General features: G+C 39.9%; 3 protein-coding genes across 15 annotated transcripts; 2 read left to right on the top strand and 1 right to left on the bottom strand.

Annotated features, from left to right (window-relative positions):
* The first annotated feature begins 9,162 nt into the window (after positions 1-9,162).
* On the top strand, positions 9,163-26,260 carry E2F8 (E2F transcription factor 8). Of its 8 annotated transcripts, none has more exons than XR_013522905.1 (13): positions 9,163-9,325; positions 10,598-10,721; positions 12,543-12,821; positions 13,175-13,331; positions 15,604-15,918; positions 16,141-16,302; positions 17,958-18,095; positions 19,756-19,959; positions 20,251-20,338; positions 20,603-21,137; positions 24,490-24,622; positions 24,810-25,133; positions 25,510-26,260. XR_013522905.1 is itself a non-coding variant. In XM_035266010.3 (13 exons), exons 2-13 carry the CDS (start codon positions 10,707-10,709, stop codon positions 25,690-25,692), a joined length of 2,604 nt encoding a protein of 867 aa, XP_035121901.3. In that variant the 5' UTR covers positions 9,163-9,325; positions 10,598-10,706; the 3' UTR covers positions 25,693-26,260. The 8 variants fall into 8 exon arrangements, 6 of the variants coding, with proteins under 6 accessions (XP_035121901.3, XP_035121904.3, XP_009006066.3 ...); XM_035266010.3 differs by having other exon boundaries at positions 24,739-25,133; XM_009007818.6 differs by lacking the exon at positions 9,163-9,325 and adding an exon at positions 9,864-10,280 and having other exon boundaries at positions 24,739-25,133.
* A 26,454-nt stretch (positions 26,261-52,714) lies between these two features.
* CSRP3 (cysteine and glycine rich protein 3) lies at positions 52,715-72,043 on the top strand. Of its 3 annotated transcripts, XM_002755096.6 has the most exons (6): positions 52,715-52,744; positions 62,859-62,998; positions 65,884-66,052; positions 67,812-67,944; positions 69,092-69,185; positions 71,708-72,043. In XM_002755096.6, exons 2-6 carry the CDS (start codon positions 62,887-62,889, stop codon positions 71,782-71,784), a joined length of 585 nt encoding a protein of 194 aa, XP_002755142.1. In that variant the 5' UTR covers positions 52,715-52,744; positions 62,859-62,886; the 3' UTR covers positions 71,785-72,043. The 3 variants fall into 3 exon arrangements, with proteins under 3 accessions (XP_002755142.1, XP_078195380.1, XP_035121898.1); XM_078339254.1 differs by lacking the exon at positions 62,859-62,998; XM_035266007.3 differs by lacking the exon at positions 65,884-66,052.
* Positions 72,044-78,264: 6,221 nt separating this feature from the next.
* On the bottom strand, positions 78,265-132,841 carry ZDHHC13 (zDHHC palmitoyltransferase 13). 4 transcript variants are annotated; one of them, XM_002755095.5, is made up of 17 exons: positions 132,695-132,841; positions 111,319-111,464; positions 108,083-108,205; positions 106,728-106,805; positions 105,370-105,514; positions 103,930-103,994; positions 102,439-102,601; positions 102,075-102,200; positions 98,879-99,012; positions 95,692-95,792; positions 90,724-90,848; positions 89,828-89,890; positions 89,033-89,126; positions 87,807-87,890; positions 83,722-83,879; positions 81,544-81,641; positions 78,265-78,861 (listed from the first exon to the last, which is right to left on the bottom strand). In XM_002755095.5, the coding sequence occupies exons 1-17, from the start codon at positions 132,719-132,721 to the stop codon at positions 78,723-78,725; spliced, it is 1,869 nt and encodes a 622-aa protein (XP_002755141.1). In that variant the 5' UTR covers positions 132,722-132,841; the 3' UTR covers positions 78,265-78,722. The 4 variants fall into 4 exon arrangements, with proteins under 4 accessions (XP_002755141.1, XP_009006061.1, XP_009006064.1 ...); XM_009007813.5 differs by having other exon boundaries at positions 87,807-87,839; XM_009007816.5 differs by having other exon boundaries at positions 111,319-111,459.
* Positions 132,842-144,179: the final 11,338 nt, after the last annotated feature.

Raw genomic sequence — 144,179 nt, 5'->3', positions numbered from 1 at the left:
GAAAAATAATTTAAAAGTAATGTCATTTTGTATTCTTCAAATCAACTTTAAAATGACTTTAAATTGTTATCTCAAAGATTGAAACTGTAACAAAGCTTAGCACTATTTTACCTATTTTTTTAAAATAAAAATGCATGTTTTAATTTTTACTTTTAATTTTTTTTCAACTTTCATTTTAGATTCAGGGGATACATGTGCAAGTTTGGGTATATTGCAGGATGCTGAGGTTTGGAGTATGAATGATCTCCTCACCCAGATAGTGGGTCCAGTACCCAACTGTTCATTTTTCAACCTTTGTCTCCCTCCCTCCCTCCATCCCTCCCTCCTCTCATTAGTAGTCCCCAGTTTCTACTGTTGCCATGTTTATGTCCATGAGTACCCAAAGTTTAGCACCCCCTTGTAAGTGAGAACATGTGGTATTCAGTTTTCTGTTCCTACAGTAATTCACTTCGGATAGCAGCCTAAAGTTGCAACCATGTTGCTTCAAAGAACATGATTTCATTCTTTCTTATGGCTGTGTAGTATTCCATGGTATATATGTACCATATTTTCTTTCTCCAATCTACCATTGATGGGCACCTAGTTGATTCTTGTCTTTGCTATTGTGAATAGTGCTTTGATGAACATGCAAGTGCATACGTCTTTTTGGTAGAACAATTTGTTTTCTCTTGGACATATACCCAGTAATGGGATTTCTGGGTCAAATGGTAGTTCTGAGATCTTTGAGAAATCTCCAAACTCATTTCTGCAGTGACTGAACTAATTTACATTCCCACCAACAATGTATAAGCATTCCCTTTTTTCCACAGCCTCGACAATATCTGTTGTTTTTAAATATTTTAATAACAGCCATTCAGACTGGTGTGAGATGGTATGTCATTGTGGTTTTGATTTGCATTTCTCTGATTAGTGATGTGGAGCATTTTTTTCATATATTTGTTGGCTGCTTGAATGTCTTTTTTTGAGAAGTGTTCATGTCTTTTGTCCATTTTTAATGGGGTTATTTGACTGTTGCTTGTTCAATTCTTTAAGTTCTTTACAGATTCTGGGTATTAGACCTTCACTGGATGCATAATTTGCAAATATTTTCTTCCAATCTCTAGGTTGTCTGTTTACTCTGCTGATAGTTTCTGTTGTGTGCAGAAGCTCTTTAATTAGGTCTCACTTGTCAATTTTTTTATTGCAATTGCTTTTAAGGATGCAGTGATAAATTCTTTCCTAAGGCTGATGTCCAGAATGGTGTTCTCTAGGTTTTCTTCTGGGATTCTTAGTTTGAGGTCTTACATTTAAATCTTTAATCCATCTTGAGTTAATTTTTACATATATTGAAATGTAGGGGTTCAGTTTCACCCTTCTGCATGTGACTATCCAGCTATCCCAGCACTATTTATTAAATAGGGGGTCCTTTTCTCATTGCTTATTTTTGTCAACTTCATTAAAGATTAGATGGCTGTGAGTGTGTAGCTTTACTTCCAGGTTCTCCCTTCTGTTCTATTGGTCTATGTGTCTGTTTTTGTACCAGTATCATGTTGTTTGGGTTACTGTAGCTTTATAGTATAGTTTGAAGTCAGGTAATGCGATTTCTCTGGCTTTGTTCTTTTTACTTAGGATTGCTTTGGCTATTTGGGCTCTTTACTGGTTCCATATGAACTGTAGAAATTTTTTTCCAATTCTGTGAAAAATGATGTTGGTGGTTGATATGAATATCATTGAATCTATATTGTTTTGGGCAGTATGGCCATTTTAATGATTCTTCCAATTCATGGGCATAGGATGTTTTCCATTTGTTTGTGTTATCTCCGATTTCTTCGAGCAGTTTTATAGTTCTCCTTGTAGAGATCTTTCACTTACTTGGTTAGATATATTCCTAAGGGGGTGTGTGTGTGTGTGTGTGTGTGTGTGTGTGTGTCTATTATAAATGGGACTGAGTTCTTTATTTTGCTTTCAGCTTGAATGCTATTGGTGTATAGAAATGACATTGATTTTTGTACATTGATTTGTATCCTAAAACTTTACTGTTTACAGTTCCAGAAGCCTTTTGGCAGAGTCTTTTCTTTAGAGTTTTATAGGTATAGAATCATATCGTCCATGAAGAGATAGTTTGACTTATTCTTTTCCTATTCAAATGCCTTTTATTTCTTTCTTTTGCCTGATTGTTCTGGCTAGCACTTCTAGTACTATGCTGAATAGGAGTGGTGAGAGTGGGCATCCTTGCCTTATTCCAGTTCTCAGAGGAATGCTTCCAGTTTTCATGATTTTGGCTATGGGTTTGTCATCGATGGCTCTTATTATTTTTAGGTATGTTTCTTCTAGGCCTGGTTTCTTGATGGTTTTTATCACGAAAGGATGTTGAATTTACTGAAAGCTTTTTCTGCATTTGTTGAGATAATCATATGGTTTTTGCTTTTAATTCTGCTTATGTGGTGAGTAACATTTATTGATTTATATATGTTGAACCAACCTTGCATCCCAGGAATGAAGCCTACTTGATCATGGTGAATCAACTGTTGGCTGTGCTGTTGAATTCAGTTTGCTAGTATTTTGTTGAGGATTTTTGCATCTATGTTCTTCAGGGATATTGGCCTGTAGCTCTCTGTTGTGTCTTTGCCAGGTTTTGGTATCAAGGTGATGCTGGCTTTGTAGAATTAGTTAGGAAAGGATCCTTCCACCTTGATTTTTAGGAATAGTTTCAGTAGAATTGGTGCCATCTCTTCTTTGTATGTCTGGTAGAATTAGGCTGTGAATCCATCTGGTCCAGGAATTTTTATGGTTGGTAGGTTTTTTTAATTATTAATTCTATTTTGGAACTAAATACTGATCTGTTCAGTGTTTCAATTTCTTCCTGATTCAATCTTAGGAGATTGTGTGTTTCCAGGAATGTATCCATTTCCTGTATATTTTCTCGTTTGTGTGCATAGAAGTATATTGACAGTAGTCTCGAGGATCCTTTGTGCTTATGTGGGATCAGTCATAGTGTCACTTTTGTTGTTTCTGATTGTTCTTATTTGGATCTTCTAGCTAGTGGTCTGCTGATCTTATTTATCCTTTCAAATAACCAATTTGATTTTTGTTAATTCTTTGTAACGATTTGGAGCCTTGATTTCATTCAGTTTCACTTTGATTTTAATTATTTCTTTTCTTCTGCTAACTTTGAGATTCATTTGTTCTTGTTTTTCTGGTTATCGTAGGTGTGATGTTAGATCATTAATTTAAGATCTTTCTAATTTTTGAGGTAGGCACTCGGTGCTATAAGCTTTCTTCTTAACACTGCTTTTGCTGGATCCCAGAGATTTTGGTATGTTGTGTCTCTGTTTTCATGTGTTTCCACGAGATATTTTTAATTCCCGCCATAATTTATTTGTTTACCCAAAACACATTCAGGAGTAAGTTGTTTAATTTCCATGTTATTGTGTGGTTTCTGAAAGATCGTCTTGGTATTGATTTTTATTTTTATTCCACTATGGCTGAGAGTATGGCTGATATGGTTTTGATTTTTTTTTTTAATTTAGGTAGACTCACTTTGTGGCTGAGCATACGATCGGTCATAGAGTATGTTCCATGTTATCACTCTTCTAAAAGAATATAGAGAACTATACATTTTGTGGGCAAATTCAAATGCAGTTCATTAATAACCATAACCAATTGTGGATTAATATACTCTAGTCAATTTCCATATTGACAACTGCTATGATCTTTTATTAAACATTTTCAATTAAGGCTTACAGGAGAGCTGTCTAATGCTTCTGGAAAAATCTTAAGTTTTTTGTCAACAAAACTAATTTGTGTAGGTCCTATTCTGTCTCTGTATTTTACAATAAAGCAGTACAATGAGCAATAACACTTTACCATAATATATCTGGGTATCATGAAGCATATTAGGTCAAATCATATCCTGAAAACCATGACTTTAAGAGGTATTCATTAGTGCCAAGGAGCTAGAATAAATCAGGTAGATTTCAGATTTCAGGGAGAAGTGGCTTATTAGAATGTTTGGTGACTGCCTAGAACCTTACATGGGGGATACCCCCAGCCTGACACAGCTAATCAAGAGCCTGCTCTGTGTTTCAAGTACCTGTATCCTCAATGACTGAGGGCCCATTGAGGTGTAAGGAACGCACTTATGCTGACGTCTGTATCATTCCAGGATAAAGAGGGCTTCCTCCAGTGACTAAGAAGCCACAATCTTGAAGAACTCAGAGAAGCAGACATTTTATCCAAATGAAGTCCACATCTCTGCAGAAGAGAGAGAAAGAGAGAGGGGGACTGGGAGTAAGTGAAGAGTTAGCTTTGTTGCTAGAATCCCAAGGACAGCCATCATGTCCTGTAGCTGGTGCCTAGCAGAGACCCTAGGCTTGGAGCATGTGATCCATACATATGGGCTGAAAGGAGGAGAACAGAACTTGGATTCCTAGGGAAGAAAAATATCTACAGAAACTTTTAAAAACTGCTACAGAGGTAGAACATTTATTTTTTGTTTAAAAGCATATTTGTTGAATTGAGAATGGCAGAGAAATCGCATACTTACATGAAAAAAAATACAATGAAAGCTAACACTCTGCACCAGACACTTTCTACTGCTTGACTGTAAACTCCAAAAGGGCAAGGACATTATCTCTTTCACTCACTGTGCATATCTAGCACCTAATTCGGGGTATACCTATAATTCAGGTACAGCACTTAATACACTATTTTTCAGTGAGTAAATAAATACAACAGAAGAACCTAGCTAAAGTAAAAATCCTGACATTTAAAAGGGGGTAATAATTACAAGCTCATTTTCCTAGCATCATGGAACTTAGCCTAAGTATGTGTCAGGCATTGAATTCAGTACTGAAGATAAAGAAATTAAAAGACAAGTTATCATCTGGGCACAGTGGGATAACATTCCAGAGTAGAACTTTATTCCATCAACCAACATGTATCAAACCCCTGCTCTGGGTCAAGCACCTGGCTGGGCACTGGCAAGACCAAGAGGTAAAGAAGTCCCACTCCCTGCCTTAAGGAGCTCACAGTGGTGTAGGTGGGAAGCATCCAAAACAGAGGTGCCTATATAATTAGGAACAGGATATGACAAATCTGCCTGGAGGGAATCAGCACAGTTACGTTTCACTACCAGCTTTAAGCAAAGAACAGCAATCATTGATTGATCAGGGAGGTTATAGAATTCCTGCATTAAATGGGACTTTTTTGTTTTTGTTTTTGTTTTTGTTTTTGACAGAGTCTTGCTCAGTGGCCCAGACTGGAGTACAGTGGTGCAATCTCGGCTCACTGCAACCTCTACCACCCAGGTTTATGTGATTCTCCTGCCTTAGCCTCCCAACTCCCAAGTAGTGGGATTATTGGCGCTCACCTCCAAGTCCAGATAATTTTTGTATTTTCGGAACAGGCGGTGTTTCACCATTTGGCCAGGCTGGTCTCAAACTCCTGACCTCAAGTAATCTACCCGTCTTGGCCTACCAAAGTGCTGGGATCACAAGCATGAGCTACCATGCCTAGCCCCAGTAGGACTTTTTTTTAGGTAATAAATTCCTGAATCCTACTCTTAGGAATCTCTGCATATACTTCTTTAATGTCCTAGAACCTAGAAAAGAGGGTTTTTCCAACCCACTGATAAGCACTAGATTACAGGACATTACGACAATTTTAAGATTATATGTGCAATAAAATGAGGACAGAACTCAGACTCTAGCTTCACATGATGACTCTCAATATTTTGTGTTCTATTATCCCCAAAGTACTTTAAAAATTCAGAAGCAGTAATTGCTTGATAAATGTCAACAACTATTGCTGCTGTAGCTGAGTTTAGGGCTGCAAATGACTATATAGGGCTCATCAGGATAGATCAGGGCCCATCAGCAGTTTCCCACAGGAGGTCACAGGAGAGTCTGAGGGGATTTCACACACAGCCCTGCTGCTGCCTGGGATATACTCTGACCTAGTCTTGCTCCAGTCAGCACAAGCCAGCTAAAGGCATACCTACCTCCTGGGTCCCTTGCTTGTATCCATCCTCTTCAATTCTGCCCAGACTGGACCCAGCATGATTCATTTGCAGGCTCAGTACAAGGAGCAGGAAGGGCTGAGATCTAGTTGTGAGCAGCCACACATAGGGATTTGTGCAATTATAAGTTCCAGACAACTGTTTCTTGGTATCTATGCCAACAAGTAATGCAGAAAAAAGCACCAACCCAAATTGCCCCAATAGGTCAGGAAGCTGATGATACAAACACCCAGGAGGTGGAGGTAGCAAGGAAGATAGAACAGGTCAAGAAACCCATTGGCTAGAGCAACTCCTTCCTTAGCCCTTTATCCTTCCCTGGTCAGCAGGGGAAGGTCTTGCCTGCTTTTTTCAAGACCTTCCAGTAGAGGAAGTTCTTGCTGTCTTTTTGGTGATGAAAAAGGACACACTTCAGAAATCCCAAATGTTACCTTTGAATGTAGGTGCCCCTGATGATGCCTGTCTTTCCCTCTTACCTTTGATATCCTTTTTCTTACTACTTTATTTAATGCTTAACATGTTACACAACATATCAGCCCTCCAAGTTGTGCAATCCAGAAGGGTGGCAGCACAGAGTAGAAAAACTGGTCTAACTTCAGTGAGACACAGATTACACAACATGATGAACAAAATACTAAAAACAAATACACACATATTCCCTTGGATTATGTAACTAATAAGTGGAACAAATATTTGATAGGAAAATAAGAAGAAAAGATTTCAAGCTTATGCCCTGATCCTTCCTTCTTGGTTATGCAGTAAACATGAAAGTTTTCATTAGTCTTTTCTCTCCTTTACAATCATGCTGCATTTCAGATTGATACTCTACAAAGTGATGAGTAGAACTGTTTCACCTTTCTTTCTTCGTTACCTCTCATTACATGAAAGGGTTGTTAAGACTTCAAAACTATATTACTTCACTCTTAATATTCAATGAGTTTGTCTATAATTTCACTTCCTTCAATGACAGCTATCAGTAAGCAAGAATTACATTCTCACCTTCCTGTTTTCTTGTGTGTTTGGGGAGGTGTTGAAATGGTTGAGGGCTAGCCTGAGTTGGCACTAACATTGCTCTCATAGGAACTTTCAGAGGCAGTGGAATGGGATGTATGAACTTGGAGCAGGTAGACCTGGATTCTAATTCTGGCTCTATAGCTAACTTGGCCATCAGTTGAACCCTTTTGTGCCTTGGTTTTCTACTCTATAAAATGGGACACAACTATCCTATGAAGCAAGTGAGGACGAGCACCCCACACAGTGGTGAACACAGCTTTCAGTGGAAAGCTCTAAGGAGTTAAACAGCCTTGGCTTCAAATCCCAGTCCTGTCACTTACAGTGAGACCTTGGGATTGTCACTTTAAAATGCTGTTTCCATCTGAGTCATACCCCACGCTTTCACACTGTGCTGAGTATGAAATGAGAAGCCATCTGTCAAGTGTCACCAGACGTGGTTGATCCCTGCATGATATGCCTTTCAGGTACTTGTCACTCAGATATCTGCAGCATGAATGGTCCTGTAGATCACAGATTTGAACGAATTAGCCACTATCTCTGAACACAAGTGCATGAGACAAACTGCCTCTAAAGAACTTTAAAGGGCACTCATGGCCAGCAAGACTCCGGAGCTGTAATAAAACTTCAGGTACATTTGGGCATAGCTGAACCTATGCACTCTTAGGAGCGCCGACTGTTTAGGGGGTTGGGGAAGATGATAATCTGCCAACAGTTAGTGGCTAAAGCAGAAGCACCAACTCCCCACTTTTTGTTGATACATTAGAACCCTGATTTGCTCCAAAAAAAGGAGTACCGGGGCTTAGTAAGAACCAGGTACTCAGTGCTAGCAACAGTGGAACCCTGTGTAGTGACCCCTGCTTTATTTTAAATCTGCCAGCGGCCCCTTCTGCACAGTATCTGAAAAGCCCGCTTTCAGGTTGAAGCGCCTTCTTGAGCAAGACCTGCACCTCTGCTGGCAACGAAGTGGGGACAGGGACACGATGGCGCCAACTATCCAGGGCGACCACTCCGCAAGCCTGCAGTCGCGTTCTGCGGGGAGGTGAGCCTTCGTTCGCCACGGAGACCCCTGGTCCTATGGCCGGTAGCTGCTGTCCTGCGACCCAGCCTCAGTATCACAGCATCCCCATCCTCATCATATTCCGCAGAAAATAAAAATGCCTCGCCCTGCTAGTCAGCAATGGGGAGAGTGACTGATCCTCAAGTTAGTGGTGGGAGTTGGGGAACGTGGCCCCGGGCCCTGCTGGAGCCTAAAGACGCGCGATTACAGAGGAGGAAGAGCCAAACCGAGTCCAGATCGAGAGACCGGCGCCCAGATCTCGGCGCAGTTGGGCAACACTCAGCACCCGTCAGCAGAAAAGTCTAAGGCAGAGGAGAGCAAAGGGATCCAACGCGGGCACAAGTGATCCAGGTGCAGCCGAGGCAGTGCCGCTGCCCCGGGCCTTGGTGTCCCGATCTGCAAAGTGAGGACGGAGGATCGAAGTGTCTCCCGACCCTGCTGTTCCTCTAGGACTCTACAGGGAACCCGGCTGAAGCTGCCCGAGGCTCAGAGACCGGAAAAAGAGGGAAAGACAACAGGGAAGAGAAAGGGAGGAGTGGGTGGGAGACGGAGAGGAAAGACCGCGGGGACAGGCTTGGCGGGTTTTCCGCCTTCCTCCTCTTCCTCTACACCTGAGTTCTCACCGCGGGGCCAAGTCCCCGCGCCCGTGGAGATTAGGCACCAGGAGCCAAGCTTCTCTCTCCTCACACCAATTTCTGCAAGGCATAGGGCAGACAGTGGGCAGCACAATCACGCATGTCAGGGGTGTAAGCGGGGAGGTCCGGCTGGAGTCCGAGGGCAGGTGAGCCAGCCTGGGGCTGGGCCGGGGTGAGATAGCCCCACGCGAGGAATCCGAGGGCGCCAGCGGCCCAGCCCGCGAGCCCCGGGCTAGCCAAATTTTATTCCCCAACTTTGAGCAAGGGGAGCGGGTGTATGGAAAAAAAAAAAAGGGAAAAAAAGTTGCCGAACTTTTCCCCCAACTCTGTCGCAGAGGCGGGAGCGGAGGGCGGCGCCTGCACCGATTCGCCGGCGGCTGTGGTCAGGAGGCTCGGATTGGCGCGCGGGGGCCGGGGCCGGGGCGAGCGGGCTTGGGGGAGGGGAGCGGCCCTCCCCGCCCGCGGGATCCGCTCGCGCCGGGAGCGGGTTAATTTCAAATCAAGGGCTTGGCTGCTCCTGGACGGTCACGCTTTCTCTGTCCGCCAGCCGGCCCGCCAGTCCCGGTCCCGGCGTCTGTCTCCGGCACCCACCTCGGCGCGGCGGAAAGACGGACTGACTGCCAGGTACGCGGGCTCCCGGGCCTGAGCGGGGCAGCGGTGCTGAGGAGTCCCGGCTCAGCCCCCACCGGCCCCGGCCATGAGGTGGAGTGACAGGTCAGCGGGACGCAGAGGGGCGCGGCGCCCGGGCGGCGCGGCACGGCACCAGGAGCGGGATCCGGCGGGTGGCGGCGGCGGCCGCCGTGGCCGTTTCCCGCCTCCCGCTCCGCCAGGGGCCGTGAGGGAGGAGCTGAGCTCCCGCGCAGAGGGGCGGGGGCGAGCGAGGGGGAGGGGCGGGGATGCAGTGGTTCCGGGCTCGGGTTTGCCCGCGCTTGGTCCCCGCGCAGCTAAGGGGAGGTGCCGGCCACTGCCCGACTTTCCGCGCCAAATTTTTAAATCGAAGGCGGAAGGTCCGGCCCCGCCCCTGGCGCCATCGGCCAATCGCAGACCCGTGGCCGGCCCTCTGATTGGTCGGGAATCGTTGTCCTGGAAACCACGGTGATGCTGTCCGGGAACTGTCGGACCGGCGGCTGGCGGACAGGGCCTGGGGGAGGGGCCTTTGACTGAAAGGAGGGGAAGCGCACGGAGAGAGTGGCGGCCGGGGGACTGTACCTGCTTGCCTTATTGGGCAAATGCAGCCTTCCATGGTTGAGTCTAACATCGTTGTGTGAACTGGCCGCCCGAATGCGAGTACATAGCGCTTTGTATCTTTAAGGAACTACCTTTATTAAAATTAAAAAACTAAATCTTAAGTATAAAGTCTCTTTAAATGCCCAGCTGTATGCTTAGAGCTTTGGGACTGAATTTGGAAGTTTCCTGTCAAGGAACCTCCCACGACTTTACTGCTGAGCCTGTGCACGTGTGTTTAAGGGGAGAAATCCGAGCATCTAGATGCAGACTTGTACCCAGATACCTGGTGTCGCGTGCTCTCAGCCGAGACCTGCGCTCGTGCGCTCAGTCCGGAGCCCTGATCTGCGAACAGGTGGGTGCTTGCTACAGTCTGCTGGGGTCCGGAGAATGGCCTGCCTTTTCTACAGATGGGAGAGGGCTGTCACTGGAAATTCTGTGGGTTGCTTGACGTCTTATGGCAGCCGATCCATTTTGCTGAAGGAATTTACTAGCATTTGTTGGCGTTCTCCCCACAGTGGGGTGATCTCTTGTCGAGAATAAAATGTAAATCTATTTTGACATTTTTCGTTAGTCTTTTGTTTCCGCAGCCTGTTGTCCGTGAAGGTATTTTCAACAGATCTTTTGGTTCTTGTTTTTCTCTAACTTTTTCTATTTCCTTTTTTCTTTAAGGATATTAAAACTTTTAGTACAATTTATTGGACTACCTGAAACATCGGGATTTGGGGAGGAACTCCAGATTTTTCCTTTTTAAACTCTAAATGTATGAGAAATTTACAGAATGGAGAATGAAAAGGTACTTTCTAACTCAGTATTCCTCATTGCAGTTTTAAATGCAGTCTCATCCTGATTCATAATGTTCCCCTATCCAGTATATCTTCTTAATGCCACATCCTTGGTTAGCCTCTGTGAAAACCTGGAAAAAGTGAAACTTGAATTTTTGAAGAGGGGTAGGTTTGCCCCTTTACAATCTTTCTAGCTTTTAATGATTTAGTATCTGTCTCAAAGACATAAACAAGAAAAGGTATTTTTAAGAATAATAAGATTTGTTAGTTTCATTACAGCATTTCTGAGGATTCTTGAACAACTGGAATTCAGAAAGGGCATTTGACAACAAGATTGGAGACTGAATTTCTGTTTAATATCTTTTTTTTTTTTTTTTAACCAGATTGGCAGCTTCTTTAACTATGGGGGCTGCAAAATTCTCTGTTTATGGGGCAAACATTTTGTAAAATTACAAAATATTTATCTGTGGGGAGTGTCCAACTCCTGATAGGTTAAAAAAAAAAAGTGAACTTACATGTACATTTCCTAATAGTTTTAGATGTTAGTCGAATAAGAGAATTAACTATTACTTCTGATAATCTGAGGCAAAGAAAAACCCTATTCTCAGATCAGCACATCTCAGATGCACATGCCGGCAAGGAGCTCCTGTTGAGTCCACCACACTGACTTCCTTGTAAGAGCACCATACTCCAGTGAGAATATCTGGATTCCAGTCCTGTGTGACCTCTCTCAGCCTGCATCTTTTCTTCTGCAAGATAGGAATGCAGGTTTCTATTAACATATAAATGAAAAAGCACTTGATAAACCCAAGATTTCACAATATGTTAAATCGTCCCATTAATCCACGTTCTTAAAGGTATTTGGTCTGCCTATTATTTTACTTATTGCTGTTCCAAGCATTTTCTTTAAAATAGATAAAGATAGGAGCTGGTATGTGAAGTCCCTGGTGTCTAAAACTGGAAAGAACATAGTTTGCCTTATTTATGAATTGCTGTTGATTTACCCTTTGTCTCAGTGGCTATCCTGCTTCTGCCAGGGTCTAGCTTTGTGGTCTTAGGTAGCTGTTAGGTTGGAGCAAACATAATTGCTGTTTTTGCCATTACTTTCAATACCAAAAGCCACAATTACTTTTGCACTAACCTAATAATTTTACTTCTCTGGATCCCATTTTCTCCACCTGTAAAGTGAGGGGGTAGATGTTCAAAGAACAGACTTTTCTGGTCAGAAATCCTGCTGTTGGGCACTCTGGATTTTCCTGGTAAATCTGCCCATATGCTATCCCTCACCCTTGTCTCCTTGACTCTCTGACTCTTCAGTGGTATTTTATTTAGTGTCCACTGCATGCAGCCATTATGCTAGGTGGATAAGAGTTTCTGCCTTGGAGGTCTTTACTTAGTACAGTGCCATGAGTAAAAAAAGTCACTTCTAGGAATTTGAGATCACTTAATATTGTTAGTCCAATTAAGGGAAGCTGAGTGAAGGGCATTTGGGAATGCTATACTGTCTTTGCTACTCTTCTCTAAATCTAAAACGATTTCCAAATACAATTAAAATTATAAGTCCTAGCTAAAGTTGTTTTTTCAGTGGTTAAAACATAAGGTGAAAACATTTATGCCTGATTGCAAAATTAAAAATGGGAAATTTAATTATTAGAATGGACAATACATATCACATGACCATCCAAATACAGTTATTAATGCCATCCGCTCTACAATTTCATTAGACATTTTTTTTGTTGGCATGATTCTTTTCAGTGTACAATTTTAGAGTCCAAAGCTATTTGATAAATCCTGTTTTACTATGGATTTAATTATTTACATTTTTAAACCAGGAAAATCTCTTTTGTGAGCCACATAAAAGGGGACTAATGAAAACACCTCTGAAAGAATCCACCACAGCAAATATCGTGTTGGCAGAGATCCAGCCTGACTTTGGCCCTTTAACCACACCCACCAAGCCCAAGGAAGGCTCCCAGGGAGAACCATGGACACCGACAGCCAACCTGAAAATGCTCATCAGTGCTGTGAGCCCTGAGATCCGGAACAGAGATCAGAAAAGGGGATTGTTTGACAACAGAAGTGGATTACCTGAACCCAAAGACTGTTTACACGTAGGTTTTCAGAGGACTGTTGGAGACTGGGGAAATTGTTGGGGGTGTGTAGCTGTTGAAGAAGTGCCAGTAATTTAAAGCATCACCACCCAAAGGCTGTTATTAACTTCCTTCAGAGCACCAGAAAGGTTTGGACCCCAAGAAATACAGCACTGGGAATTCTGAACCTTTGCATTATTTTCGTTTCAGGCTTTCCTTTCAGGTTTGCCAAGCATTTATACTGTCTCCCCGCAACCTTTTCTCCCACCCAGACTTTGCAGCTGTTGAAGTTTTAGTCATCGAGCACAGATGCCCCTAATAAATCTGTCAAACTTTATTTTAGAATAACACATTGTTTACCTTTTCCTTTGTAGGAACACTTATCTGGAGATGAGTACGAGAAATCTCAACCAAGTCGAAAAGAGAAAAGTTTAGGATTATTGTGCCATAAATTCTTAGCACGATATCCTAATTATCCCAACCCTGCTGTGAATAACGACATCTGCCTTGATGAGGTGGCAGAGGAACTTAGTAAGTATGCAAAGAACTCACTGAAAGAGTTAATAATTAAAGTGGCTTTATGGACTTAACCCCTTCAGACCCATGCTCATCTAGCCAGTGTGCTCATGGAGCCAGTGTTTGTAAAAGACACAAATAAGGGCCGGGCGCGGTGGTTCAAGCCTGTAATCCCAGCACTTTGGGAGGCCGAGGCGGGTGGATCATGAGGTCAAGAGATCGAGACCATCCTGGTCAACATGGTGAAACCCCGTCTCTACTAAAAATACAAAAAATTACCTGGGCACGGTGGCGCGTGCCTGTAATCCCAGCTACTCAGGAGGCTGAGGCAGGAGCATTGCCTGAACCCAGGAGGCGGAGGTTGCGGTGAGCCGAGATTGCGCCATTGCACTCCAGCCTGGGTGAAAAGAGCAAAACTCCAACTCAAAAAAAAAAAAAGACACAAATAAGACCACACGGAAATTTTCAATCTCTAAAGCCCTCTTCCAATTTAAGAATGAAGACAAATAGTTGCAATTTTCAGCCAATCTTAGAGGCAGAAAAGTTACAATGGAGGTTGCTTCTGACCGCAGTTATCTCTGAAGTCTTAAAGAAAGGCAACATTGTCTTACGACTTGTTTCACAAAGTTACAACTGTGAACTTTTGCCTCATTGCTTTCCCTTGCTGTTCTTGAAGAATCAGGATGAATGGTTACTTTCCTAGTTGGTGCTGAGGATCAGCTTCTGTGAGTGGGAACAGGACCTGTGCCCTCCTGGACTTTCAGCGCTATTCTGAGGACTAGTTTTCTGAATGTTTTGTGTTGGGCACAAGTTATTCCTCCTGCCCCTTTTTACTTCTCTGTTCAAAAACCTGAATCTATTTGGAGCTTAAAAGGGGCCTGTGGAAAATTTGAGGTACCTCTGCAGTCATGTGGGTATCTTAATCTAAATCTGTGAAGAGATGTGCTGTGCAAGATAATACATTTTAATACAAAGCGATCACCCCGTGAAGAAAAGTTGCCCTTCTAACACGTTTGTAAATATCAACTTCATTTCACATTTTAAGAATATGCCATTTAGATTCATCTAGTCTTCATATTTGCTTAATGGTAGCTGGGTAGGATGTACCTTTTAATTCAGCAAATATCTATTAATCACCTACTATGTGCCAGGCAATGTTGTAGGAGCCTGGGATACATCCATAAACAAAAAGGGCAAAATCTCTTCTCTCTTGGAGCCTATATTCTAGTGGGGCCATAGATACTGAGTAAAGGATATAGGAAGTAAGTAAAGATAATGTATGCTAGAAAGTAATACATACAGTGGAAAAAATAAATTGTAGATCAGCATCAAGGGATCAGGAGTGCTGGAGAGGTGCTTCGCCATAAGTGTTCAGATCAGGCTTCATTGTAAAGGTGACATCTGAGCAAGGACTTGAAAGAAGCAAGGCAGGGAGCTATGAGGACATCAGGGAGAAGGGTTCCAGGCAGAAGGAACAGCCAGTACAAAGCAAGTGCATATCTGGCAGCCTCCAGGAACACAAGAGGTCAGTGGGATGCACCGTTATTAAATAGCGTTTTATAGAGCACTTCTCCAGAAAAGCCGATCTCATCAAATATTTAAATTAAAATAAAGTTTTTTGAATGAAGAGAATTCTAACATTACAGAATATTGAAAACCCAATTGAAATAGACATATGGGAGTCACAGAATTACTAATATCACTTTGTTAACGATAGCTAGTAAGCAATGAAAGAAAGTAAGCAAAATTAGACCCAAAAAAGGGGTGTTTTATTATGCGAGTTTTTAAAAACTACATCATGGTTTTTGTACATTTCTGAAATCTCAGCATTTTGTTTCTATCATATGATCATTATAGATGTGTGTATTTGTTTGTATATATTGGAAGGGTAATACAAGACATGAGTTGAAAAATGTGAGATGTAGAGTTTTAAAGATTTGGTCTGCTACTTGCTAGGTCTTTCAGGGTGAGCTGTTGAGCTGGTCTGAGCCTCTGTTTCCTCATCCTTAAAGTGCAGATCACAATACCTACTTCACAAATTAGGAAGTTTTTGCCCTAAAAGCTGTGTAGCGCATCTTAGGCCCTCATTAAATGTTGCCTTTCTAATTCATATTATTTGTACCCTTTGAAAGCAAGGACATGGCTTTTTTCATCTTCACAGTATCTGTCGAGTATGTGCACTTACAGTTAGGAAACATATTATCCAGGACGTACCATGGAAGAAAAAGCTATTCGATTCTAAACATGTCACAAAAATCTGTAACAGACAATTGCATGTTCTTTGTAGATGTTGAACGTCGACGCATTTACGATATCGTGAATGTCCTAGAGAGTTTACATATGGTGAGCCGCCTCGCCAAAAACAGGTACACTTGGCACGGGCGACACAATCTCAACAAAACCCTCGGCACCTTGAAGAGCGTCGGGGAGGAGAATAAGTATGCTGAGCAGATTATGATGATCAAAAAGAAGGAATATGAGCAAGAGTTTGATTTTATTAAGAGTTACAGTATAGAGGATCATATCATCAAATCAAACACTGGCCCAAATGGACACCCAGACATGTGTTTTGTGGAACTCCCTGGAGTGGAATTTCGAGCAGGTGAGACACAGTAGTGAAAAACTCAGGCTGCGTGATATTTCTCCTCTGTCGAAAGAAAATGCCCTGTGGAGAACATGGCTCTAAAGCTACTGCTGCCTTTAATATTCAAATGCCACAGTTGTCAGCTGTATGATCAGGTGGTGGTATTTTTAGCCTTGTTACTTTAGAAGTCACTTGTCCCTTTATGAATTTTAATTCTCTAATCCTCATCCTTCTCTAAAGCTTCTGTAAACAGCCGCAAAGACAAGTCTTTAAGGGTAATGAGCCAGAAATTTGTGATGCTGTTTTTGGTGTCAACGCCTCAGATAGTAAGCCTAGAAGTTGCTGCCAAGATTTTAACTGGGGAGGACCATGTGGAAGATCTGGATAAAAGCAAGTTTAAAAGTAAGTGTCATGACTGCCATGGATTTTTGAACCTATTCTTAAACAATAAACTCACAGTTGTAAACTCATTTCCAAATCAGGAAACATAGGTGCATAAATAGATCTTCTCTAATTATGTTTTTGCATCTTTACTTCTCCCCAGAAGCCACAATAATACTGATTTAGCTAATTTGTTATGATACATAGTGTCACTACTCTTATTTGACACATTGCTTCATTTGATATTGTAACATTGTTCTCATAAAAAGTAAACACTAGGAGAATCTGTTCTGTGTAAGCTCTAAATGAGCACTAAATTGTAAAGCGGGTCTGGACCGCAGGTCTCCTTCCACTGATGCTGATATAGAGCGTATATAAATAACTTTGCTAGGTGGGGTGGCTCACTCCTGTAATCCCGGCACTTTGAGAGGCCGAGGTAAGCAGATAACAAGGTCAGGAGATTGAAACCATCCTGGCTAACATAGTGAGACACCGTCTCTACTAAAAATACAAAAAAATTAGCCAGGCATGGTGGCATTTGCCTGTAGTCCCAGCTACTCAGGAGGCTGAGGCAGGAGAATCGTTTGAACCCTGGAGGCAGAGGTTGCAGTGAGCCGAGATCGTGCCACTGCACTCCAGCCTGGGTGACAGAGCGAGACTCCATCTCACAAAATAAATAAATAAATAAATAGATAGATAACTCATAAAATTTTCCCCAGAAAATTTGAAAGAATGGTTCTAGCTAGGTTACCTGCTCAAAATTGGGAAGGAACTGTAGATTGGGTTCCTAAGAAGAGCTATGCCCTCACCATTACACCAGATTTTGCAGGAAGGGTGTGGAAAGAAGTGCTCAGTGGATGGGGAGGGGCACTTGGCTTGGGAGATCTGCAATGTCAGAAAACACGTCCTGATACTACTGAGGGATTACCTTCCTTACTGAGTCTCCAGACAGTTTTCAGCTCTGTTTCACTGGTTAGTCATGGCCTTGAAAACTATTCCAGGAACTGCAGATGTGTAAGTTACTGAATCCCCAGGGAATTCAGAACCTTCTGGTATGGCTAGGAAGAAGAGGGCTCGATTTGTAATTGCTACTATCAAGATGGCAGTAAAAACAGACTTTTTGTAATGAAACTCTTTAAGATATGTGAGATTTGTCAAATTCCTAGATCTATGTTTTGCGTATTACATAAAGACAGTATTAAAAAATTACACATGTTGAGGGGTACAGAATTTTCCATGCTGTGATATTAAATAAATTTTGTTATAAGCTATTGCAAGCAGAAAAGCAAGACATTTATCACTGATACTTTTCTCTGTTGATAAAATTCTTCTGAATCCTCATTAGAAGATACCCAGGAATGGTGCCTTTTTATTTTTGAAAAAAAATCTGTAACATAGTTTTAGATAGTGTGATCTCATCAAGTCATTTTTCCTTTGTCAGCATATGCTATTGTCATTTCGAAATTGAGTACTAGCAGTAACTGAGTCTTAAATATTTAAAACTTTTTTATCTTAATTAAAGCTGTATCACTAGAAGAAGTTAAAAGGAGGCAGCTGTTTCTCTGTCTGACACTGATGGTTAAGACAGCTCTTAGAATATACATGAGGTCCTTCTGAAGGAAAATTCTTTGGTCTTTCATTATTCCATTAAGTGGTATACATACTTTTTTTTCCAGCAAAAATTAGGAGGTTGTATGATATAGCTAACGTTCTGAGTAGCCTGGATCTTATCAAGAAAGTTCATGTTACAGAGGAAAGAGGCCGAAAACCAGCTTTTAAATGGACAGGCCCAGAAATAAGCCCAAATACCAGTGGTGTGTATTTTTTTATTTCATCCTTTGCTTTACTGTGTGTGTGTGTGTGTGTGTGTGTGTATTTAATTTTTAATTTCCAGTGTGTGTTGTTCCTCTCCCTGTGTCCATGTGTTCTCATTGTTCAACTCCCACTTATGAGTGAGAACTTGTGGTGTTTTGGTTTTCTGTTCCTGCGTTAGTTTGCTGAGGATGATGGCTTCCAGCTCCATCCATGTCCCTGCAGAGGACATGATCTCATTCCTTTTTGTGGCTACATAGTATCCCATGGTGTGTATGTACCACATTTTCTTTATCCTGCTTTATTATTTTGAATTAATGTACATTGGGAGATATTTTCCATTCCCCTTCCTACTCATAGCCCCACATGGAAAAGATATATACATGATTGAAAAGACGATTCAAGATGAATGGCAATATAGAAAGTTTAGCTACTGGCTCCATCAGCAAACCAACATCCATAACCACTTCTCACCCTGTGTTAGAGAAGTAGAATCTGTATGTGAAAGGACTCGGCAAGCTGAAAGCACCACAAAGCATAAGACACTATTGCTGCGGTGCGGTACGGTGACCACAAGAGAACCTTTGCCCATGGAGAGTATGAAATGAGTTTACTCTGGTATCAAAGTAGATGTTTCTAGTCTTCCTCTTAACTGTGTGATGCTGACATTTTGCATTCTACCAAGATCCCCACCCAGAATCATTGAAAATAACAAGAACATGGGCCATGGAGACAAAGGGAAACAGGTTCCGATCCTAGCTCTGCCACTCTGGCTTTGTGGCCTGAGGCAAGTTACGTCTTTGAGGCTTAGTTTTCTCATTGGTGAAATGGGAAGAACTATGGCACCTCAGTGGAATTACTGTGATTTTGGCACAATCTCAGAGAGGTCCTGTGGTGCAGGAATTTGGAGTGAAAGTTCTGGGGCCATACTGACCAGATTCATTGACCCAGTGGTTAATGTCTCTGTGGGTCAGAGTGCTCATCACTGACATGGGGCCATATTTCATCAGATCTAAGACTCCACTGACTGTAAGACCCACAGTTCTTTCTATATCACTAAGAAAGAAAAATCACTAATAACTACACTCTAGCACACCACTGCTTATAAGATATAGTGCAGTTTCTAAAATGCTAATGTAGGAAATATTGTGTCTCAGAATTCATTTATTAAGATAAGGCTTTGGATGAACCTGGAGACCATCATTCTCAGCAAACCGACACAAGAACAGAAGAAAATGAAATACCGCATGTTCTCACTCATAGGCAGGTGTTGAACAATGAGAACACATGGACACAGGGAGGGAGGGGAGCACTACACACTGGGGTCTGTTGGGGAGAATAGGGGAGGGACAGTCGGGGGTGGGGAGCTGGGGAGAGATACATGGGGAGAAATGCCAGATATAGGTGAAGGAGAGGAAGGCAGCAAATCACACTGCCACGTATGTACCTATGCAACTATCTTGCAGGTTCTTCACATGTACCCCAAAACCTAAAATGCAATTAAAAAAAAAAAGGCTTTCTCTGTAAAGCCCTTAGAACAGTGTCAGGCACGTAGTCAGTGTTCTGTAACTGTTGCCACTTTTATTCCTAAAATTGTTTTATTTCATACCCAAAAGGAAACTGAGCCACCATGTTTTAATACACAGACGTTTTCTGATTCAGGCTCCAGCCCTGTGATTCCTTTCATTCCCTCTGATTTGGAGTTGAATCGGTCTTCAAAAGAGAACTGTGCCAAAAACCTGTTTTCCACACGTGGGAAACCAAACTTTACTCGACACCCTTCTCTTATCAAATTGGTAAAGAGCATAGAAAGCGATCGGAGAAAGATAAATTCTGCTCCCAGTAGCCCTATCAAGACCAGCAAAGGTATGTTTTCAGAAATGTCAGGGAACCTTTTATTTTATTTTTTGCTAACTTGATCCTTAAAATTGTTGTCAGAGAATTGCTTTAATATCTATATACACAAGCCCTCTTGAAGCCTAACTAATGTATAAATTAAAGGATAAAAAGTCATTTGTGGGGTTCATTGTTTAATTCCTATGCAACTTTGGGGCGGGGGTGCACACTTTCTGTTCCTTTGACTTTGGTGAGATTTCATCTGTGCAAACATTTATTCTTTAGCTTTGACCGATGCTCTCTTCCTTTCTGTTTTACCAGCTGAGAGTTTTCAGAATTCTGCACCCTTCCCAAGTAAAATGGCTCAGCTCGCCGCTATTTGTAAAATGCAGTTAGAAGAGCAATCAAGGTAGGTTGGCATTGCTCTTTAATAACAGGATGAATTCATTTTACATTACATTATTAGGATTACTTATTTTATACGAGAAGAAGCACTAGCCTTGAAAACTGGAAAGCTAATCTTGTCTGTATCTCATACTTACTCATTACAAAAACTATCTGCATGTTCCATAAAAGCATGGCTTCAATCTGAGCCTTAAAGTGATAGAACAATTCAGAGAAAAATGTATCTAATGTATCTCTATCGTGTAATGTATTAAATCTTGTCTTTTAGTGAATCCAGACAGAAAGTGAAAGTACAGCTGGCAAGATCTGGGTCATACAAACCAGTGGCCCCTCTGGACACCCCAGTGAATGCTGAGATGGAGCTGACAGCACCATCCCTCATGCAGCCCTTGGGAGTGGTTCCCCTGATCCCCAGCCCATTGTCATCAGCAGTGCCCCTGATCCTACCTCAGGCCCCTTCAGGCCCATCCTATGCTATCTACCTGCAGCCCGCTCAAGCCCACCAAAGTGTGACGCCACCCCAAGGCCTGAGCCCACCAGTCCACTCCACCCACTCTTCTAAGGCTACTGGATCAAAAGACTCAACAGACACCACCACTGAGAAGGCAGCCAATGATACCTCAAAGGCCAGTGCCTCTAGCAGGCCTGGAAGCTTGCTGCCAGCACCAGAGAGGCAAGGGGCCAAGAGCCGAAACAGGGAGCTGGCTGGAGAAAGAGGCTCAAAGAGGGCAAGCATGCTCGAGAACAGTGGTTCCAAAAAGAAATTTAAAGAGGACCTAAGAGGACTTGAAAATGTCTCCGCAGTAAGTACAGCCTTGAACTGCACAAAGCATTAGGAATTCCCAAGTCTATTACAGGAAGACTGGTGGCTTGTGAAATTTACCAAAGAACATTCTCTCAGAAGACAAGAACTGTTCCTTAGCATCCCATAATCCAATTGAGGCCCTTAACAGCTAATCCCCTGGCTGGGATGATGGCAGGGACATTTTTAACCTTTGGAGGAAGGGATTATTTGCTCTCTTTTTAAAGTACCATGGGTGGTTGTCCTTAAGTGCATTTCTCCATCACACACTGGAATGCAAACACCTGTCATGAAAGTCTTAAATAATTTACAAGCAAACGTAACCCCAGATGAATGGATGGATGCATAGGGTTCCTGTAACTCCTGCTTTCTGAGTCATTACCTAATAGTTGCTTGATGTCATATAACTGGCATCTGTTGCCTAGAAGATACATTGCTCCCTGTTTTTACTTTCTACCTAAAATTTAAATCAAAATTTATATTTTGTGTACATAGAAAAATCAAACTGATCTTGGCAAATTTTAGATGTAATATTTATGTATTGGTTTCTAGAGATTTTGACAAGATAATTCATGTATTTGTTTCTAGAGATTTTGACAAGCTAGATAAATTTTTCTAGGTGGAGGTTAGTTCAGGAGGGAATTAACATTTATTGGATGTCTACCCACATATAGCAGACATACTAAGTATTAGGAACTTTTACATACAGTATCTCATTTTCCTCCCTTAGGGCAATTATATATGAAAGACATTACTGTATCATCCAATAAATACCACTTAATGTGCAAGTAAAAGTTAATCTGTCAGCCAGGTGTGGTGGCTCATGCCTGTAATCCAAGCACTAGGGGAGGCTGAGGTGGGTGAATCATGAGATTGGGAGTTCAAGAACAGCCTGACCATCTCTACTAAAAATACAAAAATTTGCTGGATATGGTGGCATGCACCTGTAATCCCAGCTACTCAGGAGGCTAAGCCAGTAGAATTGCTTGAACCCAGGAGAAGGAGGTTGCAGTGAGCCGAGATCATACCGCTGCATTCTAGCCTGGGTGACAGAGCGAGACTCCATCTCAAAAAAAAAAAAAAAAAAGTTAACCTCTCATTTTGCCTCTGCTGGTTAATGCATTCTATTTTACTTCTCTCTGTCTTGTTTTTCCTCATCTGTAAAGAATTTATTCCATCAGTTTTTTCCTCATCACCTACCTTGACCTCCAAAGCTTAAGTGATCTTCTCACCTTAGTCTGCCAAGTAGCTTAGACTGTAAGTGTGCTGCCATGCCCGGCTAATTTTTTATTTTTTTGTGGAGATAGGGTTTCACCATGTTGCCCAGGCTGGTCTCAAACTCCTGAGCTCAACAATCTGCCCACCTTGGCCTCCCAAAGTTCTGAGGTCACAGGCATATGCCATCATGCCCAGCCTACTTTAACCATTTCTTTTTAGTCTGGCCTGAGCAAAACAGACAATGAAGATGCATGTGTTAATTCAATCAACAAACTTTTACTGAGAATTTACACTTCTACGGGTGGAAGGAAGACAAGTATGCAAATAAACACAAGCATATCAGGTAGTGAATGATAGGAACGAAGATGGCATGTTAGGAGGAGCGGGGAGGGCTACTGTAGGTTAGAAGAGATGACATTCAAGTTCAAATATGTCAGATTCACTCATTCTGCAATTTAATAGTTCTAATTTTTTAGAAAAAAGGGGGAATTGGCATTATGGGTAAAATATTTTATAATGAATATAGTGTGTTGGAAATGTAAAAAAATATTATTATATTACTGTGGGTTTTACTAAAGACTTGAAAGAGTTAAACCAGCAATCAGAATAATTTGTACCGTGAGACAATGTAACTAAAACTAACAGAGAGCAGCTCTTCATAAAGCACCTAAATTTCCCCCTCAAAAAGTCTATCTTCCTGCAGTTTTCAAGGCACCTATGAGTAGAGATTTTGAGTGGTCCCAAGCACCTAAGAAACACAATTAAAAGCTTGTGGTATACTTTCAACTTTGTAGATTCTGAATTCCCTAGTTCCCAAGGAAATGACATATTAACAACTAAATTAAACTGTTGTTTTAACAATGGAGAGAAGAAGGGTCTAAAGGAAGATAAAAGGAGGGCCCTAGTTTATAAGAGCAGTTTTTGGCTTTTACCAGTCCCACTCATGGTAAGGCTAAAGCAGACTTTTCATGCAATTCAGCCACTCATGTAAATGTTTTGTTTGGTAAAGTACAGTGATCTAACAGGCATCTGGGAGGTACTTGCAGCCCTACCCTTGGGCCTTTTCTATTTGCAGTATAACCTTATTGCCTAAAACTTTTGCTCAATGACATGTGGATCTCTAATATGAATTAATCAGTTCTCTTATTCGTAATTTTTAACTCTGGTGTACTTTGCATATTTTAAGACTGCTGGTTATCATTAGAGCAAGCAGTACTTGAAAGAAATCTGTACTTATATAATTTCTGTTTTAAATCAAGGGTCAGCAAACTTTCTTTAAAGAGCCAGATAGTAGACATTTTTTAGACATAGGGGCTCTGTTGCACCTATTCAACTCTGCCATTATAGCAGGAACGCAGCCATAGACAGTACATAAATGAATGAGTATGGCTGTGTTCCAGTAAAACTTTATTTATCATAACAGGTAGGGAGTAGGAATTGGCCCATGGCCCATCGTTTATCCCCCTTTCACTAAATCAACCTCGTTTAAAGTGTTTCCTTTAAATACTAGTTGTCCTTAATCACCTACTGAAAATAGAGTTGCCATATAGTTTGGGAAATGCTACCTGCTGCATGCCCCACTTGGAGATTTTTAATGCAGACCATCATTAAAGCCTCTTGGAAGTCCTCTGATAAAGACACCATTTGACTTTGTTTAATTCAGCATTTCCCAATTATATTTGACAAAAATCAGGTAATGCCTGTTTACATCCCATCAACCTAGGGTCCCTCAGAATGCCGTTTGGAAAATACCATTCTGTATAATTCAAGAACAATCAATTAGTATTACATCATACCAAGGAGTCCAATAGCAGGAGTTAGGTTATCAGTGTGAGGGTGGTGTGCTTGGTGAATCCTTACCCCTAAGCAAAGTCAGTGCCAGCATCCAGACGTGTCCTAACATCACAGGTGGCATTTAAGAAACAGATGTTCTGTATTATTCAGGGCAAGCATTGCAAAGGGTGGGAGGGTATTGTCCTCTAGGAACCAGGTGGCCAGCCTGCCTGCAGCCCATACCTCTGGAGGCTTTGGTACAACGTGGCAACCATGAAGGGGTATTAGTCCTGAAAGAGGCACGTGGCCATTTTTCTTCCTGTATTTGTGTGTAAAATAAACCCATCCTCCTTGTTTTCTAGACCTTGTTCCCATCAGGATACCTAATCCCTCTCACCCAGTGCTCATCCCTGGGGGCAGAGTCCATTTTGTCTAGTAAAGAAAACTCAGGTGCTCTTTCCCCAAACCACAGGATTTACAGCTCCCCAATTGCAGGTGAGTGCACATGAAACACTAACCAGATGTGGGCCAGTCTCAAGTTCACTTAAGCCTTGTCAACTTCTTGGATAAATGCCTGTGCTTTTAAGATATCTTCCCCCTTTTCTTTCCAGGTGTTATTCCAGTGACATCATCTGAACTCACTGCTGTTAATTTTCCCTCTTTTCATGTAACACCTTTGAAGCTAATGGTCTCACCAACTTCCGTGGCAGCTGTACCTGTCGGGAACAGCCCGGCTCTCGCTTCAAGCCACCCCATTCCCATCTACAACCCAAGCTCAGCCATTGTAAACTTCACCCTGCAGCACTTGGGACTCATCTCACCCAGTGTGCAGATGTCTGCCAGCCCTGGGCCTGGACTCGTTCCTGTGTCTCCAAGAATAGAGGCTGTTAATGTCATACCAGAAAATGCAGGCACTCAGCAAGGAAGGGCCACTAACTATGACTCACCAGTCCTAGGCCAGAGCCAGCCAAATGGACAATCCATTGCTGTAACAGGGGCACAACAGGTGAGAGGCTTTCTACTTAATTTCTTTTTTCCTGGAGTTATTAAGTCCCAATTATCTGTGTCGTAAGAGACTTGCTTATGCTTTCCCTCTTTAGAGAGGGAAAGGATGGGAGAGTGAGGAGATTGAAGGACTACCTTTCTTCCAGAACCCAGGAAGAGTGTCCAAGGCACTCATATTCTTGGGTTATCATGAGATTTTTGTCTCTCCCTAACAAAAATAATTGAGAATGTAAAATGCATCAAAGCTTCCCTCACCAATTTCAAGATATGCCGGTTTCCCAATGTGTAATACATCCATCCAGCCCAGCCTTCCAAGTCTGGTAGGACTATGTAACTGTGTGTTTGACTTTTTGTCCAATTCTTCTCTTTCCAATCAGCCTATTCCTGTGACACCCAAAGGGTCACAATTAGTGGCCGAAAGTTTCTTCCGTACCCCAGGTGGACCTACCAAGCCAACCAGCTCATCCTGCATGGATTTTAATGGTGCTAATAAGACCTCCTTAGGAACTCTCTTTGTCCCACAGCGAAAACTGGAAGTCTCAACAGAGGATGTCCATTAATCAACAGATGTTGGCTTAGTTTAATTTTCTAAAGAGTTGTTTAATAGACAAAATGTACACAGACTGATTTGGAAAGCACATTCTCTGAAAATACTGTAAATACGTTGGGGATTTGCTCAATGTGAAAGCAGATATTTGTTTTCGTACATATATATACACACACACATATATTTGTATAAAGCTCAGTTTAGCTTTCAATCCTACAAAATAAAAGTAAAATGTTGAATTCTAAGGTATATTAACTTCTAGGGGGAAAAATCCATTATTTTAGCTGTGCCTATGCTGTTACGCAAAGTAACTGTATTAAAGTTTACTTCCCTCTGAGTAAATAAGTTTGACATGTCTAACACAGCATTCCCTTAAACATTTTGCACAAAGAAAATGCTGTGTGATGTATAATATTGTATTTTTAAATGGGGTATAGCTATATTTTTTGTAATTTCTTTAATCTGCTGTTGCAGTATATCTTTTTGTAAAGTTTGCAACAATCCTCAATCAAGTCTATGGAAAATTATTTATAAAATGTATTGTAATCATAAGTTGTTCAAATTAAAACTTTTCTAAAATGTAGTTAACATTTTCATTTGGCCTGTTAGGGCACTGTTGGGAGAAAGTTAAAATTGACCTAATCACAGAGGCAAATTCTTGGTAAAGAGTATCCACTCTGGATTCCCTTAGATATGCCAAGTTTTTAGAATGTTTCTACATTCTGTCCCCTATTTTGACCCTTGAGATTGCTCCACTTTTACAGAGGTAAAATTGGCTTTGGAGAGGCTAAGGACACCCAGCTAGGTCCCATGTGCTTCTTACCACACTCCAGGAGATTAGAAATGAAAGACAGGCTCCGAGGGGCCCTGGCGTGACCAGTATCTGTCCCATGCTTCTTACTTTAGCCAGAGGTGGGTCTGTACCAGCCCTCTTAACATACCTCTTGGATGGCTTAGCTCCAGGGATGGGAAAACAGCAGTAAGAATTCTAACATCCTCCATTCCCAGAGAACTACTGCACCAAACCCCCAGGAACTCCAAGAGAAGGGATGAGTTCCAATATGTTCAGTGTGCATCTTTTTGATCCCGTTGTTATGGGATGAATTGCACCTTGAGAATTGACAAGTGCCTTCCCTGGTCAGGGTCTTAAAGGAGCATCATAATATCTATTTCCTACATGTTTACTCTATGTAGACATAGTTACACACTTTAAATGTATCATACCTATGAGCTGCAACTGAGGCAGGGATTAAAGCCCCAAGTCCATGGTCACACTGATGGTATGCAAGTACTCATGTGTATTGGACCTCGTTATCCATTGCCCATTTACTTCTAGAGACATGCCTGGCAGCTCTAGTAGGAATCAAGTACATTGAGTCAGGGTAATCTGAGCATTCATAAAGTCATCCCTTTCAAATAGACGTTTTGTTCACACAACCAAGTGCAGCTAGGAGAGGGCAGATTTTCACCTTGACCTAGAAACCCCTCTTCCTCTACCACTAGAAAACCAATATGAAATATTTCCTCCGAAGTACTTTTGCCTTTGTTTTTATCCTTCTTGGAGAACGTGTGAATGGTCTCTGATTTAAGAAACGGCCCCTGCCTTTTAATAATACAGTTGAAAAAGATAGTATGTACACATGAATCAATAAAGCATTTCCATGCAATAAGGACAAGGTAAGTTGCCAAATGGTAGCTATAGACAAAATATTTAGTTCTGTAGAGGCTACTAGATTTTATTGCTTACACAGAACTATGAGAGAAACACCAGGCAAGACAGCTGCTATGGCTCTGAGGAGGTTCTTACATCTGCCTCCTCTTCTTCTGTGACTGAGCTAGAGATTGGAAGCCAAGGTTTTGTTTTGTTCCCCTCATCAATTCTCCACATAAAAAATTACCTTCCCAGGGAAATTAGATGCATAGGAAGAAAGAAAGTGTTAGATTTCCAGGTAGCTCTGGATACTGTTCCACCCAGTGCTGCCCCTCTACAGATTGGTGAGGTTGTCCCTTGATCCCCACTTCCTGGTGTTTACACCCTCATGTTCTCCCCTCCCCTTGAGTGTGGCTGGGACCCATAACTTGCTTCTAACCCATAGGATACAGTAAAGGTGATGGGGTGTGTTGTTATGTGGTCACATGTCATAAGACTGTGGTACCCATATTGCTGTCATTTCTCTCCCTTGATGGCTTTAAGGAATCAAAGCAGCCATGTCAGGAGGCCCAAAGAGGCAAGGACCTGTGGGCAGCCTCAGAGCAAAAGGCAACCTGCAGCCAACAACCAGCAAGAAACTGAAATCAGTCCTGCATATGGCCACAAATTCTGTAAACAACCTGAGTGAGCTCAGAGTGGCTGTTTCCCCAGTCAAGCCTCAGATGAGACCACAGCCCCCATTGCCACTTTGATTGCAGCCTCAGAAGAACCTACAGGGGACCCAAACTAAGCCATGCATAGATTCCTGACACACAGAAACTGTGAGACAATAAATGTGTTTTAAGATGTAAGTTTGTGGTAATACTATTATATAGCAATAGGTTGCAGCCACATAACCCCCCCATTGTTCATAAAAGTCTTCTGGTTTGTCCTATATTGTTCATTGGTTACACAGGCATTCATAGAAGGAAACATCCCTAGGATGTGGTAATTCCAACAGCTTTAATGGGAGAAGCAGTCTCCATTTGTTTCAAAGCTGGAAGCAGGTTTAAAGATACCAGGTAGTAGCACAGCAGTGGACAAAGTTATCTGGCCAGCATGCAATGGGAAAAGTTTCTTTTCCCAAACTGCCTCCTTATTTCCTCTAAGAAATGACATTGTGTCATTTTCCCAAACTGCTTCCTTATTTCCTCTTAAGGAACAACATTCCTTCAAAAACATGTGTATTTGAAGGTAATTCTTTATGTTGAATGGAGCCCAGTGGACTGTAATTGGGAACTCCACCCATGTCTAACAAGAATAGACATCCAGCCTGGGCCAGTCCTCTGGGATTGGATGTTCCATCTCATCCTGGCAGTGTTCTTGCTACCTGTTCCTGCTGCAACTGTTGCTGAGGCCCCTGAATCCCAGCCTTTGAAGTGGCCCTGGCACCAGCCCATCTTCAAACCCGATTTTCAGCCAGCCGTCCACTGAGTCTGTGGGCCTTTGCTGTCCTTCCAAGAGTTTCTTTTGCCAAATGTTGCCAGTCATTTCTGTGGCAGATAGTCAAAGGGCTCTTACCAGATCACAGAGGGAAACCCAGAGCAAAGGCTTCCTAATTCTCAGACCAGTTGTTCCCTGTTCCCTGGGCCTGGCAAAATTCGGCCAAAAAATGGATAGAAAAGGCCTTCAGAGATGCTTATCTCACCAGAAAATGCAAACAGCTCACCTATGCTCAAGTGGATGTAAAGTACCATTTCAGACACCAGAAAGGGAAGTCGTTGAACTAAGAGATACAAGAGACCCAGGAAACACAAGCAATAGAATTTGATGAAAAAAAATTGTTTTAATTGACTTTAAAACAAGTTCTCTCAGTCTTATCCTTTTCAAGTGATTAGTGTTCCTGCAGATAAAGGATAAAGAGACTTTCAGAACTTAAAACAGATAAGCTGTCTGAGCAATCCTCGTAATTACATAAAAGAATGGGAGCTGACTGCAGGTTCTTTATAGTATTTATCAGTAGTAGTTTTCATATCTTAAGGGCTTAAAATAAGAGATAAGCTCAAATGAAATGTGTTATTATTTTAGGTTGAAAAAAGTATCAGTCTCTTAATCAACTTTTTAAAAAGTGGTTTTAGATTTTAGTATCCCATTTGAGTGAATGCAGGCCAGTGACTTGCTCAATCAGATCAACGCTAAATAAGGACATGGTATGATTTTCAACATTTTGTAGAAAAATGTAGGTAGGGAATGTATTATCAGTGTGTCCTCCAGCAGTCAAGTAATCAAGTGCATTTTTGAAAGGCCCTGTATATACTGAATTTTTTTCAAGTATTTACCACATGCTCAGCACTATGTTGTGCAAAACAATGCCTATATTATCCTACTTTGGGTTAATAAAATATCCTCTATGTGTGAATCTTCTAGAAATTTATCCTGAATAAGAACAATTTTTTTTTTTTTTTTTTTTTTTTGAGACACAGTCTTGCTCTGTCTTCAGGCTGGAGTGTAGTGGCACAATCTTGGCTCATTGCAACACCCACCTCCCCGGTTCAAGCGATTCTCCTGCCTAAGCCTTCTGAGTAGCTGGGACTACAGGTGCTCACCACCATGCCCAGCTAATTTTTGTATTTTTAGTAAAGATGGGGTTTCACCATGTTGGTCAGGATGGTCTCAATCTCTTGACCTTGTGATCCACCCGCCTCTGCCTCCCAAAGTGCTGGGATTACAGGCGTGAGCCACCTCGCCCAGCCAGACCACTTTTATTTCAGTTACTATGAATTAAAATCTTTCTAAAATGATAATACAGCTCCCCATTTCCTAAATAGAGCACTGTACTTTGACTATAACCTTTCTTTCACATTTCAGAAATTCATGAGCACTGTTGCTTTGTTAAATTCCAATTCAATAGACACAGTTTAAACCACCTATGATAGGGTAATGGCTTCAGGGGCTAATAAATGTATAGGTCTACACCCTCTTAAAATTAGTAGCTCCAAAATATTATGCTGTCTCTAACTTTTATATCAGCTTCTACTTGTCTTTCCCCTCTATCCTACTTTATGTATTATTTATATCTCAGATAGACATTTGTATGTATATGTTTTTATATTACAAGTACACATCTATAAATATACAAAGTATCTCTTGCTTTATATGAATATATATATACATATATATGTATTGATATGTAAAGATTCACTGATACATATATGTGTTTGCTTCCTTCCTATATGGCAAAATGTCTTTACAGAATGGTAATATATCTCTTCTGACCCAGGAAAACTGAAGGATCCCCAGGGAACTTATGTCACCAAACTCACTTTTCTAAACCAATAGATCGTGCATGTCCAAGTCAATAGATTTTGGTCTAACTGCCTAAGGAGGTCTCCATCCCTCTTGTGCAGGAAAAGGCCATAAATTGATGGCAGATGTTTCCCTGCCAATCAGTGGTCTTTCTCACTATCCACACAAACTGGAACTTGTTGATACTGGGAATCTAGGACCACAATTAAATGCCAGAAATGCTAAATATAAATTATGTACCTATATTCATCATCAAAATTCAACACTTCCAGTGATGTCCAACTATTTCTAGTTGAACCAGCAAAGCCCCTTCCTCGTCCCTCTTTTCTTCTTATCACTAGAAACAGAAATTAAAAACCATGACTTAAGGCTTCTAAAAGCCTAAAACAAAATAAAACAGAACACTAACAACAAAATAAGGCAGGTTGAACAATTTTGAGACAGTAATTTCTACCTGGAGACGTTCTGAGAAACAGGACAGGTCCTATATGACCCAGGGGAACAAGTGGCACTTGGGAGAGAAAAGGAATAATTTATATTGAGCATCTGTTATTATATCTACTTCCAAACAATATTGTGAGGTAGTTACTATTGGCCCCATTTTGTTAATTTCAGAAAGCTTGAGGGATAGACCCTGAGCACCACCAGCATGTGCGTGCAGCTGCGCCTGGCGCCGAGGCCCACGCTCCAGAGCTCCAGCTGCCTGGCGCCTTCACGCGTGTGCAGACTGCGGTGAAGCAGGCTGATTCCAGATTGTTCATGGAAAATGAGAACAGCGCTTCCATGGCATTAGTCCCAAGGCGTAACCACCGTTGCTGTTTCAAGCTCTATACTTGCGGTGATTTATTCCGTATCAAGTTGCATAAGTCAGAACAACATTTCACAAAAACCCCTTCATGTTACGGTTGTGATTTTGAGCCCCAAAGAGGAGCTTGCACACAACGTTGGAGGGAAAAAGGAAACAACCACCATTCCCATCAGAAGGCCATGGTGATGTCTTGCAGTGACTGACACAAAAGTGCCCCTGGCTCCAGCTGCCTGGCTGTCCACCAGGTTTTGTCCATCGCCTCCTCCTGAGGGTGGGTCCTGCTGCCAGAAACTTCAAGGTAGACCCACAGAGGCACCAGCCCCATGCATTCCTTTACCACCAGCTCCTCCCACACGGTCCATCTGTGGTGGCTGGACATGCTCAGCTTCTCAGATTGTCCAGTTTGTGACTCTGATCCTCCAACAATCCCTTTCAAACTGTCACTTTCCCAGCTTCTCTCACAATTGTGTAAGATCTAATTTCTATAAGAAATTCTTTACTTCATAACTCATAGGGATTCTGCCTCACCTGATGAAACCCTGGCCATACAGTACTATGTGGCATTTTTGAGAGGAAATGGGGTGAAAAAAGTTCCAGAGAGAGCCAAGGGCCATCCATGTCCCAGTACCCAGATAACAGGATGGGCCAACAAGCTGGCACTTTGCAAGCTCTGAGTCATTTTAGTTGCCAGTATTTTCATAGCTGCAAATCCAGGAGCATTTTTAGGTCAAAGCACCCTTTACAAATGCATTGCATGGAGTTCAGCCGCTGCCAATTGCAGCTATCTGACCTGTGGTTAAAATGTTAAGAGACTCTGCATCCAACATCTCACTTGACTCAACTCAGAAAGGTAGGACATGCACATCCTAGGAGCCAAAATCTGGCTTCAAGCCCCAGTTCAGACTCCCTAAATAAAGGCACTTAATCTAATACGGCACTCCCTAATAAGGCACTTAACTTGTCAGGGCTGGTTTCCTCTTCCATCCTTATAGAAGTGAGACCAAGGAGATGATTTCTGAGGTCCTTAGAAATAAATTTTTATGAAAAGCAAATTCAAACTCTCTGGTGATTCCTAATACATAAACAGAAACTGAACTCAACCAAAAGAGTTTTTTCAAATGTATGGGAAAGAGCTGATCCTAGGGGGAAAAGGAGGTTCTTAATGAAACCACTAATCTTTGGACTTGAGTAGACATGGTATTCCTCTTGGCTAACACTACATAAAGCAAATTTAAATTTTATTGCTGCTATTATTGCAATAAGTTGTTATTTCCATAAAATTAATCTTATAGATTGGGAGTCCCTCTGTTCTCCTGTTGGTTTTAATATCTGGAACTTGCTATCAGTTACATATTTTTTGTCTTCTCTGGGACCTTTCTCACATAGATCACATAGATGACCTATGTGATCTACAGCTTCAGTTGAAATTTTGAGAGAAATGAATAGAATGGTACCTCATTAATAAGCACCTTTGTGAATGGAATAATCTGAAAATATAAAGCCTGAGGATCTCAGGGCTGGAAAGGACCCTGGAGATCATCTCATCCAGGGGTTCACAAACTTCCAACCTTAACCCTAACATTGCCCCCCCACAAAATTAGTACCAGGTTGGCTGTATTAGAAGCACCAGACAGCATCTTTGACAGATTCTTGGGTATCTAATGGAGATGGGTCTAGCATGGAACTCTTAAATCTATATTATTTCAGGCTTCCCAGAAAGCCAGTTATGGTGGCTCATGCCCATAATACCAACATTTTGGCAGGAGGATCACTTGAGCCCAGGAGTTTGAGACTAGCCTAGGCAACATAGTGAGATCCCATTTCTACAAAAAAAAAAAAAAACCTTAAAAATTACCTGGGCGATCGATCCAAGATGGCTGACCACTAACAGCTCCGGATTGTAGCTCCTAGTGAAAGCTCAGAGAACGAGACGACGCCACATCTTTAGACAAATTTTCGTCACTCACTGATTAGCCGATTCCCAGTGGAGGAGCCCCACGGGTCGCCAGCGCAACTCTTGTGGCCGCCGCAGCGGTTTTGCTGGCGTCTCAGTGCAGCAGCTCTTCACGCAGAGCCAACAGGACTGCTTCCCCTATTGACTGGAGTTTGGAGCTCCAGGAAGTCAGAGCTGCTTTTTGCGGACTCAAGAGGGAAGCCAGACCAGAGATTCCCAGGCAGAAGAGCGCCATCAGTCTTATCGCTGCTATTTAGGCTGCCACAGTGGGTTGCTCCGATCCCAGCACTGGGAATTAATAAGTCGGACGTCGATTCAGAAACCTAATTAGAAAGGCAGTTCATCTACAATGAAGGAAAAAAAACAGCCTAAGAAGGCCGAATATACTCAAAATCAGAACCCATCAGCAACGGAACAGGCTCTGATGGAAAAGGACTCATCAGCAACCAAACAAGCCCTGATGGAAAAGGACTCATCAGTAACGGAACAAGCCCTGATGGAAAAGGGCTGTGTTCCATTATCTGAAGTAGGCTTTAAAAGGTGGATGATAAGAAACTTCTGGGAGTTAAAGGAACTTGTTCTAACCCAATGTAAAGAAACTAAGAACTTGGGAAAAAGGTTAGATGAAATGTTGAAAAGAATAGACAAGATAGAGAGGAATACAAATGAACTTATGGAGTTGAAAAATACAACACGAGAACTTAGTGAAATATGTACAAGCTTAAACAGCCGAATGGATCAAGCAGAAGAAAGGGTATCAGAGGTCGAAGACCAACTTAATGAAACAAAACGACAAGACAAGAATAGAGAAAAAAAGGATAAAAAGGAATGAGCAAAGTCTCCAAGCAATATGGGACTATGTGAAAAGACCTAATATACGCTTGATTGGTGTACCTGAATGTGATGAAGAGAATGAATTCAAGCTGGAAAATACTCTCCAGGACATTATCCAGGAAAATTTTCCTAATTTAGCAAAGCAGGACACTATTCAACCCCAGGCAATACAGAGAACACCACAAAGATATTCCTCAAGAAGACCAACCCCAAGGCACATAATCGTTAGATTCACCAAGATTGAAACGAAGGAGAAAATATTAAGGACAGCCAGAGAGAAAGATCAAGTTACCAATAAAGGTAAGACTATTAGGATTACAGCAGATCTCTCAATGGAAACCCTACAAGCTAGAAGAGAGTGGGGGCCAATATTCAATATACTTAATCAACAGAACTTTCAGCCCAGAATTTCATATCCTGCTAATTTAAGCTTTACATTTGAAGGAAAAATAAAATCTTTTAGGAACAAGCAAGTACTCAGAGATTTTATTACCACCAGGCCTGCTTTACAAGAACTTCTAAAAGAAGCATTATACACAGAAAGGAACAACCAGTATGACCCTTTCTAAAAATACACCAAAAAGTAAAGAGCATTAACATAAAGAAGAAGTTTTATCAACGAAAGGACAAAATAGCCAGTTAATATCAAATGGCAGCAACCCTAAATTTAAATCGACCAAATCTCCCAATCAAAAGATACAGACAAAATCTAATGGTACATCCAAAGATATACATAGACTCAAAATAAAGGGTTGGAAAAAAAAAGTACCAACCAAATGGAGAGCAAAAATAAATAAATAAAAAGCAGGAGTTGCAATTTTCACATTTAACAAAATAGATTTCAAAGCTACAAGGATACAAGGGTAAAAGGATTAATGTAATAATAAGAGATCTTACCACCCAGATACATAAGACCCATAATGAGATTTAGATTCAACGAGACAGAAAATTGATAATGATATCCGGGACTGGAACTAAGATCCAGAACAAATAAACTCAATAGAGCTCTCCATTTTAAACACACAAAATATACATTATCCACAAAATCTAATGATATATCTAAAGATATACAAAGACTCAAAACAAGGGGATGGAAAAAAACTCACCGACCAAATGGAGAGCAAAAATAAATAAATAAAAAGCAGGAGTTGCAATTCTCACACTTAATAAAATAGATTTCAAAGCTACAAGGATGCAAGGGTAAAAGGATTAATGTAACAATAAGAGATCTTAACACCCAGATACATAAGACACATAATGAGATTTAGATTCAACGAGACAACAAATTGATAATGATATCCAGGACTTGAACTCAGAGCCAGAACAAATAAACACAATAGAGGTCTCCATTTTAAACACATAAAATATGCATTAACCACTCTAAACACTCAAAATATTGATCGGCCATTATTGAAACCCATTTTAGGAATGAAGTAATATTCCTTTTTCCCTCTTTTTCTTTTTTTCCCCTTCTTAAAAAAAAAGAAAAAATTACCTGGGCATAGTGGTGCGTGCCTATAATCCAAACTACTCAGAAGGCTGAGGTGGGAGGATCACTCGAGCCTAGAAGGTAGAGGATACAGTGAGCCACGATCACACCATGGCACTCCAGCTCTGGTGACAGAGCAAGACCCTATCTCAAAAATAAATAAGTAAATAAGCAAACAAAGCTTCTCAGGTAATTCTGATTTGTTGCCAGGTTTGACATCTAATGATGTAGGAGAATCTCCGTCCAATATTTAAATTGTCATTACAGAACTAGTGCTAGACAAGACGAAGTAAGCCCATTACAGCCTATCTCCTCCACTGATTATAACTGAAATCTCCGGACAGAATACAGACATTACTTAGGAGAAGAGTGGCTTGTATGACAGTGAGCTTACTGGGTTTTTCCTTCCGTCTTTACCTCTTTGCTTTGGCATTGTAACCATCGCCCTTGGAGGGCAAGACACAACTTGTGGTATGAACCTAACCAGGTTGGTTGCCTATTAAAATAAACAAATGTCTTGGATCGCTAACAGCTCAGGATTGTAGCTCCCAGTGAAAGCGCAGAGAACGAGAGGACGCCACACTTTCAGGCGAATTTTCATCACTCACGGACCAGAAGATTTCCAGTGGAGGAGCCCCACATGTTGCCAGCACAACTCTTGTGGCCGGCGCAGTGGTTTTGCCAAAGCCCCGGCACGGCAGCTCTTCATGCAGAGTAAACGGAACTGGTTCCCCTACTGATCGGTGTTTGGAGTTCCAGGAAAGCAGAGCCACTTGTTATAGACTCAAGAAGGAAGCCAGACCGGAGATTCCCGGGCAGAAGAGCACCATCAGTCTTATTGCTGCTATTTTGGCCGGCACAGTAAGTTGCTCGGATCTCAGCGCTGGGAATCAATAAACTGGGCATCCACTCAGAAACCCAACTAGAAAGGCGGTAATTGTAAAGACGACAGATGGTTAAATTTATAATAAAGGGAAGAAACCAGCCTAAAAAGGCTGAAAATACCCAAAATCAGAACCCCTCTCCCTATACAGGGGATTACAGTTTCTCATCAGCAACAGAACAAGCCCTGATGGAAAAGGACTGTGTGCCATTAACAGAAGTAGGCTTCAGAAGGTGGATGATAAGAAACTTCTGGGAGTTAAAAGAACTTGTTCTAACCCAATATAAAGAAACTAAGAACTTTGAAAAAAGGTTTGATGAAATGCTAAAAAGAATAGACAATATAGAGAGGAATATAAATGAACTAACAGAGTTGAAAAATACAACACGAGAACTTAGTGAAATATGCACAAGTTTGAATAGCCAAACTGATCAAGCAGAAGAAAGGATAACAGAGGTCGAAGACCAACTTAATGAAATAAAATGAGAAGACAAGAATAGAGAAAAAAGGATAAAAAGGAATGAGCAAAGTCTCCAAGAAATATGGGACTATGTGAAGAGACCTAATCTATATCTGATAGGTGTACCTGAATGTGATGGAGAGAATGAATCCAAGCTGGAAAATACTCTTCAGGATATTATCCAGGAAAATTTTCCCAATCTAGCAAAGCAGGACACTATTCAACCCCAGGTAATACAGAGAACACCACAAAGATATTCCTCAAGAAGAGCAACCTCAAGGCACATAATCGTTAGATTCACCAGCGTTGAAACGAAGGAGAAAATACTAAGGGCAGCCAGAGAGAAAGGTCAGGTTACCCACAAAGGGAAGCCTATTAGACCTACAGCAGATCTGTCAGCGGAAACCCTACAAGCCAGAAGAGAGTGGGGGCCGATATTCAACATCCTTAAAGAACAGAACTTTCAGCCCAGAATTTCATATCCTGCCAAACTAAGCTTCACAATTGAAGGAAAAACAAAATCTTTTATTAACAAACAAGTACTCAGAGATTTTATTATCACCATGCCTGCTTTACAAGAACTTCTGAAAGAAGCATTATACATAGAAAGGAACAACCAGTATTAGCCTTTCTAAAAATATACCAAAAAGTAAAGAGCATCAATATAAAGAAGAATTTACATCAACGAATGGATAAAATAGCCAGTTAACATCAAATGGTAGTAACCCTAAATTTAAATCAACTAAATCCCCCAATCAAAAGATACAGCCAAAACCTAACGCTATGCTACATTCAGACCCATTTTATATCCAAAGATACACAAATACTCAAAACAAAGGGTTGGAGAAAAATTTACCAACCAAATGGAGAGCAGAAACAAATAAATAAACAAAAAGCAGGAGTTGCAATTCTCACATTTGATAAAATAGATTTCAAAGCAACAAAGATACAGTGGTAAAAGGATCAATGCAACAATAAGAGCTAACGATCCTAACACCCAGAAACATAAGACCCATAAAGAGATTTAGATTCAATGAGACAGAAAATTAATAAGGATATCCAGGACTTGAACACAGATCTGGAACAAGTAAACTTAATAAATATTCATAGAGCTCTCCACTTTAAATACACAAAATATACATTCTCCACTTTAAATACACAAAATATTGATCGGTCATTATTAATACCTATTTTTAGAATAAAGCAATATTCCTGTTCTCTCTCCCTCTTTTTCTTCCTCTTTCTTCCTCTCCCTCTCTCCTTTAAAAAAAAAAAAATTTGCTATGATAGTAGTGACCCTTCATTCGAACTATCCTGAAGGACACTCAGTGGTTCTGACCTGCTGCCTCTCTTGGCCGCATTATAATTTTGACCCCTCCCTCTTTTTCTAGAGCCTCCACTTCCTTGGCTTTCACAGCCTGCTCTTGTGCACTCACTTATTTCAGACTAATCCTTCTTGCTTTCTTTCACAAATTCTTCCTCAGATGTCTGCCAACGGGATGTAAGAAAACTGGTTTATGATACTGCCAGGGATATTCTTGGAGGAAGGGGATATCACACTCGTCCTCACCTCTTCCCTCTAGATAGGGTGTAGATGTGATATCTGGAGGTCGAGGAGCCATCTTGGCCCCTGAGGTCAATCCAGGCGTTGAGAATGAAAAAATAATAATAATAATAAAATAAACAAAGGTCAACATTCTCCAGAGGATTTTAACAGCACCTCTGACTTGTATCCAGAACATATAACTAACTCTCAAAACTCAACAATAAGAAAACTATCCAATGTTTTAGTTGGATAAAAGATTTGAACAGTCACTTTACTGAAAAAGATGTATGTTAGCAAAAAAGAACACTAAAAAATGCTCAACATTGTAATTTTTATATCACTTGGCTGACATTAGAGAATACTGACTTGGGACAGCTCCATTACTAAAGAGGAAGAACCGATAAAATGTAAAAACACAAAAATATTAATTAATTAATTAAAAATGCTCAACATCATTATTTATTAGATAAGTGCAAAGTAGGCAGGTGCGATGGCTCACACCTGTAACCCCAGTGCTTTGGGAGGCCTAGGTGGGCAGATCACCTGAAGTCAGTAGATCCAGACCAGCCAGGACAACATAGTGAAACCTTGTCTCTACTAAAAAATACAAAAATTAGCCAGGCATGGTGGTGGGCACCTGTAATCCCAGCTACTCGGGAGGCTGAGGCAGGAGAATTGCTTAAACCCAGGAGACAGTGAGCCAGCACAGTGTCACTGCACTGCTGCCTGGGTGACGGAGTGAGACTCTGTCTTGAGAAAAAAAAAAAAAGAAGTGCAAATTAGCATCACACTGAAATACCACTACACATCTGTTGAAATGGCCAAAACTTAAGTAATAACAAAATGAGATTGATCACAGCAAATGCTGGTGAAGATGCAGAGGAACTGGGCATGCTTGGTGGGAACCCACAGGCACTTTGAAACATGATTTGGGAGTTTCCTATAAACTTACACATAAACTTACCATATGACCCAGAAATTTCACTCAGATATTCACCTTCAAAAATGAAGAGTTACTTTACAAAAAACAATGCTGTGTAATAATATTTGTAGCATATTTATTCATAATTGCCTCAAACTGGACACAACCCAAATAACAGACTTTATCCTGCCTGGTGTTCTCTGAGCTTCCTGTATTTGTGATTTTGTGTCTGACATTAATCTGGAAAGTTTTCAGTCATTATTGCTTCAAGTATTTCTTCTGCTTTTCTCTTCTCTGGTATTCTCATTATGCATTTTTAAATCTTTTGTAATTGTCCCATAGTTCTTGGATATCATGTTCCATTTATCATGAGTCTTTTTTCCTTTGCTTTTCAGTTTGGGAAGTTTCTGTTGACATAGCCTCAAGCTCACTGATCCTTTCGCCAACTGTGTCCAATTGACTAATAAGCCCATCAAAGTCCTTCATTTTGATGACAGAGCTGCTTTCTAGCATTTCTTTTTTATTCTTTCTTAATATTTTCATCTCTCTGCTTACATGACCTATCTGTTCTTGCATACCATCCAATTTTTCTACTAGTCTTATAAATATATTAATCATAATTGTTTAAAATTCCTGTTCTAATAATTCGAACATCCCTGTCATATCTGAATCTGGTACTGATGCTTGCTCCATCTCTTCAAACTCTGTTTTTTGCTTATTAGCATGTTCTAGTAATTTTTTTTTTGTTTAAATCCAGCTATAATACACTGGTTAAATTAACTCAATACTGGTTCCCATTGAGATTTCTGTTCCAGTAAATTGTAGGTTTTTTGATCCACCGTCTGCCCAAATTGGGGAGAGCAGTTTGTCCTGTGATTTCAATTATATCGTGGAGCTAAGAAGAGCTGTTGGTTTTCAGTTTGTTCAGCTTTTTACTTATTAGGATAAAGCAATGACTTCTAATATCCATAAATGTTGGGCTAGAAGCCAGAAGTCCCCCGAGTATCCTCAGCTGGTGAATGAATGGGCATTGTGGCACAACCATACAATCGAATACTACTCAGCAATAAAAACAAGTCAATAGTGTGAATGAATCTCAAATGCACTAAGCTAAGTGAAAGGAACCTGATTCAAAAGGCTGGATACTGTGTGATTTCACTTACATGGTCTTCTGGAAAAGGCAAACCTACAGGGACAGAAAACAGATCAGTGGTTGCAAGAGCTTACAAAGAGGAATAGGTGTGACTACAAAAGGGTAGCTCAAAATAATTTCGGGGTGGTGGTAGAACTGTCCTGTGTGTTGATCACAATGGTGATTAAGTGAATCTATGCATTTTTTGTCAGAACTTATGAAACTATAATAAAAAATACATACATTTAAAAGCATTTTGAAATTGCCATCAAAACACCCCCATCCAGGTTGTTTCCAGGCTCTACTTGAAGGTTTCCTGTGGTGAGGAATTTACTATTTTCAGAGACTAGCAATCCCATGAATGCAGAGCTTCCCAATCACTATAATGGGAATGGGTTACGGTTACCAAGATATTAATCATCTCCACCCTTAGGCAGGTGGGAACCATTGGGCAACTCTCTTTCACTGTGGGCTGTAAAAATTATTTCATTTTCCAATTGTTATAAAGTGAAAAAGGATGCACTACCTTCTCAAACACTAATATTCTTTTACATTGAAACACTATCGGTCTATTTGTAATGTCTACTTTATTGGTTCTAGTTTTTCCTTTTCTTGAACAAATTTCTTCCCTCCTATATATGACAGTTCATCAGATATTTGAAGGTTTGTTATAAGTTTTCATATTCTTACTATTGCCAATTCATCTTTGAATAAATGTACGTGGTCCCTTGGGCTATTTCTTACATGGCATGTATTTAAGATTGTCAGTCTCTGGAACATGATCTTCATTTTCAATATTTCTGCCAATTGCCATAACAGAATATGATACTTGATTTTCAATTAGTCTATGCTAGGAAATGTCTTTTTTTTTTTTGAGATGGAAACTTGCTCTGTTGCCCAGGCCAGAGCGCAGTGGTATGATTTTGGCTCACTGCAACCTCTGCCTTCTGGGTTCATGCAATTCTCCTGCCTCGGCCTCCTGAGTAGCTGGGATTACAGGCACATGCCACAATGCCCAGCTAACTTTTCTGTATTTTTAGTAGAGATGGGGTTTCACCATGTTGACCAGGCTGGTCTTGAATTCCTGGCCTCAAGTAATCCACCCACCTTGGCCTCCCAAATAGTGGGATTATAGACATGAGCCACTGCGTCAGGTGGAAAGTTATTTTAATGAAACTTATTTCATTATTTCTGCCTTCACAGGTCTAGGAGAGTATGCATAATGCAATCTTTCTTTACAAACTAAAAATATTACAGGGTCCGATGATGATCAAGTTTTGTGTTCTACCTGTACTGGCCCTATAGCTTCTGGGACTTATTGCACTTTGCAATTCTGCCATTTGGAGACAACTCACTAGAAGAAATTCATACAGAAACATCACCAAACAAGTCAACAGTAACTACAACACAGCTTCCAGCACCATCTCTCAGCCTCTATAAAAGGGTCCACATCTATAAAAAGACCACAGTTGTCATACTATATTCTTGGCCCCTTTCCAGCACCATGTCATCCTGAGGCCAGAGGTCCTTGTTGTCTGAACCACTTCCTCACAAATACTTATGAGGCGAAATCCTCCCATCTTCTAAGAGACAGGAAACTTTTCTTAAGTTCCATCTAATCTTCTCAGAAAAGTGTTCCTCACTCACACACATGCTTAGTTCCCCAGACTAAGCATTTCGCCAACTACTTAGTCTACATTCCAGCTGAAGGATGTTGCCATAACAGTAGGTATATTCGGTAAGAAATAAATGTCATCTCCTACAAGTTTATGGGATATTAATCTATGGCATCAGAGAGAGCAAAATTTAGGACACAGGGCTGAAGTCTGCCACCCCAAGACATTCCCTCAATGAATATCTGAAATGTATATTCAAAGTTATAACTCAAATTTGAATGCAGGTTCTGTTTAAACTTCTATTTCTACTAATTTATAAGTTGAGGAAATACAAATAAAACAAATCTAATTTCTGTGAACTAGAAAGACATTTCTGGATAGTTAAGATTTCTGCTAAAGCAATTTAAAAGTGGAATTTAACTTGAAAAGCTATATTTTAAATGGGAAGAACGTTTTTGCAGTGTTCTACAAAAAAAACTCGCAAAAGATGCTGTGAAGAGAATGGAAAGACAAGCCCCAGGCTGGAAGAAAATATGAAAATATTCCAAAGGCATATCTGACAAGGGACTGTTATCCAAAATATGAAAAGAACCTTAAAACTCAAGAATAAGAAAATAAGCAACCCAATTTGAAAAATAGTCAAAAGACCTGAACAGACACCTCACCAAACATACACAGAGAACAAATAAGAAAATCAAAAAATGCTCAATATCATATATGATTAGGAAATTGCAAATTAGAACAACAATGAGATACCACTACACATGTATCAGAATGGCCAAAATTCAAAATACTGACGACATCAAACACTGGTGAGGATGCAGCGCAACAAGGGCTTTCATTTATTGCTGATGGAAATGCAAAATGGTACATGCATACTGGAAGACAGTTTGGCAGTTTCTTGCAAAACTAAATGTACTTTTATCTTATAATCCAAAAATCAAACTTTGTTATTTACCCAAATGAGTAATGTCTGCACAAGAATATGTCCTCATGAAAATCTGCACGCAAATGTTTATGGCAGCTTTATTCATAATTGTCAAAACTTGGAAGCAACCAAGATAGCCATCAGTAGTTGAATAGATAAATAAACTGTGGCGCATTCAGGCAAGGGAATATTATTCAATGCTAAAAAGAAATGTACTGTCAAGCCATAAAAATACATAGAAGAACCTTAAATGCACATTAGTAAATGAAAGAAGTCAATCTGAAAAGCCTACAATCCCATGTGCTTTCAACTATATGATACACTGGAAAAGGTAAAACTATGGAGACTATAAAAAGATCAGTGGTTGCCAGAGGCTAGTGGAGAAGAAGAGATGAACAGATTGAGCATAAAGGATTTTTAAGGGAGTGAAATTATTCTGTACGATAATATAATGGTGGATACATATCATTATACATTTGTCCAAACCCACAGAATGAACAACAGTAACAGTAAACTCTAATGTAAACTGTAGACTTTGGGAGATAATGATGTATCATTGTAGGCTCATTGATTGCAACAAATGTACCAGTCTGGAGCAGGATGCTCATAGTGGGGGACGCAATGTATGTGTGGGGCAGAAGATATATGAAAACTCTACATCTTCCACTCAATTTTGCTGTGAACTTAAAATCGCTCTAAAATATAAAGACTTATGATTTTTTTTGACCGAGTTTCACTTTTTTCACTCAGGCTGGAATGCAATGGTGTGATCGCAGCCCCCACCACCTGGGGTCAAGTGACTCTCCTGCCTCAGCCTCCTGAGTAGCTAGGATTACAGGTTCCCGCCACCATGCCCAGCTAATTTTTATATTTTTAGTAGAGATGAAGTTTCACAATGTTAGCCAGGCTGGTCTCAAACTCCTGACCTCAGGTGATCCACCTGCCTCAGTCTCCCAAAGTGCTGAGATTATAGGTGTGAGCCACTGCACCTGGCCAAGACTATCTTTTAAAAATTGGAATACAGCACTTCAGAATATTGGGGGACTCTCAGATTTCTTCTTATAGAAAGGATAATTGTCACAGGATCCAGTAAGGAGCAGTGACAAAGCTGCACATACTACCTTGAAGATTCTAATTCTCTTTGGACATGTGTCACTTTGTAAAATGCCTTCCCTGCGGAATGGAGTTTTAAACTCGACATGTAAGCCTCTTCTCCTTTTGCTCCAAACCATCTTTCAGGTGGGGCATGACCACTTTATTCTCTCCTTCATATTCGTGCATGTAAAAGATCACCTAATCTGTCTGAGGTCTTTTTCTTCTCCTAATGTGAGGCCTTCCCACTTTAAAGGAGTTTTAGCAATAACGAAGTTTTTGTTTGTTAGCCATGTCTGTCCTTTTCTGTCTTGTTTTTCCCCATATTAGAAGCTCTCATTTCATAAAATACCTTGTACCATTTCTAATACCCACAATTTTGGTAATAGGGCCTTAGTAGAATGGAGACGTTTTTATGACAATGTAGAAAGTTTACTCTTTGTTGCATAAGGTCCATCATGCTCAAAGGGAAATAAAGACTTAGTTTTCCTAACTGGAAAATAAGAATTATCAAATTATAGAACTAGAAACCTCCTTAGAAATCGTTTGCCTTGAACCAATATTCTATAAGCAAGAAACTAGAAAGAACAGACTTGTTAGAGGCACAGCTAATTATCAGTAAAGCTAAGACTAGAAACCATAACTGTTCCTTCTAATCCAGTGCTATTACACTATAGACACAGCACAGACTTATTGGGAAAGCCAATAAAAGGCTCACAGATATTATAAAAATGCAGCCAATCCTTATGTTTAGAAGGGGTGGCTATAGACCTAATTAAGTAAATTTTGGCTAATTTGTGTTTGTTCTCTTGCAGCTCATCTCAGATGTGGTAGAATTTAGCCCTTTTAAGACCTCTCAAAATTACTCAGTTACATGAATGAATTCAACCTTCAACTTCTAAATGCCTACTAGATGCTACCGTTGAGGACCCAAAGATGCATAAAATGCTATCTTTTTTTTTTTTTTTTTTTTTTTTTTTTGAGATGGAGTTTCACTCTTGTTACCCAGGCTGGAGTGCAATGACGTGATCTCGGCTCACGGCAACCTCCGCCTCCTGGGTTCAGGCGATTCTCCTGCCTCAGCCTCCCAAGTAGCTGGGATTACAGGCACGCGCCACCATGCCCAGCTAATTTTTTGTATTTTTAGTAGAGATGGGGTTTCACCATTTTGACCAGGATGGTCTCGATCTCTTGACCTCGTGATCCACCAGCCTTGGCCTCCCAATGTGCTGGGATTACAGGAGTGAGCCACTGCGTCTGGCTGATGCTATCTTTTTTTCACAGAGGAGTTCACCATCTAATGATCCAAAAAGATGTGTACAACCAGACAAAGTTCCCGGTAACGTGAGCATGTTTTAGAATTCCAGTGCAGAGTATCACATCCTATCTGGAAAGGTTAGGGATGGAGGCTTTCCCTGAAGAGAGCATCTGGGTTGTTTATTGAAGGATGAGGAAGATTCCACAAGAGGGAGGAGGTGAAGGAGGCGGAGGACATTCCAGACAGAGGAGGGAGCATGAGCAAAGCGTAGAGGCATGAAAGTACTGGCTATTTTTGGAGAACAGTGATTAGATTGAAGAGGTTGGTAGATAGGATAGAGAAAAGTGGGATGGTAGAAGAAGAAGTGGGAAAGTTAATTTGGCGCAAGATGAAGAAATTTGAAAATGATGTCAAAATTTTTAATATGATCTTATAGCAACAGGGCACTAACAGAGGTCTGCAAGCTGAAGGGTGCCATCATCAGATCCATGTTTGAAAGATGACTCTGGTGGTGGTGTAACAGACGGAAAAGAAGTGAAAAAATTGGGTGGGGGGGCTTCTAAAAAAAGTCTAGGTAATACATCTGAACTGGGGCAATAAGAAGAGGGGGAACAAAGGAAGGCCTAAATTCAAATGACATTGAAGTGCCAGTTGTTGACGCAGGTGAAGGGTCATAAAGACTATGGAAATACCTCCAATGACGATCCCACTGATCCACTTCTGAACCTCTGCAAGTTGATTTACATCCATTGATTTGCTGGCCCTGTGATACCCACTTTGGGGATTTGTGCTGCTCCAGGCTTCTCCTAAAGGCTTTGTACCAGCTGAATAGCAAATGTAGGAACAGCCTTTTCTTGAACCAGGTTTCTGTAAAACCCTGCTAATCTCTCAGTGCAAGATAAAGTTGAGCTGGTACTTTGTCTGTGTAGGTGCTCAGCCCCACAGTGTTCTCTCTCCCATCTACATAATGCGAATAGACCAAATTCTGACCAGAGCAATTCCACTAGTTAAAATTTCCATCAGAGCATTGACTCTGGAACAGAGAATCTTTGTTCAAGGTTTGACTTCACCATATACTAACTGTGTAACCTAACTTCACAAACAAAGTTCTTCGTCTATAAAAAGGAGATAATAACACTTATATCTTTCCTTTGATTGGGAGAGAGGCAGAAACAGAAGTAAAGGGACAGAGAGGAGAGAGATTGCACCCAAGAGAGAATCAGACACATCATAGTTCTTTTAAGCTGAAAACAGTGTTATCACAGCAAGCAGTGAATGGCCATGAAAACAGGAGACCAATTTTTTTAAATCTGGATGATGTAAATAAATGAGCTGTTCGTTTCATCAAGTCTCACTTCATTTCAGTAAAGATGACACTTGCTTTTATTTCTTGGAAAAAAGAACCATCTTGATGCACTTATGTGTTGCTTTGCCCATTTCCATGCCTTTCGCAGATGGAATGCATGGCCAGGAGCAACCATTGAACACTAGGGTAGAGTTAAATCACTTTTTGAAATAAGAGCCAATGACAAATATCAGACCACTGGTGCAGAAGACCACTTTTCACTATTTTCAGAAATAGTGAAAAGCCCTATTTACTCAAAAAATGTGGCTGACATTGAATACATTATGGTCCAATTATGTTTCTTTTCAGAGTAGTTTAGATGAGCAGATGTAATCTGAGATTCCCAGGCCTACAAGTCCTGCTTACAAAATATTCCCTCTTTTATGTGGCATGGTTTAGGTCAGTGGTTCTCAAAGTAGGAGGTGGGGAGCCACCTAGGGAACATGTGAAATAATACTAGAGTATGAGACAAAGGATTGACACTTGTATTCCATTTATTATCTTTTTAGTGCATCATTTTGAATATGTTTTTCACTGTGTGTATATGTATCTACACACACATATAAACCTGTGTGTGTGTTTGTGCATGTGTGTGTTGCTCAAAAATGTTTTATGAGGGGACCGTGATCAAACAAATTTTGGAACCCCATTGTGGAAGGGTTTTGGGTTAGATCTGGGTTTGAATTTCCTTGTCACCTTCGTGATGTGTCTCCCAGTGACTTACTAATTTTCAGTTATCCTCGGGAAGAAGAATGAGGAAGCAGGGGATTCTAGTCCTAATATTGCCATGAACTTCCAGTTGACCTAACTATATGGTGTGAGATTTAGTTCATTTCCATGGACTGCATTTATTTCATTCCTCATTCACACAATGGGAAGAATAATGATGCCTTCTTGCCAATGCTATTGTGAGGATTAAATAAATCACTGTTTCTAATTGAGCTCTCTTTTTCTGAATTGGGGCATAAAGGCAGTGTTTTAAGGCATGTGCTTTCAGGTCACCCTCACTGCCCTGCTTCACACTCTTGTCTGGTCTCCCTCATGCTCTCCATTTCTCAATGGTTCACTCATTTATAGTAATTCTGGGAACAATGAGGCAGAAGCAGCAGGTTCCAGTCCCAGCACCACCAATTCACTTGCCATTGAGTGGATGTTCATTCAGCTCATACTGATTGAGCACCCTGCTGTGTGCCCAACATGTGCTTAATGTCATCTATTCCTCATAGCATCTCAAAAGGGATTTAGGAATGTCTTCACTTTTCAGATGCAGAAGATCTAGAGCAGTGCTGTGCAAGAGACCTTTCTACAGTGATGGAAGCATTCTATAGCCATGCCATTCACTGTGGAGGCACTAGCCACATGTGGCTGTTAAGCACTTGGAATGTGGCTTCTGTGACTAAGAAACTGACTTTTACGTTCTACTTATCCTTAAATAATTTCAACTTAACCTCGTGTGGTTATGGCTACCGTGTTGGACAGCACAGTGCTGAAGAATTCCAACAGACCAAAGAACTCCAAAAAGGGGTTGACAGGAAAATAAATTAGAGAGAACACTGAAAACAACACCATTAAAAAAAAAAGTGTCCATTAACAAGTGAGAAACTTTTAAGAATTCTAGAGAGAAAGGAGGAAGCTATGGATTAACAGAGCGAGAAGGCCTGGCCACAGGCAGTATAGCAGCATGTGGCGAGGCAGGAGCTGTCCTGGGGCATCCCAAACTTGGAATCAGAGGATGTGCAGAGTGGGAGGTGCCCTGGGCTATCACAAGGGTGATGGGTAAGAAGATGGATTCAGGTCTAGGAGCCTCCCTCATGCACCAGTGTGGCTCCAGACTAAGGGGCCAGAAATCCCAGGGGAACTCCCCATAGAACCAGTGACCTCCAGAGGGCCTGGGAGAGCCCACACCCATGAGACACACTGACACCACCCCTGTCTTCCAGTCCCTGCGGGAAAGCTCCCTTAATCAGAGGTGGTATCCGCCAAGAGGAAAACAGGAATTCTCAAATGACATGGTAAACATATAACCCAAAATCCCAGATATAGTCGAAACATTGGCACAACGAAGGTGAAACACCAAACTCAACACACAAAAGAACTATCTAAGAAACTAGAATTAATAGCGCAAAAAAAGACTTCCCCAGGTTAGTATAATGAATATCCTCGGAGAGATGCAAGATGATATATCACTCATAAAGCAGGGATGAGCTATATGAAAAAACCAGATATCTTAAAAATTATAAATGTAATTACTTTACAATCAGTAGATGAGCTGAGTAGAATGTATGTGGAAGAAATGCAAATTAGTTCCATGTAAGATTAAGCTAAGGAATTCTCCTTGAATAAACATAAAAGGACAAAGAAATTCTAACTTCTAATGAGAGTTTCAGCAAGAGGAAACAGATTAAATAGAGGGAGGAATTAATGAGAGAAATAATAAAAGGAAATTTCCTAAAGCTGAAAAAAACGTGAGTTTTCAAGTTGAACTCATCTACCATATTTCAAGCAAAATAAAATTTAAAAGGCCCTAACTCAGAAAATTGTCATAAAATTCAAGAGAAGATCCTAAAAGTTTCTAGAGGAATCGAGACAATAATGGACCATGAATATGACCAGCACTAGAACTGTCATGTACATTAATAAAAATAATTGGAAAAAATGTTTCAAAGGTCTGACTCAAAATTATTTTGAATAGAGATTCCTACATTTAATCAAACTAGCATTCAAGTGAAAGCAAAATGATAACTGTTGGGGCGGAATTGTGTTCCTCCAAAATTTGTATATTGAAGTCCTAACTCCCAGTAGCTCAGAATGGGACTGTATTTGGAGGTAGAGTTCTTAAAGAGGTAGTTAAGTTAAAATGAGATCTTATGGGTGGGTCCTAATCCAATATGACTGGTGTCCTCAGAAGAGGAAATTATGACACAGACACACAGGGAAGCCCATGTGCAGACAGAGGGAGAAAAGATGCATCTACATTCAGAAGAAATCAACCCTGCCAACACCTTGGTCTTGAACTTCCAGACTCCAGAGTCGTGCGAAAATAAGTTTCTGTGGTTTAAACCAGCCCATTTCCATTTATGGCATTTACTACATTATGTGACAGTTCAGTAAGTTTACAGCAGACTCTCTCAATGAATTCATCAAGAATGATTTACCTCACACACACATGCACACACACAGAATTAAAAATGAAAGACACAAAAAGTAAACAAGAAACAGTACTTTGGAGGCCAAGGCAGGTGGATCACCTGAGGTCAGGAGTTTGAGACCAGCCTGGTCAACATGGTGAAACCCTGTTTCTACTAGAAATACAAAAATTAGCTGGGCGTGATGATGGGCACCTGTAATTCCAGCTACTCGGGAGGCTGAGGTAGAATTGCTCGGGATCTTGGGATCACATCATTGCACTCCAGCCTGGGCGACAAGAGCGAAACTCAGTCTCAAAAAAAAAGAAACAGTAATTGAGTGAAGAAAGCACTAAAATATATCGCAGGTTTAAATAAGTACTAATGCATAATGAACAAAACTAATTACAATCCAAAACTAAAACTACACATCATATTGTGGGCAGGTGTGTAAAGGTAAGTTCAGAGTGTGCAAAGAGGGCAAGACATGATGGTGAAAGTGCACCATTCACTTCAAGCAAGGAAGCTCCTTTTTTTAATGCTTAATTGTAACTTTCTTTTTCTTCTTCTTAAAAAAAAACAGGATACATGTACGAAATGTGCAGGTTTGTTACATAGATGTACATATGCCATGGTGGTTTACTGCACCTATTGACCTATTCTCTAAGTTCCTCCCCTCAGTCCCCACCCTGCAACAGACAGACCCTAGTGTATGTTGTTCCCCTCTCTGTGTCCATGTGTTCTCATTGTTCAACTCCCACTTATGAGAGAAAGTTCCTCTATTATCTGCTTTATATGCTGATGTTCCTCTTAAGATTATCTACAGAAAAAAGTATTCTGATGCAAACACACATGCATACACACAAATTTAAAAGCTACTATTGGTTGGCCAGGTACAATGGCTCAAGCCTGTAATCTCAGCACTTTGGGAGGCCGAGGTGGGCGGATCAGTTGAGCCCAAAGTTCGAGATCAGCCTGAGCAAAATGGTGAAACCACATTCCTACAAAAAAATTAGCCAGGCATGGTGGCATGTGCCTATAGTCTCAGCTACTCAGGAGGCTGAGATGGGAGGATTGCTTGAGCCCAGGAGGCTGAGGCTGCAGTGAGCTGTGATCATGCCACTGCACTCCAGCTTAGGTGGCAGAACAAGACCCTTTCTCTAAATAAACAAGCAAATAAATAAAAGTGACTATCCTAAATGATTTCTAAAGTCCTTTCTAGCTTCCGCATTCTAAGATCCTCACGATTGCCTCATTTCTATGATGCAGATGGCATTCAGTGAAAACACAGATCAAGGATATCTCATAGGAAGCTATGCCATGGCTGTCTTTGTGGCATTGCCACAATCTTCTTGACAGTGAAATATTCCATCATTCAACCAATTGTTTTGTGGGCAGGTAACTGAAGAGGTAATATCTGATGTGAGGGCCGGATCATAAACCACCTGGTTGGGTTCCACATGTACCTTACCTCAACATCCAGGTCAACATGAGTGGAAGTTGCTTGGTGCCTCAGTTTCCTCAACTATAACATGAAGAATTGGTCTTCACATCTCTAAACCTCTTGTCAGCTTTTAAATGCTGTAATTTATATCAGTCCATGGTGCTTGATCAAATCTAAATTGTGCGAATTCCAGGCAAAGATAAGTTAGACCTCCAAAGAAAATATGAATCTTGGCTAGGTGTGATGGTTCATGCCTGTAATCCCAGAACTTTGGGAAGTCAAGGTAGGTAGATCACCTGAGGTCAGGAGTTCCAGACCAACCTGACCAATATGGTGAAACCCCGTCTCTACTAAAAATACAGAAATTAGCCCGAAGTAGTGGCAGGCGCCTGTAGTCCCAGTTACTCAGAAGGCTGAGACAGGAAAACTGCTTGAAGCCGGGAGGCGAAGGTTGCAGTGAGCCGAGATCGTGCCACTGCACTCAGTCTGGGTGACAGAGTGAGACTCTATCTCAAAAAAAAAAAAAAAAAAAATGGAAAGAAATAAAATATGAGTCTACAGAGACTTAACAAGACTTCTTATAAATATAATGTGATGTGATAAATATGCATTGCTGTGTCAAATTCTTAAGTAGAAAAAGATAATAACAAAGTAACTCAAAACTTTTTAGAGAAAACTTCGTTTCCTAGGACAGATGGAGTGACAGGTCTCAAGTGATGTGCTGACCTTTTTTTCCCCAAGCTTCTTTGAAGAGATTATCTAAGTATCATTTCAGACACCCATCACTCTTATTTTTAGCTCTGAGTTCTCTTCACGAGTGTGGTGACCTGTGGCTCAGAGTTTCAGACTCCCAGATATGGCACATGATTCACTTGCAGGTACCTTTCATTGATTTCCAGGAAGGTCAGTGGGCTGGAGGCCTGGAGAAATGATTTTTGATGTTAAACCCTTTGCTCTTGTTTCTGTTCCAACCACTTGATCAGAAATGACATACTTCATAAATTGATCCTTTGGTGCCATAAGCAATTGGCAATGAAAATAGAACTCAAGTGATATTGTTCTCCAAGAGATTCACAGCTGGCTGCAGGGTGGGGGGGCAAAACTCAGGGCTTTGGTCACAGGCTATTTTCAGCCTCTGATAGCAGTTGTGTTACTAACGTCTCATTCACCCTCTCCCTCAGCCTCCCCCCTGCCCTTCCCCCAGCAGGCTAAGGCTGGTGACAGCCTTCATATATTTAAAGAGGACAAGAGCCCCTCGGACTCAGTTGAGCTGAACAGAGACCACACAGGCAGGTGAGTGGAGTAAGATAGACATTTGGGCTGAAGGTGGGTTGGTTCTGTGGCTGGTTTGGACTCTAAAGGGTTCCATAGAGTAAGGGCGCATTTTATGTCCCAAGTGCCAACACCCTCTCTGGTTCTATGGAAGGAGGCTCAGGTTGTATTTCACTCTGGTAAGGATCTAGCGGGTATTGAAAAATTCCTGCAAGGGTGGTTAATAGTTGGGGGCTTAAGGGACCTCATAGGCAGATAAACGAGTAAGGGATTCTTTTCATTATAAAAAAAACTACTTATGTGGTGGAATTATGTTTCCTGCTGTCTTCGTTGGAACAACTGGAAAGCAATGGGAAACACTAGAAAGTCTACTGATCTTCTAGTCCTATAAGCACTATGTAATTGGTGGATGATAGACTTTGAGAAGGTTCCTGCCCACAGGGGCTTGGTCTCTTCTTCTGCAAGGATCAATATAAACTGGTGACGTTTTTCCAAACTGTAAAGTACTGCACAGATACAAAGTGATAAGTGATTATACTAGATGCAATATAAAAGACAGCTTTCCCATGCCCAAATTACGTGGAATTGTGTTATTCAAAAGGTCATGGTGAGTTACTGAGATTTCAGGCTTGTTGATTTTAAATTAATTTTTGTATCCTAAAGATGTTCAGCAACAGGCTTGCTTTTAATCATTTGAAATTAATCAAAACTGGACCCCAAAAAGGCACTGCTACATTGAAATATATTAAAAGCTCTATTAAATGGGAGGATAATTCAGCCAGTGGTTAGGATTCCCAGTGTTTCCTCTAGGTTTTAGTCAAGGACTTTCAAAAATATCCCAGCGAATGACAGACATGGGTGTGACTGAGAATAAAAAGTGGTTTTAAGCAATGATCTGAGTAGAAATGCTGCTGAAAGATCCAAGCTGCTGCCTCTAATTTCTGCCCTGTTCCTGAGCCAAGCCAGTGACTCCTTCAAGTAGGAAGAGTTGAGTTACTGGTCTAAGGAAACTTGACTCTGCAATACAATTCAATGTGATTTAATAAGCATATATGGACCATCTCCTATGTCAGGGCTGGAGGGAGGTAGAGGCAGCTCTACACAGGGAAGGGTGTACTTAAACAGCAAGAAGTGTGGGGAATTGGGGACAGCCTGTGTCCTCAGTTTATGTCTTGGATTGAATCTCAATGCTGGATACATCCAATTCATCACAGTGCATGTAGAACTGTTTTATGACCCAGAAAATGTGCGGGAGTCTTCTGATTTGGCTTTTGTTCCTTTCTGAACAACTCAGTCATTTGTGGTCGGTGGCAATGAGATCAGGCTATTGGGCAGGAGGTGTAGTTGAGTCCCAGGGCTTGGTATCCTCCCTGGAGTTCAGGCAGACAGGTGCTCTGCAGCCCAGACACACAACCCATCCATCCGAGACAGGAGATGCAGGGCAGGGGGCAGGGGAGAGAGGGAGGGAAGGAGAGAAGGAGGGAGTGAAAGAGAGAAGGAGCGGGGAGGAAGGGAGGAGGGAAGGAAGAGAGAGCCGCAGCAGCATTCAGCTGGCAAATGGCTAGAATCCCCTTGGAAGAAGTGGAGACAGAATCTTAATAGAATACAAACTGAGAAATCCTGGGAACTTCAAGAAGAAAATAAAGATAATCCGGTTATAGAGCTAGTTCAAATTATAGCTCTGAATATCACTTAACTTTTCTGAGTTTCCATTTTCTGAAGAATAAAATTAAGGGAAAGCCACATCTATCAAAGGGATTTGTGAGAATTGAAGGAGATAAAGTATAGGAAAGTACTTTTGTAAAGTTTAATATAACCGTACAAATGTGTGAGGCCATTGAGAAAAGGCATACAGCCAAACCCAGTGGGTTTTGGGAGGATTTCCTGCTAAGTACAAGCGTGCTGATAAAAGTCCAGAGGTCAGAGTGGGTAACAAGCTGACCAGGAGTCAGAAGATAATTAATTTGTTTTACAAGAGGAAAGACACAGGGCTAGGAATATAATACACAGGAAATACAAGTCCCAAGGCAGGCAGATTTCCAGTTACAAGTGTGCTGTTCAGACCTCTGGGAATAAATACTGTATTGAGGGTCAGGCTTCATGGTCAAAGAGAAATGTGATGCCTGCAAATGTGAAAAACTGCGCTGACTCATCCCAGCGAAGAAAGCAGAAAGAGAGACAGTAACGGTCGGTCTTCAAAGGCATGGAGGATGGAGCCTTTTCTGAGCTCTACTGTGGGAAAGGGTTGACCATGATTTGATGGTTGTTTACAGCCCTGGGCAGGCATGGAGTAAATACTAGCTTATTTAAGGGTCACAAAAAGTCCTGCAAAACTCATTTTTCAGAGGAAGAAACTAAAGTTCAAGAAAGCATAGGAATTGCCCAGCATCACAAGGCCCAGAAAGTGGCAGAGCCAGCAGGTAAACTGGGATATGAGGTGATCTTTAAAAATAAATTGTGGAGGTCAAAATAGAACAAAGAATAAGTTTTGGGGAGTAAAAGTTGGCCATGCTTCAGATATAATTTCAGAAAAGTTGTAAGCTGCCCACGTTCTACAGCCTTCATTTAATGTATGTGTACCACGTCTTAGTTAGGCAGGTGTTGAACAATGAGAACACGTGGGTGGACTCACGGACAGGAGCATTACACACTGGGGCAGTTGGGGGTGAGCCAGGGGAGGGACAGTGGGGGGTGGGGAGGATGGGGAGGGTTAACATGGGAAGAAATGCCAGATATAGTATGGACCTATGCAACAACCCTGCATGACCTGCACATGTACCCCAGAAACTAAAGTAAAATTAAACATTAAAAAATAAATAAAATATTATAAAGATATTGTTCAAATTGAAGGGCAAAGGCCAGGTTCAGCAATTTTCAAACTGTATGTACATGTACATTTAATAAAATCACTACAAATAAAAAATTATATTTTTAAAAAAAAGGGGGGGTGAGAGCCAAAACTCGGGTTTGTTTCCATGCTGGCAATGAGCAACCTGTGCTTCCTGGGCTCTGTGAAAGGGCCTCTGGCTGAAGGACATCATATATCGGGGTTCAGAAGCTCAGTGGGAAGCAGCCACTGACCCTGAATGTCCTATACCGAGGACTGAAGGGCACAGGCTTCCCTGGGCCACAGGGCCCCTGCCTGGGCATGCTGCCTCCAACCCAATCCAACAACCCAAGGGGCCAATTCTCACCCTGAACTGGGCATGCCTGTCCTGAGACACGACATACTCTGGAGGCTGAAAAAACTGGTTAACAGAATGAACCAGAAGGGCCATGGAGAACAAGCAGGGAGTGAGTTGTTTGTTCTAAAAGAACAGACTTGGAAACTGGAGAGAAAGTCATAGTGACAACTATAGTAATGATGCCAGCAACTACTTGTTCAATTCCCGCTACATGTTAAGTCACGCCGTACAGTATCTTAGATAGTACTATCTGCTTTAACCTGAAAACAACCTTCCCAGACAAGCCTTCTCGTACTGTCTTTACATGAGGATACACATTGAGTATGCTGGGTCAGAGAATCTGAGCAACTTGCCCAAGGCTCAACAGTTAGTGTTTCTGAATTAAGCCTGGTTCTTCCAAAGCCCATGCTTTTTCAATATGGCCATGTCATCTTTCTTACCCAAATTAAGAGCAAATAAAGGAGAGGGTTTGAGAGGGCACATCATTGGGTAGCTTTTCTTCAAGGTGAGGCTTCAATCACTTTTGAGATCCTTAAATCTCAGGGTTTGAAGGACTCTTGAAGGGGCTTCAGTATATAGCAGCCACTTGTATGTCCGTCCCCATCAACAGTGTGGGAGAAAATCAATAGTGTGGGAGAACTCTCCAGTTCCTTCCCATGTTGAACAGCAGTAACTCAGAAAGCCCTTTATTTCAGTGAAGGAATTCAGTTTCTCTGTTAGTCCCACCCATGAGCACTCTCTGTATCCCATGGAGAGACAATGGATCGGTCACATCTCAATGCCCATCAGCTGTGAAATCTGGGTAGTGGGGGTGTTGACCCTTGTCCTCTCTCCAGTGTTATAAACAGGAGCATGAGATTCAGAACCAGCTTAACTGGGAGTTGAATGGCAGCTCTTCTACTTACTGGCTGTGCGACCTTGGAAAAGATGCTTAAGCTCTCTGTTCACTTTACATATCCACAAAAATTAAAATAAAATTTGCTCTGCACAGCTGTTGTAAGTATTAAATATAATATATGTAAAGCCACTGACAAATAGTAAATGATAAATAGTAACTAATATTAATATAAGAACACAGCTTTGGAGTCAGAGAAACATAAGTTCTAATCTACTCATGTGACACATATCAGTCCCATGAACTTGGACTAATGTAATTTCCCAAAGCCTCCATTTCCTCATCTGTAAAGTAAATGTTATAACAGCACCTCCCTTGAAGGGTTGTTGTGAAGACTAAGCGACATCCAAGGGCAGCGCTCCAGGCACGTTAGCTTCAGTATAAACTATTATTATCACTTAGATTCCAGATATGTGTTCCTATAATCCAAAATCTTTGCTTCAGTCAGTGTAGACAATTTAACTCACTGTTTGGAATCAGGTGTCTAGTAGGATGACCAACTGAGTCAGCACTGAGCTGAAAACGGTGGCATCATGGCACTGTGGCTTGAGGTCTCTGCCCAAAGTCATGGCCTAAAGTTCCCTCCTGGGCACTCATTTTATGTACCCACCACTTTTACCCTAACTCATCATTGTTCAGTTTTATAGTTGGTAGAGAAGGAAGGAAGGAAGGAAGGAAGGAAGGAAGGAAGGAAGGAAGGAAGGAAGGAAGGAAGGAAGGAAGGAAGGAGGGAGGGAGAGAGAGAGGGAGAGAAGAAGGGAGGGAGGGAAAGGAAAAAGGAAGGAAAGAAGGAAAGGAAGGGAGGGAGGAAGGAAGGAAAGGAAAAAGGAAGGAAGGAGGGAAGGAGGGAAAGAAGAGAGGGAGGGAGGGAGGAAGGAAAAGGAGGGAAGGAAGGAAGGAAAGAAAGAAGAAAGGGAGGGAGGAAGGAAGAGAGGGAAGGAGGGAGAAAGGGAAGGGAAGGGAAAGGAGAAGTAGTTGGATTAGGGAGAATGTGCCCAAGATACACAGTTCAGTTATTCTCTTGAAAATTCAGATTGCTAAATGACAACTTAAAGTTGTAGCAGAACTGATTGGCTCTTACATTTTATACTACTGTACAACTTACAGAATGATTTGACAGTACTTGAACGATAGGGTCCTCCCAGCAATAGTGAGATAAAAGGGACTGTTGCCCCCATTCTAACGAAGACAATGACGTTCGGAAAGATTGAATGGTTTTTTCCCAGATCACACAGCTTCAAAGAGGCAAAATGGAACTAGAACTCCAGCCCCTGGCATCTGATCCAGTGCTTTTCCCACTGCCCTGCTGAAGCACGTTGCCAGTATAATCTCTTCTGTGATATTGGTTAAATCTTAGTTTAAAAGTGGGCACAGAGTAGTCTCTCACTGGGATCTGAGTATCCAAATCTGGAGTCCGACCTCTTCCAAGTTGGTGTCACAGGGCGGTCCATTCTATCTCATCCTTATACATTCCAGGCTGTCTCCCATTTTAATCTTGAACCACGATTTGTCTGTGACAACACAGCCATCTTTGGGTCTGGCCCAGAAAGTAGTGCCAGGTGGTGTGATGGAGATTGTGACCCAGGTGACAAACAGGACTCAGTGACGGGCAAGCCTATAATTGGTATTCCACCTTCCATGACCCTTGCCAGTACCAGGCAACGCTGATAAACAAATGACCCATCCCTTGGTACCATGCCAGACTAAACTCACATTCCAGGCCTGTCTAGGGGAGTGTTGGGACACAAGAATTCCAAAGCAATGTGGGAAGCTGAAAAGGTTATGTTTGTAAGCCAAGACCTAACTGGGATTTCAAATCATAGCTCCTTAATTAGCACATTGGTGCCATTTGAGTAACCTAAAGTGAAGTGGGCCAAAATAACTTCTCAATACTGCTTTAAATTCCATCATATTTCCGTGACCTTGACAATGGTCCTGTCCAGGAGATACTATTATCAACATTTTTTAACCCAAGTTCAAGGTTGAGGCTAGAATCCATGTCTCTGGATTCAGATTTTTTTTTTTTTTTTTTTTTTTTTGAGACGGAGTCTTGCTCTGTCACCAGGCTGGAGTGCAGTGGCACAATCTCGGCTCACTGCAACCTCTGCCTCCTGGGTTCAAGGGATTCTCCTGCCTCAGCCTCCCGAACAGCTGGGACTATAGGCAAGCGCCACCATGCCTATAGTGCTAATTTTTGTATTTTTAGTAGAGATAGGGTTTCACCATGTTGACCAGGATAGTCTTGATCTCTTGACCTTATGATCCACCTGCCTCGGCCTCCCAAAGTGCTTAGATTACAGGCATGAGCCACTGCCCCGGCCTGTATTAAGGATGCTTTAAAATAACCTCTGCTTTTTTGGCCTGTGAGACCTCCTTGGTTACATTCCCATCTTCAGAAATGGAACTGAGCGTCATTAACAGAATACTTATGGATTTCTATTTTAAGTTTCAAGTCCTGATGATATATGTATGTCAGATGTTTATGACCACTTAAAAACAACCAGTGCTAGGATACATTAGCTTGTGAAGGAGGTATTATCTGTAATCTTATTCTCATTTTGAAAAGTACGCCTAGGCAATGAATGCACGCATGTGCACACACACACACACACGCACAGATATATATATTTTTATCCCTCAAGAGGTATCTCTGTCTCATATTAACTTGCAAGACATGCCAATGAAATCCCCACTGCAGATTTGAAATGAGAATTTTGACCTAGGGTTGTTTTCATTGAAAATTTCTATAACATTAATTTTTAAAGTGTCATTGTTATGTTCCTGGATGAAATTTATTACATTTCTCCTCTATTTTATATCATGCTGAAACTCAGGATCAAAATGAACATGAGCAAAATTATGTGAGTCTATTCTTTTCTAGAAAATGTATCATCTCTAATGAGAGAAGAATGGATTGTAGAAAAAGAAGTTAGCTGAGAAAATACCCCTGCATGTTTACTCTTTAAATATACCTGGATTATAAATGAGAGGATCAGGCAATTTAAAAATCTATTCCAGCCCTAAAAGTCTGTAGTTTAAATGGAGTCCAAAATAAACAAATTTGGGCTCTTTAGAGGATATTTTAGGCCTCTATGCCTTTCTGCTTGCTCTTTTCTCTGCCTGAAATGCCCTTCCCACTTTTCTGTATCTGGTTAACTCCTATTTACTCTTCAAAACCCCATTTGAATGCGATCTCTTCTGTGACCCTCCAACAGTTCACTGCCCTCATCCCCAGTCTAACTGTGGGGAGCCACTTGGTCATTTAAGTTTCCATAGCATGTCTCCCGAGTCTCTTCTCTGGTACAGAGAATTCTGATTCTTGCCTATCTTCCTAACTACAACATGGGCTTCTCAATGTCAGCTGTCACAAACTACTTAGTTTTCTAAGTTTTCCCCTTTTATTCACTGAGTACCTAGTCCAGTGCTTGACACATGATAGGCAGGTAGTAAATGCAGGGTGAATGAATGAATGAATGAACGAATAAATGTGGGTTTAATTATAAGTCTTTCCACTCAAAATCCATTACTCTTTCTAGTTTACTAAACAACCTGAACTACAGAAATTGAAAAACGACATGCTTTCATTTTTTAAGAAACCCTTATTAATTCATTTTAAAGGCAGGGCCTTGCTGTTACCTAGTCCAAAGTGCAGTGGTGTGATCATAGCTCACTGAAGCCTGGAACTCCTGAGCTCAAGACATTCTCCTGCTTCAACCTCCTGAGTAGCTAGGACTGACTACAGGAGCATGATACCACACCAGGGTAATTTTTTTTTAGTAGAGACAGGGGTCTCACTATGTTACCCAGGCTGGTCTCAACCTCCTGAGCTGAAGTGATCCTCCTTCCTGGGCCTCCCAAAGTGCTGGGGTTATAAGCGTGAGCCACCATGCCCAGTCCAATGTTTCCTTTTTTAAAGTTTTTTCTAAAACTTTACTGAATTAGCAAAAGATACTGCTTTTATAAGAGGAAGGATAGGATGTTCCTGGCTAACGTCACAGTTTCTCTACGCAGGAAAAGCTCTCTGAGGGAATATTTAGACAGAAACATTCCTTCTAGCCCTAGTGTCAGGTTCAGTGGTCTGTTTGCTATTTACTTTCAGTTTCTTAGCAAAAAACTGTCTTTGTTCTGAGACTGTGAGATACAATCCAGACCAGTTGACCCAGGAGGGCTTAGTGTTAATCGCCAACTATTATAAGAAGGTGACTGGCTTCCCAGAAGGGAAAGTGAAGGTCAGAAGCAGCCATTCAGAATGGCTGGATAGTGCTCTGTGTCATGACACACCAGACTTCTCAGAAACCAGAGGATTCCAGTGAAAATTCAGCTCCCCTGGCCGGCTGAATTTCAGAAATTTCATTTACTATCAATGGCTTATTTTAGTTCTGCTTTGAGGAAACTGAAAACTTGGATTCATACTAAAAACATACACAGATGAGAAGAATTGTTATTATTATTTATTTATTTATTTTGAGACAGAGTCTTACTCTGTTGCCCAGGCTGGAGCGCAGTGGCACAATCTCGGCTCACTGCAACCTCTGCTTCCTGGGTTCAAGCAATTCTCCTGCCTCAGCCTCCTGAATAGCTGGGATTACAGGCACGCACCACCATGTCCAGCTAATTTGTTGTATTTTTAGTACAGACGGGGTTTCACCATGTTGACCAGGATGTTCTCGATCTCTTGACCTCATGATCCACCCGCCTCGGCCTCCCAAAGTGCTGGTGGTTAATATCTCTTAAACATAATTCTCTGGTGAGGAGACAATGACAGTCCTGAGGCTGTGGCCATCAGCAGATCCTTGCAGCTGAATGTCTCCAAGGGTGCAGGAGGACATGTCAGCACCATGGTCTAGCTCCTATTGAACACTGTAACTCTGTGAGACCTCCTGCACATCATGTCATTTGATTCTCTAAAGAACACTGAAACAGCAAGGAAAAGAATAACTGTATAGGTGGGAAAAACTGTATAGGTGTATAAAGAGAAGCTATGTAATTCATCCTGATACGCACAGCAGGTGGAGGGGAGCTTAGAAAGCAGAAAGTAGGTTTCCAACTACTGACCTAGTGTAGTGCCTATATGTCTTGTAGCCTGGGCGATGATATTCTTAAAAAGGAATTTATGGATATGAGGAATAACTCTGAATAGGAGATTTTATATATTATTAATATACATTTTATCAGCAAGATAACCTAAGAATTTGCTACCCAAAATGTAGCCCACTGCCAGTAGCATCAATATTGCCTGGAGCCTGTTAAAAATGCAGAATTTCCTGCATCTCCCTAGATTTACCAGACCAGAATCTGCATTTAGCAAGGTTCAAATTGATTTGAGAAGCTCTTAGCTAGACAAGTAGAAAAGATCATTTTCACAGATGATTCCTACTTCTGATGGGATAATTTTTTAAACTGGAGATGGAAAAAAATAATAAAACAATATTTGTATATATATATTTTTTTAGATGGAGTCTTGCTCTGTTGCCAGGTGCCAGGCTGGAGTGCAGTGGCAACATCTTGGCTCACTGCAACCTCCACCTCCCGGGTTCAAGCAATTCTCCTGCCTCAGCCTCCTGCATAGCTGGGACTACAGGTGCACGCCATCATGCCCAGCTGATTTTTGTATTTTAGGAGAGATGGGCTTTCACTATGTTGGCCAGGATGGTCTTGATCTCTTGACCTCGTGATCCATCCACCTTGGCCTCCCAAAGTGCTGGGATTACAGGTGTGAGCCACAATGCCCGGTCCTGTATATACTTTTATGTACATGAAATTAGCCTATTCATTCCTTCCAAGATCCCTGTAAAATACACAGGAATAGATGTTACTGAAATTTAACAGGAGAAGAAACTGAATTCCCAAGTGGTAAAGTGATCACCCAAAGCCATCTAAGTGTCTGAGCTTATTTAATGACTAGCACACAGCAGCTATTTGCTAAATGAATGAGTAAATGAAACACTAAAAGAAAAATCGGGCTGGGTCCTGGTCTTCAGACCACTGCACTGTTAGAGATTGGTTCACTCCTGGGGCCACTTAAATGCAGGATATTTGCTTTATGTCCTCTTAGACTTGACCTTGACCAGATAGTCTTCAAGATGCCAAATTGGGGTGGAGGTGCGAAATGTGGAGCCTGTGAAAAGACCGTCTACCATGCAGAAGAAATCCAGTGCAACGGAAGGAGTTTCCACAAGACATGTTTCCACTGCAGTGAGTTGGGTAGACATCCTGGGGGCCCCTCAGCAGCTGGACAGTATCACAAAGTCCACATTTAATCACAAACACTGTATGCCAGTGGTTCTCACAGTGTGGTCCCGGGACCAGCAGCATCAGCATCACCTTAGAACTGGTTAGAAATTTAACTCTTGGGCCCTAGCAAGAAAAGGATGGTACTCTCCTGAGCACCCTTGCTTCAACCACTTGCCCAGCTCAGAGGCCATTCATTTTCCTGTAGCTCAAAGCCAGAACAAACTGGCCCACCACCGCTCTCTGCAGGGAAAACCTTGACCCCATGGTGACATTGACAACATGTGACTTGGCAGAGAAAGGAAGCCAGCACTTATCTGGAGCCAGGATGGATTTGGCTATCTGTGTTGCCCCTTCTGGTCAGCTGTGACTGAAGCCAGATGTGACTGGTCTTGCCTGAGAAAGAACCTATGTCAGGCAGTGGAGCAACATATGCCAACTCTGTGTGTAAGAGTCAGAGAGGGAAGCATTTCAGGGCCTGGGCACCAGTAACTTCATGAAAGAAATCCTGACCATTACCCACCAGACACTGACTCACAAATGTCAAAAATAGGGGGAATCTTGAGACCTCATGGTTCTCTGGGAGTCTGGCACTGCCTGACTCATGTAACTTTGGACAAGTCATTTCTCACATCTAAGCCCAGGTCATATGCATCTGTAGTAGAGCCTTGTACTTGCACCTCTACCTTCAGACTCCATGTCCAGTGCTCGTTGACATGACTGCATTCTACACTGTTTCCTGGCAGCTAGTCCTGTTTGAGAGAAAATTGGCCTTGGTTTTGAAATGGGTATTCATCTTCTCTGCTTCCCTCCAGGAGGTCTGGCTTAAGGGCTAGCTCTGCTAGATATTTGGCAAGCCTTCTCCATGACTAGTCCCCACTGCCATGCTAGCACACCCCCATGCTTCATCTGGTAGCTGCAAGGTATCCATGCAATTGTAAAGAACTCAAAGGGCTGGACTCCATCTATTGGGAATTTTGTCCAAAGATAGCCAGTGTTCTTTAAAAAAATAGCAGGATTAGGAATATTAGAACAAATACTAGAATTAGAGTAAAAGGGACTTGCGTTTGAGTCTGGGCTCTGCCATGTGCTAACTGAGATTTGGGGCAGGTCATTTCACCATGGGGAGCCTCAGTTTCTTCATTTATAAAATGAAGATGGTTATACCTACTGCACAGGTTGCTACAAGGAGAAAACTGGGGGTCTCGATCTGGAAATCCAGCCTTCTGGGCCTGTGTTCTCCTTCGATCAACTTTGGTAACAGTGGGAGCAGGGAAGTATAGGGAAGCTTTCCATAGTAGGAGTGTCTTGTCTTTCCCAGCTAGCAGGAAGAGCCATAGCAGAAGAGATTTGAGCACTTTTTGGTACCTTCCTTTTAACTCTTCGATATTTCCTGAGAGCTCGTTGATGGGATGAGGATCTGAGCAGCATACGTTTCAGGAATGATAGATAGAAGAACCTCAGAGAGGAGCATACTTTTCTATATTAGTACCACAAGGTATCACCTGTCCACAGGCAACTCTGTAGCTGCTGAAAATAGCACTCAGAGATGCAGGGTCCACCTTACATTGTGCCCAGGCCAGTGCCTGAAATAACCTCATTCAATGCTGGATTGCTTATAGGGATCGTTTGATAGCACTGGTTTTTTTTTTTTTAAGGCAAATACATTTAATGCATACATATTATTATATTCCTGGGGATATGATCTCACTATTATAAGCACTGAGCATCACTATAAACAATCTTTAAGGATCATTACTGCAAAGAAATGTAGCAACTCGTTACATTGTGGAAATTCTATATCTTTTTTAAAAAAATCTGCCTTAATGCTATGCTAATAGGTCCTTATTGTTGAGATGCAATTTCTAGGCGACAACCTCCTACTCAGGTATAAAACAGGGGTGCCTCTCAAAATATGCAGACGAAAGTGAAGGTGAGCTGCTCAGAAAAGCTAAGTCAACTGCCCCCAGAAATGATTCTGGTGGTGAGGGAGATGCTGATGTTGAAGATACAAAGATGGAATTGGAGACAATTATTCCCTGAATTTATGTGAGATTAGAAAAAAGTAACCTTTCCAACTCAATATATTGTTGATTTATGTTACTAAATTAAATATTATAAGTAGATATTTGACATTTTAATTTACATCTTTAGAAGTTTCTTTTTAAGTTTGCAAAATAAATCTTTCTATAAATCCTCTCTTTGGAAAAATGAGGGCTTGATTGCCTTATATTTGGGGATACTTTCATTAGATAATATATAGTAACCAGGGGCCTCGAGTCAATAGAAGGCTTAGGTGTTAATAAGGCAGGTCTACCCTTTCCCCACATCTTCTGTTTCCAGAATTGGACCAAAACTAGCCTCAATGGCAATTGTCTGCTTGAGTATCACAATGTCCTTCAAAGGGCATGGTAAGTACAGAAATTGCTCAATCCCGATTCTTATATGATTAAGAAAAAAATAAGTTTCTCTCCTGACTTAACCCACCCCCTGCCACCACACAGACACACACACACACACACACACACACACACACACACTTCCCTGATGTCATTTGGGAAGACTCAGGGATGCAGTCCTTAGCAGGTCTGAGACTATACACCTCATTCTAATGCTGGCTTCCAACCTTTTCCAGCTGGGAACCATTGAACCTAATTTGCTCATCTGTGAGATCAGGACTGTCTTGGAGTATACAACTCAGGACAGATGCTGTGGTCAGGAATCAACGTTGTTTTCTTGGCTTAGGCGTCCCTAGTGCTGGGTCTCTGGCCCTAAGCATGGCATTGGGGATGCAAGGAAGGGGACAAGGATTTCAGCTCTAATCCCATGACCCTTCCTTTTCCTGGCAGTGGCCTGCAGGAAGGCTCTCGACAGCACAACAGTTGCGGCTCATGAGTCGGAGATCTACTGTAAGGTGTGCTACGGGCGCAGATATGGCCCCAAAGGGATCGGGTATGGACAAGGGGCTGGCTGTCTCAGCACGGACACAGGCGAGCATCTCGGCCTGCAGTTCCAACAGTGAGTTACTGCTCTGCTCCTCCGTGCTTGTTAAAGTCTCCAATTATCAGGACAGTTCATTTTGTTCCCATAGCAACGTTTTCTGGAAGTGCGAGAATGGACTCTATTGTTGACTTGCCAACAATAGCAATACTCAGTCTGACCAAGTTCGAACAATGTGTCATCTCTCCAAAGACTCTCTTTAAATTATCTGCCTTTCTAAAGGGCAATTACTTTTACACCATGGCTCTTGGTTTGCATGTCAAGAGAAAACCCAGAATGTACAGATGTTCCATTGTTTGACCTTTGCAAAACTGCATGGAGTCTCTTTTCTTCCCCTTTGAGACTTTCTGTGTAAATCACATAAATATGGCAGGGAAGCAATGGCCATTCTTTGTGCGCCTGTCACGAAGACTTCTTCCCTTGGATTATAAGAGGACTAATGTCCACATGGCAGGGGGAGTGTGTCTGCAGGGATGGGCTGTGCCTCGGAGTAAACAATCAATCATGACTGTTCCGGGGGTTCCCTGGCTGCCTGTTGCCAATACAGTGCTAGAGTTCCTGCCACATCATCCTAGGGAAGCTGGGATATCACTCTGGCCATCTCTATCTACCAGTCTTCTCCCCTGGGTCATTTTCTTGAAAATCACACTGACCTCCAGCCCAGAACTGAAAAAAGTCTGATGGCCACTGGCCTGACACTACTGTCTGGCCAGCTGGCCTCCAGGCTCATGAGGCTCTGCAATGGGACTGGCCAGAAGAGCCCAGCCCACCCAAGGAAGTGTCCCATGGAAGGCCTCCCCCAGGGAGCACTTAGGCCATCTGAGAAATCAGCTGATCCCTTCAAAAGAGAGTAAGCCATTGGAGAGCCTGGAAAAGTGGAAGAATATGTGGTTAGTCATCTTAGATAGATTTCTTTTTGTTAATTTTTCTTATTACTGAATCTCAGTGGGAGACTCTTGATAAGGAAGAAAAGGTGATACCAACTGCATTCTCTGCCCTCACTAACTGAAGCTCACTTTTCAACATCAGGGCTTCCTACTGATGCTGCACAAAGAGTAACAAGGTCTGAAGACCTGGGATTTCCTCCTAGTTCCATCAGTCATGAGCTGCCTGGCCTTGGGCAGTCATGCTCTGATCCTCATTCTCCTCCCACCAGCCTTGCCAACTTTACAGGGTTGTGGTACAGCTCAAGTGATATAATGTACAGGCAAACACCAAAAGAGACTAACACATGAGAGGCTATTATTATGTCTCTATTTTGGACATTGTTCTCCTGGGACAGGTGACCCTTAGAGGCAGGACGACAGCCTGGCTTGTGATGAGGAATGCTTCAGCTCATGGATCGTGGTTCATCAGGAACTGATTAGCACCCACCGTCAAGATCCTGTCTTGCTCTGTAATTTTTACAAATGGCCTTGAAAATGGTCCAGAAAAACAAATAAGCACAGTAGTAATAACAACACAACAACAACGATAACACAAGCTAACACAACTAGAACATTTGCTAAGTGCTTCACAGCAAAAGGGAAAGCTCTAAACTCTTTTAAACTAACATTTATTAGCCCTTACTACAAGCCAGGCAGGCATCGTTCTAAGCGCTTTACATGTGTCACCATATAACCCTCTCAACAAAGCTGTGAGAAAGACATCATAATTATTCCCATTTTCCAGACGAGGAGTCCAAGGCACAGAGAAGTGAGGTCGCTTACTCAAGGCCACACAGCTTTTGTACTGTTTGCCAAGGGAGACCTATGTTTCATTTGTCTATTTCCAACAGGTCCCCAAAGCCGGCACGCTCAGCCACCACCAGCAACCCTTCCAAGTTCACTGCCAAGTTTGGAGAGTCCGAGAAGTGCCCTCGATGTGGCAAGTCAGTCTATGCTGCTGAGAAGGTCATGGGAGGTGGCAAGGTAAGACCTTCTGTATGAGCCAGACAGAACTTGCTCGTCTCCACCAGACATTTGGGAGGAATGAGAGAAAAATTGGAAACTGTGAGCAGCTGTCATTCTCGCTACCTCTCAGAACCACTTTAGAAACCACACATCCTCAGCCACTTTCCCTGGACAGGGCTGCCATCCTGCATTGCCCTTTGAAAGCTGGAACTGGTGCAGTTTGATGCAGCAAGCATTATTCTACTAGATGGTAGGCACTCAGCTAAAAGTTCTGGGATACAAAGCAAAGACCCCCCTACCCTCCAGTGTAAACAATCTCCCCAAAAGATGTCAGCTGCAGATCCCCCCAACCGACTACTGCCTAACTCAGCCTATTGTTGCCATCACAACCAATGGATACAGCAGACACCCCACAGTAGCGAGAAACATCCTCACGAACATCCTGGCTCTCAGGAAAGTCATCAGATGTCCGAGACACTCATGCATACGTTCTCTGCAATTTCCAGTTTCAGGCCCAAAGCCTGGGTACTCACCAAAGGAGTCAAACTGGAGGAAAGATAAAAATTCTGTTTATACCACATGGTGGGAGGAAGGGCCATGGAGAGCATCTAACTTCAAACACAAGGGCAGGCTCCACCCTAAGACTGGCCATTCAAAGACAGAGGAGAAGCCCTGGGCTGTGCCTGGTAGATATGCAGATGGACAGGAGGATGGAGATCTAGAACGTCTAAATTATGCAACTCTGCCACTAGAATTACACAGAGGAGTTAAACAAGAGAGCTAAAACAAGGTTGAATTCCCTGGACAACTGTCTGATTTCTTTACTCTTTTCCTTCTTTATGTTCAACATAAAGCCAAGTCCTTCTCTGACCAGTTCTTTCCTTGGATCTTTTTGGCCTGGGGAAGCTCTTTTCTGTTGAGTCTATTCTGAAGGAAAACATATGCAAATCACCATGACAAATCCATTTACAGGCTTCCAAGAAGTGCTGGCAAAGGCCATAGCATTTCATTTTCCCCAAACCCCTGGAGAAATTATGGGGGCCCATTAGGTAAGCAAATGGTTAAGACAGTGTCACTCCTCTGGATGCTGCTGGTCAGGGATTTGAAATGGAAACAGAACGTGTTGCCTGCCTCACTAAATATGCACTTCTTCTGTGCCCCTCAGCCTTGGCACAAGACCTGTTTCCGCTGTGCCATCTGTGGGAAGAGTCTGGAATCCACAAATGTCACTGATAAAGATGGGGAACTTTATTGCAAAGGTGAGTGAGTAATCCTGGAGACTTTCTTGAAATAGTTTTCCTAAAAGGGCCCTCGAGAGGGGAAATTATGTTCACACCTGGAGGTCTTCCCATGTCTCCCAGGAGGTATTCTGCTCAGTCTGGGCAGTGTTGGGTTCTCAGGATGGGGAGCCAAACCACCTAAAAGGAAGGAATCTCCCTCCTGACCCAGCTCTGGTCCTGTCCATTGGAGCACCTGGCAGAGACCAGGTGCTTTCAGAGGCTCAGTGGTTCAAAAAAGTGAGGAACAGTGGGGAGAGAGGAAGAGGAGGAAACAGCACCCTGCCTCTGGTCTTGGAAGAGGCCTCAGGCAGGGACCAAGTAACAGCATATCCCCTTCCAAAAATTTAAACACCTTCTGTTCACGTGAGTGGCAGAGGGGGTGACTGGAAGAGGGTGAACTCAGTTCAGCCTCAATGGAGTTTATCACAACATATCTCTCTCCCTTCTCCCTACCCGCGCCAACAGTTCTGTTGCTCACATTATACATCATTTTAGTGATCATAGGGATGAATCTGGTTTACCCCCTGGTCATCTCGTGGCTCTGCCCCTCACTGCCTCCCTTGGTCTTGTGGAGAAATAGTAGAGGCTTAGCTCCTTGACACTATCAAAGGAAGGGATGCCTGAGGGCCAAGGCGATGTGTCCTCCATCCCTGAGCCTAGGCCTATTCTGTTGCTTAGTTGAGCTTCATCACTTAATAATGGTGTCTCAAGAATCTCCAAAGGAGTATGTTGGAATGAAGTGAAAACAGCGATGGTACAGGAGTTAAGAGGGAAGATTTTATAAATCAAAACTGTAGGTTGCCGTATTAGTCTGTTCTCATGCTGCTAATAAAGACATACTCAAGACTGGGTAATTTATAAAGAAAAAGAGGTTTAATGAACTCACAGATTCACATGGCTGGGGAGGCCTCACAACAATGACAGAAGCCAAAGGAGAAGAAAAGTCACATCTTACACAGCAGCAGGCAAGAGACTGTGTGCCGGGAAACTGCCCTTTATAAACCATCAGATCTTGCGAGACTTACTGTTATGAGAACAGCACAGGAAAAACCCGCCTCCATGATTCAATTATCTCCCACTGGGTCCCTCCCACATGTGGAGATTATGGGAGCTACAATTCAAGATGAGATTTGGGTGGGGATACAGCCAAACCATATCAACTGCCAAAGCTTTTCCCATGATGACACAGGATCGGAACTAGCCCACCAACTGGCAGATGGTTGCTGTCTCCTGGCAGTAGAAGACATAGGGGTCCTCAGCATTCATAGCTCATAATATCCTAAAATATTGCTGAAGTCAATAGGGAAATTAGCATGTAAATGAATAATTGCATTTCAAAGTGGAAAAAAAAAGTTTTAGTAGAGAAACATTCACAATGCAGTCATCTAAAAAGAGGAAAGGAACCAACTTGGGGTAATGGGGAAGGCTTCTTACAAGACATGCTTCCCCTGGGGCTTGATGGGTGAATGTGGATTTGGGAGGGCGCACTCCAGGAACAGGGATCATTGATTACAAAGACACCTAAGCTGGGACATCATGGTTAATTCCAGGAACTTAAAGTGGTTCTGTGTGCCTGGAATGTAGGAAGGGAGGCAGAGGCAGGAGGCAACAGGGGATGAGGCTGGGCAGGCAATCCAGAGGTCACCGACTCAAATGGAACATGTCTGCAAACACATTTAGTTAAGCATCAAGAAGTTTAACATTTTTTTTTCTTTTTTTGAGACGGAGTTTCGCTCTTGTTACCCAGGCTGGAGTGCAATGACACGATCTCGGCTCACTGCAACCTCCGCCTCCTGGGTTCAAGCAATTCTCCTACCTTAGCCTCCCGAGTAGCTAGGACTACAGGCATGCGCCACCATGCCCAGCTCATTTTTATATTTTTAGTAGAGACGGGGTTTCACCATGTTGACCAGGATGGTCTCAATATCTTGACCTCATGATCCACCCACCTCGGCCTTTCAAAGTGCTGAGATTATAGGTGTGAGCCACTGCGCCCAGCTCGAAGTTTAACAATTTTTATTAGCAGATCTAAGATAAGTATTGTTCAATTTATTTAAAAGTTAACTTATGCATAAACTTTTTTTTTTTTTTTTTGAGATGGAGTCTTGCTCTGTCATCCAGGCTGGAGTGCAGTGGTGTGATCTTGGCTTGCTGCAACCTCAGCCTCCCAGGCTCAAGCAATTCTCCTGCCTCAGCCCCACCATTAGCTGGGACTACAAGCACATGCCACCAGGTCCGGCTAATTTTTTGTATTTTTAGTAGAGACGGGGTTTCTCTATGTTGGCCAGGCTGGTCTTGAACTTCTGACCTCAAGTGATCTGCCCACCTCGACCTCCCAAAGTGCTGGGATTATAGGCAAGAGCCGTGCCTTGCAAATTTATGCATAAATCGATCAAAAGGATGTCTCTAATAATTGAAAGGACTGTGCCCAGACAGAAGGCCCTGAAAACATGTCACTAACCAATGCATTGTATCTCCCTTTATCCTCTTCTCATTCACAGTTTGCTATGCCAAAAATTTTGGCCCCACGGGTATTGGGTTTGGAGGCCTTACACAACAAGTGGAAAAGAAAGAATGAAGAGGCGCACCATTTCTCAGATGTTTTTGCCAGTCCAAAGCATTTGCCAAGTAACCCTGCAGAGATGGATACCTTCCCCCAAACAGCCTCTCCTGTGTAGTTTACATTATTTGTTTCTCTTCAGAAGTGATCATAGTCTTTACCCAATGTTAGAAGAGACCTTTGGAAGACAATTATTTAAAGTTTAATTTGTAACAAATGCTTTATTATTTATAATACTTGGAGTGAGAAGAGGCAATAAATAAATGTTTTAGTGCTATCTTGTATGGCTCGGGATCTTTTCTTTGAAATAGAAATTGTCAAAAAACATAAAGCTAGTTCTAACAACAAGCTGCAGAGAATGTAATAAATTTGATGTCAACTGAGAAAGGAGTGAGAAGGAAGAAACAATGGGCAAAGGAAAGCAGTCTCTCAGAATCTGTCAGCTGAGTGTCTTTCTGGTTACTAATGGAGAAGAAAACAAGGGTCTGGGAGAAAATAGAGAACATGATAGCAAAATCTAAAAGGAAAATCAAAACTAACAAAATTGCTGAAGAGTTGATCCTTTTGTCCTATTGTGGGCTTTGTAATGTTATCATTTCTTGAAAACTCAGAAATGACAACGAAGTGTGGCATTTGCCTCTATTATAAATGACATGAGGATGATTTTCTCTTATTAGAGGACAATTCCCTGGGGTTTAGCAACTTTCTGAAGACTTCTACGTCAAATTGCCAACCTCACAAATGAAATGCATCCAATTAGAAATGCCTTTCCCTGCCTCCTCAGCAAGTTATCAGCGGCTCAAGCACTTCTTGGGCTTCTGCTTTCAACAACCACAGTGCTTCTCCCACCACTGTGCAATTCTGAATTATTTGAAACACATGAAAGCAAGTGAAAATCTAGTGATAAGAACTATAAAATACTTGGCTAACCCATGGGTTTTTCCATGCTCCAAGTCCCTGGGAAAGGCTTTCTTTGAAATGAGCATTTATTCAGTGCTGCTTATGTAGTGTCTTGGACAAGGTCCTACATGAGGTCTAAAAACAATATATGATCTTGGTACTATGTTTGGGACTTCCAGGCTTGTTGAAGGGTAAGACACATTTGAGAAATGACCACAGGACAAAGCAACCTCCTCCTCCTCTGCTGCATTTCACGGTTACTAGCCCCATCATCCATCTACCCAGGAAATCTGAAGCTAAAAACTTGCCCATCCTAACTTTGCTCTCTTCTTCACCCCACATTGCCTTACATCTCAAGCCTCCTGGATTCTGACTCCGAAATATGTCTAGAATACATCCCCTCCATCCCTCTTTTTAAGATGTGTAATAGTCTGCTAGCGTTGCTTTATTATCAAAGTACCACAGACTGAGTGACTTCATAGAAAGGTATTGTCTCACATTTCTGGAGGCTGAAGTCTGAGATCAAGGTGTCAGCAGTGTTAGTTTCTTCTGAGACCTCTCTTCTTGGCTTGGAGATGGCTGTCTTCTCCCTTTGTCTTCACATGGTTTTTGCTCTGTGGTGTCTGTGTCCTAATCTCTACTTCTTAGAAGGACACCAGTCATGTTGGATTAGGGACCACCTGAATGACCTCATTGTAACTTAATTACCTCTTTCAAGGCCCTATCTACAAACGCAGCAATCACATTCTGGGTATGAGGGGTTTAGGACTTCAGCAAATAAATTTTGCAGAGACACAGTTCATCCCATAACCGTGTATCATATAAAGACTTTCACAAATTGGCCTTGGCCTTACCCCTTCAACTTAGCTTTAGACTCTCTCTTCCAGACAAGTTTCAGCTACAAAACTTGGGGTTTTCCAAATATGCCCAGAACGCTTACCCCATTATGCCTTTGCTAATGTCGTTCCTCTGCCTCGATTTCCTGGAAGATGGGAACCTCCCCACATCTCTACTGCCTAATCCAACTTCTTAGTGTGGTGAACTCCTGTTAAGCAAGTCACAGGTCAAATGCCATCTCTTCTGCAAATTGTTCCTGAACTACCTGAGCAGAACTAATCCACCTCTGTACCCCTATAGCCAGTATGTAATTAACATAGCAGTTATCTCATTGTATTGAAATTTTGTATTCCCATTTGCCTCCTTGTTAGAATATGACATGTCAAGCCATTCACAGTGCTTGATGAATAGTAGACACCTAATAAACATTTTTTTAAAGTGAATGAAATAGGAGAGAGTATAGGCCAGGCTAAATGCAAATTCTTCTAGAATCTAAAAGTTTATTACATACTAAAGTGAGTGAGTTTAGAAAAGAAAAAACAAAACAAAGGAAGAAGCTTACTGTGGTTCAGCAATCGTCATATTTCCCCTCTGCTTATTGGGTAAGCTATTTCACTACATTTCCCAGGCTCCCTTACTGTTGACTGAGACACATGACTGCATTTGGCCAATGAAGTCCTGGCCTCCATGACCTTTCAGGAAAGTCTCCATTCTTTCCATATGTCTGGATGCAGAAGTCCAGTGGATACTGAGGCCTGAGGAAATGGTAGAGCCAGTAGGTGGGAAGCAGCTTGAGTCACTGCAGGAAGAACACCTGCTAACAGCTAAACAGACCATGACATGAGAAAGAAATATTGTGTGGAGTCACTGAGATTGGGAGGACATTTATTATTGCATGAGCTCTCATAATTACTACATACCTGAAACATAGAACATCCAAATTATTCCACCCTCATGGCTCCAGCGTCCATCCTAAGTCTCAGGGGGAAGACCAAGATTTTGCCTGATATTTTTGAAAGGAATTTAAATTTGTTGTCTCCAATGTGACTATAAAGATATTTGAAGAAAGGAATGAAGTTATGGCAAAATAGCGTAACAGTCACATTCCCCTGGCCCTGACAAACATGATTGGGTTTGTCTTGGCTTTAAAATAATACAAAGACTAAACCTTGCTATTCTGCCACAAGCTATTGCCTTCTCTCTCCTTTCAGAGCCACGCTGTAAGACTAGATTACACTTAGTCCTTAGTCTTTTAGACTCTTTAGTCTTCCTTGCCCCTAACCTCCATCCTCAACCACAACTAGTAACTGAGACCACTAATAACCTCCTTTTTTTTGAGATGGAGTTCTCGCTCTGTTGCCCAGGCTGGAGTGCAATGGCACTATCTCAGCTCACTGCAACCTCTGCCTCCCGAGTTCAAGTGATTCTCTTGCCTCAGCCTCCCAAGTAGCTGGGATTACAGGTGCGTGCCACAGCACACAGCTAATTTTTGTATTTTTAGTAGAGATGGGGTTTCACCATGTTGGCCAGGCTGGTCCCAAATTCCCGGCCTCAAGTGATTCACCAATCACTACCGTGCCTGGCCCCACTAACAACCTCTTAATCACAAACTCTTTTGTCAGCTGTTCTCAACTTCTGCTCAATTAAGATGCTCCTTAGTTCCCGCTGTTTCCTCTCTGAAATGAATCCTTCCTGGATTCTATAAAACTATTATTTTTTGAGACAGAGTTTCGCTCTTGTTGCCCAGGCTGGAGTGCCATGGTGCAATCTCGGTTCACTGCAGCCTCCACCTCCCAGCTTGAAGCAATTCTCCTGCCTCAGCCTCCCGAGCAGCTGGGATTACAGGCATGTGCCACATCACCTGGCTAATTTTGGATTCTTAGTAGAGACCAGGTTTCTCCATGTTAGTTGGGCTGGTCTCAAACTCCTGAACTCAGGTGATCTGCCCACCTTGGGATTACAGGTGTGATCCACTGCGCCTGGCTGACACTACTTTCTTGTCCTCCTACTCAATCTCCTTTTTGATACTTCCTCCTTCTCCAGCTCCCTAAATCCATATTCCATAAGCTCTTGCTCCTGCCTTTCTCTCTCTCGTACTTTTTAGTCTGTTCATCAGTTGTCATCTTTGATCTCTTTTTAGCATTCCTCTTTCCATTTGAGAAAGGTGACTCACCATTTTCATCTATTTTCTACCTCTCCCTTGTGATAATCTCATCCATCTATGCAGATGATTCCCATCCATGCCCTGGCCTCTTTCCAGTTGCCTTCTAGACTTTTCCACTGGATAACCTGCAAGTACCTCAAACTCAGTAGATCTCAACCACCAAACTCATCACCTCATCTCCCCACACTGTGTTCCTTATTTCTCAGAATAGCATCTTCATCCTCTCATTCATTGGGTTCAACACTTCAAAGCCACCTTTGACTCCTCTTTTTCTCCCCACATCCAATCAGTGATCTGGGCCTGCTGGGTCTCCTCTGTACCACTGTCATTGTCTTGCTTCAGGCCTTCATTACTTCTTGCCTAGACCATCATTAACAGTTTATTTCTAACATTCTATATCTGTCAAGTCTCATCAGAAAAACAGAAACCACACTAGTTTTATTTATTTATTTATTTTGAGACAGAGTTTCGCTCTTGTTGCCTAGGCTGGAGTACAATGGCACCATCTCAGCTCACAGCAATCTCCGCCTCCCAGTTCAAATGATTCTCCTGTCTCAGCATTCCAAATAGCTGGGATTACAGTCACGCACCACCATTATCTGGCTAATTTTGTATTCTTAGTAGAGACAGGGTTTCTATATGTTGGTCAGGCTGGTCTCGAACTCCCAACCTCAGGTGATCTGCCCATCTCAGCCTCCCAAAGTGCTGGGATTACAGGCATGAGCCACTGTGCCCGGCTACACACTAGTTATTTTAATAAAGAGAATGTAGTAGAGGGAATTAGCTAAACAGGTGCTATTTTTGAAAAAGTAAAAAGGGAACACACTGACTTAACACAGAGATAGTAATTGCTAGAAGCAGGTACCACTCCTGGGGCTAGGGAAACTAAGAGAAAAGATAGGTTATCATAATTAAGATGCCCAGAGAAGTCTCCTAGGACAGAAGTCAGACATCAAAGGAGAAAGCCCTGCCTGGTTATTGCTAGTGCTTCTAATGGGGCACAGTGAAGTAGCTTTTGGGAAAAAAAAAAGTTAGACACTGGCTCCAAATGTTATTGAGGGACGAAAGGCCATTGTTGGAGCAACATTGAAAGGAATAGCCAGGAAGAAGAATGGAATAAGTCCCTTTTCTGCTCCTCCTTGCAGTCTACTGGGAGACTTTAATGGGAAGTCATCTGGCAGCGAGACGACAGTTTGCAGAACTCTAGCCCTAGAATATACAACACAGAAGGGTGGATTTGGTGCACTGCTCTACCTCTAGCTTATCTTTCTCTGTACTCAATTTTCCATTAGATTTCTAAATTAAGAGCCAGCATTTATTGAACATTTACTATGTGTCAAGTACAATTCTAAGCACTTTTAAAAATAACACATTTAATTCTCGTGACATTTCAAAATGTTTACTATTATTATCTATATCATACAAATGAGGAAACTGAGGCACTAGGAATTTAAGTCATTTGCCCAAAGGGATAAAAGTAACTTATGTAGTAATTAGTAGGTCAAAGATTCAAACCCAGGGTCCCTAGAATCTGGTCTCTTCACCACTACAATTGCATACCTACCAAACAGTGATTATCAAACTTAAAAAAAAACTTTTCATAACGTGTAGAATGGAGAAAGTATGGTTCCTTAAGTAAATGATTCTCAAACAGTAGTATGTATATGTAAGAATCATTAGGATTACAGCACTCTCTCCCCAGAGACTGATTTGAAAGGTCTGAGACAGAGAATTTGAATTTCAAACTGTGAGCCCCAGACACCCACCCTTGCCCTGTCCCTGATCTAAACAGTCTCCGGATCATTTGGGCCACAATACTAACTTGGCAGGAGTTGGTAAGAAAAGAAGGGAGAAAGAGAATATACCTTGAAAAAACTCTTCTGTATCCCAATTGAGAATCACAATCTTCAAACACAATTCTGATCACATCATGTCTTGCTTAAAACTCTGAAACTGAACAAATTGATTGTAATATTTTTTGAACGAATACTATGTGTCAAGTGATATTCTAGATGATTGGGACTGCAGAGTGGCAGCCCCATTGAGTATCTTTGTGACCCTGCAGAAGATACAAATTTCTTTGCCTTTAGTTTCCTTATCTGCATCTCCTATCTCTGGTAGAAAAAAGAACGGATGCTTGAAAAGAAAGGCCAACATGATTAGAGTACAATGTGATCCAGTGATACTGGTAAACAAAACAGTTTACCAGCAGTACAGCTTCAAGGCCTTGTAGGTCACAATGACAATTTTAGCTTTTACCTCAAGAGCAACAGGAACCCAAGGGAGGTTTTTCAGCAGGAAGGTGCCATGCCCAGAGGTATATAAATACTAACTAAGAGTTAAAGTTGAATTAACATTTCCTTCAAACAAGGAAAATTAGTAATTATAGTCATATCAGTCTAATATTTTGAGGGTATTAAATAAAGCAGCAATTAATGTTCAAGACTTTTTTTGTTCTATTTTCTAAGATGAAAAAAAACAAATTAAATCTTGCTTGCTGGTATTAATCATAATCTCAACTCATTCCTGGAATGAGATGTCCTATGTACATCTTAATTTAAGACTGTAGAAGTGTTAAGTGTCAGAAATCAAGTGTCAATTATAAAAAAAAAAATTTTTTTATTAAGTGTGAAAGCAAAACAGGTACATCTATTTAAATATTTTTTACATAATTATAGATACAACAAAGACAAATAACTTAGCAAAAATTACAAGTTTAAAGAATAGTACTATTTTGAAACAGCCAGCATAGTATCTGAAAATACTCCATTTCAATCATAATTGGTGAATATTATTTCCAAAAAAAGTAATTTGCATTTTCTTGTGAAAAATATGGTTTTTCTAGATGTCTGCCAAGATTGATCAGAAAAGTCCATCTTTCTATATCTAAAAAAGTATAGTGCCTTATTGAGAACTTTTAAACCCAATGGCTTTAAAAACCACCAGTGTTTTCCTTTGGGCTTAGGTGAACTCTAAATCTTTACTTCATTTTCAAACTACAGAGCATCAACATATACAAAAACAAATCAGATTGAGAGTTTTGATTTGCTTTTCTTCATACTGAGCGAAGAACCTTCTCCCTGGCTGGGTGAAAGACCATAGTGTACTGTGATGTCCAATCTACCACACAGGGCTTCACCAAGCCAAAGCAGCTGCACTGAAAGAAATCTGCCAGGTTCTGTGTGAATCCAAGGCTGCCAAGAAAAAAAAAAAGAGAACATTTCTTACTATAGTTCCTGTTTAGCTTGACCAACATTCATTCAAACCATAAACACTCACAGAGAATCTTTAAGATACAATGTCCTTCAAACATCTTGCATAAATCCAGGGTAAATCGGATAGTTCCTGGACTTCTGGGACCTTAAAACTGAAGCCTATTTCTGGACCTGAATCCGTATTTTGAGATTTCCTGGCTTCTGCTCAGCACCTTAATTGAGTTTTTCATCATCACTTCATTTTGGATTCCCCATTTAATGAACTGGCCACTGACATTAATAAGTTTCTTTCTTTCTATTCTTACTTCCCTAATTCGAACTCTGATTACCTCAAAGTCCATATAGGCCAGAACAACTGTAATCAACAAAATGGGATTTTCCCTAAACCGTATAAGTAACTCTCTAAAATGTAATAATTTCTGTGTCTCAATTCCTTTTAATTCATCTTACATAGTGCAGACTATTATCCTCCAAAAACCCTGATATAGTCATAGTCCCTCGCCTCTTAATCAAAACTCTTTAAAGATACACCTCTGCTAGAGGCTCAAATAAATATTCCTTGTCTTTGTATTCAAGGCCCTATACAATGTATCCCTCAAGTTCTAGCTCCCTGTGCATCTTTATAAATCTCCTGCTCCAGGTACTCTGGCTCTGTTTTTCCCATGATCATAGCTGTGTGGGCCTGGAATGTACACTGCTCTACACTTAGTTCAGGAACCCCTTTATCCTTTTACGTTCTACCTGTTCTCAAGGCCCAGGCCAATGCCCACATTTCCACTGGAGCTTTCCAGACTACAACGGTCTTAGGCATCATTTCTTCTCAATTAAACTTCTGAAGTACTACTACCTATTTCAGTTATGAGAAATGCTCATTTTTACACATATGGTCTATCTTTTAAGTGCCTTACCCAATCCCTTACACACATCAAAACATACCTCTGTATGAGGATGACTGCATTGCTGTTTAAAAGACTGTGTTCTGCATTAGGATGATGGAGTTGCTGTCTATTAAGGACCGGCACTACTCAGAAGACAACTTCCTGTAAAGAGGGCTGACTGTGGAACTGAAGTGGGGACACATGCTGGAATTTATAGGACCTGGCTCAAAAACTAGTTAGAGTAGTGTCCCCTTACCCTTGGTTTCAGTTACCTGTGGTCAACAACAGCCCAAAAATATTACAATGAAAAATTCCAAAAAAAAAAACAATAAGATTTAAATTACATGCCGTTCTGAGGAGCATGATCAAATCTCATGTCATCCAGCTCTGTCTGTCTGGGACATGAATCATCCTTTTGTCTGGTGTTTTTACCCTGTCTACACTACCTGACTGCTGGGTTATGAGACTGAAATAACATGGTATTATTGAGTTCAGTACTATCTGCACTTTCACGCATCCATTGAGGGTCTTAGAACATATCCCTCATGGAGAAAGCGTGACTACTGTAGTGAGTAAAAGCAACTTAGAGGAGGAAAACAAGCAAAATCTTTGGTTTGGGTGAGATTTTGGAAAGTGGACTCAAAGTAGCTCTGAGGTTTTACCTTTAGTTCCTCTAGGTGATGTTGCCATTACTCAGCCAACATGTTCTAATGCTCTCTATTCAGACTCTTCTCTAGGGCTTGGAATGTCCTTCCTCCCTCCCAACGCCAATGTGCCCTGCCCCACATCTCTCAAGGCTCAGCTTCAAATTCCAACTCTATCAAAGGCTTCCATAGTTTAGTGCAGTAAATATTTATTCCTCTGGTTAAGCCACAAAGAAAGGGACTTTATTAACACTGTCAATGTGAAACAATCATCACAAGTTTACACTCCTCTCCACTCCCCATTGCTTTAGCCATCTCTTCCCAATGAAGGCAATTTCTCTCTCTCTAAATACATATTGTAGTCATATCCCAGTCTCTGATCCCCTTTTCTAACAGCCTAACAGTTTCATCTTGTACCAAGAGTGTGCTTTAAAATAGACTGCTCATGAGATATGCAGCAAGTGTTCAAATCCCCAGAGGGCTCTGGGTCACCTCGGTAGCACTCCCAGTTTCCAAGACCCTGCCATAAGTGGCAGGGAGATAAGCTTCAAAGGCCTATCTTTCATAAGATGAAGGTTTTCCTATACACACACTCATTTTCAACAGAAAACGTGTTTTATACAACCAAATGCTCCAGGGGGAACAAATCCAAACCTGAAAAATTGGCTTATCCCTGGGACAAGTGGTCACATTCAAAGTAGGGCTAGAAGAATTAATGGTGATAGAAAGCCAGGGTGAAAATCCTGGCAAAGCACACAAGCAAACACTTTCCACAGAGCACCTTGTGGCTGGTTTTCTCAGCCATACACCTAATTATCTCACATTGACTCCATGCCAGCAACAAACAACCTTGTGACCATGTGGCATGACTAGAGAGATTCCCCATCTTGGCAAAACTTCAAAGTCACTTACTATTTGTGCTGTGTCCAGTAAACTAAATCTCAAATTCTTACCACCTTGGGGCTCATGACCTTACCACTCACTCCATTACTAAGGCTTCTCTAAGAAAGGAGGGGGTCAACTGTACTAGATAACAGGTTAGAGAACAGCAGCACGGCCATGGGCAGTAGCACCAGCTTAGGAAACCAGTGACTAGGGATCTTCTACAGGACTCAATGTCCAGAACAACTCTCACTTACTTGTATGGTGTCTTCCTGAGGGACAACGTCTGTTTCATATGCCTGCTCTGCTTCAGCAGGCTGATTCTCTCATGGGAGGTCAGGCCCAGAAAGGCAATCTAAAAAAGAAGGGTGGAAGGTACATGAAAAACACCATATTGTAGCTCCATCATTCTTAGCAGTAAATCACAGGACATTGGCAACGATTTAGCAGGCCCCCACAGACAATATTCCCCAGCTTTCTAACCAAGGATCATGGTGATGCAGAGATTCAGCAGCCTTAAACTATACTCCCCTATATAAATCTAGTAACTGGCATTTTGCGTGTGTGTTTTTTAATTGTCTAATTTTTTACTAACCTTCAAGAAAGTACTGTACATTGACTTAGAGCTGTGAAATAACTGCTTTATTAATTCAAGCTATGGTGTATGGTCATTTTTAATGTTCAGAACATTCAGTGCGTAACTTTTAGAGAAATAAAAAAATATAAGATCACTATCAGTGCAATTATCTCAACTTGTATGTTCTTTTTAGTATCTCTTTGAAAAGGGCCAAAGAAAAAGTTAATCAGAAGTAAAGAATGTTTAATTCCACAAATTTTGGGAAGACTGAAATTAAGGTAACTTAAAAATTCTTAAATCATTAAAAACCATAACTATTCACAGAGTTATCTCATTTAAACCTCAAGTTCCATATCTGTAAAACAGCTCATCATACCATCCTCATGATATTGTTTTAAGGATTTCAGACAATCTGTTTAAAATACCTAACCCAGAGGCTGAGAGAGATGAAGTAACTGATTCAAGTCCACACAGCTTAGAGTGGCAGAGCTGGGACTGACTCCTTGGTTAGTGGGAGAATAAAGCCCATGCTCCTAACCAACAGCCTAGACATTCAGCTTGACGTGCTATAATCAAAGCCACGACTACCCAGAGCACTCAGGAAATGAACATTTCCAAAGAAGTGGATTGTTCTGTTCATTAAGAAAATAGCTTTGCTCTGAATTCTTGCTTTTGAAAATTATCTGAAACTTTATTTTTTGCCTTATTGACTTTTTTAAAAAATAAAGGTTATTATCATCTCACATACTTGTACTCGTTCTAAGATTCTAGAAAAGAAGAGAATTATAAATTACGTCTTAAAGCATTATAAATACTATATGCTAGTATCTATTCTTGCTGCCAGAGTCTATTGATGTGAGAGTGATAGGAGATTAAGATGAATGTTCAGAAACCTCAGTTTAGTCAATATTATTAACTCAATTTCAACCTTAAACATTTTTTTCTTTTATTTCTTTTTCCCTTCCTTCCTCTTTCACTTCTTGTTATTATTATCACTATTATTATTTTGAGATTGGTTATTTCCCCATAAAAGTGGAATACACTTTGCTTTGGTTGAGTAATGCTCTAATTATCTGAGGTCTTACAGTAATTGATTCAGACTGATGACCACCCGATGCCCATTCCACGTGGGCAGGACACAGCAATAACGAGAGTTAGGTTAGGCTCATAAGGGATGGAAGGCAAGAGGGAAGGGACTAAAGCTTTGGAGAAAGCTGAAGGTGACAACTGCCCTGGAGCTTGAACTTTCAATTGGCCATGGCCTTCTCTGAAAATGTAATTACTATGTCCAGTGGTTAGTGATGCATTTTTCACTTCTTTCCACTCTCATCCACTTAAGCACTGCATAGTAATAAGGGTAACAAACAGGGTTGGAAAAACTGAGCAAAAACAATCATCTCATGTTTGCATGATACTTTAGTTTATACTATGGTTACACACAACATAAAATTTAACTGTACAATGGAAAAAGCCCTCGAATGGGACTGTCAGAAGACCTAAGTCTACAGTTCTGATTTTGCCACATACTGGGTGACCTTGAGCATTTCAATTTACCTTTCTGTACTTCTATTTATAAAATAAAGAGTTCAGATTAGGTAACTCCTAGGTCCAACTCTCATAATTTATTATGCTAACCTTTAAAACATCTTGTGATTTAATGTAGCAGATAGGCATTATTATCTCATTTTACAGACAAAAAAACTGAAATTCAAGTGTGGTTAAATGACATGGCTAGATTCACACAGTAAGTGACAGAGGTAAAAACAGAATGTATATCTTCTGATTTTAAATTCAAGTCCATCTCACTACAAGTTTTGGAAATTTTACTCAAAGCCATTTTAAGAAGAGAAATAAATACCTGAAAGAGTTGATTTAATAATAAAAATGTTGACCATGAGAAATGGAAAGTTGCTAGCATCAAGATATATAAAACCCAAGGGGAACAGGTCACAATCTGATTGAGGTAAGTCCATAATCCATCTTCTTTGAATGTTGTGGCACAATGATTAGACCAATCTGTGAATTCACCAAAAAAATTTTAAAAAAAGATCCCATTATTTAAAAAGGCAATAAACTAGTTTTCGAGAAGATAATATCACTGCAGTTCTATTTAGGGAGAAAAGAAAGCAAGGCACAGATCATGATTCAACTTTTGGAATTCATCTTCCATATGACAGCTCAAAAACCAAAGATGACAAAATGGTAGCTCAATGTTAACTGAGGTTATGATAACACTGTTTTTAGGTAGTCAAAAGTGAAGGAATAAGGCAAAAAAGGTCCATAAAATCTTTACTAAAATCAGCATAAGATGTACCAGCCTGAAGCTAAGTATTTGTTTAGAACATTCCCTACCATATTTGTGTTTATAGCAACTATGGGTCTATTACAGGACTGAACATAAACTCTTATTAAGGGTTCAGATGAAGAGGCCATTGCTATGGGCACAAGACATCCAATAAGCACCTAGATGCCATCAGAATACAATCTAATAGCATACAGGGAGCTGGGCATGGGTATACTTCTGTACTGTTCTCCTCAGGTGTGCCAATTAAAAGAAAGGACTTTACTATGGCCTTTCATATTAACCTCCTAACCCACGTAGCTAGGAGCAGCAGTAAGGAAAAATACACACAGGACGCAGTAGAAACAAAGGAACAGATCTTCAAGGTTATATAAATCCAATGACTATTACAGGCACCCTGGCCATGCATAAAGGGTGAATTATTTTCAAATGAGAATTCTATAGATTTCCACCTTGAGGTTTCATAAATGCCTCTGACAATTTGATAAGCAGTTTTAGACATTTTCTTAATACTGCTCTGAAGAACTCCAGGGACAGGAAGAAAATGAGTCCATGACTTTCCTGTCAACTGTCCATTTGAACCCTAAAAATTTACTTTTTTTTTCTTTTGAAGTCTCTGATTTCCAATCATCTTTCATGAAGTATGCCAGAAGCATTCTAAGAGCAATCATCATAAAGTAGCAATCAAGGTACAAGTTAAAGAAAATTATACTCTCTCTAGAGCTTCTCATTAGGACAGCAAAGAAAGATGCATCCCATGCACCTGATATCAAAAAAAGAATATAATTTCCAACAGTAGGTGGAGAAAACAGCTGTTGAGTGGGAAAGGATGTCTATTTTCTTTCAGCTTACAGATTTCTACTGCTCCCTTCTGGGAATTCTTTTGATAGCACAGCATGATCTCACACTGAAGTTTTCAGAATACTGGTTTTCAGATTTAATATCAAAGATACAATAGCAAGTTATCATTTACATTATCTTATGCAATGTAACAGTTTAATTTGTGCTAATACATTCTTTTGAGGTGGCCAATGGCTAATGGTAGGGAACGCATATCATTCCAAGTCAATCGTTTTCATCCTTAGATAGCTCTGACAGTTACATAGTTCTTCCTGATAGTAATCTACAATCTTTCTTTTTGTAACTTACAGGACGCTAACACTTTTGGAGTCACTTACTGTCCACCTTGTAACAGACCTTACAAAAGATGAAATAGATGGAGGCTGTACAGAAGTAGCAGCTATTGGGTCACATGAGAAGGAGAGTATAGAGTAGGGCTCCAATAATACAGTACTCATGGTAAACAAGGGAGGTGGGATGACAGTGAAGCCTCATTAGAGAAATGGAGCACAACTTCATGTTTTTTGTCTGTGAAATAACAATAAATGACACAATGCCCTCATTCAGTGAAAACAAATATTGCTGGAATACAAATGGAATAAAGGTAACAAAATACAGTCAGCTAGTTCATATATTTGTAAGTGAATATAAGGTGGGAATGTTCTTATGAAACAAAATGCAATAAGAAAATTGGTTCAGGGCCAGAGAAAAAAGACAAAGAGGAGGGAAGAATCTCATGTGTAATAAAAAACTAACTTGGAAAGACTGAATGTGATGGAAAATCGCTTCTGTCCTTATCAATACAGTCTTATGCTGGTCATAGATGCCAAACAAAGGTGACTATTTTTAGTGAAGAGAAAGAAGAGAGGAGAGGCAAGAGTGGTGTAAGCTCTGGCTCCTCTCCCATAGGATCTAGTCCAAGAGACAAGTTGGTCCATGTGCCAACTTACAAAGGTTTTCCAGGAATAAGCTTTACTGTCAGGCCTTGAAAGGCAGCTGTCTCAACAGAAACAAGCACTGTCAAAAAAGTCTTTTATTTTTTACACTATGAGACACAATCTAAGAGGTTTTAAAAATCTAATGCTGGCCAGGTGCAATACTTCATGTTTGTAATCCCAGCACTTTGGGAAGCTGAGACAGGAGAATCACTTGAGGCCTGGGGCTTGAGACCAACCAGCCTGGGCAACAAGATGAAGACATCATCTCTACCAAAAATTTAAAAATTAACTGGGCATGGTGACACGCACCTGCAGTCCCAGCTATTTGGGAGGACAAGGAGAAGGATCACTTGAGCCCAAAAGGTTAAGGCTGCAGTGAGCCATGATTGCGCCACTGCATTCCAGTCTGGGCAACAAGGTGAAACTCTGTCCCCAAAACTACATAAATAAATAAACAAAAAACAAACAAATAAATAAAATTAAATTAACTGAAATAAAAACAGAATGCTCAGGATTACTGGTGGCTTTTGACAAGAACTAAGCTCACAGATTACAACCTTCTGACTATTAGACCTATTTAAAATGGTGACAGTTATATTTAGCTAGAAAAGCATTGCCTAGTGATCAAAGACACCCAAGGCATCAGGTAGGAAAGGGTCTGACAAGGTAACTGACACCCTCCATGCCTATAGCAGGGCAAAAAATAACTCATTATACATAGATACTAGTTAATAATCTCTAAAAATGAAACCCCAAACAAAACAAAATTTGTAATACTTGATACTTCTAGGGAGGGAAACTGGGAGGCTTGGTGGCAAGTGTACAAAAAATTGTCTTTCGAAAACTAACAAAAATTTTAAACTAAAGAGAGAGAAAGAGAGGAAAAAAGTATACATGTACTGGGGCTTAGGATGCTACGGGGAAAGAAACGTTCTTAATGTCTTTCAGAATTACTCCAGACTTCAGCTCAAGAGACAAACTAGTACTCTACTGGTAAAGTTAAGATTTGACCAAGAACATAACGGGAGGGTGGACGGAAACAGATTAGAAGTGAAGCCTCTGTGTTAGAGCCCAATTCTCCCAAAACCTTCAAAATAAATAAACAACTAACAGTAAAGTCCAAATAAATAAACTACAAGCACTATAGGTTTTTCCAGTAAGGTAAGCTATTTCTAAGGTCTGAAAAACATAATCACGAAATTCTTAAGAGATAGCCAAAATCTTTCTTGTTCAATTTAAACCCTGTCCTTCTTAGTCAACCACCTCAGAACAGCTGGCTGTCACTCCCTATGTGAGACCCTAGATACTCTTTTAAACTGCTACTTAAAGCTTTTTTCCTTCATCAGGGCTGCAGAACAAGTGATCTAATGTTTTCTTCCAAGTTACTATTTCTAGCATTTTAACTGTTAGTATTCCCATCCGTTCTCAGTTTCAACTTGATACTTACCAAATAGCATGTGCTTTCAGAGGTGTGTCGCTTAATTACTGGACAACTATCCCCCAACCTTTCTACCACTGACCTTATTTTTTCTGTTTTATTTACTTACCATCTCCAGCTTTGTACTTGAGCAGCTGACTTTCCCTCTCCACTGGGGAACAAATCTGCACTTGCCTTAAATTAATTTCTATTTTTAACTACTTCTCAAATTTATCATGGTTTTTTTCTAAAGTACTGAGAACTAACCTCATTTTGCATTTCTTGCAACTTTCCAATGCTGAGGGAGTCTTAGAGGCATTCACCTTGTTGTTATTAGGGGTACGGTTTATAGTCATCCAGTCAGAATGTGATATACAAGGATTTATAAGGAAAAGTAGAAATGGGTGTGGATGTATGTGATTGTTATAAGAAAAATTTATACTTACAGATGAAAGATCCATATATAATCCAGCCACATACTATGGAAAGGAAAAACAAGAAGAATATATAATAATGATGGTTGCCAAAACCTAAAGAAAGAAAAAAAATTATACTTAGTCTTTTCATTTCTTCTGATTTTCAACATAAGACCTCCTTAACCATTTTCCTGCCAAAAGTCCTCACCAAAATAAAACAGAAATAAAGCTGTTGCTTTCCTTTTAAGTACCATTAAATCAAACCACACATTTCTGATATGTCACAGTCAATTGTCCATATTAACTGAACTAATATTTATTCATTGCTTACTTAAAAGAAGATTTTTTTTTTGGAATAGAATAAAGTTAACTAAACCCTCCTCTAGGCTGGTCTATCCTGTGATGGAAGGAAGGGAAGTAGACAGGATTCTGGACAAATCATACCCAGTCTCTTTCTTCCTTCCATGTAACATGTTTGTAAAAGTACAACTTTTAGAATAAAGTTAACTAAGCAAACACTGCTCTAGGCTGTCCTATCCTGTGATAGAAGGAAGGAGGTAGGCAGGATTCTGGACAACTCATACCCTGTATCTTTCCTCCTTCCATTTAATGTGTTTGTAAAAGCACAAGCTCTAAATATCAAGGATTGACTTAATCAGGGGAACACAGAAAATGAATCTGAGGAGCAGCAATACATTTACATGTTGCTACATTTACATGCAAAGAGTAGGAACCCACGGTCTGAGATAGTTCTACAGAAGGGAAGAAAGCAGGAAAAGCCTGGCAATTAAGTCTTCTCTTGCACATGCTGCCTTCTCAGTGCTGGAGATGGGAGCGTTTCAATGCTAATGACACAAACGCTCCTCAGCTTTCACATCATGGTCTGACCTTCTCTTGAAGCAGCGAAACCCAGCAGAAGGAATAACAGTCACTGGAATCCAGAGACCTAGGTTTACATATTACTAGTTGTGTCACTGTAAGTTAAGTGTCTTAACTTCTCTGATCTAGCATTTTTACAAGTGATATGGAGATAATACCTTTTCTGTCTACTTCACAGGTCTGTAGCTATCAAACAGGATAATGCACATGAAAACACTATATTACTTGTATTGTAATAATGACATATGGGCTCATTGCTATTGGAATATTGGAATACTGAAAATGGAGCCCTTGGATGCCCTTCCACATTTTCTATGAGCCATAACTAAACATATTCTTAACTTCATACTGGTAATTGAAAAATTAAGTCTTCTCACCTATGCACCGTCCAGTCCACAGGCAGTGTTGATCATATCGAGCCACACAGGAGTTGCACACATGGCAATGGAGTGACCTTAATGGCTTCCTTATCTAAGTGAGCAATTAAGAGAGGCCTAAGCAAAAACAAGCGTCACAAAGTGGTAACGAATCACAAGCAAAATTTTAACTTTAGGTCACAAAGGCATTGACAGAAATCCTAAGTAGACCATCAATTCACACAGAGGCTGTGGATTGCCTTATTAATATTTACTTCCATATGTCTACTTTGATTAGGACATCATTAAGTGGGATCTGAATTCCAGAGTCTGTTCACACGGACTAAACAGAAATGAGGCAGTACCACAGTGCAAAATAAGCACAGAACTAAGGGAAGGAAACCCAAGTTCCATTTTTAGCGCCACTAATAATTTGGAAGAATTTACTTCCTCCCTTGATTCCTCAATTGCAAAGTGAGAGGTTTCACTAAGTGGTTTCTAAGGTCATTATGAGCCTCTGAGTTTAAGTTAGTTCTAATATATGCTTCATGACAAAGAAAAGCAAATAAAACACATGCTGGATAATTCACAGAGAGATGTAACCAGAGACAACTTCAATAGATTACAAACATCATTCTTCCATATGTTCAGGACAGAAAGCTGTTCAGACAGTAATGTAAAATTAGAAATGAGTAAAAATACACAGTGTATATTTTTTGTGTAAATATACCACGAAGATCTGACAAATGCTTACATGAGCAATGTTATCAAGAATTTGGTTTTGCTATGGGAAAAAATTATATAGAAAAGACTCACAAGACATGATGTACAAAATGTCCTGAAATCCAGAAGGCCAGTTTCTGCAAGGGTGATGATATTCTGAAAGACATGAAGTTTGACCTTATTATCACATTTTGTTGGAAAATGTATCATGCACGGTTATGTACCATTCTCATAGCTCTCACTCCAAACTAAGTAGTCAAAAAAGCAATTGGAATACTTGCCACCAAATCATTCTGTGCTTGAAATGATGTGACTTCAAGGTTGCATTTTCAACCAACAGCCAATAAATTAGGTTGCATGAAAATTACACCACCCCACTACTCCCACCTATCACCTCATCTCTGTGAATGGCAATCATCTCCCACTTATGATCTGCTAGAGAAAAATAAATATGCACTTATACACACCCATTAAAAAAGAAAAACCCACCAGTATACATCAAAACTGATAAAAGCACCAAGGGCTGGGTCTTTCAGGAACACTAGCTTTAGGTAACAAAGACAACACTCTCCAACTTCTAAACATTCATGAGCAACGGAAAACATACATGTCATCTGACAACTTCACATTTGAAGAAGGAAGGGGCATCTCCTCAGCCAATAAGCAAAAGGACTCTCCCTGGTAACTGACTAGTTTATTAAGTGGGGAAAAGTAAGCTAAATGACCATTATCAAAATTATAAGGAAGTAGGAGATCAAATTCCTAACAGGAATCACATCTGAAAAAGTCTTGGTGGGGTGTTACTTTAACAGAAAATAAAAATACACGTTAAAACTTTTATATACATACATAAAAAAAGCATAACAGTGGAAATCTCATTTTTGCTATATCACCCCACAGCCATAACAAAAACTAACACATCTGCATCTGTGACTTTCTAAAGTTTACAAACCCTCCTATTAAAAACATTAGTAATAAAGAAATCTCACCACTTTCTTTTCTTCTTCAGACGCCTTAGTGAAGCCTGGATCAGTTGCCCAAGTCTTATAGAAAAAGTAGAGAAAGGCTATAATGCTGAAAATGAAACTGAAATAGAAAGGGGGTCCTGCTAAATGTTAAAGCCAAGTTAAGGAATATAACAAACTCCCTTTAAAAAGAATATAATTATAATGCAAGCAAATTTCATAACTGGCACCTAAGAACCTCACCTTCCCTATGTACACATGACCCCACCCCTAAACCTGTTCCCATTCTATGTTCTAATCCTACTGGAATTTGTTCCTACTTGGCTAATAATTAATGCTTCCTTATTAGTTGAAGCTCATACTAAATATTGACAGGAATAGTTGCAATGTATGAGGAATATCCTGAAAAGTGACAAAAACTCAAGACCAAATAAATTTCTTTCTCATGGTGTAATTGTGTCTCTCCCATGAGTATCTAGAAAAATATTCTTTGATCATTTTAACAAAATCATTCAAAGAAACAAACCTCTTGATTCAGATATTCCAAATAAAAATATTTCCCTATATATTAGATACATGTTTGCAGAAATTTCCCACTGTAAGTTTAGTAACCAATCCTTTTACTAGGCTGAGTTAATTTAGAGACAAACTGTTCTCCTTGCAAAATGATTATGTATCACATACTATTAGGGAAAGTCACATATTATAGATAAATTAAGATAAAAGTGTTTTCACAGATAAATGTTACCTGCTTTGAAATGTTTTTAAGGTGATAGAAATTCTCTGTATAAGAAGTAAAATTTTGCTCTAGGGAATGACAAATGAACATGCAGCAGTGAATCAATAAGACCAGAAATAAACCAACTGCCCTTACCCAATTGAAATAATTACTGACAAAGTAACTGTCTCCACCTTTCAAGATTCTGCCATGCTCTCCTGTGCCAAACTTCAGTGTGGAAAAAGTGACCACAAAATACTCTAAACCCTTTCTATTCAAAGTGTGGTCAAAGGACCTGCAGACACAACTTCACCTGGGAGCTTGTTAGAAAAGCAGAACTTCAGGCCCCATCCTAGACCTACAGAACCAGACTCTGGGTTTTAACAAGATCCCCAGGGGCTTCAACATGCACATTAAAATGTAAGAAGCCCTGCTCTAACCCACAAAGACAGCACAACCACATCTGGTTAAGGGAGGCAGGAATATATCTTGTTGGCTTAATTTATCACAGTTCATCTGCAGATGGGCCTAGCTTTAAGAAAGAGTTGGGTCCAGGGAAGTTGTGTAAAATTCCATTTTAACAACATTTACTTAGAATGAATTAAAAAGGACACTATTAAAGGTACATTGGGCAAGACCTTTTGTTAAAGAATCACATTTTTTTTTATGAAATCCTGATCAACACATGACTCAAAAATACATATGTTCAGTTCTCAAAAATACATTCAGTTTAATCATGCAATGATTCTGCATGCTGAGCTGACTGAAATTTTCGGCTCCTATTTTGATAACCTTACAAAATAAATGGCAGGGGAATCACTGGATCCCCATTCTTCAAGTAAATTGAATTGCACTCTATCACCTGACATCAAAGCTGAAGACATTCCGTGCTTCTGTGCCCTTGGCTGTGTGGTTTGCTGACCTAAAATGTCCCCCACTTCCTCTCATTTTCTTCTGAAACTACACTTTTAGTATGTTCAAGTCCTAAATGCCATCAAAACCTAACTTATATTTTCCCTCCTTCCTTGGAATATTTTCTGATTCCTTAGAGAGAATGATTTTCTCCCTTCCTTGAATTTAGGAATGCTTTCTCTATGGTACTTAGACATTGGACTACAGTTTATAGACACATCAGCCTTCCCAGTAAGCTGGTAACTTCTGCAGTTAAGTCTCTCAATTTGGAGTTAAAATTTGCCTTTCTATAATTTCAACCAACTGGTTTTCATTCATTTCATCCTTTAGATCTGCATTATAGCTGTCTTTTAGATCTAACCTACATAAGCTTATCCCCGCATATGTTTAATACATTTTTACTGAGTGCCAATTTACATAGTACATTGGCTTCCAAATGACAGCGAAATTGGAAGACAGTGATCATACCTCCAAGATAAATGGCAACACTGTCCTTGTACATAACAGTTTCCTGGTCATGTTCTTCTGTTCATGCTCCCATTTGTTATTCTCTCCTTTAAAAGGCTATAATTCAAACCAGTGCAAAGGACAGAGAAGCTGCTTTGTTATTTGCTTGGACACTCAAATCCTTGTAATACTATGTGAGAATATACTCGCTTCCTTGACAGCTGCATCACTAGCCACATTGAACATTTAGTCAAGGCTCCTGGTTCCTTCGTACTTGACCAGAAGCTATGTCACAGCTCACCATAACATGCACTTGTGCAGCTGATTTTCTGAAACTCATTATGGGACTAAATGTGTATTTATCCCTCTTAAACTTAACTCAGTTAGTTACAGCCAATATCAGAAACGTAATATTCAGTGAGTCACCATTTCTCTCCTGAGTTTGAATTTTAACCTCAAACTCATCAATAAGGTCCTATTTTCTTATACTCAATCCCCCTCATAAAAGCCAAAGACATTACTTGCTAAACTTACAAAACGTACCAAAAGAAAGTGATCATCTGAGAAGCCAACCTAGAATTGCCTTTAAAATTAGTTTCAACATACAGCCTTCCACACAGATTTTATTCATAAGAATAATTAATAATGAAATATTGGGTATATTAATAGAATGCCATTTTGCAATGGGGACTGTGGTGAGCACTTTATAATAATCCTTGCAGCCACACCATGAGCTTGTTTCTGTTACCTCCAATTTACAGAAACACTAAGGCTTGTTGAAATTATGTACCTTGGCCCAATGGTACATAGTCTGAAAAAGAGCTAACACTCAAAATCATTTTGTCTTATTCCGTAGTGCCCCAGAATGTTTTCCCCTAATAGACCAATATCTGTGGTAGCAGATGCCCTTATTCAATGCAGACAGCAGCCTGAGGCAAAGCTAGCCTAAACACAGGGTAGCACCTCAGTTCATTCACAAGGCAGTTCCACCAACATTTAAAATTTAGCTTGAAGAACATTGTTCTGTTGGTGAAGTACGCCACCTACTGACTTTTGCTCTCACAAACAGCAAGTTCATATGGTTGCCTAGAACAAATGGCTTTAGGTTGTACAAGCAAATAAAATATTCCATCTTGTTGATTTCAACATCTTAAGATTCTGTCTAGCTATGGAAATCAGTTCTTCTGATGTAACAGCAACGTCACAAATTTTGAACAGTTTCTAGTTAAACTCAGCTGAATATTAACTTCTATAAATGAGGTTTTCAAACCACAGTGAAGTTACACTTTTGTTAATATTGATTCCACAAATTTGAAATAATTCAATATAAAAGCTTTTGTGCAAAAATTGACATGTTTCTCAATTTAAAAAAATTTATCAAAAAACCCATTTTCAAACTGTTTTTTTCCACTGCCATATAGATTGGTAAACAAAAATATCAGCTATCTCTCCTTAGTATCATGTCAATTACCCTAGAATTTATGAGTCGTGGGTCTTCTGCAAGTGATTTTGTTGCATCTTGTGCTGTTATTTGATTCACTCATGATTGCTTATAAAATAATGTATTTTTCTATCATGCAATAATATCATTCAAGCCTTCATTAAGTGGTGGTAATAAGACTACTGCTTAAAAAATTGCCACCGAATCAGTAATTATGAGACAAAGAAGAGATAATAAAATCTTCTGGAAAAAGCCAAATGGCCCCCATGGTATGTTGTGCCATTCATTTAAAGAAATCTGAAAAATATTAGAGAGAATGCTCAGAAATATAAAGAAGCATTAAAGCAAAAACATGCTATAATAGATGTAGACATATATATTTTGAGAAATCATATGCCCATCTCACTTCACATTTATTCCTACGGAAAAAATATTCTTGAATTCAGCTTATGCATGTCTCCCATAAATACTCTGTTCTTTCTTTTCAGAAATGCTATTACCAGAAACAGTATGTGGAATTTTAAAGGAATATACTAAAAGGTATATTTCCATCTACAACATTCCTTCTTCTCCTACTCCATAAGCAAAGCAAGGCTATCAGGTCTTCCCAGGGTCCTTGGAAGGGGAAAAGGGAGTCTGGCAAGAGGTGGGAAGATTGAAAATACCTTCTACCTACCTGGAGTCATAAATGGTTAGAGCCCAAGTAACCTCTCTCCCCATTTCTAGGTGACAGGACCTGGCTAACACTAACAGAACAACCCACTCTTACGCTGGACTTGGGCCTAGGCCCTGATCCTCAAGTAATAAACCTATTCCTTGGATAAGTTTGGTTTGTTTCTTTGTTTTTAACTTCAGGCTGCTATTCATTAGTGGGTCATGAAAAAATTAAACGGGCCATGATTAAATTTTTTTAAAAGGAAATGGAATGAAATAACACCATAGGGCAAAGCATACATTAGGAGTACAGTCTTTGTTTTCCATACATGTTGAGTGGCAAAGTAACTTTATTTTCACTGTAGATTGAAAATCATTGCCTTAGATAATACCTCTAACACTTACCATTACTGAGGGAGCCACATTTTTCTCAATATCCCTTTCATGCAGTTTGTGTTGGTACTCAGAAAATTTATCAATCAACTGTAACTGCTGACCAAGTTAAAAGAATCATCTGACCTTGAAGGAATCTCAAGACATCCAACAAATTATGGTACAAGTAAAACAATAATACATTCTACTGTCCCCCTCCTATGAGTAATATATACTAGATACCTACTGTTTCCATAATGTACTCTGAGATTACTTCTAGAATCAAGTAGATTTTCAACATTAAACATCTTCATCCAGAACCATTAAATAAATGCAAATTTAAGTTGCATTCCCTGGACCTTTTCCAATACCTAAATTCCTAGCAATGACATTATTCTTTTTAAAAGGCAAAGTGAGATATGCATCAAAATTGATGCTTAAAGGATATCAGGAAAAAATAAGATGAACCAAGTCATAAATATCCAAAAAATGGAACTTAGCAGAAAGGCTGTTGGTAAGTATACAAGGTTCTTATACCCAACCAAGAACCTAAAAGAACAAGGATAAACATAAGGTATTAGTGAAATAAGGTATTAGTATGATTTGTATTAATTTGAGTTCTAAATTTCTCTAAATAGTGATAGTAATCATAATAACAGCAACAACTGTAATAGCTGTCACGTGCTGAGTACTTACCAAGTGTTACTTTCCACATGGTAATAGAGTTATGCAACATCATCCCCCCATTTTACACGAGAAAGCCGAAGCACAACAATGCTCAAGAGGTGTATGTTCTAATTCTTCTAACCAACTTATACAATATTTCATTCACAACAATTTAATATATATTTTCAATGAATCTTTTCTATTTCTACTGAGACATCATATTTTTAGTTTTTTCGCATAAATTTTAAAATACACTAAAATGCAAAAATTTATATACTTAGAGATTCACCTTTACATTTAATAAGCTTTCTTCCAGAGACTAGAATGGTATTTATTAAGTATACAGATGCACACAACCTTAAGCACATTCATCCTATAAGCAGCTTGAGAAGCAGACACTTCATATAAAGATACATAAAGGCTAAAAATGATACTAGTATTCAGAACGCTAACAATCTCACTTGGGTCACAGGCAATTTGAGGATCACATATAACTTATCCAAAATATTGTAGTTTCAAAGAAAAAATCTTTTATACTAAATACTCACTATCGTCATCTTATGCATGAATATAGTTTACCTGAATATATGTTAAAATTTATACCAGAAAAAACAATGGTTAACAGTAGGTATGAAGGGTTAAAAAAAATTAGCTACCAGGATTATAACCATAATTATGATAGGTCACATATGAGAAGAACTAAACAGTCCAAACCTTAGATGCTCAACATGATGCCAAAATAGGCCCAATGAAGCCCTTGCAACCTCCAGGGTATGGTCTGTTGGAGATCTTGCAGCAAAAAATGCATTTGACCAAATTAGGTAATACAATGAACTACTAATTTACAAGAGCCTGCTACCAGTAAGTGTCTACTCCTGACAGGTATCAGGTTAACAGCCTGGATCAATAAGCTACTGCCCCTGTAATAAATAATAGAACTTTACAGTTACTTTCCTCCATGAAATTGGGACCCTACAGAGGACTATGAGAAATAAAGGCAGTTTGAATAAAGTTGTCATATATATTTGACACACATTTGAATTGTGTCCATTTTTAGAATGTAGGCTTCAACTACAATAAGCGAATAACCAAACAAAATCTCAAACGTTCCTATCATAGGCAGTAGATATTACCAGCCCTTACTTCCTCTCTGAAAAAGCAGTGATGCCTCTGATCCCTGGTGATTCGGCTTAAAATTTATTTAGAGTCCCAGTTAATCCAATTTGTGGAAAATGAATAAATATCTCTAAGTTTCAAGTTTCCTGAATAGCAGACTATTTTAGGAATTTTGCTATTTTTCAGAAATTTATGCTTTCACATTACATTTAAATTCTAATTCATTTCCAGACAATTGTCCTGCTCTGGGGTGATATAGTAGTAAGTTTCCTCTAATATTTCATTTGCTCTTATGACAAAAGCACTGCAGGCTTATGCCAGAGAATGCTGGCAAGCAACAGACAGAGGAATACTCATGATCAGATCCTATAAAGAGCAACCCTGTATTTCCTTTTAGATCCTTTTCTATGGATCATCATCATTACATTTTTCTTTGCATTCCGTGAATGCAAATATTTAACAGCAGAGACAAGTTTCCTGCTTTTACGCGTTTTACATTGCAGGAAAGTGATTAAGTGCTAGAATAAAATAAAACAGGAATGCAGCAGAGTCAGTCAGGGATGGCCTCACTAAGTAGGTGACAGCTGAACTGAGGTCTGAATGACATATCCAGCTATGAAAAAATACGATGTCAGAACACTTCAGACAAAGATCCAAGCAAGGGGCAAGGCCCCAGGTGGGAATGAGCCTGATGTGTGAGAAAGAAGGTACAGTGCAGTGAGGAGAGGGGCAAGAGAGGAAGTCACTGGGGAGGGAATGAATCACGTAATATCCCATAGGCAAGGAGTCTGAATTTTGTTCTGAGCACAAGAAAAAGTTACCATAGGGCTTTAAGCAGGGAGAAAAGAAATAACTGATGTGCTTTTAAAAAAGAGTCCCTTGATTGTTAAGTGGGGGTGAACTCTACGGGGGATAAGAGCTGAAGTCAGGAGACCAGTGAGGAGACTTGGTCTTAGGGTGGAAGTTGTAGAGATGGAGAGAAGCAGGGCAGGGAACACTTGGTAATTGGCTGGATATGGGAGGTGAGGAAAGGATGACAGTAATCCAAGCATGACACCCATATTCATTTGAGGAACTGGATGTCATTTTCTTGAGAAAGAAAAGAGAGAAGAAGAGATGGGGTATGATATGATTACTGAGTACTATGTGTCAGCTAAAGTTCTATGCATTTACATGTGTTAACCGAGAGGCAGGCATTATCAAACAGTTAATCCTCATTTTATAGATGAAGAAACTTAGGCACAGAGAAGTAAAGCAACTTGTTCAAGTTCAGACTATCATGTGGTAAAGCTTAACTTGAATTCAAGCAGTCTGACTCTTAACCATTAAATATATATATATATATAAAATCACATATATATATTGTCCTAAAAATGAAACCATACTATATTTACTATTATATAACCTCCCACAATTTAATTAGGTTGCTTCAACTAAAAATCAGTGACAGCGAAAATGACTAGATCAAAATACATTTAGATTTAGAAAACAAAAATTTTTTGTTTTGAAAAATTTTCAAAAATGAGCAAAAATCCTTCAAGATAATTACAAAATCTTGAATAATTATGAAATGGTTATAAAATTCTCCCTATTATTCACAAAAAATAACAATTAAAACAAGACCCAAGATATTTATTTTCCATCGTCTCCACCAACTTACTAGGTTGAGCAATTTGCTTTCAGCCAAATCATATACTACCAAAGCCCATTCCTCCCATCCATCCCCAGGATGCTGTTATATGGTGAGTAATATTATAGCTTGAAATAATCTGTGACTCCAGCTAACCAACAACAGAAATAAGAAATAAAATTGAAAACACAATAACCAGCCTTGCAAAGATTAACATACACACCTTGGAAACAAAGATGTCAGAAAAAACAATGTTACTAGAAGACATCCTTTTAAAAGCCAAGAATCTGAATTGAAGTCCAATATGTATCCAACAGCCCACATGGTAATCACAGAAAGCATCAGCAGCAGGAAGAGCTATTAAGAGATTCAGAATTTTAGAACTTTATGGATTTCACCTCTTAAGTATCTAATAATAGTGCAATACAAGAACTACTTCATAAGCATACAATAACAATACAACAGCAGAACTAACAGTTTTCCTCCAGAATTGCTGATTGATAAACTTGAAGTTTGAGAGACTGCACATCTTGGAAACAATTTTTAAAAGTCCTACATTTTATAATATAATATAATGTAATATAAATGTTGCTTAAACATATTTTGTTTTGCTTTTCTTCTTTACAAGAAATAGTGGTCTTTTAGAAAACTGTTAATGAAAGCTAAGATTTTCAAAATAACTTCTTGCAAACAAAATTCTATCTTGAAAAGCATAAAGCAAGCTCAAGGGACTGCACAGAAATCAATGTACAAGACTCAATGAGGAAACTATAAAGAACTCCAACATGGGCAATGCATCATGCTGTCCCTAATACAGAAGGTTAGATGCAATAGGTCTGCAGAAAAGATGAGCTATGTTTGGAGAATGCAGAATTTTAAATGTCTGTGGACATCTAGGAGATATCCTACAGGCAGTCAAAAGTAGCAAGTCTAGCATTCCAGAAGACTTGAAATGTATCGGCATGTAGGTGGTAAAGCCATGAGTGAATAACTTCCCAAAGACTGTGCGGGTAGAAAGGGGGCAGAATCTTAGCCAAAACAAACACTTAAGGGGAAAAAAGCAAAGTCACCAAAAGTAACCAAGAACAACTGACCAGAAAGGCAGGAGGACAAGAACCAGCAGAAACAAAGGCTTCAGGAAATCCAGGGAAGAGAGTTTCGAGAAGGGGGGTGTTCTCAGCGTCAAATGTCACATAGAAATCAAAGATTGAAATATGTCCTCAGGATGCTAATAATTCAGGTTTATTTTGGCAAAGTTAAAAGAATGAAACTTCTATGAAACAACAGTCTGGTGAATTGAAGCTGGGCCCCATGTCTGTGCAATGCAGTCTTTAATGACAAGATATGAGACCTTGAAAGCAAGCAGGGCTTCTTTTTTTCTTCTTCCATTTTCAGTGGATAATTTCAAATGACATTAAATCTTTAAAATGTTTCCAATTCCAATTGGCATAATGACACAAAATGGGCTAGTTTACGTTTTTTAAAATGTAAATTTAGAATCTCCTAGCAACATAATCTCAGAACAGAGATAATAATTAAATATGGATCTCAAAATTCTAAATCCTTTAACAGACAAGCTGCCTATTCATTCAGCAAATACTTGAGGGCATATTATATGCAAGGTACTACTCTAGGGACTTGGGACACATCAATGAATTTAAGATCTTTTTCTCACTTAAAGATAAGTGAAGGGAAGATAAACAAATAAATATACTAAGTGAATTTTATAGCATATAAAAACCCAGATTACAAAGGGCTTTATAGGCTATCATAAAGACTTTGGCTCAAGCCTGTAATCCCAGAACTTTGGGAGGCCAAGGCGGGTGGATCACGAGGTCAAGAGATCGAGACCATCCTGGTCAACATGGTGAAACCCTGTCTCTACTAAAAATACAAAAAATTAGCTGGGCATGGTGGTGTGTGCCTGTAATCTCAGCTACTCAGGTAGCTGAGGCAGGAGAATTGCCTGAACCCAGGAGGCAGAGGTTGCGGTGAGCCGAGATCGTGCCATTTGCACTCCAGCCTGGGTAACAAGAGCGAAACTCCGCTAAAAAAAAAAAAAAAAGACTTTACTCTTACTCTAGAAGAAATAAGGAGACATCACAGCAATGTGAACTGATGAGTGATATGACCTGACTTACATTTTAGAAGATGCATCTGCTGAACAAACATGGCATTGGTAGAGTGGTAAGAAGGGGTCAGATTCTGGATATAAACTGAAGGGTGAACTAGTCAACATGTTGTTCTAATGGACTGCATATGTGGTATGACCAAAAAAAAAAGGCAAACACCAGAGGAATGCTGGAGTTACCAGCTACTGAGGTGGGGAAGGCTTAGTCAGGGGAAGGGTTGGGAGGGTATCAGGAGAAGTCTATTGGACATCATAGTAGATGAGTCAAGTAGGTAATTGGATATATGAGTATGGAAAAGTCTAGACTAGAGAGACAAATATGGGAGTTATCAACATACAGATGGCATTTAGGGAATGAATAGACAGCAAAGTTCAAGAAGAAAATCCTGGGGTACCCTACCAATAAGAGATGGAGAAGAAGTGGAGCTGGCAAAGGAGAAAGAAACCAATATTTCTTTCACTCCACACTCCACATGCCTAATGCAAAAGAAGTGTAGCATTCATGATGATCCTCTACATAGAAATATGGTGTCTGTTAATTTAGAATCACTCTGAAAGTATAATGCTAATTATTGTTAATAAGATGATGGTATCGTATTTGAAAACACTAGAAACAGTGGAATCAATCCACTATTCCATTTTAACAATTTAAATAGTATTCACTTCAATGACATTCAAGAGAACAAGCTCAAGTTTCTAATATTTTCCCTATTCAGTTCATTTTAAAGTTTAAAGGAACACCACTCAGAATTGCTAAGCTAAAAAAATGAATAAAATTTGGGTTTAATCTCTCAAAATTCCAGTGTTTTATTTTATGAAGTGACATCATATGCCTAAGGTTTGCAACACTGTCATTTTTAAAGTCCTCATGATTCTAATGAAATATTGTAAATGTTATTATTTTCCTTTCAAGAAAAATTTAGTAAAGAATAAGATCTTTCTAAAAGCTTCTATAAGACTCCTTGCAACAAGGTGTTTTTCCCATTGTATCTCTAAAAATCAAAACCTTTTACATTTCAATACATTTATTAAATAAGTGTGGAAGTATACAATAATATTTATTCATAAGGTAACATGCAATTTTAGAGCATCAAGCTGAGGACTAACAATAAATAGCCAATGAAAATGTCGAATTTCCAAATTTGAGTAAAAGGATGCATGGGAAAGATATAGTCAGCAGATATAATGCAGCAAAAAGCCAACTCTCCGGTTTCCTCTGATGCCTTAACAAAACTAAATGAACAAAAAAGTCATTCAATCCCATAGAAAAGACCCCATATGAAAATACCTCGCATTTCTGCAGCCACCTCCAAAGTCTGAACTTTTGGTTGGCTCTCATTTTGGCTTCTGTTTTTAGCATATGAATAATGAGCTGATTTTTGTTTTGTAGAGCCATATCAAGAGGTGTTTCTCCCTTAAAAAAGAGTGGGGTAGAAAGTTTAATAACTTTTTAAATATAATATGAGTGCTAAACATTTCTTAAACTCACCAGAATCATAGACTCAACACATTATTCCAAGAATAGCCAGCTATTATCATTTACATCTATCTTGGACTAACTGAAAACAAATATATAGCTTATCTTTACATTAATTTATCAATCTTCTAACTCAAGATATAATAAACTAAGGGAGATAAATACCTGGCCATACCTTAGCATTCTGGATATCCAGGCTAGAACCAGCTTCCAAAAGCTTATCAACTGCATTAACATTTCCTGCTGCAACTGCCCAGTGAAGTGGAGTGTTTTGGTATATTTTATCAACCACATTGAGAGAAGGATTAAACTTTAAAAGAAATCCAGTTGGTTCTGACCTGTCTCAAAATAATAAAATATCAAGGGGCATTAACACAGATGATGACTTAAGGAGTAAATGCAAATTATAAATTTTTAAGACAATGGCAACAATTAATCATTCAGTTAAATAATCAGAATTAGGAAACTTCTTTGTACTGAGTTCTATTCTAGGTACTAATAGGAGATTTTAAAAAAAGACATCTATTAAATGATGACCTGCTATATAGAAAATTTTAACAATACAGTAGAATAACTGGTTTTGTTTTTCAAACTTTTCCTTTCATATTGTTGTTCTATTAGCTAACACTTTTCTTTGAATATAGATTTAACTTTATTAAATCCCATGCTATTTATTCAATTAAAGACTAAACGTATGTTTTAGTTGAGTAGCTAACTTCATACTCTCCATCAAATCAACTATTAAATAAAGCAGGTATAAATTATATCCTAAAATATTTGTATATCTTAGAAAGTAACAGATTAGAAGACAGAATTCAGTAAAATATTTTCACTTTCTCAATACTTTTCCTTCCTTCATGACTACTAAAGAGATTCTTTTAATAAAACAATATTCTACTTTATTTATTCCATCAAAATCCTTATAGAGATTATACCTGACTTTAGATTTATCAGCAAAGAATTCTACCTCCAGCCCTATCATTCCATGAACAAAAAGGAAATAGCATTAGAACACAGTTCTTGGAAGAGAAGTTGTAAGCACAAGCAAAATCAGAAATTCAATACAACATAGATACAAACTGATAAAGTGAAAACTACAGCATGCATTTAGATAAATACCAGGAGTTGAACTATACAGTGGTAATTATGTGTTTATAGAAATAAATACACAGAAAAACTTAAATATGCAAGTACCTGATCTGAACATATAGACTATTTTCAGTTATGATTAATATTTTCAAAGCAGTCAAGAATATCAGAGAATTTCAAAATTTAATATTTTCCAGAAAGCAGATTTATCACTTAGATTTCAAATTATGAGAACATTTAAAATTATAGCCATTTTTTTAAAGGCAAAGGAAGAAATACAAGTCATGTTAACAAGTATATGTCAAGGTTATCTTACTGTTCCGTAAGGAAATTTTTTTCTAATTAGTAGCTTTCAAACTTTTTGCCAAAGCTATCAGAAAAGAGAAAATAAATTTCAATGGTACTTTTCTAACTATAACCTACCTTAAAAGTCCATTATCACAGTCTCAGTGTGGAAAATCTTATTTTCTTCAGAATTTACTATCATCACACATAGACTGAGATACTTAAAATCACATATGCAGAAAAGAAATTGTTGGAACCAAGAATCAGATTGAGGCGATTAAATTAAACTCACCCAATTACTTTGTGAGCTGATAACATGAGAGGTGTCTGCCCATTTACATCTGTCATATTCACACTCTATTCAAAAATAAGACAATTCACATAACTGTAAATACACTCAAAAGTCTATTTCTTCTCTTAATAGAAATATGTCTTTAATACATTCAGTACTACCATTGTTTCTACATGAAGGGCTCAAATATCATTTGATAAAAAAAATGTTCTACTCCACTTCCATAGGGTAAAAATCCACAAATTTCTACAAAATATTTTTAAAGAGAAAATCTGAATATATAAAGTGTTATATGATGTGAACACAAACAGCTAAGGGAAAGAGTAAAATGTTGATAGCTACCATCAAATACAAGAGATGGTAGAGACTTTAAAAGTCATCTAGTTGAGACCTTAGTTGACACATTAATTTACATTATCATTTCTTATACAAAGCATTCAGTATCTACTCAAAAACTTCCAGTAAAGAGTGAACTCCCTATCTTCTGAGGCAACTTGTCTTTCTGGACTTATTTTTAAGTGGTATAACATGAAAATTTCTTTTCTATTTTCTGGAATACAGAAAAAAAAGGGTATCATATCTCCACGAGGATATATTCCTTTTAATGAGACAAGTCTAGGTTTAATGTATACGATAATGGTTTCAGCTAAGCCAAAGAAAGAGTCTCAGGTACTGAAGATTCTTATGGGCCTTGGAGGAACAGAACTTGGGAAGGGGCCCAAAGAGAAGCAGACAGGACTCTTCCTCATATGTTTATATTTTTCCAACAATGAAACCTAGGAGATTATAATTCTAATTCAATCAGCTAAGTCTGAGAGAAGGTGCTTATTTAAAGTGAGCAAAATCATTCTGACAGCATTTGTGCAAGCACATTTTCATGCCTTTTACAGGCAAGTCTGCTAATACATAAACTATTTTGCTACCAGAAAACATATTCCCTGCAAGTATAACTGACAGTGAAACTGACAATAACCTATAATTTAACCTATGCCTCTCAAGGCAAGTCATTTTTCATGAAATTACTTGAGAGAACAATAAGAAACATATAATCAAATTGGCCTCCCATTTGGGCTCAAATAATGAAAGCAAATGATGGGTTAGTGATTTGCCTACCATTTTTATATTCAACTAGTAGAAAAATACAGGCTTTGAAGTCATGTTGTTGAAAAACTTTGCAAATTACTGGCTTCATAAGAAAAACTATTAACAGCTTACAAGTTTCAGAAATATCTATTATGTTACTGAGTTAAATGACCTGTTCTTTTTCCTCCAATGAAGCTGAAAAGCAGTATTCAATAGCTAAGTGTACTGAGGCTAATATCTGAATATCTTGATATTCATTAACCTCCACTTTAACAGTGAGGAGAGACTACTACTACTAATTTTCCCAACCTCTTCAGATTATAAAAGCTGGAGTATAAGACACATTTCAGAACATACCTGTCCCTTTGAGATGAGATATGCGATAATAGGCATGTGTTGAAACAATACTGCCAGGTGGATGCTGCTGAATCCCTCTCCATCAATGAGAGTGGGGTCTGCACCATGCTGGAGTAATAATATGACCATAGGTAAATGTCCTTGCCTGCAAACAGAAGACAAAAAGCCATTCTGTAGCATGCAGAAAAAGCATAAAGTTGGGGAGAAACTGATATTCCTAAGACATGAGGGATTTTGGTTACATATAAAAAATATTTCCTAACAGAGAGATTTTTGAAACAATGTCAATGGTCCAAATGTTTTTTGCTTAGATGTCCCAAACTTAGAGCTATATGGATAATCATTCTTGAGTGCAAATGATAAGCTTCATAACTTCCCAATCTACCTTAAACCTTACATTACCACGTATAAATAATAATTTTTTATGACATGCTAACAATGAAGACTCTAAGACCACTTAGACTTCGCTGCTGTTATTTTAAAATCAAAAAAATTAAAAATAAAAATAAATCATAAGTCAGATATACAGAAATATAAAATTCATAAACTATGGGTATAATGTGATTATATTAAGAATTATATATTCATATGCTTTTCTTATGCTTGAATATGGTTCATTTTTCATGTAAAGTACTATACCTTAGTAGCCTAAAGGGCATGAGTTAACCCTAGAGCTTCAAAACTCTTGGCTATAGAGAGAAGATTCAACCCCTTGTCTCACATGAGCAATTATTCACTTCAGTTTCAGATTCCTGTCAACCCTACCAACCCCTGAAAATGGAGTTTAAATTAAAAAAAGTAACTGGTAAGTATTCAAGACTTATTAACTTAGTTTCAATGGCAAATATACATCAGAGAAGAGAGGAGAGTGACCACACAATATAAATGTTCTAAGTTGACCTACTCTAAATTTCTTGTTAATTCTGCAACAACTTTTAAAAGAGTTGACTCATTTTACCCTAAGATAGAGAGATATACTTACACTTACTTGAAGAGGAAACTCGCCTATTTGAAATAAAATTGTAAGTTTCTAAATAGATATCTGTCATAAGCCTGAACTGACTGAGTTTGCAGTTCACTGAACTACTATTTTTATTTATGTTACTAAGTATGAAAATTATTTATTTTAATTAGAAAAAAGAAAGTATAATACACATATTTGAGTTTGATAATCATAGTAAAGCCCTAAATTAAATATCAAACACATCTTTTCTGCAAACTCTTTAAAGCTGTAACTTTTTTAAATAAAGGGGAAGAAAAAGAAAAGATGGGCTTTCAAATGGTCTATAACTGACTTTCAATATGATGACCACTAGCCACATGTGGCTATTTAATTTCAGTGTTCAAATAAACCTTACCGGATGGCCCAGTGAAGAGGAGTTGAATTTAAATCTCCACCCAACTGATCTACAACAGCACCTTTTGAAATATAAAACCTGTTAAAAACAGACACAAATGAAAATAAGATTTTAAACTTAAGCTTCATACTGAGAAAGAAAATACTAATTTTTTCTTAGTAATACACGTGTTGGAAAACAAATTATGATAGTAATACTCCCTAAAACACCCAGAGCTATAGAAATCTGAAAGATTCACATGGCAGAATCAGACAAATCCCTGATGAAACATTCTTAGGATATAAGTAATTACTCCTGCTGTAATTAGCATTCCATTAAAACTTACATATCTAATACATCATAACTACTCTCTGCATAGTCTACCACAGCACTCTTGAAATGGCTTATATTCAAAAGGTTTAGGATCAGACAGATACTCTTACTTGACTGCAAGGAAAAAGGTAAAATTATGTCACTTTCAACAGTTTAAAATTAGAATTACTATATGGGAATGAATTATAAAAGTAAGTAGTAAAGAATTAACTTAAAATCCTTTTGGAAAAGTTAGACATTTGAGCGTTTTGCTCTGTATTTGGGGGACAGAGATGAGAGGCACTCTAAAGGTGGACAAGACTGATTTTCTTCTATCGTTTATATGAATTAGTCTCATTACTTCAAAGCTGTACTTCATACATCATATTATCTAAATACCATGCCAGTTTATTTCCACAGAAAAGGAGTTTGCCTGTGAGTATTAATGTGTATAAGAATATTTTAAACTTTGATAAATTTCTTAAACTTTGAGGATTTTAAATATCTAATCCTATAACCCACAATATATACACATTTACATATACATGTACATTTTACATGTTAAGGTGTTTAAAAAAAAACAATGAGTAGGCAGTAGTGCTTTATGAAGGGGAAATATTTTATACAATCCAATACATACCCACTTAAAACTATATTCCATATTTAGTTTTTTAAAAAAGGTTAAATTTCCTACCTATCTATTCTTCCTGGTATTACAATGTAAAATATTTTAATGTTTTTTCTAAACTAGATGAGACTTCCTATTCTATTCTGACTAAGTTTGTTATGCTTTTCCTTTATTAAAAAAATGTTCACTTTTACTTCCTAAACTTTATGATTGGCCCCTTGGCTTTATTTCTAATTTTCCTTTTTGGTTGATCAACCAGGGATTGTCTCTAAGGTCCTTTTCAACTTTATAACCACCATGTGTGGCAGAAAAAGTTTCAGGGGTTCTTTTACAAGAGGATTACACATGGTTCAATACTTGTCTTAAATAAAAAGATAAGTGAAGGTGATGTCTAAAATTATAAACACACTATTAACACACATATATCCCATCTTACTTTACAAGATCCAGTCTGTTGTTAATAGCAGCCCAATGAAGAAGCGACACATTTTCTTTATCTGGTTGTCTGACATCATATCCTGCTTCTACCAACTCTTTACATCGTTCGAAAATCCCATATCTCAAATAAGAAAAAAAAAAGCATAATTGATATCATTAAAATCATTTCATATATCAAAATTTCTTCATTTTACTATATCTTTCATCATTCAAACTGCCTTTCAGTCAACACAAAAATATAATAATTAACAAAGACATGCACAGAGAGGACACAGTATAAAGCCAAACAAGAGGAAACCTGGTTTACTTGTTGATCAGATTAATCTCTTTGGAGTTTAACTTGATTTTCTTAAGTAAACTTTAAATTTACACTGCCTTCCTTCAATAAGTTTCATTTGATCTCCACTATGTGCCAGAAACACCTGGTGCCGACTCCTGGCAATAATCTTATCCCTGAATCAAACCAAGCCCATGCAAACATCTCACAATAAGGGAGAAAGAATAAGCAAACTTGGAATGGGATAAATTCAACAATAAAATATAGAAAGATTATAGGTATAGCAGAGGAACAAATGATTAGCCCTTCCTGAAGGAGCTGAAACTCAGCTATATTTTATAGGCTGACAAAAGGCATTTCAGGCAGAGGAAGCAGCCTGTACAAAAATCAGAAATGTGAAACTACATGGATGTTCAGAGATATAAAAGCAATTGAACATTGCTAAAGCATAAAGCATGAGAGGGAATGATGAGATATGAGGTTAGAAGCAATAGGCAAAGACCACATGGGCCTTCTGTGCTACACTATGAAGTTTAGACTTTATCTATAGTTCAATAGGAAACCAATAAAGGGCTTTAAAGAGGAAAGCACTTAGACTTTGAGTTTTAAGAAAGATCACCTTGGAGGCAGTAAGGAAGCTGCTTAGAGCAGGGTGAGGACAGAGACTGAAATACCAGTTTAGAGATTATTGCAATAAACACAGGTAAGACACAATGAGAGCCTAAAGTAAGAGAGTAGTAGTAAGAATGGAAAAGGATGGGCTTGGGAGAAATTTAACTACTACTTAATCAGTTAAATAGTATAGTGTTAAAAAGGCATTTCATAGAAAAATTATTATAGCATTAAAAAGAGTTATTTCATAGAGAATAATGGGGTAAATCATTAGTGATATTCCTTTTTTTGTTTTGTTTTTGAGATAGAGTCTCACTCTGTCACCCAGGCTGGAGTGCAGTGGCACGATCTCGGCTCACCGCAACCTCTATCTCCCAGGTTGAAGTGATTCTCCTGCCTCAGCCTCCCGAATAGCTGGGATTACAGACATGTGCGACCACATCTGGCTAATTATTGTATTTTTAGTAAAGATGGGGTTTTGCCATTTTGGCCAGGCTGGTCTCAAACTCCTGACCTCAGGTAAACCTGCCTGCCTCAGCCTCCCAAAGTGCTGGGATTACAGATGTGAGCCACCGTGCCCAGCCTATTAGCAATATTTCTAAGAAGTTTCAACCTATCCTTTAGCACTTTCTTTAAAACTTACTTCCATTTAGAAGTACCTGAAAGTTTCAACAAGCCCTCAAGGATCAAAAATCAAACCAAATAGCAAAATGGTCTGTTTCTCGCACTGTAAATTAGAGTAATTTCTGCCTTACCAAAATATGCATATGTGTGTGTGTGTGTGAGAGAGAGAGAGAGAGAGAGAGAGAGAGAGAGTGCGTGTGTGTGTGTGTGTGTGTGTGTGTGTGTGTGTGTCTTTTGGCATTTTTAAAAGAGTAAATTTTTGAAAATGACACATATATATTTATACTCTCCATCTTTTAAATGTCAACTTTAATATTTTACTGGAAAAGAAATATTCCCTTTATTTAAGAAACAATACACATTAAGATTTTGCTGGTTTAGAAAACACACACACGTGCACGCATGCGCGTGCACACACACACACACACACACACACCCTAGCTCTTTTGCCCTTCCCAAATACTACCTACAGATCTCCCCACAACCACTAGAGAAGGTCTAGGATTTAAAGAAAACTTTGGGAAAGATATAAAATACGAGTTTTTAACTGAGATTCCCTCTAAAAAAGCCTAATTTCTGATATTTATCATAAGGGTTTTATGGGCAACAGGGAAAGATTTAAATGTTTCCATCCTAATTAAAGCAAATACTTACCTTAAGAATACTATCATTTTTGTATAAATAAAATATAAACAATATCAAATAATATTCACCTAAAATAGTGGTTCCCAAGGCCTCTAGAGTTCATATAAATTAGAATGCTCAAATAAACATCAATATATTTTTAATTAACATAGATAATACATTAGCCTACATTAAGGCCAAATAGGCTAATTAATCTCCAAACATCATTGTTTCTGATAGAAATTATATCAAGTTAGTATGGTAATATTAGTTCCCCTCAGGTTGATTATATAGGCATGATTTATATTTGACGGTCAATCTGCTAGGAAGATTTATGTTTGATTACTACGAAAATGGATTACTACTTGATGTAGTCTGATGGACAAAATATTCAAAATATGCTCAATGGCAAGAGGTGTGATAGATGTTAATAATCAACAAGATCCATGAAGGTGAAAATGTTGGAAATAATTGACTTAATGTGAATATCCACATATGGAGATCTTAAGGGGACACTTTCAAAATGTACTTCATATCCAGTGCAAGCAAAACAACACACTATGTGTTTCAAGTGATCATATTTTCACCTTACCTTACTGTTCGTCTTCTAGTTAATCCAGCACAACAAGCACATGGACAGTACTCAAGAAATAAAAGTTTAAAGTATCTATAAATGTGTAAGTTGGTATTTTTCATTACATCTAACTATTCAGGTTGTAGTATATTTTTAAAAACTTAAGTTTGTGTTTCAAATAAAGAGTCTGGCTGAGTGTCATTTAAAATCATCCATTCATTCAAAGAACATTTACTGGGTACCTTGCATAAGAAGGAACTGTGCAAAAGCACCGGAGCTACAAAGATGAAGACATGCTTTTGCTAAGAAGCTGCCTACAATCTAATGGGACAGCCTGGTACGTAAACAGCTCAGGCACATTGTACTAAGCACTCTGGTGTTGGTTTGACAAATATACTTGGTGCTGGTGCGAACTACCATTACAAAGTAAGAGAGGTAAATATATGAAGCGCCATGAACCGCACATACATTACTATTAATTCAAGAGAACATAAGGATAAACCAAAGCATCTGGAAGACTTACTGAGTAGCTTTTACAATGTCACAGTTACTAGAGTCCTCTATAAGAGGAAGAGCTTCTCTTGCATTGGCAAGTTCTTTGTTTTCATGTGCACAGATGCCATATCGACCAAATCCTGGAGGGTGGGGGCCATGGCTGTGATTCCTGCACTGAAGAGTAAGAGTCATTTGACAAAGCATGAGAGAATTAATGTCACATTCAATTACAAAATGAAGCATCTGTTACTATCAACAATACCTATATTAATAACAGATTTTTTTGAGTCTGAGAAGTGTATCCTGAGAATCACTTGAACCCAGTAGGCGGAGGTTGCAGTGAGCTGAGATCACTCACTGTGATCTCACAGTGACAGTGAGACTCTGTCTCAAAAAAAAAAAAGTGTATCCTAAGGAAGATTCTTCTTTGTTAATTCTGTTCACTAGAAAAGATACGATTACAAAAATCCAAATTACATATTTTGTTCATAAAACAAAGGTCATCTAAAAAGGCACAGATGGACATTTTTACTTGTAGTGGGTAAAGAACCATTTCTACTGACTTGGCAGGAAGTTTGCCAGGCCTCTACGTGGTGGACAAATCCTAAGAATATCCCCCAATCCACCAATTAATCAAGTTCTCTTCCTCTTGAACACAGGCAGAACTTGTGACTTGTTTCTAGGCAACAGAATATGGCAAAGGTGATGAGACAATTACTCCCATGATTATGTTAAATAAGACTCTGTCTTAAACAACTGAAGCAAGAGATTCTTCTGCTGGCCTTGAAAAAGTAAGCTGCCATGATATGAGAGGGTCTGTGAGAGGGCCACATGGCAAGGAACTGTGGGCAGTCTTCAGGAATAAAAGCAGTCCCCACTGACAACCAGTAAGAAAATGAAACTTTGATCATACAACTGCAAGAAACTGAATTCTGCTAATAACCACGTGAACCTGAAGAGGACCCCAAGCTCTGCCTTGATGTCAACTGTATGAGACCCTGAGCAGACAATCCAACTAAGCCATGCCTAGACTCCTGACAAACAGAAACTATAGAATAATAAATAAGTGTCATGTTGGTGGCCTGGTAGCTCAGTTGGTTAAAGCACAGTGCTAATAATAAGTACGTGTTGTTTTAACCTACTAAATGTGTGGTAATTTGTTATGCAGTAATAGGTAACTAATACAGAAGTGACTGCAGAATTTGGTGAGAGTAAAAAGCATGATTGCCAATGGACTATTCCCATTAGCTGAATCATCAAATCACCCATTAGAAGCAGCAGCAAATGGCAAGCCAAAAAATTTTTCTTCAAACAATTATCTGATTTGTCATTCAAACTAGTTGAGTATTTCTAATCTCAAACACTGAGCTTAGACCTTAGCAGAAAACCAGTACAGGATTCACTAATATTTAAAAAAAAACAACAACAACCAAAAAAAAGCCCACAAAAATCTGAGATCAATTACCCATTCTGTGGATTATGAATGCATTTTATTTCTCTTTTCCATTACTATGGCCTTTTGGATTCATTATCACCTCTAGGGCAAATGAGTAGGTGATCAACTTAGATTAGTAATTTTGACACTGGTTGACAACTTTGGCAAAATATTTGGTGGACAATCAGGCATGCAGAAGGGGTTAAACTCTTTAGCACAAATGAGGCTCACTGGATCACTTTAATATGCCCCAAACAAATACTTAGTTTTATTTGAGAAAAGGACTCCTTCAGCTAAAGATGTGGGATACTCAAAGTTTGTTTCCTAAAAGCACAAATATATCAAATGTACATATTATTTGCATATATTCTAAATACATTTTAAAAAGACTCTACAGTGTGACCCTGATCACTGATGTCTTTGACTACTCATTTACATAATAACCAATCTTCAAATATCATAGGCTATTCAGATTTCCAAGTAGAAATAGATTCATGTTAAAGTACTCAACTTTAATAAAACATACTATGTTGCATTCTCTAAAGAAATGATACCTTAAAGAGAAACCTCCCTGAATCAGTACATCTTTTAAAAATGTATTTATTTATTGGGAGGTAGGTCTTGCTCAGGCTGGAGTGCAGCAGTGTGAGCATAGCTCACTGTAGCCTCCAATTCCTGGGCTCAAGCAATCCTCCTGCCTCAGCCTCCTGAGTAGCTGGTACTATAGGCACATACCACCATACCCAGCTAATTTTTTTTTTTTTTTTTTTGAAATGGAATCTAGCTCTGCAGCCCAGGCTGGAACACAGTGGCATGATCTCAGCTTACTGCAACCCCCGCCTCCTGGGTTCAAGCGATTCTCCTGCCTTAGCCTCTCGAGTAGCCAGGATTACAGGTGCCCACAACCATGCCCAGCTAAGTTTTGTATTTTTAGTAGAGATGGGGTTTCACTGTGTTGGCCAGGCTGAACTCAAACTCATGACCTCGTGATCCGCCTACCTTGGCCTCCCAAAGTGCTGGGATTACAAGTGTGAGGCACTGTGCCCAACCTTTTTATTATTATTATACTTTAAGTTCTGGGATACATGTGCAGAATGCACAGGTTACATTGGTATACACGTGCCATGGTGGTTTGCTGCACCCATCAACCCATCATCTACATTACATATCTCTCTTAAGCTATCCCTCCCCTTGCCCCCCACCCCCAACAAGACCCAGTATGTGAGGTTCCCCTCCCTGTGTTCTTCTCACTGTTCAGCTCCCACTTATAAGTGAGAACATGTGGTGTTTGGTTTTCTGTTCCTGTGTTAGTTTGCTGAAAGTGATAGTTTCCAGCTTCATCCATATCCCTGCAAAGGACATGAATTCATTCTTTTTTATGACTGTATAGTATTCTGTGGTGCATATGTGCCACATTTTCTTTATCCAGTCTATCATTGATGAGCATGTGAGTTGGTTCCAAGTCTTTGCTATTGTGAATGGTGCTGCAATATGTGTGCATGTGTCTTTATAATAGAAAGATTTATAATTCTTTGGCATACTCAGCTAACTTTTTAGTTTTTATTTTTGTAGAGACAGGGTCTCACTATGTTGCCCAGACTGTCTTGAACTCCTGGCCTCAAGCAATATTCTTGCTTCTACTTCCCAAAGTGCTGGGATTACATGTGTAAGCCACCACAGCTGACCTGAATTAATGCTTAATAAGCAAATTTAATTACCTATTTAAAATTTTTTAAAAGTTGATTTTTAAATAAATGCATCAGAAATTACATCCTCAAAATAGTCTCCACAAGAGACTATTAGTTATTCCAACAGCATTACCTTGAATGTTTTCAGAATTTCCTTTCTGAAACTGTCCTCAGAGCCATATAAAAGAGATTTGTATTTTTAAACTCTGAAAATATTATCATTTATTATATAAAGTATGTAAAACATGTATGTATATATATGGACTTCTTCTTTTGTATAGAGTAAAGAATAAATACAAAATGAACCTCCATTAAATCATTACCAGCACCTTAAAAGACTGCCTGGGCACGTGCTATTCTCCATCACATCCCCACACTAAAGAAACAGTTTCCTGACTTCAGTTATAATGTTTTGTTTTCCTTTATAGTTTTATCTCTAATGTACACAACCTAATAAGTACAGTTTGGCTTTACATTTTTTAATCTTTATAAAAATAGAATCTATCATATGTATTCATTATCATTTGTTCTGGTTAACATTAGACTTAGACGCTTCATCCATATTGTGAAAGCTACAACAGATTCATTTTCATTGCTGTGTAACATTCCAACACAGTAACATACTATGATTAATTTCTCTATTTTACTATGGCTGGATATATGAATTGTTCCCAGTTTGGGGCTATTATAAAAAATATATTGCTCTGGGCATTCTCATACATGTCTCTAGGCGTATATATGTAAACAATTCTCAAAAGCATATATCTAGAAGTGGAACCGTTGGCTTTGAAGATATGCTTAACTCATCTTCAAAATGGTTGTAGCAGTTAAACTTCCCCCTGCAGGGGATGAGTGTTTCTGTTGCTCTAATCCTTACTAACACTTGGTATCATCAGACTCAACTTTTGCCAATCTAATGAATATGTAAACATGTCCTGTAGTCATAATAATTTGTATTTCCCTAGAATTGTCAAGTTAGATCTTTCTTCATGTGTATTGGCCATTTTGAGTTCTTCTTTTATAAAGTACATGTTTAAGCAATTTGTCCATTTTTGTCTTTATACTGGGTTTCTGTCTTCTTCTTGAATGGTAGCCCTTATACATTCTGAATAGTCTTTGTTGGCCATATGTTAGTTAAAAATGAAGTAGAGCCTTCTACTTCTGTGCATGATGGGATAACAAGGATTGGACTTAACCTCTGGCTTTCTTGCTATAATAAAGAAACCTAGAAAAGTGAACAAAATATATGAAGTAAACTGTATTCAGACTTCAGACAACGGGAACAGTAAGATTGTGAATGCCAAAATATGAGGAGGAAAAAAACCAAGGTGAGCCCCACTATCATCCCAGAACTTTTGCAATCATGGGCACTAAGAGGAAAACACTTTATTTTGGAGCCCAGCAGCCTTGCTAAATTGAGGAGATAGAAATTTGAGATCAGAGAGGCTGAAATGGCTGGCAGTTAAGGGGACATTTCAAAAAAGAAGTGAGCCACCCAGAAAAAAAGGGGTTCCAAAAAATCTGTATAGGAGACCCATTGAGTCTTTGCAGAATACTAGGACAAGCAATGTAGAGTGAAACTTGACAAGGAGAGGCAAAAAATGACTGGGGATTTGTAAGCTGAGCAATTACTGGAGTTTATACACAGCAGGAAGATGTTCAAACTCTGATCAGCCAAAGCGGAGAGTCTTTGATGATCCCTTGGGTTACTCAGTGGAAATATCAGAGGGCCACACCTTAGAAGTGTAGGGCCAAACTGTATCTGGAATAAAGTCTACCCCAGAACCACTCTAGAGAAGCCTAAAATCAGACTTCAAAGGACTCAAACTGAGCTATATTAACTTTACTGCCTGCCAAAACAATATCCAATACTCTCTGAAGAGAGGCAACAAATACCAGATACTCATCAATATGCATTCACAAAGTACACTATCAAATAAAAACTCACTAAGCATGTCAAGAAGCAAAAAAAATGTGACCCATAGCCAGAAGAAAAGAACCAGACCTTGAAACTACAAAGATGACAAAATTAGCTGAAAAAAGACATTAAAACAGTTAAGACAAGTATGTATTAGTATTTAAAAGAAAATATTAACATGAGCAAAGAAATTGAAGATATGACAAAAGATCTGTTCAGAATATCTGCAGATAAAAATCAATATCCCTGTAATCCCAGCACTTTGGGAGTCTGAGGCAGGCAGATCGCCTGAGGTAAGGAGTTCAAGACCAGCCTGACCAATATGGTGAAACCCCATCTCTACTAAAAATACAAAAATTAGCTGGGTATGGTGGCGCATACCTGCAATCCCAGCTACTTGGGAGACTGAGGCAGGAGAATCGCTTGAACCCTGGAGGCAGAAGTTGCAGTGGGCCAAGATCATGCCACTGCACTTCAGCCTGTGTGACAAAGTGAGACTGTCACACACACAAAAAAAAATCTGTAAAGTACAAATTACAACAGATGAGACTGACAGCAGATTAAACAGTATAGAAGAAAAGATTATTTACTTTGAAGAAACCACAATGTAAAGTATCCAAAATGCAGCACAGAGAGAAAATGGCTGAAGATGTATAATTGGAGTTCCAGAAGGAAAAAATTTTTTAATATTTGAAGAGATAATAGTCAAAAATCTTCCAAATTTGGTAAAAATTATAAACTCACAATAACTAGAAGTTCAATTGATCTCAAGTAGGATAAGCCCCCAAATCCTACACCAAGACATATCATAACCAAATCACTAAAAACCAATAATAAAGAAATAATCTTAAAATCAGTCTCAAAAAAACAGACTCATATGTTCAAAGAAGCAAAGACAAGACTGCACTAAGACTTCTCATTAGACACAATACAAGCCAGAAGACAGCAGCAAACAGCTTTAAAGAGCTTAGTAATGGGATTGCTGGCTCAAATGACACAAGAACAGAAAATCAAACATGTGTTCTCACTCATAAGTGGGTGTTGAACAATGAGAACACGTGGACACAGGGAGGGGAACATCACACACCAGGGTCTGCCAGGGGGTGGGGGGCTAGAGGAGGGACAGCATAGTAGGGAGTAGGGGGATTGGGGAGGGATAGCATTAGGAGAAATACCTAATGTATACGATGGGGTGATGGATGCAGCAAACCACTATGGCACGTGTATACCTATGTAACAAACCTGCACATGTACCCCAGAACTTAAAAGTATAATAAATAAATTTTTTTAAAAAAAGAATTTTTAAAAAAAGAGCTTAGTATGCAGCCTAAGCAGTGTTTACAGGGAATTTTAGCTTTAAATGCTTATATTAGGAAAAAAAGAGCTAGAGTCAATTATCTAAGCTTTCACCTTAATAATCTAGAGAAAGAAAATTAAACTCGAAGTAGATACACGGGAAGAATACAAAAATAGAAGGACTTCATGAACTATAAAACAGAAATAATATAGAAAATCACTGAAGCCAAAATCTGGTTCTCTGGAAAGAATAAATCAATAAAAGTGATAAAACTGTGATCAAATGGATCAAGAAAAATGAAAAGGTATCAATGACAAATATCAGATTTTAAAAAGAGACATCACTACAAGAGCCTACAAATTTTGAAAGGATAATAAGGTAATAATTTGACCAACTTTATGCCAATAAATGGGCAACTTAAGTGAAATACACATATACCTCAAAAGATACACATTATGGATCTTAAAAGTAATAAATAATATAATATCTATTAAATAAATTTGATTCATAGTGAAAACCTTTCTCATAAAAAATTATAGGCCCATATAACTTAACTGGTTAACCCTATCAAATATCTAAGGAAGAAATAATACTAACCCCTTCAGAAAACAGAAGAGAGAATGCTTCCCACCTCATTTTATGAGGTGGCATCACTCCATACCAAAACCAACAAAGACATTACAAATAAAGAAAACTACAGGCCCAATATCCCTCATGAACACAGATACAAAAATCCTAAACAAAATGTTAGGTAAGATGAATCCAGTAATACATAAAAAAGAGACTATACATCACAACCCAGCTTAAACATTTCAAAATAAATCAATGTAATCCACCATAAGATGAATATTCATATTAACAGAATAAAGTAAAAAATGTATATTCATCATAGAATAAAGCATTTGTCAAAATTCTTCATATGAAAATTCTTTATGTAAAGCATATGACAAAATTTGATAAAATTTTTCAACACAAGGGAAAGAAGGGAATCTCCTCAGTCTGACAAAGAACATTTACAAGAAATCTACAGCTACCACCACACTGAATGGTACAAGACCATTTTAACACCAAGACTGCAAGCAAAGCAAGGATGCCCATTATCACCACTTCTAATTAACACTATACTAAAGTATCAGACAGCACAATAGAGTAGAAAAAAGAATAAAAATGCATACAGATTACAAAAGAAGTAAATCCATTTTTACTTACCAAAACATGACCATATAGAAAATCCTAAGGAATCTTTCAAAAATTTTTACTCTAGCATCAAAAACATAAAATACTTTAAATGCTTTATACTGTACCCTGCAGTTTTTGGTGTGTTCAGTGGGAGGGTCACATCAAATACAGCCATGCTTTCATTAACAATGAGGATATATTCTGAGAAACATATCATTAGGCTATTTCATTGTTGTGCAAACATCACAATGTGTACTTACACAAACCTAGACAGTATAGCCTATTACACTCTTGGGCTATATGGTGTAAACCATTGCTCTGATAACGTCGTATGTGTGGTCTGACACTGATCGAAACATTATGGGACGCTATAACTGTACCTAGAAAATTGCTATAAATGAATGCTGGATTGTTTTATAATCTCATCTTGCTTTTTACCATAAATAAAGCTACCTAGCTTTCACCTACCTTATCATCAAACCTATTTCTGTGAACTTTTCAGTTTAAAAAAGAAAATCACTCTCTAAGGATAAATACACAATTAAGAATTTAAAAATTGAAGACATTTGATACAATATGTCAAAGTCAATTCTCTTAAGAGTTCCAAAAAGTTTTAAGAATGAAAGTTTCTTAAATTTCGTTTTTAAAATTCTTTTAGGAATTTTTAATTTTGAAGAAAGTTTTTACAAGACAAGGATGCCTGCTCTCACCATTTCTGTTCAATACAGTATTGGCAGTCCTGTCCAGAGCAATCAGGCAAGAGAAATAAAGGGCATCCAAAGAGGAAAATGAGAGGAAGTCAAACTATCCCTGTTTGCAGATGACACGATTCTATATCTAGAAAACCCCATAGTCTTGACTCAAAAGCTCCTTCAGCTGATAAACAACTTCAGCAAAGTTTCAGGATACAAAATCAATGTACATAAATCACTGGCATTCCTATACAACAACCATCAAGCCAAGAACCAAATCAGGAAAGCAATCCCATTCACAACTGCCACAGAAAGAATAAAATACCTAGGAATACAGCTAACCAGGGAGGTACAAGACTTCTACAATGAGAATTACCAAATGCTGCTCAAAGAAATCAGAGAAGACACAAACAAATGAAAAGACAACCCACACTCACAGATAGAAAGACTCAGTATCATGAAAGTGGCCATACTGCCCAAAGCAAATTACAGATTCAATGCGATCCCTATCAAATTACCACAGACATTCTTCACAGAACTAGGAAAAAGCTATTTAAAAATTTATATGGAACCAAGTAAGAGCCTGAATAGTCAAGGCAATCCTAAGCAAAAGGAACAAAGCTATAGGAATCACATTACCTGACTTCAAATGATACTACAGTGCTATCGTAACCAAAACAGGATGATACTGGTACAAAAACAGGCACATAGACCGATGGAATACAATAGGAAGCCCAGAAACAAGGCCACACCTATGACCATCGATCTTTGACAAAGCCGATAAAAACAAGCAATGGGGAAAAGACTCCTTATTCAATAAATGGTGCTGGGATTATTGGCTAGCCATATGCAGAAAATCAAAGCTGAACCCCTTCCTTACACCATATACAAAAATCAACTCAGGATGGGTCAGACTTAAATATAAAACCCAAAACTATAAAAACCCTAGGAGAAAACCTAGGACATACCACCCTGGACACAGGAATGGGCAAAAATTTCATAACGAAAACACCAAAAGCAATCATAACTTATCAATAATTGATAAGTGGGATCTAATTGAACTAAAGAGCTTCTGCACAGCAAAAGAAACTATCAACAGAGTAGTAAACAGACATCCTACAAAATGGGAGACAATGTTCGCAAACTATGCATCCAACAAAGGTCTAATATCCAGCATCTGTAAAGAACTTAAATTTACAAGAGAAAAACAAACCCCATTAAAAAGTAGGTAAAGAACATGAACAGACGCTTTTCAAAAGAAGACATAAATGCAGCCACCAAGCACATGAAAAAAAAGCTTAATATCACCGATCATTAGAGAAATGCTAATCAAAACCACAATGAGATACCATTACACACTAGTCAGAATGCTATTATTAAAAAGTCAAAATATAAGAGATGCTGGCAAGGTTACAGAGACAAAGGAACACTTATACACTGTTGGTGGGAGTGTAAATTAGTTCAACCATTGTGGAAAGCAGTTTGACAATTCCTCAAAGAGCTAAAAGCAAGAACCACTGTTCAACCCTGCAACACCAGCAATCCCATTAATGGGTATATACCCAGAGGACTATGTATCATTTTACCATAAAGACACATGTAAGTGAATATTCACTGTAGCACTATTCACAATAGCAAAGACATGGAATCAACCTAAATGTCCATCACTGACAAACTGGGTAAAGAAAATGTAGTACATATACACCATGCATTACTATGCGGCCACAAAAAAGTATGAGTTTGTATCTTTTGCAGAAACACGAATGGAGCTGGAGGCTATTATCCTTAGGAAACTAATGCAGAAACAGAAAACCAAATACCGCGTGTTCTCACTTGTAATTGGGAGCTAAATGATAACAACACATGAACACAAAGAAGGGAACAACAGGCTGGGTGTGGTGGCTCACGCCTATAATCCCAGCACTTTGGTAAGCCAAGGGGTGGATCACTTGATGTCAGGAGTTCAAAAACAGCCTAGTCAATATAGTGATACCCCATCTCTTAAAAAAAAAAATTAGCCAGTGGTGGTTTGTGTCTGCAGTCCCAGTTACTTGGAAGGCTAAGGCAGAACTGCTTGAATCTGGGAGGCAGAGGTTGCAGTGAGCCAAGATCACACCACTGCACTCTAGCCTGGGTGACAGAGCAAGACCACATCTCAAAAAAAAAAAAGGAACAACAGTCACTAGAGTATACTTGAGAGTGGAGGGTGGGAGGAGGGAGAGGAGCAGAAAAAATAACTAGTGGGTACTAGGCTTAATACCTGGGTAATGAAATAATCTATATAACAAACCTCCATGACATAAGTTTGCCTATATAACATACCCTCACATGTACCCCCAAACCTAAAACAAAGTTTTTAAAAGAAAGTTTAAAAATTTTCAGTTTTACTTAAAAGAGTCCATAACCCCTCAAGGGGTTATATTTTTAAAGAGTTAATTTACAGTAAAATTAACTTTGGTATACAGCTCTATGAATTTTAACACATGTATGGAATCATGTAACCATCACCATCATCCTTTGTAGTCACACCCTCCTGTAACCCCAACCAACTCCTGGCAACAGCCAATCTGTTCTTTGTCATTAATTCTGTCTTTCCCAGAATGTCATATAACGGAATCATATAGTACACAACCTTTTAGGAGGGGCTTATTTCACTCAGCACAATGGTACTGAGATTCATCCAAGTTGTTGCATGTTATCAATAATTCCTTTTTATTGTTGTATAGTATCCTACTATATGGGTGCATCCCAGTTAATCTATCCAAACAATCTGCGTGAGTTGTTTTCCAGCTTTTGATTATTATAAATAGAGCTGCTAAAAATATTCAGGACAAACTTGCGTGAACTTGTTTTCATTTCTCTAAGAGTAAGATTGCTTGGCCATATGTTAGCTATATTTAAATTTATGAGAAACTGCTAAACTATTTTCCAGACTGGTTATACCACCTTGCATTGCCACTAACAACTATGAGAGTTACAATTGTTCTGCATTCTCACTGGCACAGGGATTGTGAGTCTAATAGATGTATAGGGGCATCTCATCACGGTCTTAATTTACATATCCTTAATGGCTAATGAAGTTGATCATCTTTTCATGTGCTTATTTGCCATCTGTATATCTTCTCTGGTGAAGTGTCCAAGTCTTTTGTCCATTTTTAATTGAGCTGTTTGTTTTCATACTGTTAAGTTTTGAGAGTTCTTTATATTACACATTCTAGATACAAGTCTTTTGTCAAATACGTGATTTGCAGATATTTTCTCCTGGTCTGTAGTTTATCTTCCCATCTCTTAAAAGTCTGTTTCATAGAGCAGAAGTTTCTAATTTTAAAAAAGTCAAATTTACCAATTTGTTACTTTATGGATTGCACTTTTGGTGTCACATCTAAAAACTACTGTCTTGGGGTCACAATTCCTCTGTTCAGAGAAGAAAGTTCTCCCTCAGCGTTTCTGGTGTCTGTGCTGCCAGGAAATCCCTTTGTGGCTCCTTGAGCCTTAACTAGATAGCTTCTCATGAAGCACTTGCTGTCTGCACTGATGCTTATTTCCAGGGATCAAGACAAGCTGGGGGCAAACCAGAGAGAAAAAAGGTAAATCAGCTACTGATTTGGTGGTTTCCAAATTCCAATCTTTTTGTTCTTCAGTCCACCTGCTTTTCTGACTAGGTAAATTCTGATTTATCTGGTAAAAAAAAATCAATTACCCCCCAACACACAGAATCACACAGAGCTAAAAATAAACATGTAATCGTTAGATTAAAATGTAAATAAAAACATCAAAATTCTTTTCAGGAAGAAGGCAAAGGGTCCAGGAAAAGAGTTGAAATATACTCAAAATTTCTAGAATGCCATAGTAAAACATGTAATAAAAAGTACAGCTAAGATTGACAAAAAAATCAGTGTATTTTTATATAAAATAAATTTTTACTAGAATTTTTTTTTTTGAGAGAAGGAAAGAAAAAAAAATAAGTAAAGGAGAGGAAGAAAGAGGAAGAGAAAGAGGGAGAGTAAATGGAAATATTGCTTTATTTTGAAAAAAATTGGGTATTAATAATGGCCAATCAATGTTTCATTTAAACTTATGGGTAGGTGTGATGTGGTATTGACAAGAATGTATATTTTGTGTATTTGAAGTGGGGAGCTCTATAAATATTTATTAAGTTTACTTGTTCTGGATCTGAGTTCGAGTCCTTGATATCCTTATTAATTTTCTGTCTCATTGAATCTAAGTCTCGTATCTGTGTGTTAGGATCATTAGCTCTTGTTGTTGCATTGATCCTTTTACCACTATATCTTTGTTGCTTTAAAATCTATTTTATCCGATACGAGAATTGCAACTCCTGCTTTTTATTTATTTATTATTTATTTTTGCTCTCCATTTGGTTCTCCATTCCTTTGTTTTCAATCTTTGTGTATCCTTGCATGTGAAACAGGTCTGGATGTAACATGCCATTGGGTTTTGGCTGGGTCTTTTGATTGGGGGATTTAGTCAATTTATATTTAGGGTAAATGCCATTTGATGTTGACTGGCTGTTTTATCCATTAGTTGGTGTAAATTCTTCTTTATGTTGGTGCTCTTTACTTTTTGGTGTATTTTTAGAAAGGCTAATACTGGTTGTTTCTTTCTGTGTGTAATGCTTCTTTCAGAAGCTCTTGTAAAGCTGGCCTGGTGGTAATAAAATCTCTGAGTTCTTGCTTGTTCATAAAAGATTTTATTTTTCCTTCAGTGGTGAAGCTTAGTTTGGCTGGATATGAAATTCTTGGCTGAAGGTTCTGTTCTTTGAGGATGTTGAATATTGGCCCCCACTCTCTTCTGGCTTGTAGAGTTTCTGCTGAGAGATCTGCTGTAAGTCTGATAGGCTTGCCTTTGTGGGTAATCTGACCTTTCTCTCTGGCTGCCCTTAGTATTTTCTCCTTCGTTTCAACCCTGGTGAATCTAATGATTATGTGCCTTGGGGTTGCTCTTCTTAAGGAATATCTTTGTGGTGTTCTCTGTATTACCTGGGGTCGAATGTTGACCTGCTTTGCTAGTTTAGGAAAATTTTCCTGAATAATTTCCTGAAGGGTATTTTCCAGCTTGGATTCATTCTCTCCGTCGCATTCAGGTACACCTATCAAACGTAAATTTGGTCTTTTCACATAGTCCCACATTTCTTGGAGACTTTGCTCATTCCTTTTTATCCTTTCTTCTCTAATCTTTTCTTCACGTTTTATTTCATTAAGTTGGACTTTAACCTCTGATATCCCTTCTTCTGCTTGAACAATTCGAGTGTTTAAACCTGTGCATACTTCTCGGAGTTCCTATATTGTATTCTTCAGTTCCATTAATTCACTCATACTCCTCTCTAAGTTGTCTATTCTCAATAAGATTTCATCAAACCTTTTTTCAAAGTTCCTAGTTTCTTTACGTTGGGCTACAACATGTTCTTTTAACTCACCGAAGTTTGTTATTATCCATTCCTTGATGAGTGATTTTGTCATCAGGTGGCGCTCGTTCTCCATCAAGCCTTGTTCCATTGTTGATGTGGAACTGTGATCATCTTTAGAGGGAGAGGCGTTCTGACTTTGAGTATTCTCAGCTATTTTACGCTGGTTTCTTCCCGTCATTGTAAATTTATCCTCCTGTCGTCTTTGAAATTACCAACTTTCAGATTAGGTCTCTTGAGTAGACGTCCAGGTTGTTAGTTCCCAAGGCCAGAGCAGCGGCGTTAAAACTGATGGTGCTTTTCTGGCCAGGATTCTCCTGTCAGGCTTCCGTCTTGTGTCCGTAGTAGGCGACTCTGCCTTCCCGGGGCTCCAAACCTCGGTCAGAAGGGGAAGCGGTCCCGTTTACTCTGCGCTGAGTGCTGCCGCGCCAAGGTGCTGGCGGAACCGCTGCCCCGGTCACGAAAGTCGCGCTGGCGACCCGTGTGATTCCTCCACTGGGGGATCTTCTGCTCCGTGAGCGACCAGAATTTGTCTGAAAGTGTGGCGTCCTCTAGTTCTCCGCGCCTTCCCTGAGAGCTGCAATCCCGGGATGTTAGCGATCGGCCATCTTGGATCGTTCTCTACTAGAATTTTAAAACTATAGAATGACACATCTTAATTTTAAAGATCTAGCAATACAGAAGGGAAGATGGGGTTAACAATCTGGACTCTTTCCAATACCGTACCACCAGAGAAAACCATTACAATGGTTGGGTGCATCCTCCCTCATTATGTATATATATTTTAATATATATAATATTGTGCTGTATACATACATATACACACATTTTTAATGATTTTCTTATACTTACTGAACAAAGAATAGGATCACATTATATATATTATTCCTCAACTTGCTTTTCTCACCTAACATATATTATGTACAGTCCTACAGTTCAGTAATATTTGACTATTATTTCATTGTATACAGATCTAGCATAATTCATTCAACAATTCCCCTTCGGTTAAAGACACAGGTTGATTTCAGCCTTTCATGTCTATAAACAATCCAATCAACACCCTGTGCATTCTAATTCTATTATAGGATTGATTCCTCAAAGTAGGAGTATTGAGTCAAAAAATGTGCATTTTAATAACCAAATGCTCTCCCCAATTCACAGTCTCAACAGCAAAGTATATACGTGTTCTTTCTCCCTTCAAACTTTCCCAGAACTGGATATTATCAATCTTTTTACAACCTTAACAATCTGATGGCTAAAAAATGGCACCCTGTTTTTCATTTGTACTCCCCTAGTTGCTGATGAGTCTGAGTGTTTTGTTTTGTTGTTGTTATTAGGTATATTGGCTCTCCATATTTTCTCTTTTGTGGATTGCCTTTTCATAGTCTACTTGTATTTCTAGTGAATTGCACATATCTGTTTCTCTCTGTAGGTCAGAAAGATCAACCCCTTACTGTTTGTTGGTTTGTTTTTGAGATGGAGTATTACTGTCGCCCAGGCTGGAGTGCAGTGGCACCATCAAAGCTCACTAAAGTCCAATTTCCTGTGCTTAAGTGATCCTCCCACCTGACCCACCCTAGAGGCTAGGACTACAGGCAAGCACCACCACACACCCTGCTAATTTTTTTATTTTTTCTTTGGACAGGTCTCATTATGTTGCCCAGACTGGTCTTAAACCCCTGACCTCAAGTTATCCTTCCACCTTGGGCTCCCAAAGCACTGGGGTTACAGGCATAAGCCACCACACCTGGCCCTGACCCTTTGTTTATGTACAGATTTTTCATCACGGAAAATAGACTCATTCAATAGATACAGATTTGTGGCTTCTTATACTGTGTAAAGGCATTAAGGACATCAGCTTTATTTGTCATGTATAAAGTTGAAGAGGTTTACATATTTCAATGTGAAGAATATCCACAATTAAGAGCATTTGTTTAGTCAACAATTAATTACTGTATATTTATGATGTACAATTATGCTAAGGGCATAGAAGACATGGGTGTCTATTCTCCAGGAATTTAAATCTAATAAGGGAGATATGTCAGAGACAAAGTAAAATAATAATAGAAGGCAATATGTGATTATATATGATTAAATGGCAATAAGAAACTAGAAAACAGGAGATATCTTCTGTTCTTGTCATGATTGTTTACCCAAATCCAGATCAAAGTAAAACCTAAAAATGACTATTTGTCTTCACAGCATGTGTTTGAAGTCAATCATCTACAAAGTAAGGAAAGTGCACTCAAGGCCATACATGTAGTAACCCACTAGGTAATATGAGAAAATGTTAAAGTTTCTATTATAATAACTTTTCATCTTTTTACTTAAAAATGAAAAATAAAATTTACAAATTTGAGTTTTTAAAGCTTTACCAATTTCATTTTTTCTTGTTAGCATACCCCTGCTGGCAGGAAAGCTTTACTAATTTTTAACCACAGCAGTCTCATTTATCGGTATGTAATCAGGTCACTCCTTATACTCTCTTTACAAGGTAACCTGGAGTTAAAGAAAGCTTCCACAACCAGAGAGTTGACAGTAGTACCTTCAACATATTACAATATACATTAAATTTATTTTCAAATTATATTGTCAAATTTTAATTAAATTACCTCTCCCAAAATAAGCAAGTAGCTTACGCTGATTTCTGCAAAGAACCTATGAATTGAGGTAATAATAATAAGCACAAGCAAATAAGAAAACAGCATTTTAGGAATTCCAGCAAACACATGAAGTATAAACAAAGACAATCTAATCCAATCTGACATGTCAGTACCCCCTCCGAAAAAATTTAAAATTGTCAAAAGGCTAAATTGAAGCAGACTTATAACCTCTATCTTTAATTCAAATCTTGCCATTAGCATATACTGAGCTACGAGTTAATAAATATTATTTGGAAATATGTTGTCAAATCTTACAATAACATCACCCATGACAATATGAAATTGACGACCAGCTCCTATCCCCATGTTCAAACAGAAGAGTGCTGAAATATTTATTTTCAGTGTGAAGTTTTCTGTAAAGCAAGGTCAGGAAAAGAGGGCAAGGACATGGCAGAGAAGAAGACAGGTAACCCTCAGTCTCAAAAGATAGGGAAGAAGACACATTGAGTCCCTGCTTCCACAGTATTCTCTCAGTCTTATCTCTCCTGCTTGCATTGATGACACGGGCCAAACAACCAGATTCCTAGTACTGCCACATTGGCTCTATGTTAGTGGCGAATCATCTACTCTATTTTCGGCTCATTTCTACATTTGTAAAACGAAAGGGACAGATTAATATACCCATAAAGCTCCTTCTAGGTCTCATGTTACATGGTCCTAAGTGGAGCTGTTACAATAGTCACTACTGACTTGTGCACTAGTAAAGACCTTACTACATAAACAAACATGCTATATGGATAAAGATGCTTAACTGCTACATGGTTGCCTACAATATTAAGGTAATAGAACAGACCAAGCAAATTCTCACGATGCCAGACAACTCCCAAGAGTTTTCATTAATCATTCATTCAGGGAAATAAAAAGAACACCTATACAAATCGCAGAAGTAGGTAATCAGGGATAAAAGATGAATAAGACACAATTCCTTCCAGAATTTATTCATTCTAGAAATTTACTGAATGCCTACTATGTGCTGGGCACTACAGTAGACACAGCAATATAGCAATGAACAATAGACAAGGTCCCTGGTTTTCAAGGAATTTATATTCTGGTTAGGGACATAGTCCCTTCCTCACTTCCTGAGCAGAATAAAATACAGACAACTCCTCAGACCTTGGACTAAAGAATGGGTGAACTCTAAGAGGAAGCAAACAATCAAACAAGATCTTATCAAGACTGGATCACCTGAGTAGCAATGAAAATGCACTCATCAGGAGCCCTGACAGTGGGCTCTGCTAACTTGCTATAAATCTTTGGAAAATGAGTTATTATTTTTGAGTCTTGAATTCATGGAAAAAGTTAAAGGGTTAGACTAGATAAATGATTCTTGAAACTTCCTAATGTTGTGGCCCTTTTTGAAAATTTTACCAAAACTAAGTCCTCTCTACTTAAGAGAAATGCACAACTGCACATACAAACTAACTTTTCAAGATGTTCACTAATTTCAAGGCGTTCACTATTGCCGTGAAGCTTATCCCATATGCCAGTTTAAGAATCTCTGACCTAGGTAATTCACTGAAAAGCCTTCCAGCTCCAAGTTTTCTATAATTCTATTCCATTTTACTTCCTCTAGTCTTCCTAGGATTCCAGTCTACAACTGCCTCAAGATACTAGGGTAACATGTTTTGTTGTTGTTGTTGTTGTTGTTGTTGAAGATACACAAGGGAAAAAAAATTTAAAGGGGGAAACAAGAAAAAGACATATAGCTAGCTGACTGTCCTCCACAGAAGAGCAAAGCATAACAAGATATTATGAAAATTATCTAACAAACATAGGGATACATGTGTGGTAATTTTTACAACATAGCCTCAAAATTATTTGCTACTTCTTCATCAAGAGGTAAAGGTCTATGTCCCTTCGTCTTGACTCTGAGCTCTGTGACTACCTCATTAATAATATATTTTAGAAGTGATGCCGTGTCAGTTTGCAGGCCCAGGCTTAAGAAACTGGCAGCTTCTTCTTCTTGGCTCTTCCATTAGATGTTCACTAATGGAACTCAGCCTCCATACTGTCCAATGCCCAGGCCACATGTAAGTGTCTCTACTGCAAGTCAACTGCCAGATATAAGTGAAGATACTCATAGATACCAGCCCCAGCTATCAAGTCACCTCCAGCTTGAGTCTTTGCAGCTGAGGCTCTAGACATGGTGGAACAGAAACAAACAAATCCTGCTGCAGTCTGTCTAAGTCCCTGACACACACAGAGTCCATGAGCATGGCAAAGGCTGTTTTATACCACTATGTTTTGGGGTGGTTTCTTACACCACAATAGGTAACTAGGGCATCTTTAAGCTCTGAGGGATCGTGTAATACTTCTCACCCAGAGATATCATGAATGAGATTATTTTTCTAAATTGTATATTGTTAAAGTTACATGGGCATTAATTTAAGCCAAAACCAAGATCTAGAAAACCACACTCAAACTCCGATAAGAGTCATTATCCTGCCAGTTTATCAAATAAAAAGACAGTGAAGAGAAATAGCAAGTGAGTGACAGAAAGATGTGACAGTCATTAAAAGTTCTCATGTCATTAAAGTTCTCATTAACAGAAGTACCAGAGTTTAGTTTCCAAGTTCATTCATTGGACAAGTATTTATAGAGTACTCACCAGTGCTAGGCATTGTTCTAGATGCCAGGCACACAGCAGTGAACATAACAGATAAAAATCACTGCCCTTATAGCAGTAACATTCAGTGGAGGGGAAAGAAACAATAAACAAGACCAATAAGTACATTAAATGGTGTTAAATGCTGAGGAGAAATCTAAAGCAAGGAAGGAGCCCAGGTAGTGTTGCTGGTAGTGCCAATGATGGAAAAGGCTTGCAATTTTAAATATGTGGGTCACAGAAGGCCACACAGAGGTGACATTTGTGTCAAGACTTTGAGGTGGGGGAATAAGCCAAGTGGGCACACAAGGAAACAGCATTCCAGGTAGAGCAAATGCTAAGTACAAAGACGCTGAGGCTGGTGTGGCTGGGGATGACTGGGCAAGCAAGAAAGTAGTAAAAGATAAGGTGAGAAAGGAAACTGGAGACCTGATCATATAGGCAAATCCTGGTAAATCCTCCAACAGCACTGATCTTGGAATAAAAAGAACCAGGCTGGGCACCGTGGCTCATGTCTGTAATCCTAGCACTTTGGAAGGCCAAGGCAGACAGATTAACTGAGGTCAGGAGTTCAAAACCAGCATGGCCAACATGGTGAAACCCCATCGATACTAAAAATACAAAAAAATTAGCCAGGCATGGTGGTGGGCACCTGTAATCCCAGCTACTCGGGAGGCTGAGTCAAGAGAAAGAATTGCTTGAACTTGGGAGGCAGAAGTTGCAGAGAACAGAGGTCATGCCACTGCACTCCAGCCTGGACGACACAGCAAGACTTCATCTCAAAAAAAAAAAAAAATTCAATGAGAGCAGTAATGTTTTAGTCTGTTTTGTTCACTAATTTAACTGCACCTAAAGGTGCCTACCAGATATTCAAAACACGTTTGCTGAATGAACGACTGAAGTCTTGGCTCTATCACTTAACAGCTATTTGACTTATAGCAAGTGATTCCAGTTTTCTGAGTTTCTGTTCTCATCTTTAAGATCAGAATAATCATTTCTCCTTACCTCATAGGATTATAGTAAGAATAAAAAAGGGGAAGTATTTTGTAAACTGCAAAGCAGTATCTATAGGTAAGGTCTTCACATTATTATTGAAAAAGTTAACAAGAGCAGTTATTATTAACAGTGACAATTATCTCTCTCTTTCCCTACTAAATTCAACCACTGAATCATTCTCTCCCTCTGTGGGCCATGGAACTGGGACAAGGCTAACCTTCCCTTCAGCACCAGTGAACTTTAAGCACTTGAATGACGGCTTTTGTAAATGAGTGCCAGTAATTAAGACATAATAGTTACTCCGACCAACTTTTCTGAGAAAAAGAATGAGGTGCAGTTTCCATGTGAAGATTCAACACCCTTTAGTAAAATCCAGTCTGCCAGAGAACATTTTTTTTTTCTGTCAAAATGCAAGAACAACCAATAAGAACACCTTGACATTTCCCCAGACATCTTGTTTCTCACTTAAACCTACACAAGACTCTGCTGAAAGAATGTAAAGGGGGAGCATGAGGCACTCTCGGGACTCGAAAAACGTTTTTAGAGATCTACTAATCCAATCATCCCAAACTGAGAATCTACCACCTAACTCGGTTCCAACTGAAGACAGCTTCAGTTCTCATCTGCATAGGGGGATAACATCTTCTTAAGGATGTTTCAATTCTGGAATAAAATAATGCAAATGAAGGCATCTGGCATGTGCTAAGCACTCACTAAAACTGGCTGAATCAGGAAATTCTGCATTTATTCAATAAATGTTAAGTGAACGTCTACAATATGCCAGTCAGTACTCTAGGCATTTGGAAAGGGTCATAAGCAAAAATCTGGTTCTCTTGGAGCCAACATCTACCTCCTGTAACTTCCCCGACAGGCCCGCTTCGCTTCTTTGGAACGCCGTCAGGCTTTCATATAACCCCTCCTCCACAGAATATTGTTCTTTGAGATTGTGCAGATCGCTATGGTGTGCCTCCCCTCTCCACGCCCCTTTCCTCCATCCTAAACAAGCAGCCTTACTTCTTTCAAGTAGTAAGCAAGGATGCGGGAGTAAGAGCGAAAACGACTGGGTGGGGTGAAGGCGGGTACCAGGGCGTCAGGGGTGAAAAAGAAATCACCAGAACCGCTCCGACTCCAGCCCAACGTCCAGACCAGCAGGTCCGACTCAGGTATGTCACCTGACACCTCTCTCGGGAAGGGCTCCCTGCCCTCCCCAGGCCCACAGAGGTCCTCGCCGGGCTCCGCGTAACCAGCCCCAGGGGGCGCCCTGGCCAGGGATGGAGGCTGAATGGGCCGGCTCTGGTCCTCACCCTTCAGTCCTCGCCTTTTCTTCCCGGTCACCTGAGAGAGAATTTCCAGCATCGTTCTTGGCGTTTCCAGGCTACCGCTTCCCTGACCCAGGCCCCGCCGCCCCCGAAAACCCCTCACCGAGCGGCCTCACCCACACCGCCCTTCTCTCCACAGCCGTAGCCAGTCTCCCGGGCCCCCAGGCAACCACTGCCCGGCCGCACTCACCTGCGAGCCCAGCCCCGGCCCCTCCATCTCCACAAGCACCCACAGCGGCTGAGGCTACTAGTAAGAGGCGACTGCCGCCAGCCCGCCAGCCCGCCTTGAGCCGCCTCTTCTCCCACTTCCTGCTGGCGCCCTCACCACCGCCACTGCGGTCCCCGCTCGTGCCCTGAGCCGTCAATCTGTCCCGGACAACCAATCACAGCCCTCCCCCGGCTAGGGGCGGGACTTTCTCGCCTCCAGGGTAGCCCGCTGTGAACAGCTCGCCAGAGGCTCCACCCACGGCCCGCCCTTGTCGGTCGTTCCCCCAGCCCCAGCCCAGGACCTAGCGCCTCTGCCCCGGGTGCCAAAGGACCCAGATGTGAGTCCAGGGTCAGGATCAGACTGTTATTCCAACGTCAACCGCCATCTATTGAGAGCAAATCTGAACTTGGCTACTTAATTGCTAGATGACCTTGTGAAAGTCTCTAACCTCAATTTTTTCGTCTGTGAAATGAGGAAAATAAGGGTACCTACTTCATGGAATTATCAGGAGGATTAAATAAGAAAACTCACGTAAAGCCCCTCAACCAATGCATCACATATAAAAAGGAATCAATAGATGTTAGCTATTTAAATCTTTTCCACTCCATTTGTGTAATCCTGGGCAAGTCTCCTCTACCGGCTGGGGTTCTGTTTCTTCATACAAAATAAAACATGAGCTCTACAGCGCAGGCTAGAGGGGGACTGGGCGAGAGCCTCTCGCTTGAACAGCATCTCCCTCCTGTCTCCCACGACCCTTTGTGGAGGGCACTGGAAGCGCTGGCATTTAACCCCTGTCCAGCTTGAAGGTCTATGAAGCAAACGTTAAGGATGTCTCCTTCCCTTGGGGCACTCCAATGGGGCAGTGGGGCTCTCCTACCTCAGCCCCCAGAAAACACTGGAGTTTTTCTAGCCCAGCACTTAACACAGTTCTTTGTAATGATTCCTTAGACTATCTGTTCCCAAGTGGAACCAGATTAAGACCTTTAGAAGCTAATTTAAAAGCGATCTGAAAACATTATGACTCCTTTATTTTATAAAAATATTAAATCATAAAATAAGTATCTAGAAATCCAACGAAGTGCTGGGTTTTCCTATTTAAAAAATACTGCTATGATGCAATAACATCATAGTAGCATCGTAGATGTATTATTATTACTTTAGTGTCTGGGTCCTTTGGGCACATCAGCCCTGGCTTGTCCCCAAAAGCCCAAACCCTTGAGGACAGGAACCATGTCAGATCCATCTCTGAACTCCCAGTGTCTAACACAGCACTGGGACATGGAAAATGCTCAGCACAATTTTAATGAATGGATGGATGGATGGATGTACAGGTATGTCATCAATGCAAGGACAAATGAAGTGACGAATAGAAGTGCAAGCAACTTCCACCGAAAGCCAGCGGAAAAAGCAATTAATTCCGACAGGTTAGGATGAGGCACTGGGTGAGGATTCACAGAGGAAAGAATGTTTGGGTTTGGTCATTTTGCTTAACTACTCAGAGTTTTCTTTATTCATCACCTACTATGTGTTGGCACTGTGCTATAGTGTTTTCATACATTATGTCTCTTCCATGAGGTGGGTGTTATTTTCCCCATCTCCTGGGAAGAGAAAGTGAGGTTCAGACTATTTCACAAACCCCAAGTCACTCAGCAAGTAAGTAGTAAAGAGAGTATTCAAATCAGGTTTCTTACTACAACTGTTTTGGCTGAAGTAGTTTGGTTCTTTCATTTTCAAAGACTAATTTAGAAGATGTTGTTGAACTCGAGGGAGGCTTAAAATCAGTTTCAATGCTTTTGCACTGATATCCTAACACATTGGAAGATTTTGAAGCAACTAAATCTGAAGCACCCCACTCCTTAGCCAGGCTCCTGGCTTCCCTCTGCTCATGTTTTATGCTTCCAGTGAGCTATTTCAGATCAAGCATATCCATGTCTAATGGCTATATGAAACCAACCCCAGTGATAGCCTCTAACTGCCACCATTATCTCTCATCTTTGAAAATAGCTTTGCTGGTAGACACACCCCACTAATACAGTATGACAGTGGAAGCAGGCTCCTGGAGCCAACTGCCTGAGCCGGAATCCCAGCTCCAGCAGTTAGTACCTGCGTGCCTGTGGGCAAGTTATGAAGTCACTTGTGCTTCAGTTTCCTCCTCTGTAAAAATGAGGTAATGACAGTACAGTATTTACTTCACAGTGCTGTCAAGAGAATTAAATGAGCTAATGTGTGTAAAGTACTTAGAGGAAGATCTGGTACATACTAGGCACTATGTATACATTAGCTATTATGACCATTGCCATCGTCATCCTCGGGAGTGGGTGTTGGGGTGGGCACTGACTATACCAGATGGGTGCTGTCATGCCAAGGGCCAGGGATAGAGATTCAGCAGGCCTGACTTCTAATTCAAGATTTGCCATCACTTCCTGTGTGTATTAGTTTCCTAGCACTGCCATAACAAAGTACCACAGACTGAGTGGCTTAAACAAAAGAAATTTGTTCCACAGTTCTAGAGACTAAAAGTCTGAGATTAAGGTGTTGACAGGGTTGGTTTTTTCTGAGGCTGCTCTCCTTGGCTTGTAGCTGGCCATCTTCTCCCTGTGTCTTCACATGGGCTCCTCCTTTGTGTATGGCCATACCTTAACTTCCTCTTTTTATAAGGACACCAGTTATATTGGATATGAGCCCACCCTGATGACCCATTTTAACACTATTACCTCCTTAAATAGAGTCTTTAAAGACTCTATTTCCAAATAAAGTTACATTCTGAGGTACTAAGGGTTAGGACTTCAACATATGAATTTAAGGGGGACAAAATTCAGCTCATAACACTGTAAGCCCTTGGGCAAATCATTCCCCTCTCTAATGACAGCTTATTTCTTTGTAAAACAGAGCTGAGAACAGAGGCTGGAAGCCCTAACCTCTACAGCTCCTCTCAGCTCTGATCATGTCATTTCCCAGCTAAGACTAAGCTCTACCTTTGCAGTCCCCCCAGCTCTTTTAGGTGACACTATTTCCCTCATTCTACAAACATATTGAGTTCCTGCTGTGGACCAGGCACGATTCAGCACTGGGGATTCAGTATTGAGCAAGACAGAGAAAACTGTTTTGTGGCTTCCTGGGGCTTACTCTACTGTCTAGCAGTAAGAGACAGACTTTAACAAACGGGCTCACAAATACTTACTTTTTATAGTCAGCCTTGTAGTTCTTAAATAGATCCTCATTCCTCCACTCGGCCACCTCTTTCCTTCACTCAGCTGCTGGTGCACATTCATTTGTCCCCATCATGTTTTCCACAGGGTCTGGCACATGGTAAAGGCTAAAAAGAAGTGTTGTTGAAATAAATGAAAAAACAAATGAGTCCAATTGAAAAAAATGGTTTATAAGATGACATTAAGGCAGCTCAACTCCATAAATCATTCTAAGATGTGCTGATTTCACAATGTTTAACTACTATTGGACTTAAAAAATTCCATATTAAGGTTTGTTAATCCTCATTGTCACAATATTAGCAGGAACTGACTTTGTTCTGACCAAACTTTTGATTCTGACCTCGCTTCTTCCATACCCGTGAAAAGAACAGTGGTGGTTTTTGAACCAGGGACTTGTGGCTGTAACCATTTTGATGGCGGCAACAAAATACCCTTTGGAATGTCCAAAAACCCCACACATCTGTCAGCAAAGGGCTTCTCACAAACACCATGTAGGAAATCCTGATGCTCTGTGGTACCAAGCCAGAGGGGCTGGGCAGGGTGAGTGCTTGCTAGCCTTCAGGCAGTGAATGTTTGTTGAGCTCTGAACGTACACCAGGTACAGGCTCAACAATATGAGTAAAGTGGTGGACAGCACAGCCTCTGCTCTTCTGGAGTTCAGTCTGAGGCAGACAAATACTGACAGAGATAGATAATTAGATAAAAAGAAATAGAGATGATGGCAAGTGCTTAAAAGGAAAAGTGCCAAGGATATAATATAGGAACTCACTTTAACCTGGTAGAATAGGTGGGGTAGAGTCCTCTTCAGAAAGTCATAAAACCAGCTCAAAGGACTTTCCCAACTTCATTCATCCATGAAGAAACTGAGGGTCAGGGAGGGAAAATGACTTGAACAATGCACCCTCCAAAGTAGCAGTGAAGATAGGGCTAGGACAACATTTTTTATTTTTTTTTTATGATGAAGTCTCACTCTGTTGCCCAGACTGGAGTGCAGTGGTGCAATCTCATCTCACTGCAACCTCCGCCTCCTGGGTTCAGGTGATTCTCCTGCATCAGCCTCCCGAGTAGCTGGGACTACAGGCACATGCCACCATGTCCAAATAATTTTTATATTTTTAGTAGAGACGGGGTTTCACCATGTTGGGCAGGATGGTCTCAATCTCTTGACCTTGTGATCCACCCTCCTCAACCTCCCAAAGTGCTGGGATTACAGGCATGAGCCACCGTGACTGACCTTAGGACAACTCTTCTGACCCCCTGTGGCTCTCTTGCCAGCCCTTGGGCAGCCTCAGCTTTCTAACTGTAACCCAACTCACAGATGCTCAGGGATGGGGATTGGAAGATGAATGAGGATTACTTAAGAGTCTTGCTCAATCTTTTGTCTTCTACTCATGAAAAAGCTTCAACAATGAAAAGTTAAAAACTCATTTTATATACAGATCACCAAAATCTAGTAATGAGATATTTCAAGAACTGTAGTTACTATCTGGGTTAGGAGACCATGGTATGCAGTTTATATTTTACTTGCCAGATTAACCAGATTTATATGTTTGGGTGTGTGTGTGTGTGTGTGTGTGTGTGCACGCATGTGTGTGTATGCAAGAAAGGTGGAGAGATGGAGAAGGTGAAGCAGGAAGTATTCCTGCTACTTTCAGTAGTTAGTATTTTGAGTCTTAGTCATCTCTTTGCAGTGACATATTTAAATATCTATGGAAAATTTTTATGGATATTTCCAAATTGTGACAGCAACACTCAGAATTGGGCAATAAATCTACCTTGACTCTGATACCGATGTGGCAAGACTCCCTTCTCCACCTTCTATATCCCTCTGCCATAGTTGTGTATTTATCAGTTTATTGACCCATCTCCCCATAGTCTCTGTGCTCATAGCAGACACTTCTCCAGAAAGGCCTCCCTGGACTCCTAAGCCAGGTTAGGATGCCCTGTTAGGTGCCCCCATAGCACTTTGAAATGGTGCTATTACAGCACCTGTGGAACATTATTACTTTGCTGCATTCAGGTTGAAAACATGTATCTTCTCTTCATACCATAAGCCGTGAGCACAGAACCTGGGTCTGTCTCAGACACAGATGCATTGACAGTGCGTAGCATGGTACATGGCCCATGGGAGCTGCTCAATATTGGGTTGTTGAATGAGTGAACAACCATATGTCATTCATTTTTATTTGTATTCCTAGCACCTAGCACAGTTCCTAACACAGCCTAAGTGCTCAAAAATGTTGATTTGCATTAAAGAATTCATTTCTGTCTCTATACAGTTTGCAAAACACTTTTGCCTCCACTGAGATTGAGATGTATAACAGCCTTGTGAAGTAGTCAGAACAGGGATTAGCATCCCGCTTTGTAGAAATGGCTCAGGAAGCTTAAGCAATTGACTGAGAGTATCAGACCAGAGAACACTGAAGAGCTAAAGCCAATAACCTTCAATGACAAGGGCGGTGATGTTTCCTTGTCAATATTGCTACTGACAAAAATTGAGTTCAGAGCCCAGGAACTAGCCACAGGTTCAGGGCCTTTCAAAACTTCATACAGTTACTTTGTCAAAGATATTTTCAAATACACCCACTTGGGGAAATCAAGGTAGGTCATGAGTTTTAGAGGCTCACTTTCTGCATTGTCCTAGAAAACGACTGTACCATTTGGAGCTTCCACGTTCTCACCAATGGGAAGAGTAATAATACCCGCTTCATAGAGGATTCAATAAAACAGTTAAATGAAAAAAAAATGTATATGATGTGCAGTACAGTAAGTGCTCTACAAATGTTGGCTGTTATAAAGGCAGCTGAGAAAAACTGAAATCTTAGGGAAGACTTGGCCTTAACATTGATCCTCATGATCAATGTAATCCAGAGCCTAGCTCTGGAATATTCATGACTTGACAGGAAATATAATGACCAAGGGTCTACCTGCCAAAATTTATTTCTAGTTTTGACCAGTGACATTAAATGAATAATTGTTCTTCCATCACCAGCCTGCCCTCCACACTAAATTATTTGAGCTCATGAGAAAAGCTGCATTCCCCTCAGCTCTGCTTTCACTGGAGAACAAGCGCTGGTTTAGTGTCTTGTTAACTGCTGCTCTAATTATAGTGACAGAGTGGTGTCCATGGTAATGGACCAAGCCAGCAGGCTGTGTTGCAAGTTGTTCAAGATACAGAAGGTGGCACCATCTGAGGCCAGATTGGTTACCTTTCATCTTAGTTTCTAAATAATTCTGCGTTGTACTTTGCATAAATGGTGAAACATGACAAAATCAGGATTTCCCAAGCTGAAGGTGCTGGGGTCATTCCCAAGGCTATTGAGTCACTGATGTATCTGACTTCAGAACATGTGGATTGTCATAAGCAAGGACAATAGGCATGATGGCAGGAGAGGTAGAACAACGAATAAAATGATAGAGTGGAATTCTGTAGGAAGAGGAGGAGGATTGGATGTTACCTCTTGTACAAAATGTCCTGTTATCCCTGGAGCTGTGGTGACTGATATTCTCTACACCCCCCAACAGCATTCTGGCGTGGTGCTTGTCTTGCTATATTGTAACTGCCTGTTTACTCCTCTGCCTCTGCCTCCAGCTTGTCTGTGAGCTAAGGGTTCTGTCTGTTCATCATTGCATCCCCAGAAACTAGTATAGAACATACACAGGTAGGCCCTTCATCAATGCTTGCTGGGTGAGGGGTAAAAATTGTCAGGAAACTCATTCTTAGGACATGGTTGGGTAGGGACAGGGAAGGAAGCTCTAAGGAGGCTAATCAGGGCATAACGGCTCCTAATTTCAGCTAGACATATGACTCATTTTCAAATTTCACACATCCTGCCCCACTCAGAGTTGGTTCAGGTGCAAGATCGACCACCAGTCGCCCTTTCTGTGGGGAGCTGGGGAGCAAGGGTGGTGCTCATGGCACAGGTGCTGACACCAGCCGTATCAGAAACTCAAATGTCTTGAGGCTGTGGAGGCCACACCTGACCCCAACAGGAAGAGCTCTCAGGCTGCATGTCCCCAGGATGGGGCAGATTAGAAAGGAGGTTTGAGACACGGTGTCACTAGGGACCTGGATCCAGAGCACCAGAGGCCAGGCCTCCAGCTGCAATCAGAGCTGGGCCACATTGCAGACCCACAGAAGGCCTACAGCAAGAACCCGCCTTTCCCTGGCTCAGCTTCGTCCTCCACCAGCCTGATGGGAAGTCACACGTGGAGAAAGAGCTGTGCGAGCAGTGAAGGGAGCACCGGACCAGGCATTGGGAGGCCCAGCTTTCAAGTCTTTACACAGACATGACCAGCTGCCTGACCTCTGGCAAGACAGGGAAATTCTCTGGGTCTTGGTTTCCTCACCTGCAAAATGGAACTTGGGATACAGTAGCTCCTCATATGCCACAGATAAGAAAGAAGGCAGTCCTCAGCACCAAGGCCAGGTTAATTTGATCTCAGTTCCAAACATCTATGGACACTTAGAGCAGATTATCCTACTGGCTTGGACAGAGAAAAACAGTCCTATGTCTTTCCCTTAGCACAAAGCCTGGGTGTTAGACCCATGAGTGGGGTAGAGGGAGACAGAAGGAAATGCCTGCAAGATGCCTCTCAGAGAATGGACACTCTGCCCTCTCATCAGCCCTTCACCTCATGCCCCATACGGGTCCTTTCACGCAATTCACTTAGAGTCTGAGGCAGAATATTAAAATCAGTAAAAATATTTTCAAATAAGTAGAGTCATCTTAACTGAATAAAAAATAGAGCATTTTTAAATGATAAACATGAAACTAAAAACTCTGGAAAAGTCTGAGGCAGATTAAAATGCTTAAAGATGCATAAAAATGTGCAAAATGGCCCTATGGTATAGTCATATTATCAAAATGTTTTGTTTTGTTGTGTTTTATTTCCAACCAATGTGTCATTTTGGCTTAACTATTTTTTTCTTTGAGACAGGGTCTCACTCTGTTGCCCAGACTGGAGTGCAGTGGCATGGTCTTAGCTCCCTGCAGCCTTGACCTCCTGGGTTCAAATGATCCTCCAGCCTCAGCCTCCTGAGTAATTGGGATTACAGGCATGTGCCACCATGCCTGGCTAATTTTTCAACTTTTTGTGGAGCCGGGATCTCACTATGTTACCCAGGCTGGTCTTGAACTCCTGGGCTCAAGCAGTCCTCCCACATCAGCCTCCCAAAGTGTTGGGATTACAGGTGAGAACCACTGTAACTTAAGCTGGGCTTAAGAAAAAAAATAATCGTTTACCATCTAGAATCAATCCAGAATCTTCAGTCAGACTTGCAAGGATTCTAACTTCAGGAAATGGGGTGAGCAGAAGGCAAGGAGTAATTTCATAGTTGTAGGATCTTTAGAAATTTTCTACCCAATATGCTTCCTGAGTCAGAGTTCTCTCACTCTCCCACATCCCTTAAAAGCTGTTGTCACTATCTCCTTGAATACCCACAGTGGCAGCATACTTACCACCTTCTGTCATACTGGTTATACTGAACAGAACTATACATTGCTGTTATGTTTATAGTCCCTCCTTTTTTCTTTCTTATGGGGCCACAAAAATTCCAGTGGATTCTCTCTTCTACATCACACCCCATTAGATGCTTGAATGAATAATGGTACCCCTACGTGTGTTGTCCTCCTGGTTAAACATCCCCAGTTCTTTCAATCACCCCTCCATTGGTGTGGAAACAAAGTGGAGGAAATGCTGCTGTTCTGGGAGCCAGACAGAGCCAGCTTTATATCCTAGCTCTTGCCAAGTAGCCTTGGCTAAGTCACACAATCTTTCTGCAATTCTACTACTATTTTGTAAGGCTGTTAAGAAGACCAAATGAGAAAATGTGTCTAAAGCATATGGGATGGTGTCTGCCTTAGAGTGGGTGTTTTGTATGATGATATGTGCCAATTTTAGTATGGGACCAGAGACAACTTATTTGCTGTCACTTCAGAATAATTCTACATAGAAAAAAAATTAATGGGGTTGACATATTTGGAAATAAAAAGAAAGCTGAGGCCGGGTAAGAGAGCTTGACAAAGAGGGACTTAAAGTCGAAAAGAGAAGAGACAGCTCATAGGAGGCCAAGATTCTATATAGTGATAATGAGAATGCCAACTTCATGGTGATTGGCATTATGAGGAACAAATTGTTTTATGTATGTGAAAGGACTTTGTAGAATAAATGCTCCCCACTGCTACCAAAACACCTGGCGCTTTAGCACATTATATTAGGACAATTTTTTAATCTATTTCCCCCTAAGATTTTAAGTTCACTGTGGTGGGAAAATTTCTTTTTTGTCTGCCCATCTTCCATTGGGGAAGTACCTCTCCCTTATCCCAAGTGGTTCAAATGGGAGTGTCAATTTCAGCACCCTGTCTGCTATGAGCCATAGGGCTGAGTCCCTGAGCCAGGCCTGACCAATCAAGGTATACCATCATTTTATCCAGGGAGATTGTCAGGGTGGGGTAGCAGGGAACATGTGGCCAAAACAGGGCCAATTCGAGCCCTTTCATATGACTTGATCTATTGATGCTGTAAAAGCCAAGTGTTTTTCTTTTAAACTATGAATTCTAAGAACATAATCTTGGGACTAAATTATGTTTATTCAACAAGTATTTATTGAGGGCCTAAATATCAGTCAGGGTTCACAGGGTCCAGTCATGAGAATATATACCTCTCTAGCTATTTTAAACAGAGGGAATTTAACATAAGAAAGTGCTTAGGGATCAGAGAACAAAGAGTAATTTTAAATGGACTCAGAGCATAGTAACTGCCAAAAGAAGCTTCCATTCCTAAGGCTGTGGGCACAAAAGAGTAGAGGTGCTTTTCCAAGATCCAGAACCCAGGAGAAGGGGAGGCCTGGGCTGATGCTTTGACCAAAGGTGGCTGGTGCGGAGACTATGGTAGGCACTGTGCGTGCTGATTGGAGAGCTGCTTAGGCTCTGAGGAAGTAGCTCCATTGGTGGGTGCTAGAAGTGCCCAAAACACCTGTTGCTTTCTGTGCCTGTTAGAAGATTGCTAACAGAAGTCGGAAGCAGAAAAAGAGCCTCTTCTCTCTTTCTCCTGTCTTCCAATTTCCCACTAGTGCCTTATTAGGCTTATGAAAAGCCTCACTGGCTTTCCATCTGGAAGCCAGTTGGCAAGAGAATCTAGGGAATGCAATTCCAGTGTCCAAGCCTCCTTAAAACCCATAGCAGAACAAAGCAGTGGAAATGAAATTTGAGAGCAATCAGGCAAAAGACAGCCCCATGCTCAATGTGCTTCTTATTCTAGAGACTGGAGGAACAGTAGTAAGCAAGACAGACAAAAACCACTCTCCAACAACTTGCTTCTACAGGGAATAAGAGAAAATATAAAAGCAAGCCTAGGCCAGGTATGGTGGCTCATGCCTGTAATCCGAGCACTTTGGGAGGCTGAGGCGGGCAGATCATGAGGTCAGGAGTCTGAGACCAGACTGGCCAACATGGTGAAACCCCGTCTCTACTAAAAATACAAAAATAAGCTGGGCATGCTGGCAGGCACCTGTAATCCCAGCTACTCGAGAGGCTGAGGCAGAAGAATCGTCTGAACCCGGGAGGCAGAGGTTGTAATGAGCTGAGATTGCACCATTGCACTCCATCCTGGGTGACAAGGTGAGACTACAACTCAAAAAAAAAAAGCAAGCCTATAGGCAAGCAAGGATACCAGGCACCACTTGTCTCAGTGTAGGTGCCCTAGAAGCTGAGCACCAGATGGGGATTATCATGCAAATGTCTTATTAAGGACGTGCAAAGCAGGTGAGCTTCATACATCTGCCCTAGTCAGTCCCGGGGGCAGGTTATACACATACTTTGACTATTGGGAATGTCTTTTTTATGTTTTTTGAAGGCTACAGTATTTTAATTCCAGGGGGTCAGAGATGCTCCCGGAAGAAATAACAGGAATAAAGGAGGATTCCTTCATTATCCATTGACAAATTAGAAGGAATTTCTTTAATTAGAAAACTGGATTTGGGTCTTGAGAGTTACAGGGCTTGGCTGAAGGACTTAGCAGTGTGGTTTTAGTTTCCATGTTGGCTAATTCATCATATGACCTTAAAAAAAAAAGTCCCCACCTTCTTTGAACTTTACCTCTTGGATATACCAGAGAGCTAGCCAGGGTAGTAACTAGTTCTCCCACTTACACCCCACGTCCCTGCCCTGGTAAATGGCACTTCCTCTAGAAGTTTTCCCAATCCCTCCAAGAAGTCATGCACTTCCTTCTCTGTCGCCCCTTGGAGTTCTGCATGC

This window comes from Callithrix jacchus, chromosome 10 (assembly GCF_049354715.1).
Source record: "Callithrix jacchus isolate 240 chromosome 10, calJac240_pri, whole genome shotgun sequence".
NCBI lineage: Eukaryota > Metazoa > Chordata > Mammalia > Primates > Cebidae > Callithrix > Callithrix jacchus.
This window is presented reverse-complemented; position numbering and strand designations above follow the sequence as displayed.

Excerpts from the sequence above, each read along its gene's own strand:
- CSRP3 (XM_002755096.6), top strand. The coding sequence starts at position 62,887 with ATGCCAAATTGGGGTGGAGGTGCGAAATGTGGAGCCTGTGAAAAGACC. Across the intron at positions 62,999-65,883 it reads CAAGACATGTTTCCACTGCA|TGGCCTGCAGGAAGGCTCTC; the intron begins GTGAGTTGGGTA and ends TTTTCCTGGCAG. Across the intron at positions 67,945-69,091 it reads AGGTCATGGGAGGTGGCAAG|CCTTGGCACAAGACCTGTTT; the intron begins GTAAGACCTTCT and ends TGTGCCCCTCAG.
- E2F8 (XM_035266008.3), top strand. The coding sequence starts at position 10,068 with ATGCCCAGCTGTATGCTTAGAGCTTTGGGACTGAATTTGGAAGTTTCC. Across the intron at positions 10,281-12,542 it reads GAGCCCTGATCTGCGAACAG|GAAAATCTCTTTTGTGAGCC; the intron begins GTGGGTGCTTGC and ends TTTTTAAACCAG. Across the intron at positions 18,096-19,755 it reads AATAAGCCCAAATACCAGTG|GCTCCAGCCCTGTGATTCCT; the intron begins GTGTGTATTTTT and ends TTTCTGATTCAG.
- ZDHHC13 (XM_002755095.5), bottom strand. The coding sequence starts at position 132,721 with ATGGAGGGGCCGGGGCTGGGCTCGCAG. Across the intron at positions 87,891-89,032 it reads GTGGACTGGACGGTGCATAG|GTTTTGGCAACCATCATTAT; the intron begins GTGAGAAGACTT and ends TTCTTTCTTTAG. Across the intron at positions 81,642-83,721 it reads TATTAAATCAACTCTTTCAG|ATTGCCTTTCTGGGCCTGAC; the intron begins GTATTTATTTCT and ends CTTCTTTTTTAG.